The sequence below is a fragment of the Anomalospiza imberbis genome, chromosome 18 (genome assembly GCF_031753505.1).
Source record: "Anomalospiza imberbis isolate Cuckoo-Finch-1a 21T00152 chromosome 18, ASM3175350v1, whole genome shotgun sequence".
In the NCBI taxonomy this organism is placed as follows: Eukaryota; Metazoa; Chordata; class Aves; order Passeriformes; family Viduidae; genus Anomalospiza; species Anomalospiza imberbis.
In genome coordinates this window covers 1,352,739-1,496,917 of record NC_089698.1, presented here as the reverse complement: position 1 = coordinate 1,496,917, position 144,179 = coordinate 1,352,739, and positions in this window count along the sequence as shown.

The window sequence follows — 144,179 nt, the reverse complement described above, 5'->3', positions numbered from 1 at the left end:
GCCGGCATTTGTCATTCTGTGCCCGTGCCTCTGCTCTCACGAACAACGGGATTTCCTCAGTGCCACCAGGAAACTCCTCCAGCAGCCTCACTCAACACATTTAGGGAATCCATCACCTCCCAGTCCCCCAGCAGTGCCCGTCCCTGTTGCCTTGTTTTGTTTCTTTGAGAGTTTTAAAGTTCTTCTAAAAGTTTCTTATGCCTCCTGATGTTTACATATTTCTACTGAATTTTCTCACACTGTTCAGGTAAACAATGATTGTTTTGCATTTTTCTTTGTGGGTGGAGAGGATTGATGGACTGTTTGTTTGACCAGTGTGGTTGGAGAGGTGGCAGCTTCACCCTCCAATCCACTGCCACTTTTGCTATTGTATATATAGTGGAGTCAGAAAATAAAGTTTGCTTTTTCCAGTTCTTTTTCTTTCCTTTTACATCGAGCCTGCTTGTGTGAGTTCTTCTGTGTCGCAGTGTGGCACATCCCCTTCTCACTGAACCAGGAATTGGGGAGGGACTGAGAAACCTTTGCTGGTGCAGGATCAGAAGTGGTGGCAGCAGCCAGCCCTGGCTCGGAGCAGAATTTGCTGAGCAGGAATTGCAGAAGAGTGAGGTTGTTGGAACACAGGACATCCCTCTGGCTGCCCTGGATGGCTCCAGACCCTGGCAGGGGCTCGGGGACCTTGGCACAAAGTCAAAAACACCTGTGGCTTCCATTCTAGCCCATGGGAAAAGCTGCCAACTCTGTATGAGGAATTACAAACCACAAGGGTTTGAGTAGTGTGGTAGCTGAATTGACACAGGGTGAAAAAGTAGAATTTTGGGGTTTTTAGAATGGGGTTCAGGGGTACAAGATGGAGGGATTTGGGCGTGTCCTGACCTTCTTCTCCTTCTCCTTGCCCTCCATGTCTTGCTGTGATGGTGACACTTTTCTGTTGGTTTAAGGTACAGACACACTGCCCAACATAGATGATGGGAATTGGTAATTAATTGCAAACAGACTGTATGTAACTTTTGATATAAAAGGTAAACACTGCTCCAGAGGGCACGGCAGAATGCCATGGCCTCCTTGCTAGGCACAGCTCAGCAGGTCAGAGAAAGAATGTTCTAGATAAGGGGAAATAAACAACCCTGAGGACGCAATCGGAAGCATTCCAGGCTCTTTGGCTGCACGGGCTTGGAAGCAAAGACTCTTTTCAGTCTCGGGCTGACCCCAGCCTTCAGAACCCCAGAACATCGTCCCGAGGTGAGAACACCGACTTTTGCAGCTGGGGTGGCAGCAAACTCCGCTTTCTTGGGGTGGAGTCCCTGAAGCAGCGCCCAGCTGCTGAGCCACGAGGACTGGGGGTGCTCTGCCACCTGCGGCAGGTGCTGCCCCAGGGCCACATACAAGGAAAACCTTGTAAAAACGCCCTGATAAAATCAAACCTCATTACTGCGACTGAACCCAATAAATACCCGTGAGCAAATACCAACCTTTGCTAAGAACACAATCCTACAGCAGTAAAAACCAGTTGGTTCCCACGAGAAAAAAAATCCTAAAACTGTGACGCTCACACCTGTGAAAACTATCCTAAATCACTAAAAAAAGTATTTACAAACAATATTTTAAAAGAAACACTTACCAACACATGAACACCTGTAATGTACTAACCAAAGTAACAACTAGTTACTGTCCAATTAAAAATAAATACGATACTTTTATAAAACCCTATCTATATATATATATTGTTTTATATATATATATATATTTATATATGTATATAGTGTATATAATATATTTATATATTTTATATTATATAATATACATTTCATATAAGTATATATATTATACATTATATATTGTATATTGTATATTATATACTATATATACTTATATAAAAGTATTAATATACTTCTAAAAATATATAATAATATAGGTATACATAATTATATAGGTATATATATATATTATATACCTATATCTAATATATATAATATATATTATATATACCTATATATTACATATATAAAATATTTTATATATACAAATATATTTATATATACACTTTTAAAATATTTTTATTATATATTACATTATATATATCCTTTTATATAATATATTTATATAAGAATATTTTTATATAGAAATACATTTTAATACACTGTTATATATATCAATATAATATATAATATAATATAATATAATATAATGTAATATAATTTTTTAATATATATCTATAAAAATAACCCAAAACCTTCTTTCACCACATAAACAAATTTGGACAGAGTCCACCTCTCCTTTAATGGATTGAAATGTGTGAAATTCAATTGCTCTGGTGAAGTCTTAATTTTGTACCAACTTTACTCAGGAATGCTGAAAGGAGAATAAAATTTAAAACGTGCAAAAGATTAAAGCACTCTTGTGCTAATGAGAGCCATCTGTTTGCTTCCTTCCCTTTTAAAGCACTTTCAATAGGTGGGAATGAAAGACTTCAGACACATTTTCATGTCTTGAGCCTCAACAACAAAAAAATAAAATCACAGATTCATCATCTTCAGTCCGAAAAATGGGACTGAGAAAATCAGCCCCAGCCCAGGTCTCCAGTCGTTCAGGGCCAGTTTTAGTGGCACCAGGGATGTGAAGGTGCTTCTATCCACAAGCACCATAACACACACATAAATATATAAAATATAGGTTACATATTATTAGATAATAGTATATTTAAATATAGATTGCATATTATTATATAATAATATATGAACATATATTGTATAGTATTCTATAATAACATATATAAAATACATATTAGATAAAAAATACATATCATATAAACACATAAATATATAAAATATAGATTATAATGCTGGAAGGAGTCACAGATCCTGGAAGATTCCTGGACACTGCCTGTCACACGTTTCTCACTTGGCTGTAGTCAGTGGCCCTTGCCATGTCTGTTAGTGACTACAAAAAACCCAAATCCCTCCTAGGAGGCTGCTAGGCTGTGCTGAAAGCAAACAGCAAAATTCAGTTTGCTTACAAACATGCTTAAGTTGCTGTTGCTTAAGTTTGATTCTGTTGAAAGCGTTGTTGGGACCTGAAGGGCTGAAAGAAAGTTGTGTTTTTAGGAATTATGGCTGGAACAAGCAGGACAGAAGAAAGCAAAGGTGCACACAAGAAGTCAGGGGCCCAGCCAGGGCTGAAATCCCCCTTCCCTGCGCTGAAATTCCCCTTTCCCCCTGGTGAAACCCAAGAGTTTCACCACAGGACTCTGCTGCTGGGAATGGGGGATCCCGGGAGCTCAAGGGGGAATTTCGAAACATCTTTTTACAGGAGCTCAACCATTAAGAGTGGGAAAGACTTGTGGTTTATTGGAGTGGAACCCCAAACTGAGATTTGCCTCTGTAGGGTACAAGAACCTAAAAATGCTGGCAGGATTTCCAACAGTGGCTCACTGTGTGAGGGGGAGGGACAAGGAAGCAAGGACCTGGAGCAGAAGTCAGATCAATGAAATGACTGCATTCTTAAAACATACAGTGGATGAAAATACACCCAAATACTTCATATTTCCAGTAGCTTTTCACCTCTCATTTTTTCTCCCTTTTATTCATCTTGACACAAATGGCTGCCTAATAAATTAACACAACCTTGATTTGACAAGCTTTTCCCCAGTTGCATTACAATGTCAAGTACCAGGGCCACTGCCTTCAGCACAGCCTTGACCATTTGTCATTTTCTTATAATTAATTACAGCTGTCTCAAGCAAGGCTGTACAGAAATGATAAGACTATTATGCAGCTTTCAACATTCATTGTCTGAGGGATTTCCACTCTCTTCATTGTTCTCCAGGGGGCCATTGTCCAATGGTTAGGGTATAAAATTAATTTTATCATTAATAGGAATCCAAAGCCCATTTTCTTTCATAACTTAAACTTTTCTTTTCTTCATATTTTGCTAATAGCTTGGATGGTTGAGAATGCACCACGTGCTGGCCTGGGAACATGCAGAACTCACCCTGGCCTGGGCTGGATCACCACAGCGCTGAGTCACACTCCAGAACCTCCAGCTTGCAGGAAAACACTGGAATTTCAATTCTTGCTTCTCATCCGCACCAGAAATTCTTTCCTCCTTTAGGGTTCCCAGGTAAGAAACACCTAAAGAAAAAAAAGAAAAAAAAAAAAAAAAAAAGGAAAAAAAAAAAAAAGTCTGCATGGTAAATTTTGTAATTTAAAGTTTCTGTATGGATTTCACTTCACAAGTTGCAGCTGGACATATCTGACTTTTTCTACACCATTTCATGAGACAGATGCCCAAACTTCTGTCAGCTGTGGAGTTACAGAATGGCAAACAGGACTTCAGCAAGACCCTTTCCTTTCCTTCCCAAAAACCTATCCCATGCTTTGAGAAAGTTTTATCTCGCTTGTCCATATTATCTTGATATTTGGACAGATCTTTCAGGGCAAGTAAAGTTACACACATCATTACCTTGGATTTCTTAATGATGAGCTATTTGTATTACAAAACCACCTCCCAGGCCCAGCCAAGGCTGAAGCCACCTGAATCAGCCCCTCCCCAAGAGATCTACACAAGGCAGGTGAAAATAAGAAGTGAAAGAACACCAGTTGTTGGGGAAAACATGCTCAGCTGGTTGGGAGCAGAGCTGAGAGGAGAAACCTCAGCTCTGAAGGGTCAGAAGGGTCTCTGCCTTTGTTCAGCCACTAATGCAAGCCCTCAGCCATGACCTTCCCCAAGGGAACACCTGCCAGACACGATCCCAGCAACATCACCACAAGCATCATCTCTTCCTTTTCCCTTTCTTTTCCTTTTTCCTTTTCTTTCCCCTTTCCCTTTTCCTTTTTCCTTTCCCCTTTTATTTTTCCTTTCCTTTCCTTTCCTTTCCTTTCCTTTCCTTTCCTTTCCTTTCCTTTCCTTTCCTTTCCTTTCCTTTCCTTTCCTTTCCTTTCCTTTCCTTTCCTTTCCTTTCCTTTCCTTTCCTTTCCTTTCCTTTCCTTTCCTTTCCTTTCCTTTCCTTTCCTTCACCGTGCCACACTTCCATCACTTTGTGCATGATGAAATTTGGGAGCACTGCTGCAGGAAATGAGATTCCTCTTCCTTTTATGCCAATTTAGGTGACAGCTGGGCAGAAGTTCTGCTTCCTTTCCCCTCTCTCTCCTGCTGGCAGCTCCGTGGTCCCCCCCAGCTCCCCACGCTGCTCCCGTTGCTGTTTCTGCTTCCATGGCCACAATGATTGATCAGGCACGAGGGGAATGTTGGATCCACAAACACCAGACCTGCCAGGAAGGTGCTTCTCCCCCTGGATTTTGTCCTGGCCCACAGAAATAAGGGCAGGTAGGTTCAAAGTCCACACCTATTTCCACCACAGCTCGCCCTTGTCTCTGCTTTGCAAGGGCAGGTGATAAATTTCATAAATTCCTGGTGCTTTCCCAACAGGGTGTGGAGGCATCTGCCTGGTTGTTAGGCACCCTGAATAAATCAAAATCGGGCTGTTTTCAGGACAATATTTATTTCCAGATGCGTTTGTAAGGCTATAAATACACTTGCATCTGTGTTCTAAATAGAGTTTTAAAGAGAACACGTTTTAGACATCTCTCCCTATTTCTGGAAAGTTTCATTCTGAAAAAAAATTAAAGGGTAAACATTTAGCTGAAACTTAACCACTGACCTCAGGACAATATTACAGCTATTCAACAAAACCATGAAGAGATCAGCGTTTATAATTCTCTGCCTGAACAAGTTGTCTTAATTGCATTATAAGACTTCTGGCCAAGCCACACATACCACTTTCCAAGAGAACTTCTAAATACTTCTGGTTTTGTCCCTGAAGTTTCCAATGGAAGTCTTTCCATTTGTGGATGAAAACACAAGGCAAAATGAAGCCAAATACTCAATTTTCAATGAGGAAAATACAGCTTTTAGCTAACAAATTGTGTTCTCAACTTTTCAGTGGGGAAATTGGGGCATTAAAAAGTACAATCTTCACCTTAAGTTCATTTTGAAAAGCTGACTTCTCCAAAAAATTATTTCCCAGTAAAAGTTAAGGAGGTGAGAGACCTCTGTTAAAAAAGAAGAGATAGGATAGCTACAGACACACTAACAAAAAGGACTTGAAACCTTATCTGTGGCAAATCATTTTTCATTAAGCTGGTCACCCTGCCCAAGTGCTTCCACACTCCCAGGTTTTCTGTGCTCCATGAAAGAAAAAGAGAAATCTCAAGAACTGCAGTGCCGGAGCCCCTTGGCCCCAGCCCCAGCCGGTTCCAGGTGTTTTCCCCTCCGCACAGGTGGAGCTCCCGTTGCCCTGGAGCCCTGCTCCCCGCAGTTATTAGATTTGCTGCTCCATCCTTTGGGTGGGAGCCCTGTCCGGGATTGTAAAGGCAACACGTTCTGCTCCCGGTGAATTTAGTGGCGAAGCTTTCCTGGCTCCCTCTGAAAGGAGCCGGCCCTTTCCATGGAACGTCGCACGATTCTCCTGACATCAGGGCCGCATTTCTCCTGCGTACCTGCGGGTATCTGCCGGCTTTCTTAAACCCCCATTCCCCCAGTTTCCACTAATCTCTCTCTCGGGAGGCTCCCCGGGCGTCTCCAGGCAGTTTGAATCTGCTTCATAAAACCATCCTCGCTAATGAGCCCATTGTTCCGTCAGCCCCTGGCAGAGGCAGTGGAGGATCAAAGTGAAAAGTGATTATGTTTCTACCTGAGCCTGCCTCCCCTGCTGCAGTTTTCTGGGTGCAGTATCCACCACCTCAAAGAATCCCTCTGTTCAGGAGCACACATCATCACGGGATGTGATTCCGTGCAGGTGCTTTCATTGCAGAGCTCTGGGAATCTGGGGTACAGCCCCAAATCGGACTCCCACATGGCTTTCGAGCTGAACGTATTTTATATTCTATCGTTATAGAACTTACATATTAATTATTAAACTTGTGTTGTTCTGCTGTATACATTGATCCTATTCAAGCATGAATTTCTCATGATCTCTCTCAAGCCCCTGACCACAGTTTCTCATGATTACTCTTATGATTAAACAGTAATTATATTTAATTACTAAACAATCATCGCATCCAACAATTATATCATTTATCATATACTGGTTACACAGGTGCAGCTCTAGCAAGCACAAGGCCTGGAGTATTTTCCCAGGGCCTAACTTTCCTTCTAACTCCCCAAATCCCCATGATTTTAAAACTCTTTTACTGTCACCTCCACCTTTAAAGGAGGTACAACGTGGAGACAGGCAGGGTTTGCTCCCAGAGACCCCTGCTATTATTCAGCATCTCCAAGGACAAGTCATTCCAATTTGAAGGAACAAGTTAAGCCTGACACCAAACCAGAGTTGCTAATGGTTACAGAAGCATTTTCACAACGAGGTGCTGTTCTCCTTCAGTTGCCAAATTGTTACTAATTCAACCATTGAAGTAATGCAAGTTTTTATCTTATCCAGCCTGTGAAAACGTCCTGCTAAAAAAGATCTGCTCCTGGAAGAGCTGCACATCCATCATACGCACAAAAATCAGCTGGAGCAGCTTTGACAACAAAAACAAGAGCAGCAGGACATTCAGGGCTTTCTCTGGTTTTATGGATAGCTCAATAAACAGAATAACCGTGTCAGGGGGATTACCCCTTCCCTAGAAACTCTACAAAGTGCAAATTATGCTGATCTCAGTTTAAGGTCATGTCCTGGAGGCTTGGAAGGATCTCTGCAGCTCAGAAGGTGCTGGTGGTGGCTTTCATCTCCACCTCCGGGTAAATCCTGGAATTCGGGTGCTCCTGTGCAGCTCCAATGCAGCTCCTCCTGGTGGGGTTCAGTGCTGCCCTGCACTGGGACTGGAGGAAGGATTGTCTGAGAGTCTTTTGGTTCTTCCCCCCCCAGAATGGCTTTCTTTGGAATTAATGGAGGTACAGACTCCACAATTAAAAAAAAAAAAATTAAAAAGCAGATTGAGGTGGCAGCCCCATTTTTCCCCCCAAAACTGAGCAACAGATGACACCCAGAGCATTCAACCTGTTGGAAAACAAAAGTGAAAAGCTGAAAAGCTCCTCCCGTGGTGCTTCAGAGCTCTGTGGGTGTGCTCATTCTCCAGCATCCCAGAGCTGAGGGCTCTCACATTTTCCTGAAGTGCTGCATGAAGCCACAGCCATTACTTCATGAAAAATCTGCTTTTTTATCATTCACAATTCCACTGCCTCTTTGGTGCTTCGATCCTTCACACATTTGTGTGCTGTTCTGTCTCTCTGTAGCTGCTCAGCCAAGCTCTGCCCGTTCCAGTCTTTTCATGTTTCCCTTCATCCCCACAGCTCCCTCTTCCCTCTGAACTCCCTCCAGCATTCCATCCCTCCCTCTGATCCCAGGAACCTGACAGTGTTCCACTTGGATCCTGTTTCCTGCACTCGGGAACATTCTGTGCCGAGTTATTCTTGTGATTTAAACTATTTCCATGAACAGATTTTACAAGTTTTATCTCCTGTACATTTTTAGTTTTTTTTTTTTCCTGGTGCCAAACTGCAGCTGTGGGTGAGGGGGAAGCAGGGAAATGGAAGTTAAATACCAAGTCTGGAAGGGTTAGAAAAGCAAGGAAGACTCAAAGGGAAATGGGATTGGGATGACATCATTTTGTCAAGGATCTCTCTCTCTTTGTATTTCAACAAAATCAAATCTACCAAGTCAAAAATTTTAATAAGAATTGTACAGAAAATTAACACACTGATTCCACACCATAACAGTGATGGGAAATTTCAAGTGTTCTGCCAAATTTCACATTTAAGTTATTTTTGAAAATGCCAAAATGCTTCTTCCAAAAGTATTCTAGTGAAATTTTAACATTTTCCTCTGAAATTATTTTGGCTCCAACTTTCATTTACTCCTTTTTTATTATCAAAAAAAAAAAAAAAAAAAAAAAAAGGCAAGAAAACATCAGTGAGGAAAAGCTTCTCAAAACAAAACCTTGATGAGGAATAAAGTTGCAATTTCCTGAATGCAGCTTTAAAGAAGAGTTTAAACCAGTCATTTTCACCCTGAATTTCATAGTTTCCACAAAGCTAAAGAATTTCCCATTTTCATTCTGCTCCACTTTGCATTTCTATGGACAATGCCACAAACAGCCCGTCTGCCTAACCTATAATTTCTGTCCTCCACTAGAATCTGCCAATTTGGTAAATTACAGCAGAGCAAACAAACGGGTCTGTGGCAGCTGTAATGAGATGTATCCATGGTACCTGCAGCGTGTGATTGCCATTAAAGAATGAGGAGTCTCAACGCTGGATTAGCAGTGCTCCTGTCTGATTGAACAATCTGCATTGTATTTATTTCTGCTCGCTCTGATTGAAGGTGTGATGAGAATCAGAGGTGCGGGGAGAATTATCCTGCTGTTGTTTCACTGCCACTCCCACGGACCTGTGCAGTAAATAAAATAAATTCATGGATGTACCCAAGGCCTTTGGCTCTGCTGATACACAATGGCAGCAATTTCAGTGGGGCAGAGAAATCCTGAATTCTCAGGGACAGACAGAACCACAGCCAAGGCTTCCCTGAAATTATGTTCAGCTCAAAAAACACAGGGAACCAAACGTTTGGATACAGAGGAAAAAAAGGCTACAAAAACCTCTTCTACACATAAAACAAGAATGTCTAAACGACCAAAAAGAAAAATTTCTTCTCACATTCACTAAACCTGTCTAGGAGAGTCGTGTTTTTGAGTCATGGCACAGACATTTTTCCTTCAGAGACTGAACCTGAAATGCATTTCTTCCTTCCTCTTCACGTGCCAGTGAAATCCAGTTTAGAAAAAAAAGTTCACTTAGCACTCAGGGATGAGCTGAGAGAAAAACTAGAAACCATTTTTCCTCTGGAGGAGCCACTGGGAATTTTCAGTCCTAGGGATGAATAAAATCCCAGCCAGATGTTCAAGGGCTCAGTTTCCTCTCTGGCAGCATCCCTTTGCCCTTCCAGCTGTGCAGCCACAAACCAAAGATGCTTTTATTGGAGCATCAGTGTGGGACAGACCCTTCCAAAAAGCTGGCTCTGCTCAGCCTCCAGGGACCCTGAGGATATTTTTCCTGGGTTTTTTTTTTTTTATTTATTTATTTTACACCTCGTTCCAAGCACAGAGGAGACACCAAGGTCCCACAGCCTTCAGGCAGGGTGCAGCAATAAGAAAAGCTATAAGTGATAAATTACTAAGGGGGAATTGGTTGGAAATAGTTCATGTCTAGCCTGTCCTGGATACGTTTTTCAGGGCTGATGCCTTGCACTTTAAACTGGTGGGACTTTGCAACACAGGAGAAACAGAACCCCAGAGCCCAGCGGGGCCAAGCTTTGCATTTCAGGACAGCTCCTTCCTCCAGGGCAGGTGGGTAAGAGCCTTGTTTTTCACTTTTTTCCTGCAGCCCAGGGTTATTCGGTCAGAGACCTGCACGGTGTAAATGAAACACGAGGGAATTCTGCATGGAAAGGGAAAGCTGACACCAAACGCCAAGAGCCGAGGCTGCAGGGGAGTTCAGGAGAAACAGCCTGGGTTTAACTGTGGGGAAAAGGAGAGCTGGGAAGTGAAGTTCTCAGGTCATACACAAATGCACCTATGGAAACATTTGTGGGAGATGAGCAAATCAGTCTGACCATCACAAATTACCTTAAATTTGTCATCTGACAACACAAAATCTCCATGAACTTTGAAGACAAGCACGACCAGGGGGGAAATTAACCCAAATAAACTGATTTTACAGCAAGAACAAAATTCCAAAAACAGTGGTCTATTAATAGCCAATGAGCTAGCTGTTATTTTTGTAAAAGGATACAGAATATATATAAAAAAAAAATCCAACAAATATCTATTTCAGTCATTACTAATGCCCTGCTTCTGACCCGGGAAAACAAAGATCAGATTTTGGAAGCCTCAAATACACGCTTCAAGTTTCCTATTTTGGAATTATGCAGAGAAAGCCTCTGCTAAAATAATAATTAAAAAAAAGAAGCACAACTGTACAGTTTCACCAAGAATAGATCTCACCATGCTCTATTCACAGCTCGCTGTAGGAAGACAGAAGAGGAAGGAAGGAAGGAAGGGAAGTAATTGCTATTTAATTATATCATGAACACATCAGCTGACGTTGCCAGTGAATCCACCCCATGCACAGCTTCCAGCCTCTGGAGCTCGTGGAAGCCCAGAAAAGGCACAGTGCCCAGTCCAGGCTGCAGCCCCCGAGCCCAGTACCCCAAACCACCCTCATTTATCACCCCACACGACACCCAGACATCCCCAGCCCCTGGGCCCACCCCAGCCTAGAGCATTACCTGCCAAGGCAGGACCTGGCTCCACTTCTATCCCTCATTTCCCTCCCCATCTCCACACCTGCCTGCTCATGGCCTCGGCCTTATTTTCAGCAGGTGTGACCCCACTTAAGGATTCTGCAGCCAAAACCAACTGCAGGAGTTAAAAACTCAGCAGAAAGCAGGCTGAGAGCTCAGAGAGTGATGCAACATGGAATTAACAGCAACAGGAGAGGATGGGGGGACCCCCAACCCAACCCAACCCAACCCAACCCTGACCTCCAGAGCAGAGCTGCCCTCTCAGGGGGAGCAGGGACGTGAGCAGTGAATGTCCTGGGCACTGTCCCAGCATTGCTCTCATTATTCCAGTGCTCACAGACCACTGGGGGCCACCTCTGATGCCCTGCAGCATCTCCTGCTTGGCCCAGTGCTCCTCTCGTTCCTCCTGCATTCAGGATCAAAGTCCTTCTTTTCCCTCTTCTTCTGGTTTTTAATTTACCCAGAGGCACAGGAGTGGATTTTACTACATCTCTGAGTGCATCTTCACCCAGGAGGCACAGCCCTCCCCAGTGAGCTGTGGCAGGAGCTGTTTGCTGTGGGTGCAGGTGGGGCTTTGCGTGTGAGCCTCAGTAGATGAGCAGAGCAGCAGGCTCCCAGCAGCAGGGCTGCAGCACCAGCAGGAACCACTGCTGGCTCTCCACCAGAGCTGCCCAGCACTCCCAGTGCTCTGACAGGCACGCTCCGCCAGCTCCCCTCGCTCCTGGCAGCATAAATCAGGAAAGCAGCAGATATTTCTCCAGAGTCTCTGGCCTATTGTAAATGCAGGTGAGCCCGGTGGGAGGAAATGCTGATGTGTGACTCCAGCTCAGAAGCTGAATGATTTCTTTATTATAACTATGCTATAATACATTAATATACTATTTACAGGAGATACTAAACTACAAACCTGCTTTTCTAACTCCCATATCTAACTCACTCCCAACTCGTGCCCCTCTCTGAGAGTGCAGCCACAGGTGGGTTGGATTGGCCATCAGCTCAAACAATCCTCACCAGAACCCAACCAGGCAATCACCCCAGGTAAACAATTCTCCAAACACATTCCACGTGGGAAAAACAGGGAGCAGAAATAGAAATTGTTTTCTCTTTCTTCTCTCTGTGCTCCTCTGTGAAAAATCCTGAGAGAGAAGAATGTGCCTGGCACACTGGCCCGTGGAGCAGTTGCTGCAGCCACCGTGGGGAAGCCACTCCTCTGCCTGTGCCAGGGGACACCACATCCATGGAAAAGGAGAGGTCAGGGTGTCACACACACACCCAGGGTGCCCAGACACACCTTGGCCCGTTCCAGCCTCTGTCTGGAGCCTGCTGCAGGCACGTCAGATGGCAGCTCGTTCTGTTTTTATTCACTCGTGGCAGATGTGCAGCTTTCTCCTCTATTCACTTCATCCAGCTTGAGAGGGTTGTAAAAAAAGAAAAAAAAAAATTAAAAATAAGAAAAAAAGCTAAATTGCTCTAGCTTGCTGCAGACTTTCCTTGCAAAACCTGCTCCAGACCCCTGGATCCTTCATCCTGTGTTCTGAGTGGCAGAGGTAGCAGAAGAATTGTCTGCCGGATCGGTGCGTGTCTCACAAACGGGATCAGACCCTGACTGGTTGCAGACTTAGGATTTATTATCTGTCTGCATCATACAAGCAAAAGGCAAGAGACACAGAGAAACAACCACATCCATGCAAACACAGATCACAGACAAGACGGCAGCCCGTGCAAAGCCTTTTTCTACATATTCTGTGAACCAACAGCATGAAAGAAAAGGTGTAAAGTCATTATACTCTCACCAATTAGAAAAGGACCCACGTGGGTTTGACATTAACAAAAAGGAGTTCTGTGAACCTGAAACAATACACAATAGTTCATTATTTAAGATGGAAACTTTTTCTATCTTTGCAAAGCATATATCTGGGACTTTTCACATCTTGAGCTACCAATAAGTTCTTGTTCTTTCTTGTTCCTTATGATAAATATAAATGTATTCACTTGGTTCTTAACTTCCTAGCTTTCCCATGAGAAGGTTTTGAAATTTCCCAGCCTTTCTCAGCTTTATGTCTACTTTCTGGGGCCTTTTTGCACTTTCTAAGGTCTTTTACCTTTTTATATTCCTAAACAACTGCTTTATCACTCACACTCTGCTAGGATGTGCAGGATGAAGTAGCACTGGCCACTCGTTCTGCTGCCGCGGGGAAACAGGGAAATGAGCAGAAGAAGGGAAGCAGAATTTCAGCCCCAGAACTGGGGATTTCCACACTGCAGGATGCTGCTTGCCCTGCATGTTCTGGTAACAGCTCTGAGCTTTGTGTCAGGACCTCCTGGGAGAGGGTTTGGGTCTGGAGCTCGGGGTCAGGGAATTCAGGTGAGCCTCCCTTCTGTCCCTGCACATTTTACAGCTTCAGCTCACACCCACCCCAAAGCAGAGCACCCCAAATCACCAGCCTTCACCCAGAGCCAAATGGGAAATGCAATGTCAGCAATAAAAGGCAGCTCAGGCTTTTTTTGTGCTCCAACCTAGGCAAATGGTGTGATAAACTCCTCGAGGATTTGCACATTTTGGGGTTTGATTTGGAGGTTTTGCACTCCTTTCAGAAAAATCTGTCAGTACTCCATAATGACACCATTTTCCCTTGAAAATAAGTCTCTGTAATGAAAGACCTTGGTTCCTCCATTCAAAAAAATTATGTTTATAGGCCTCTTTTCTATAAGCAGACTTCAGCATGTGAGAGGATATGGATGTGGGATTGAACTCCTTTTCATTTGGTGTAATAGTCAATAGTGGCTAATCACATATTGCATTTTTACTTGAGGGGAAATGATCTCATTATATCAGTTTTTGATCCCCCATGATGCTTGAGACTCAGTAAACGAGGAGGTTTCCAAGTGAGTAACGGCGTTCTTGATGAAACTGATTTCTTTTTATATGATCCCATAAAGGACATCTCTCCTCATACTCGTGGTGAGCACTGTGTAATATCCAGTGTTTCATCATTAGCCAGCCTAAATGGACATTCATTGGATTAACATTATCATGTTGAAATTTCTCCTGCAAAATAATACATTAGAGATTATTGCTGGAGTTTTTGCTGCAAGGCACTACTGCTGGTAATCAAAATCTCATTAAAAGGAATTCATATATTCTGTAGCCCAAAGGATCTCAGTTTCATTCCTTCCCCTGTCCCTGGGCCTTCCATGCACTGATTTATTTGGGTGTTTTACCTAAGGAAAAAATGCCCAATTTGCCTCTTTTAAGAGCAAGTGTCAGAAGTACAAATGGAATCAGACACCAACTTGTTTACACACATTCAGGAGCTTTGGGAAAAAATTCACTTCCCTCTTTTTGCCAATTGCAATCAAACTTTTAAAGGAATGAGAACTGTGTTAACAGCACTGCTCTGATGTATGGTCAGATAAGAACATCCTTGGACATTACAATCTCTTTGGCTGCAAGGCAGCACAGCTCTAGAGAGATTCTGCCTTGTAATTACATTTTCTTTTAGTTTTGCCTCTCCACTTTGACTAAATTTCTTTCAAATCACAGATTACTTTTAAACTTAACTCAGTGATTACCACAGCCAAATCCTATTGAAAGGAGGTGTGAGGTCTGAATGGTGCTTGCCTGTGACCAAGCAGAAAAAATAGAGGACAGTTTGCAGTAATCACAGATTAATTAATTTTTTTTTTAAATCAAGATTATCATGAGAATAACTGCACTATTTAATTTTAAAAACCAGATATCTGAATCCTTGTCCCCTCTATCACAGACATACAAGAGACACCTTGGCTGAGCAGAGCCCCTTGTGTATTTTGTGCTTTTTTCTGTGTTTCAGATGAGTCTGTCCTCTGTGACCTGTGGTGGCACAAAGACACTGAAATATTTGGTTCTTCGGGTAAGGTTGCTCTGCCTCTCTCCCCGTCTCAAGGTGAGCTCCCCAGGGCAGCTGCATTGCTGGATTTGGGTAGCACTTTATGGAGGATTAACTGATGAGCTGGGGAGAGGATGTTCTGCCAAGATAAACATGCCAAAGGTGCTAAAAGTGTCACTTTCAGCCTGGGGAAATGAAGTTCCTGTGCCTCTTCTCACTGACAGGGACAGTCTGAGGGAAGGCACAAAGGAACCCTCAGCCCAGAACTCCAGCTGTGCTCTCCACCCTTGTTTTTACCATAAGTGCCCTCTTTACTCGGGATAGTAATTTAGGCTTTTAATCCACATTGCTCATTCACAGTGAACTTGTTGAGTCTTCATGGGAAAGATCCCGATTCCAGAGAATTGCTTCCTTCCTTCAGTCACAGTGTCCAGCCCAATCTGAACACCATGAACAATCAGATCCAGCTGGCTCCAATCCTGAATTCTGTAAATTGTACATCAGTATCAAACCCAGCAGATGAACACACTGAGGCTCCCCAGAACCCCTCCTCGGCCATTTCACAAACTCATTACCTCAACTGCGAGGAGTTTCCGAAGGAATTTGAGACAGGGCCCCTCTGAATTGTTTTAGATTATATAAATTATGTTTCTTACCTTCTGCACAGGCAGGAAGAGTGAGTTCGGCTCACATCTTCACAGCATGGCTCAGGAGGTCACAAGACTTATAGTTACAAGACCTTTTAAGGATTTATTGACTACTAAGAAGGATTTATTGACTAATTTATTGATGTGTTATCTTTGCTAACAAAGATATTTATGTTTTTGACTCAATCTGTAAACATTTTGTCTCATGGACTCATGCTACAGTGTGAGCTCTTAGCCAAGCATGTTCTGACACTCAAACCCACAGTGCTGCATTCTAAACTCCTTGTTTACCTTTGTAGCTACTTCTATTTTTATATCTTACACTCTAAAACTCGGAACTTTCCTCTACTTAGCTTAACATGTCTCTGCTTTAAACTATAAATCCACATTCTCACTTCCAGCACCTCAGTTTGGGAGCCTTTTCCAAGGTCTCAGACCAAATCCTGGGTTTAATTCTAAGCTTTGGCTCACAGGCTCAAGGTCCTGAGAGTTTTTGGCATTTCAGATTCCAATGCTCAGCTGCGATTCCTCAGGAGATTTCTTGCATTTATTTATTTATTCCATGGGCTCCCCGTTTTTGTCCCTCTGCCTCAGCAGTGCCAAGGTGGGCACGAAACAGGAGGCTGCAGATGGGTGAGGCTTGGAGCTGCTGGAGTGGCACAAAAGGACCAACCTCAGCTGCAGCCCCTTTGGAATCCTGGAATATTTTTAAGATGAATGTGAAGCCCGAGAGCCATGGGAGGATTTGGAAAGCTTTGCTGTTTGATGGACCTTCAGCCCCTCTGACCTCCCCACACCAAATGCAGGAATGATTTTTGTTTCCCAGCTAAGAATTTCCTTGGCTGGAAAACACCTGAGAGATTTCCATCCCCATCTTTGAGCTGGGAATGTTCTTTGTACTTGCTAATGTAGGGAACACGTCAATGACCTTCACCACGAATTCATCACTAATTGCTTTTAGAAGTTGCTTTTCCAAGGTACCAGCTCAGACTGAGCTTGTTTACTGATGCCCACTCATCCATAGAACTCACACTTTGCAACTAAAATCACTTTTTCTCTAATATATCGAGATCTTAGAGAGTCCTCCCCGGGTTTCCCAAATGTTCAGAGAAAATCCCAGAGTGGCAGGTTGAGATGTCAATAAACATTTTATTTACCTCACCTTCAGCACGGGGACTGGAAAAGGAAATAAGCCAGGATTTAGGGAGAGCTGCTCACAGGCAATCTCCTTCATGCTCCTTCAGAGCAATGGGCTCTAGGGTTCTTCACCTCATCTAAAAATCTCTGCTATTTTACTGCCTCTCACAATTTAAATCAAGATTTTTGAGATTTTTCAAAGAATATTTTAAGGCTGTGTAAATTCTGCAGTGCAAGATGCCAGAGGTTCATCCAGCTGGCTGTGTCCAGGAACAGATTTTCTATTGAACCTCCTGTTCCTCAGCAGCACAGGAACAATGGGCTCAGAGGGGATGACAACTATTACATTTTGGGGGGAATTGCTGTGCCTTGCTGGACAGCAGCACAGGGTAAAGCCAAAGGTGATCAGTACCCACAACTTTAGTGGAATTACTGAAGCTTAAACAAGAGCATCTCAGCATTAGTGAGTTCCTTAAGGATATCTGATATTTCTGGTTAAGATATTTTTCTAAAGGTCCATCTTCATAAGCTGTGGATAAGCAGTAGGAAACCTTCCTTTTTTATTCCTAGTTTTGTCCTTAAAATATTGTTTCAGGTGAATTTTTTTCCTCCCTTCCTTTGCAGTTGGTTGGAGGTTTGTTTTTCTGATATTGCTGGGAACAAACTTGCACATACAGAGAATTTTCTTACATTTCTCTACCCAGCTGCTGCCATCACCATGATGTATGGCTGCTGCTGCTTAGCTGTATTACTAATATCCACAAAGATCTAAAAGGAAAATATTCTCCATTAAATCCACTGGCCCTTCTTCTGGGAAAGAAGTTGAATATTCTCATTATGACTTCTATTTCTTTTTTTTTTTATTTTATTTTTATTTTAATCACATCTCAAATTGGCTTCATTTGATCTCAACTACCTTTGTCCTAAAGCTATTGCTTTTGTTCTTCTTTTTCTGAAAGCCAGGGTTTGTGATTTTGGGAAAGAAGAAATAAGCTTTTCCTCATGAGTTTTATTTCATTGCTCTGTGCTTTGCTTGGAAGATTGTAGCTTGAGGACAGAAAGTTACACTGATGTGGGAAAAGGATGGAGCAAGCTATTGGAATCCACATTTTAGAAGCAAATTTTAATTTTGCTTCAATTTCAGTCCCAAACAGAATTCACTTGCCAGAGTTTGCGTTCATGACAATTACTTGTAAATTCAGAATCACTCCATAATCTCTCTTGTCTTTTTTTTTTCCTCCTGAGTTTCATTTGGAATTGGTGATTATTGAGCTCAGTCAAGCTGCCGTCCCCCTAAATGCCTGCAATTCAGTATTTTATAGTTGGTTTCATGGTCCAGATGCTATTTAGAGCTATATTTATGCTCACAACTGGAACTGCAAACCCTCCTCTAGCCTCTGGCTGAGGGACAGATGTGCTCAGCCAGATGTTCTGAGGATACAGTGGAAGGCATCCCTGAAATAAACCCACGACCTGCTTAGCCAACATCCTGCTGCCTCGGATGCCAGGAGATGGAAACAGTGAGGAGAAATCCTCCCTGAGACTGAGGCTGTTCTTTCTTGTGCCTCTCAGGGCAGTCCTGGAGCTCAGCCTTACAGCCAGGAGCAGACTGTGCCTCAGCACTTCCTACTGGGACAGAGCTGCTGTCACCCCCTGTTGTCCTGATTTTTAAAGGTGTTAAGTTTTCTTTCATAGTTCTTCTGAAAGTGTTAAAGTTCTCATAAAACTTCTTCAGCCTTCTGATAATGTTCACATGTTTGAGAGTCAGAGTTCCCACACAGTTTCATGTAGAAATAGAATATTTACACATTTCCCTGTGGGTGGAGAGAAATGATGGATTGATCTTTGGACCAGTGTGGTTGGAGAGGTGGTAATTCCATCCTCCAATCCACGGTCACCTCTGGAATTCTATAAACACCAGATGTTTGAATAAAACTGGCTCTTTTTCTCTTTTGAACTTCCCAAACTTCTGTGCACTCATTTCGTGTCCCATAGTGACAACCCCCTGTCCCTCGTGTCCCTGTGTGACCCCACAAACACAGACTGCTGTGCCTGGAGCCCCCGGGGTCACCTCCCTGCTTGGAACACCCTGGGAGCTGAAGCCAGTCTCTGGAGAGAGCACAGCAGCCCTGATGGTGAAAGCTCTCCCTGAAGACAGGAGGCTGGGTCTCAGGGTCTGTGGTACTGGAATGACCCCAAGAGTGTAAAAGTCCTCGTTTCCAGCCCGTGCAGCCAGAGAAGGAGTCTGAATGCACAGGATCAGCTTCTCAAGGTTGTTTATTTTCCCTTATCTAGAACATTCTCTCTCTGCCCTGCTGAGCTCTGTCCAGCAGGTCGGCCATGGCATTCTGTCTGTCCTCAGGGTGGTGTTCACATTTTATACCAAAAACTCCGTGTGCCACGTTTACAATAACGTGCCAATGTCTGTCATTTCTGTTGGGCAGTGTGTCTGTGCCTTAAACCAACAGAAAAGTGTCACCATCACAGCAAGACATGGAGGGCAAGGAGAAGGAGAAGAAGGTCAGGACACGCCCAAATCCCCTCATCTTGTACCCCTGAACCCCATTCTAAAAACCCCAAAATTCTACTTTTCCACCCTGTGTCAATTCACCTACCACACTACTCAAACCCTTGTGGTTTGTAATTCCTCACACAGAGTTGGCAGCTTTTCCCATGGGCTAAAATGGAAGCCACAGGTGTTTTTGACTTGGTGCCAAGGTCTCTGAGCCCCTGCCAGGGTCTGGAGGCAGCCAGGGCAGCCAGAGGGATGTCCTGCGTTCCCACAGCTGGGGAGCATGGCCAGAGAGCAGAGGTGGCACTTGCACTGGGTCCATTGTGACACCAGGGCTCTCATTCTTCTGTTTGTCAAAATGCTTTCCACTCTCCAAACCAGAGGAAAAAACTAAATTCTGATGAACTAAATGCCAGTGCCCGGATGCCCAAATTATTATTATGACGCTGGGTGGAAGCACAGATATTAAGATTTTGTGAGAAAATCACTCCCGACCCCTCGGTACTCCAGCATTAACATCCCTGAGCACAAATTTAGCTCTGCAATATTCCAGACTTCTCAGTGGAGGCAGAGTGCAGTGATTAATTATTTGTGTTGCAAAGGGAAAGGAGGTGATAAACAAGGAATGAGGGAGATCAAATTACCTCACCAATACCTTGGGGTGCTCACAAGGTCAGGAGCAGAACAAGGTAGATGTGATTTGTTCCTTTCTCCCAGGAACTAAACCTCACTTTCTGTCACACAGTGTGGAGTTCAGCCTGAGCTAACATAGCAGTGAGACCTAATCTGAAACCCACAAATCCAGGAAGCAAAAGCTACAGTGGGAAGAATCCAGGCTGCCCACTGGAAATGTCCCATCCTATAAGAAATTCAGGGTTCCTGCTCTTCCCCTCCCATTCCCTGTGTCCCACAGGTACAGTGTGGCCAAAATGCCATGTGATTTATGTCACCCTCCTCCTCAGCTCTTTCTTCATGACTGAGCACAGAACCAGGAATATGATTAACTGAAAATCTAATATATGTCAATTTATCTGCTGTTTGCTGTTTGTAGCGTATTGTGAGTGAAAGTGTAAACTCTCTCAATTTTTTTAATCTTGCACTCATGTCAGAACTGCCAGAATCCCAAGCTGCACAGTCAGAGGGAAAAGAACTGAAATGTCCTTCTCTGGATCAACCCTGTCTCTGCTGACATGGCAAGATGTCACAAAACCTGAAGAGGAAAAATTGCTTACTGCACACAACAGCAAATTAATACCAGTCCAGAGAGCGCAGCCAAACCCTGCAGGTGTTACTCAGATCTGATGCCCATCAGCTCCATCAGAGCCCAGTGAACCCATGGCTCCACAGGCTCTGCCCTTCCCATGTGTGGGAGCCCAGCACATCCCTCTGGCTGCTCCGGCTGTCTCCAGACCCTGGCAGGGGCTCAGGGACCCTGGCACCAAGTCAAAAACACCTGTGGCTTCAATTCTAGCCCATGGGAAAAGCTGCCAACTCTGTGTGAGGAATTACAAACCACAAGGGTTTGAGTAGTGTGGTAGGTGAATTGACACAGGGTGGAAAAGCAGAATTTTGGGGTTTTTAGAATGGGGTTCAGGGGTACAGGATGGAGGGATTTGGGTGTGTCCTGGCCTTCTTCTCCTTCTCCTTGCCCTCCATGTCTTGCTGTGATGGTGACACTTTTCTGTTGGTTTAAGGCACAGACACACTGCCCAACATAAATGACAGACATTGGCACGTTATTGTAACCATGGCACACGGAGTTTTTGGTATAAAATGTGAACACCGCCCTGAGGACAGACAGAATGCCATGGCCGACCTGCTGGACAGAGCTCAGCAGGGCAGAGAGAGAATGTTCTAGATAAGGGAAAATAAACAACCCTGAGAAGCTGATCCTGTGCATTCAGACTCCTTCTCTGGCTGCACGGGCTGGAAACGAGGACTTTTACACTCTTGGGGTCATCCAACACCCAGACCCGGAGAACCATGCTGCTGTCACCATCCACAAGGGGTTTGCAACAGCAGAGCACAGTGAAATCCCCCTGGGCACCTGGGAACAAACCCAGCAGAGCCCAGTTTGGTCCCTCAGAAGAGCTGATAAACCTCATTACTGGGATTTCTAAACACGCTTCAAGCTGGCCTAACTTGCTTTCCTTTGAAGTGGTTTATTTCCCATTAAAGGTAAAATTCACTCATTGTGTTTGGACAGCTCCAGCTGACAGCAGAGCACTTCTGAGGGGTCTGTGCAAGGCTCAGTCACCACTGACATAACCATGATGAGAATTTTCTTTATTTGGTCGCTGCCTGCTGAGGCCTCACCAGGATCAAAATCCCACTGTCCACAAAGAAAACCACAGACACTTTTATTCTCCTGAGTTTTCTACCCAAACACCCAGGGACAGGAAAAAAGGAATTATTATTATTATTATTATTACTATTACTATTATTACTATTATTATTATTATCCCAATTTTGCAGATGGCAGCTGAAGGCAGCGCCCTGTGTGAAGTATCCATTCCTGTACTTCAGAAACACAACACATTTTCCTTTCCAGGACTGTTCTCTCAAGATAACGATCTTGGGGGGAAAAAAGGCTGTTGTGGCACAAATATCTCAAGGCTCAGTTTTGCTTCCAGTGAAGACTGAATCCAGAGAGGGCAGGAGTGAGCTTGGAATTGTAAAAAGCCACAGAAAACCCCAATAAAACCCAAGTGAGCAATTGCACAGGTACAACTTTTAACTCCATGCAGCACTTGCCAGCCACTGATAGTGTTTTTTCAGCTCTTTGGTTTTCATTAATTTTGGCTTTGCCCAGCAGCACGAGGAAAGGAAGTTTGGTTAATGAAGGACAATGCACAAGGAAAGCTGCGCACCCAAAAATCAGCAATTAACTGAATCACTTGTTCCCTGCTCATCCAGCCAAGGAATAATCAAATCCAGATGAATTCAGTGAGTAGCTCTGGATTTATGTTAATGAAAGAGAAAAGCTCTGAAGCTCTCCTGCATTAGAATCACCTGAGCATGGGGCCAGCACTTGTGCCAGCCTGTCACATCTCATCCCTGCCTTCCCTCACCTTTCCTGACCTGGGAGTTATTAAATGGCAAAGTTCTCCACAGGAGCTCGCTGCTCTTGTTGATAAAATGATTCTCCCCATTACAACTGCTGCAAAGTTGAAAAAAATCAATTGTTTATGTTATCAGGCAGAACATTTTTCACTTTTTAGCTGTAGAATGTTGCCTGGCTTTTCCAAAAAGAGGGAAAAAAAAAGGTTTTCTGTCACTTATTAAAACTACAGAGGCTCTGCCAGGTAGCTTTCTACTGGGCCTCCCTCTCAGATCCTTGAGAATTCTGCCTGGAGAATGGCAGCCAGCCCAAATCTACATGAAACTCCCATTTAAATATGAAATTCAAAGCCAGTGTGAAATGTGACAGGTATACAAAACAGCACCTCCGAGGTTTTGTCCAAGATTCTGCACTAAACATTCTTCTGGAATTGAAAAAGGGCTGGTGATTCAGTTTTGAGGCTCTGTTCAAAGGTCTTTGCAATAAGAAGCACATTCCCTGAAACTCCCCGGGGAATTTTGAAATACCAATATTATTTATAACATATAAATAATATATCATAGATAACATAATACAAATAATATTTATAATGTTATTTATTAGCTTATGAAGGTTCTGTGGGTTTATTTGCTTGCTTAGACACTTTTTTCATGATGTTTGGCTACAACAGAAATACCTAAAGAGCATCCTGTCATCACAGGACTGGAATGTGATGGCATTTGATGATTGGCAATTCCTTATGCCAAGATAAGGGATTTTCCTAACTTGAGTTAGGTTTTAAGTCCTGCATTTTTGGGGTGATCAGATTAAAAGCTGGTGCAAACACTGGATAATACAAGCCTTGAATAAAGGTTTCTGCATCCAATTCAAACAGGAAAACCTGGGACAGCCCATCTCAAAGCTCTTGCAAAGATGCCTCAGGATTTTAGCTTTTATGTTTTTCATATAAAAAATGAAAAATAAAAACAACCTGGTTTTAGGTGGTCCTGAAAAGGCATCAGCAGGATTCACTCAGCAAACACTCCAGAGGGCCTGGGAGCTGAAGGACAGTGCCAGTTTTGATCTCAGCCAGATCTTCCCTTGGAAAAGGAAAGAATTTGGGGCAAAAAGCTGGAAAGTGACTGCTGATGGGCTTGGGATGCACTTCTCATGCAGGAGAAGTTCAGCTGCTACAGCAGAACATTTCTTGCATGAAACAGGCTCAGAAATGGAGCTGCACATCTTCCACAGAGCTGGGGCTGAAAGACACAGCCTGTGCTCCTCTGTCACAGGAAAGAGCTGACCTTGAACACAGGGAAAAGCAAAATGCAGCCATGTGCCAGAGATGATGAATGGCAGGGAAAAGAGAGCTCTTTGCAAACAGCACTGGTGAGCAGGCAGGGGCAGCTGTGAGAAACAGCAAACACATCAGTGCCCAGGGCAGAGCACACACCAGGGCAGCCCCTCTGGAGATAGCTGCTCATTTCCTCTGCAGCTCATCCATCACCCCTCCAAAAACCTCCTCAGGGGATCCTGCCCGGGCCGTGATCTGATAAGCGAAGCCAAACAGGATAACAAGGCAAGGAAACCTCCAAATGCTCTCATTTCAGGGCACAGAGGAAAACAGAGGTATTGTGCTTAAAAAGAGACCAGAAAAAGAGTGAGAAAGTGCAATATGGATTCTCTCATCCCTGTGCTGATAGGTGCTGCTGGCTGCAACCTCATAAAGGGACCAAAGAGCTCTGAAAACCATTCACCATCCAAGGCTTTTTCCAGCCTGGGACACTGTGGAGGGCTCAGAGGTGCCCAGCGGTGTGGGACGGCAGAGCAGAGCCAGACGAGCAGGAATGGTGCTCACAGGAACCTGCAGCACAGCAGATCTGAACCCCAAATGTGGCATTTCCCTGCCAGAGCCCTCTGAGCGTGAACGAGATCTCTCTGGGGTGTTTTATTCCCCACCTGGCAGAGGAGAAAATGACTGTGAGCAGGACAAGGCAGCAGCACTGGTGATTACAGCTCCCAGCTTTGCTTTCCTGCACCTATTTCTGCCTTGCTTTGATTGCTTTGCTTTGTTTCCATCTCACTTTTGAACCTGGCACAAACAGCAGCAGTCTGCCTGTGAGGTCTGCATGGAGCAGCACCTCCATCACCTCCTGCCACCTCTGGGGGACTTGCCCTGCTTCCTGCAGCAGATTCCACTCTCAGATGTGGTAATTAATTTTCTCTAAACTACCTGAACATCCTTGTTAGGCAGAGAACTCAGCCTTTGCTCAAGTTTTGTGATGAGCCTGAAAGGATATTCAGGTTTCAGTCGACTTTTGTGACTTTGTGCTGTGACAATTCCCTTACACAGGTCTCTACACGTTGTTTTTTTACATTTATTTCTGTTCCCATTCCTCACTCCTGTACAGCACATGCTTGAGGACAATATTCCATCTGTGCAGGTGACTTTCTTTCCACACTGCATCACCACCACTTACCCCAGTCCCCCCAGAGATGGAATTTTTCCAATTAATTCTCTCACCAGTACAACCCCACTGCCTGCGCCTTGTCTCCCTGCTAACACAAGAATGGTGAAGTTTGCTGTAAATACCTGCAAAAGCCAATATCTGAGTAAAAAGAGAACTGAAACAAACATTTTTGTCTGCATTAAGGAAGCTGAATTCCCCCTGCAGCTCCCTGAACCACTGACAATCATTATCCTTGTTCCTTCATGCATTGTTTTTGCCAGTGCTCATTATTAATCCTGCTCTTCCTGCTGCTGGATGGGTTTCAAACCATCCTATGCAACAAAGAAAAGTAAATTGAAATTAGCATTATCTAAACCTCTAATTAAAGTGGTATTAATTTTTCTTCAGTGAAAAATTAAAGGGAAAAATCCCATTCTTGAAAAAAGAAAATACGTTGTCACATTTTACAGTCAAAGTTAACTATGAATTATGGATCATTTGAAATAAAGCAATACAAAAGTACCCACCAGGCCTGTATCCAAAGTAAAAATGAATTTATGACGAAGTTGATATTGACCCATCATTTATAAGGTCTGTTAAATTCATCGTAGACTGGGCTTCTAGTTGAAGATGATTTATTAAACAAAGTAATATAAAATGCAGTGAAATAGATTAAGTCTCTTTTTGAAATATTGTTATCCGTTAGATCTGGTAAATTCAAGTCTGTTTAAACATGAAATACCACTTCAGCAGATCCTCCAGCTCCCACCTAAACGTGGGGCTGCTAATGCTGAGTCCCTTCCAGTGAAAAATCTTGGTCAGGAGAAGAGATGGCACTAATGATTTTATTTATTCATTTGGGGCTTTTAAATTAATTGCCCTCAGGCTATCTTAACAACTGCAAATCTTTCCTGCCTCCTGCAGGAGTACAGATTTGATCTGACTGGGCTGCAGAAGTGAGGCAGCTCCTGTCCCACCCAGAGAAATGTCTGGGGACCCAGAGATGCCTGATGGAGCTCAGGGGAAGCCAGACACTGGTGTGGTGGATGAGTGATGCCATGGCTGACTCTCACAACTAAAAGGCAAATATTATGGATATGGTAGGAGAAGTTTTATAGATTTATAGTTATGTTTTACCCCTCCCTGAGCTGTTATCAGGGGGTGGCCTGGGTTTGGGACATCAGGGAGGGTGGGATTGTCACTGTGGCAGCACCTGAGCTCCAATCAGGATGTCAGGAAGTGATCTCCAGCACTGGGCAGGGAAGGAGGAGCTGATGGACAGAACTTTGGGAGAGCTAAAGGGTTAAAAGGCAAAACCTCCATCCTGTGGGTGAGCACATGGTGAGAAAGATCCTCTGCTCCCAGCGCTGCGATCTTTTCTCTGTCCAGTCTTCTGTTGTATTTTTGATAAGGTTTAATAAACCTTTTACATTTTTTGAAGGTGAGGCTCATTTCTCACACTCGGGCCAGAGCCAGGCACACCCGTGGGAGGGAGCTGAGGGGTGTGAGGAGCCTCAGTGAGCCCGGAGCATCCTTCCCCCTTCCCAGCACTCAGACATCTCCTGCTGCCAGGGGGAAGGGAGCTCCTCCCTGCTGGGCTATGCCTGGGCTCCGGGGGGAAAGCTCCTGAGCATCTCCTGCACAGCCTCGCCCGGATCTCTGCTCCCCAGTCTGCATCTCTGCTCCCCAAGCTGCATCTCTGCTCCCAATCTGCATCTCTGCTCCCAAACTGCATCTCTGCTCCCCAGGCTGCATCTCTGATCCCCAGGCTGCATCTCTGCTCCCCAAGCTGCATCTCTGCTCCCCAAGCTGCATCTCTGCTCCCCAGGCTGCATCTCTGCTCCTCAGGCTGCATCTCTGCCTCCTAACCTGCATCTCTGCCCCCCAAGCTGCTGCTGTGAGCACGAGCACTCATTTCTTGAAATGAATCTCTGCTGTAGGGCCTAGAATGCTTTCCAGCCTTGCTTCTCCCTGTGTTCCAACAATAGTCATTCTCTTGTAATGACTCCTGTAAAGATATCATTTGAACAGTCATGTTTTATCAGTTTTACTTTCGCCTGTTTTCCAGAATAATCCATTCTCTTATCTTTTACTTTTCAGCCTTTGAACATTTCTATGCATTAGTGTTTGTGCATAGCACCAAATCTCGTGGCCATGGGAGAAGCGGTGCCTCTTTTTTAATTTATTCATAATTAAAAGTCCTGTGTTAGTGACAGTTTCAAATCTGACATGACATTTTTACAATCTACTTAATATCTCCGAAGGTTTCTCTGCTCAGCAGCCTGGGAATTATGCAAATTAAGAAGAGGAAAAAAGCACTACCTCGGTGTTGTTTAATCATAAAGCTGTGACTGAAGAATTATTGTTGTTTTTATTGTAGGAAAACTACATTATGGGGTTGCTCAGTACATTCTGCACTGCAAGAATTCTCCCTCTCACACAGACACAATCACAGATTCACTGCCACTGCAAATATGCCTGGCCTCAGTCCAAAGCTGTGCTGAGCTAATAGAAAGATTCTGTAATGGGCCTGGGATCAGGCCCTTTGTAAACAGAACTGAGTGCCATCCTTTCCTCCTATTTATTTCGTGCCTCCTGGCATTTGCCCTGCCAGCTGTGGCACACAGAGAGCCGTGGGCACACGCTGCGCCCAGCCTGGGCTGGAGGAGCCACGGGACTGGAAGGAAGGTGCTAGATGGGCTCCTGGCTCCTTATAACGACTGCAAATTTTCACTCTGTCTCTGCAGTTAATCACTAATCCTCATCCCTTTATTGAGCTGGGACTCCTGGCTCCCTCAGTGCAGGGGCAGCTCTGAAATGCAGCTCTGAGGGAGTGCATGCACCTCACTCACCCCTGAGTGCAGCTCTGAAATGCAGCTCTGAAATAATGCATGCACCTCACTCACCCCTGAGTGCAGCTCTGAAATAATGCATGCATCTCACTCACCCCTGAGTGCAGCTCTGAAATAATGCGTGCACCTCACTCACCCCTGAGTGCAGCTCTGAAATGCAGCTCTGAAATAATGCGTGCACCTCACTCACCCCTGAGTGCAGCTCTGTAATAATGTGTACACCTCATTTATCCCTGAGTGCAGCTCAGAAATGCAGCTCTGAAATAATGCATGCATCTCATCCCTGAGTGCCGCTCTGAGGGAATGCATGCATCTCTGAGTGCAGCTCTGGAATGCAGCACTGAGGGAATGCATGCACCTCACCCATCCCTGAGCACAGCCCGGCTCTGGCAGAGGCAGCTCAGCCCCTCCACAGAGCTCTCCCGACAATAAAATCATGTTTGATGGCGCTGGGGTGGTAACTCAGAGCTGCAGGCTGCAGGTCACCTCGCTGCAGCAGGGGAGGAGGGCAGTGCTGATCTCTGCAGCACAGGGGAGGCAGGAGAGGAGACACTGGCCTTTATTTGGAAAGTCTTTGGAAGGCCCAGGGCTGCCAGAGCAAGAGGATTGCCAAGAAGAGAGGATTTTGCATTCTTGTGCAACCACTGCAGCCACTGGAGCTTTTCTGGGAGGGGAAGTGAGCAGCGAGCAGCCTGGAGCCCAGCCCTGCAGCCAGGGCATTTGTGGAATATTTGCTTGTCCTGGCCAGCCAGCCGGCAGCTGCCTTTGGGCTGCCATCATTTCTGTGTCACTGGAGAGTCTATTATTGCTCCCATCTCATTTTCACTCTGCTCCTTCTGACAGACGAGGGCCAGGCAGGATTCCTGAGCCCAGACTGTCATCACGGGGCTCCTGCAGTGTCTGCCACTAGCAGGTGCCCCTGGCCTTGCAAATCCTTTCCCTGCACATGCCCAGGTGGCCCAGAACTGTATTCGGTTCAGTTATGTGGTGCCTGGATTTTCTCAGTGTCCTCTGTAACATCCAGAACTGGACAATTCGTCCCACCAGGAATCCTTCCCAGACCCGTGTACAAGAGCTCAGGCCACTGCCGGGCTCGGGGCAGCCAAACCAAACTGGTTTGTTCCTGTGGGACAGAGCACAGGGGGCTGCAGCTGCTGCCAGCCCATCAGGCGTGTCCTCAGACACCAGAGCTGACCCCAGGCTCTTCCTTTCCTGCCATTGCCCCCACCAGAAGTGAGGGATGAGAAGTGGAATGGGCCTGAGGAGCGCTGCAGCGCAGGCTGTGTGAGTGTACCTGTGCCCCCAGCAGCAGGGACTGAGCTGAGAGCCACCGATTCTGAACACGAGATGGATTTCAAACCCATGAGATGGATTTCAAACCCATGAGATGGATTTTAAACACATGAGATGACCTTTCATTCCAGCCCCTCGAGGGTGGAGCTGAGGGTTGTCCCTGGGGAATCACTGACCCCTGGGCTCTGGCTAACAGGAGATGGGGAAGTTGCTGAACTTGTGTTGGTCCTGCTCTGTGAAAGGCACTGCATGGCTCAGGCTGCACCACTCCAGACCCACGGGGAAGCTGTGCAGGGATTTCTGGGCAGTGCAGGGATTTCTGAGCTGTGCAGTGATTTCTGGGCAGTGCAGTGATTTCTGAGAAATGCAGTGATTCCTGAGCTGTGCAGGGATTTCTGAGAAATGCAGTGATTTCTGAGCTGTGCAGTGATTTCTGGGCAGTGCAGTGATTTCTGGGCAGTGCAGTGATTTCTGAGCTGTGCAGTGATTTCTGGGCAGTGCAGTGATTTCTGGGCTGTGCAGTGATTTCTGGGCTGTGCAGGGATTTCTGAGAAATGCAGTGATTTCTGAGCTGTGCAGTGATTTCTGGGCAGTGCAGTGATTTCTGGGCAGTGCAGTGATTTCTGAGCTGTGCAGTGATTTCTGAGCTGTGCAGTGATTTCTGAGAAATGCAGTGATTTCTGAGCTGTGCAGTGATTTCTGAGCTGTGCAGTGATTTCTGAGAAATGCAGTGATTTCTGAGCTGTGCAGTGATTTCTGAGCTGTGCAGTGATTTCTGAGCTGTGCAGTGATTTCTGAGAAATGCAGTGATTTCTGAGCTGTGCAGTGATTTCTGAGCTGTGCAGTGATTTCTGAGCTGTGCAGTGATTTCTGGGCAGTGCAGTGATTTCTGAGCTGTGCAGTGATTTCTGAACTGTGCAGTGATTTCTGAGCTGTGCAGTGATTTCTGAGCTGTACAGTGATTTCTGAGCTGTGCAGTGATTTCTGAGCTGTACAGTGATTTCTGAGCTGTGCAGTGATTTCTGGGCAGTGCAGTGATTTCTGAGCTGTGCAGTGATTTCTGGGCAGTGCAGTGATTTCTGAGCTGTGCAGTGATTTCTGAGCTGTGCAGGGATTTCTGGGCAGTGCTGGGCTCTGTCTCACAGCACTCCTGAGTTCACCCAGGTTTTCTTGCTGCAGAACTGAGTTGCTGCCAGGTGAGCCCTGTGTGCTCAGAGAAAACCATGTTTATAATGTAGATTTGGGGGACCTCTTTCTCCAGCTGAGCTACAAACCTTCCCAGTTTCTTCTACAGCTGCAATTTGTGCCAGGCTGCAGCAGCCTCACCACTGACAAAATCAATTCCAAGTGTGTTTTCTGTGTGTACAGAAAACAACATGTGTGCTCATATTGCTGGAAACCCCAACGACTCCTGAATATTTGATTTTAAATGCCATATTTTCACTGGCCTTTTCACAATTTGCAAGTATCTGATGGCAGATATTAACTTCCATAGCAGAATAATTCTTATATAACTGAGAAATACCTTTAGCATAATTTAGGAAGGCTGCTTAGCTGGTATTTACAGCAGCTGCAGTAAATCTAAGATGCAGCTTCAAACACAACTCACAGCATCTCCCTAAGATGTAACCTAATACTGTCAGGAAGCGTCAGCTTTAAACAAATAACTCAACACAACGCTGCACTAAATAAAGATTATGACAATCTAATGCTGATCTTCCAACTTGAGATGTTTAGACACAACAGAATTGATTTTGTTTCTAAGAGGAGAAGGTCAGGCAGAAAAACAGGATTCCAGAGGTCAATCAGCCCACAGCCCTCAAGCATATTTTGCTACATCTTGAAATTTCACTCCAGAGAAAACATTATGACCATGTATCTTGTCCTGCTGAGAGGGGAATGGGAAAGATGATGCAGCATCTAAGTTTTGGTGAAACAAACACCAGCAATTTCACTGCTTGTAAAAAATAATCCCCCAAAACCACAAAGTTACACTGGGTTAATTTAATGATGAAGTCCACAATCATTGCATTGACTTTTACTGCATCCAACAAGATCATTTAGCTCTTTTTTTTTGTGTAATCATCTTCTACACTCTATTTTCACATACTCTCACTATTACAGCAACAACCACAAAACCAAAAACCCTTCAATTCCACTGCCATTCATTCCTCAGTGAGGAAAGGAAAAGGCAAAGGCAAAGGCAAAGGGAAAGGCAAAGGCAAAGGCAAAGGCAAAGGCAAAGGCAAAGGCAAAGGCAAAGGCAAAGGCAAAGGCAAAGGCAAAGGCAAAGGCAAAGGCAAAGGAAATGTGGATTTGGGAAAGAACTTGAAAATTCCTAATAAGAGGACCTGAGAAATATTTGCTGTCTGGGAAAAAAAATCCCCCACAAACTAAATCCACCCCCCAAAAGAACAGGTTTTAATGCTTTGATAGCAGTCGTGTTCAGTGTAATGACAGCTTTGCTTTTCAAAGCAAGGCCCCCTCTTTTCTCCCACTCCCTCCTCGCTTTCACTTGATTAATCCATTTTTCCACTGTAAAGACTTGAGAGAGGCCTTTTTGCCATTTTAAATGCCTTTACCTGGAAAGCCAAAATACAGCTGGCAGTGTTCCACAAAGGCAGTGCCGGGTGCCCTTCACTGCTCAACTCGGACCATCTCACAGGAATGGCCACTGGAGTTCTCTTTGGAAACTTGCCCACGGGCACAGTCCCTCATCCACCTTCCCTGGAATGTCAGCCAGGAAGGGTGGTGAGCACCTCCCTGCTAGCCCTGCCTCCCCAGGTACCACAGAGCCAAAATCCAGTTTGGCGTGCCCCGATTACATTGTCTGGGACAACGCCTTCACCAAGACGCACACCAGCATCTGGGAGGGGAAACTTCTGTATAAGGCAAAAAAAAGAGAGGTTTTCTCCTGCAGAACAGCTGTTCTCCTTTACCTGTGCCTCCAGGAACGGGGCCATTTTATAAACAGTTTTCAGCTCAGCAATTCAGCAAGATGTCTTACCAGCAAGCAAATGTTTCAGCAGCCTGTGTGATTGCTTTAATGGGGTTCAAACACTCTTTATCCCACTGCTTTTATCCAGCAACCTGGAATTACATCCCTGCTTCTCAATGCTAAATGCAAATTTCATTTTCTGCTGTGTCCCATCTCCCCTCTGGTATCAGATTTCTCCCCTTCTGTCCCTGCTGTGGCAAGGTTGTGACAACGACACATCTTTAGATTTCACACCTTTAAAAGCTGGCCTTGGGAAGGTGGCATTTCAGAGAGGAGGAAGTGTAATAAATTGTGAAGTGCGTTATTATGAGACAAGGAACAGCTTAGGTAGATAATTAGTGTCTTGCCTTCTGCCACTCCAAGGTGTGAATCAGAGCTAACCTGAGACCACAGCCAAAACCAACAGTTCAAGCGTAACTCAGACATCCACGGGGGTCAGACAGATCACAGCCCATGCTGCTGTTTATTTTTTATTCTCCTGGCTCTGCAGAAAAGGAAATACGAATTCCTGATGGAATCCTGGCAATCCTGAAAACGTCTGACAGAGGTGCTCAGAACCCAGATCACTGCCTGGGTTTAAAATATCTTATCTAGGCAAATAAACAGGCAGAGCTCTGGCCCTGACCCTGTCCCTGCCTACGAATTATTCACTGTACATGATCTCCACTGGGCTGCACTTTCACCATCCCGTGGCAGCCTCTTGAGCCTCTGAAAATCAGCCTGAACCACTGACTGTGCCCCAGGGAGAGCGATCACTTTCTCTTAAAGGAACACTTGTTAGTTTTAAAACTGAAATTTCATGTCTGCCCTTTAAAAATGCTGCAGAGGTCTTGGTCCTTCTTAACTGGCAGGAGCACTGTCAGAGTGCAAAACTTTTAAACTCCAGTGCTCTGGAAATAAAGAGACTAGACTTGTAACTATTTATAATTATTTAATTGGGACTCTTCAGTTAATGCTGCATTAACACTTTGCATAATCTAATCTCTGCCTTACAGAAGTGCTATTTTAAGGTCTAAAATTTCATGTTGCAATTTTCAGGATAAAGAATTTTGATTGTAATGATAGGGCAGAGGCTGGTTGAGAAAAGTAGCATGAGACAAGAATGCAAAGCTGTGGTTTCCCTCCCTGGCCACAGCTTTTCTCTTACACTGTGCTCCACAGAATAAGGAACCTGCAATTAGATTAATCCTACAATTGATTCCAAAAGGCTCAGTGATTAAAAACAACTGTACAGAACCAACATTTAGAAAAATAATCAAACACTATTTATGCACCAGTAGCTTTGTTAAAAACAGGGGAAAAAAACCCACTCAAGCCAGAGGAACAAGCCCAAGGTTTAATTTATATAAATTGCAGCCACCTGCTCATTCCATTTCCAAAAGAAAGATTTTCCCGCGTACTCTAAATCAATTTCTCTAGCTAAAAGAATCTCTGGGAGTCTCACTCATTTATTCCTCCATCTGAGGTCGCCAACCTTTCCCCTTAAGCTGCAGATATGATTAGTAAATGAGGAAGTGATTACCTTCACCCAACCGACCTGTCTCCAGACAACCACATTCACACACACATCCAGTGCAACAAGACATAAAAAATGGATAAAGGCAGGAATCTCACTGCTCTAATAAAGTATTGATTGTTGATGTAGGGAACTGTGTTAATGCCTGGGCAATAGAAGCCTGACCCTCAGCCTGTCAGGAGCTCTCAGCTGGCACTAAAGCATTTCCACAAAGTGTGTCCCCAGCAGAAAATGTCACTCCAAAGACACAGGAGTCAGTGGAAATTACATTAAGAGAAGATAGCATTAAGAACAGTGCTCCTGGTTTATAAAACCACTGAAATGAGGGCTGGCTTTGCTGTGGTTTACAGGAACAGGCTTCTCCACTGGGAGCTGGCTTCTAAACCCACTCCCAGGGGACCCACACCACCCAAAATGCTGCCCAAAGAACCCCACAAATGGTTTTTTCCTCCAGTGGGTCACTATTGCCTCAAGCAAGCAAGTTTGCCTTTGATCTGGAGCTGTTTGCAGGTCACCAGGACATTTGGTCCCCAATTACTGGGCCAAACTGGTGCCTTGTGTACTGCCACAGGCACACAGGGAGAACAAACACAGCTGAACCCTACAACGTCTTCACAAGTACTCCTGAAACATTTCCTCATAAACGTTTTAAATATTTTTATTTAAATCCCTCCTGTCTTGGAGGGATCACTTGCAGCAGGATATATTTAGGAACTGAGGAATGCTGGATGAGGACTGACAAATTTGGACATCCTTCTGTCACTTGCAGTCATAACTCAGTGTAACAGAAGAGCACGGGAGGAACAGGATTGGATTGGATTTACAAGCCATTGTTACTTCATGTCAGTTGATATTCTCCATTGCTGCTGCTCAAGAGGCAGATTTCTTTACTATTTGGATACTTTATTCCTTAAAAGTATGCAAAAAAGGACCCACTGCCAAGAGCCTTTCCAATTTCAAGCAGGCTTGTGGCAGAACTGGCAGAGTGAACGTGGTTATTTCCTGCTGAGCTCTAAGATGTGTCACCAGGATGGGAAAAGTTTAAGGAAGGATGAAGGAAAACACGTCCTTCTCTGAGTTTGATGTGCAATGTGCCATCCCTGCCTGCTCCATGCACAACCAAGTGCCAGAAATCCTCACACCCGTGACACAACACCCCGGCAGGAACAGGCAGATTCTCTTTGCCCATCACACAATGTCACAAACCCACATCAGGGGGAAAGAGCAGGGCTCTGGGGTCTCAGTTATCAGAGATATTTAAGAACTTCAGGGATCTTTTTCCCTTTCTTTTCTATAAAATATTGCAGGTGGTAGGGCGTGTGGGAGATGAGAGGTAGTGCCTACAAACTTTCCTTTGCATTTTAATTAAGCCTGAATACTAAAAATTAAAAAGCTATTTGCTAAGATTAGCATAATTTTTTAAAATGATCCTGGCAAAATCAAATTAAGTGGCTTTTTGTCAGGACTGTGAATGAGTAGGTGAGGTCACATCCCTCTGCTGCAGACAGGGCTCCCTCCCTCACTGCAGTGGAGCTCAGGGTGGTTCTGCCCAGGTCTCATCCTGTGTGAGACCTCTGAAACCTCTGTAAAATGCATTTCAGCATCTGATAAGGGGTGCTTTACATTGTGACCCGTGTGCAGTTCAATATCCTCATTTCTATTGCATAGCTGTTGCTGGTAGCTGATGAACCTGCTTTATTAACTGATGTTAATGTGAGTTATTTAGCTGTGCAGGCCCAGAGTTGGTGCTGCGCTGTCTGGCAGGGATTACATGTGGGAACCCTCCTGCTTCTGCCCAAGAAGGGAGGAAGAACTGGAGCAAGAGGGAATTTCTGTGCCAGTCAAGGATGCCCACACTGAAATTAGCAGGGGCCTTGCCCATGGCTTGCTTAGCAGCAGGATTTCTGAGGATGCCTGGATGCACCTTTGAATCTAAACAAGAACAGTACCTTAAAGCTGAAAACATTTGGGCTTGGGAGAAAATGATCATCATTTAGAATTCTGAGCTGGCACTTCCTCCAAATATTTTTACAAACAATTCTGTGGCAATTTCTGCCTTTTGAATTATTATTTTTTTAATTTTCACAGTGTTGGGATCAAATCTTAACAAGAATTTTAGTGAATTGCCTCTGATTTCTCAACCAGTCCTTTATATTTTTTTTCCCCCTCGTATGAAATCTTCAGCATTTCCAGCTCCAACAAAGCTAGGCAGAAATTTGGAGGGCTCTGCTGTAAATATGCAAGTCAAATTCCCTTAAGCACAAACCAGTGCAAGTTGGATACTGCTGTTCCACTCCAGTGATCATCTCATTTACAGCCCAGGCCACGACTTGGGATGATTTTTTTTTTAAAAGAGCAAAATGACAAATAATTGCAGGTAATGCCATGCAACTCGCCATTAAATCAATTCAGCAAAATGAGGCAGGAATATTAAAAGCAGGAGCATTTCCCTGTAGCACAGAGCAGACATGTTTAAGGAACAAAACCATCTGACTGGATCATAAGACATTGGCTTTTGGTCTCAAGGATGTCATGCCACTGCTCCAGCTCCATCAGGAGGCATTACATCCTCGTGCTCCATCCCTGTTCTCTCAGGGCTTTCATGCAGGGCTGCTGAATTGGAAAGGACTTGACCACAATCCCTGGTAACTATAAATACCAGCACAGTGCAGGAGACAGGGAAAGGACACACGGTGCAATAAAGAAAAGCACGCTGAGAATCGTGCAGCTGCTGGAAAGGGCAAAGCCCAGCTGGTGCAGGAAGGAATATGTTCCACTTCTTCCAGGATTAGCTTTTGTTACCTTCATAGTGACCAAGCCTCTGTTTGGTTTTCAGGGACTTTTGAAGCTAGAGCACCCAAATATTAGAGCCAAAATATTTATCACTGAAGATACTGATTCCAGGCAGCCAGAGCAGAACCTGCTCTTTATGTCAGCCAGCAGCAGGGAATGATGTCTGCAACCCCAAAAACCCTTCCACTGCAAAGGTCAGGGCTGCCTGGGAATGTGACCTGACAGGGGACTGATAAAAAAAACCCCAACCCCCTGTGCCAAGGCAGGAAAAGCACTTAGAGGGGTTCCCAGAGCTGCTGGAGCTCAGAGACAGCTTTGTTGCAGAGCTGGGCAGAGCTCTGGGCAGTGCCCCCACACCCACACAGAATCTGGGGGTAGAATCACAAATAATCAGGGACAGAGCTCAGCTTAATTAGGTTGTATTTGGAAATCTCAGTTTTTGTGGCCAGAAGGTGTTGCAGAATACAAATGACTGGTTTTTAAGTCATACAATTTTGCCTTTCATTCGTAGCACATATTCTGGAGAAGAGGTTTGGGCAGCACCCAAGAGCTCCTGGATATCTGCTTTATTCTTTCTTTTCACAAACTTGAGGCAACCTCAGGAGTTTTGGGTCTGATGTCCCTGGCAGGAACAGCATCAGAGGAGCCTGCAAATCAGTGTAAAACTGGGAGTTCTTAAGTCCAGCATCAAATCTGCCATTTGCTGCGTTCAGAAGGGAAAAAAACCCAGTCTGAACCTTCCTATTTAAAAGTAAAGGTTTCTTTAAGACAAGTCAATTATAAAAATATTATAAAATACCCACTCTCAACTTTTATTCTCCTTCCACACTAGGTCAAAGCACAGAGGGAGAAAATACCACAATCACCTAATTCCAGATCAAGTATTTCTTGGATTATTGAAGGATTTCTAGGGATTTTAAGGCCAAAGGAAAGAGATCTCTGTCCTTCCACGCCCCACAGGGCTGTTCTGGAGGCAGAGGAAGGTCTCTGAGAAGTGGGGTGGGTGTAGGGGACCCCCAGAGGAGCCATCCCACTCACCCAGCTGTGATCCCCAACCCTGGATGCCCCTTTGAATCTAAACAGGACCATTACACCTTAAAGCTAAAAACCATTTGGGTTTGCAAGAAAATGATCACCATTTAGAATTTTGAGCTGGCACTTCCTCCTTATATTTTTACAAACAGTTTTGTGGCCATTTCTGCCTTTTTGAATTTTCCTTCCTCCCCGAGAGGAGGAAGGCTCCGGCAGAGCTGGGTGAGGAAGAGGAGCGGGAGGGAATGGCCACGATGCCCCTGCAGGGGTGGGACACCAGCCCAGCCCTGCTCTCAGGGCAGGGATGATTAATGAGTACAAGCAGAGGAGACACGAGTGAACTTTAGCAAACTCTGCAGCAAGCTGGGGGATGTGATTTGTGAGCTGTGCTCTCTCTGTGGGCCTCTCCCAGCTCTGCATCGTAAATATGCACAAAATGAGACAGAGAATTCTGTCGTGGCCTTAAAAATCTCTGATCCTCTTCCTCCTGCCTGTCTGGCCCTCTTCTCAGGTAATTTATAGGTGTGTTCTCTTCAGCAGCTGAGCTGCAGGGAGGACACGGGAGCTCCTGCCTGGGCACTGAGTGCCAATGAACTCACACCTCTCAGAACTGCTTCTTGTGGTAGCTGGCTCAGCCTACAATTTATTTGCTTTAAGTATAAAATTGTAATTGTTTATGGTAAGTTTTAAACTGCTTTTTAAGTATAGAAAAATTTGTAATAGCTTATAGGCAATATTTTCATGAGATGTAAGGTGTATTTTAAGACATGGTTGCTATTTCAAAATATATATATTGAAGATGGCATAAGCAGAGACCCAAAAGGCAAGAAAGAAGAAGTACCAAGCTCAAAGGGGCATCAGGAGACCATCAGAAGACCACCCTAGACTGCCAATACTTGTAATTATTAAATTATGCAATGTTCCAGTGAATCCAGCTATGTGAGAGCACCCCATCCATTCAGATGGAGGGCTATTTTGTCAATGGATTGCAAACTAATTAAAAAAAAATAGAAAGGAACCCTTTGATTTTAAACTGTAGATAAAAGTTAAGCCCACAGAGCAGCTGGGAGGGAGCAGAACAATCAATCATTCCCCAAGTGCAGGTAATTGCCTCCAGCACCATCTTGGCACTATGGAACAAATCAGAAATCAAAAGCTATTGAATGTCAACACATTGAAACTACAGCAGTGGTTTTCACCAAATTATTAGAAAGCAATTCTTGAATTCAGCAATGGGACTTGCATCAGATTTCAGCCTTACCTCAGCCTTGGCAAAGCACCAGGACAGCAAATGCCAGCTTTGCTTCCACTGAGAACATTTCAGTTCTTGGGTTTCAGAGTCCTCACAGACCTGGGTCACCCTCAGGGGCACTTGGCTCCTTAATAAAGAAATTCTGTCCCAGCTGAGCTCTCCTTCCCTTCACACTTTCCAGGTGTGGGCGGGCCAAAGGTTTGAGCAGCAGCCCAAGGAGGTTTTCAGTTGGTTTCTGCTCTTTCCCTCCCATTTCAGAGCCATTAATGATTGTTCAGGGAACACAACCCCAAAGCTGTAAATCTCCTGTTACCCCCTCAGGCCAGTGAGTGGCATTGGCACAGTGCAGTGCTGAGAATAAAATCCATTGAAATTCACTTCCAAAGTCATGGAATATTTTGGCCATTGGAACCCCCCTACCCATCACTTGCACACAGTGTGCTACAAAACGTGGGTTGGGTGAGATTTTTCTAATTAAATATTTTTCCACAAGGACACGTTTATGAGTGACCAACTTTTGCCATGGAAGGGGCTGGGAAAGGGAGCCAAATAAAAAGAACAGTGCTGCATAAGTTCTTACTTTCCACCAGGCTGTTTCTTTTTGGTTTTGAAGTGCACGAGGATGTTTTGGACTCTACGGAAAGGTAAAGGTCTTCAGCTCTCCCTTAAAAGGTGGGAACCTTTGGGTTTGTTGTTTTTTTTTTTTTTTGTTGTGGTTGTTTTGTTTTTTTGGGTTTGGGTTGTTTTTGTTTTTGGGTTTTTTTGGTTGGTTGGTTGGTTTTTTGGGTTTTTTTGGGGTTTCTTTTGAAAATGCAAATATCTCTGAATAACAAGAAAATCAGTTTCTGCCTGTTTCTGTCAGAACCCCACCAAAGAGCTCCAAATTTCTCCCAGCAGAGGGCTGTGGGATGCACACCACACCTCCCAGCTCCCTGCAATGATCTCGAAACCAACTGGGACTTTCAGCCAGGGACAGACCTGCTGCACCATGAAATGGAAGACATGTTTAGCCAGGAATTCTCACCGTACATAGGGGTTCAATGGCCATTTTATTTCTCTGACTGTAGTGCTTTCCTTTCAGAAGTGAGCACTGTGCAGGCTGGGCTTAAAGCAGTTTGGTTTCACACAGGCAGTCTTTGTTCTCAGCTCTGTTTCAAGTCTAAAAGCGAGTTCTGGGTTGGTAAAACATATCCAGTATATCAAAAGATGGCAATTATTTAAAAGCAGCAGTTGCCAAATAACATTTGTACAGCACAGAATGAAGTCCTTGGCTGTTCCTGACATCAGATCATGTTTTGGAGGCTTTGCAGGGATGGTTTTTTGAACCACGGGTGATTCTGCCTCGCTCAGTCCCAAGCCTAGAGCAGGACAGGCTGTGCTGGGGCAGGGGGCAGGAGTTACAAGCTTCTTTCCTGTGGTTCCCATTCCACTTCCAGCGTGATGGTCCTGACATCTGCAGTGTGCCAGAGCACACCACGTCATCCAGGGCATCCTAAAGGTGCTCTGCTGCCTGTCTCCTCTCCAAAACACATCTAAATTACATCAAAAGCCAGGGAACAAGCACAATGAGACAGCAAAACCTCCTGCAATAGCACTTAAATATGTGTCAGAGAAGAAAATAGAGATTAGCTTCAAGTTTTGGAGAAGTTAGCAAGTAAAAGTGAAAAATGGGGTCATGCCCAACAAATAAAATCCAACTGAAAATCCTCATTCCATCAAACTCTTTGGTTGGTGGAGTGTCCTCCTAATCCTTCTGTCCTGGAGTGCCTTCAGTATCATCCCCTCAGCTCCAGGGGAGCCACGCCCCTGGCACAGCCCAAACACAGACACTGGAGCTTTTCTCCTCTGGGCTTTAGGTGAAGACCCTGTGAAATGTTTACAACAGTGCCTGACCTCTGGAAGGTCAAAGATGGTGAAATCCATGTCACAGGCTTCCCTCAAAACCTTCAGCTATGTGGGAAATATTTCTTAGGAGAATTAATTAATCAGCATCAGCAATTCTTTCCAATTATCATCTTTCCAGGATGGAGGCCCTTCACAGAATTTCTAGGAAACAAAAAAGCAGATTTTTTTTGCCTTTGTATGTTTGCACCACACCAGGTTCTGCACAACTTGGCAGCTTGAGCAGACTGATATTATTGCAGCAATTTTTTAGGTTTTGCACTTCAAATTCTACCCTTTTTGCTTAAAAAAAAAAGCAGCAAGTATCTTCTGTCATTAATTTTCTCACATTTTTTTCAGAAATGTGATGGCTCTTCAGCACTCCTCTTTTGTTGTCGTATCCCAAGTGTAATTGATGTCTCTGCCAGGCCTGGGGGGCATGGACATGACTGTTCTCAGGCTCAGCACTCACCCACCAATGGTGTCAGCTCACACACAGCGAGGACAAGATCACAAAAATTGAATTTAACAGAACAAAACCACACAAAACCTGCTTCATCATCCTCTGAGATCAACGAGCATCTTTTGATTGGGTTCAGCAGGTTTCATGCCCATAGAGCCTCCTGGATGGATGCCCAGTGTCTCCAGCCCTGAACCAGCACTTCAGGATGTGACAGAAAATCCCATTGGTTTTTTGGTGCAGGTCAGTCAGCTGCTGCTGCATCTTTTTACTTTTCCACCTCTCATGTCCTTTGGTGCCTGGAGGCTGCCCCTACCCTGAGAACTGGTTCAGTGGGAGAATCAAAGCAGTTTGATTATATTATTATATCCCAGAGTCTGTCTCAGCTCCCTCCCCTTCCCCCACACTGATCTGCACTCAATCCCTGCATTACCAGAAGTGCTATCAGTCATCTCTCCCACTAATGCAGCAAATGAAGAGTGCAGCTCAGAGGAAACAAACACCTCCAGCAGTTTAAAGTGCCACTCGTATTTATGCTGCAAGAACTGATGAACTACACTCGTCTGAGATGAGCGAGGTCAAATACCTGGGGCTCAGAGCGCTGCAAATGCATGAAATATGGATGTGTTTGTTACAGAGGATATTCAAACAGCTAAATTAGGGTTCACTTTACCTCCAGCACCTTCACGAGTTTGGTGGAATTCCCCTGACATGCATCCCGATGTGCTGAGGTAAATACATTCATAAACACAGGATTGCTTGTAGAATAAAGGGCAGCTCCTGTGACATTCACGTTCCCTGGACAGAGGGACACGATTCTGTCTCTCAGGAGAAGCACAGAGAGAAGCAGAGAAAACAATCTTTCCCTCTGCCCCTTTGTTCTCCCCATGTGGAATGTGGTGTGGAGATTGTTCACCTGCAGTGGTGGCTGGGCTGGATCCTGGTGAAGGTTGTTTGGGGTCAGTGACCAGTGGGACCCAGCTGTGGCTCGGGCTCTCAGCAGAGTCACGGGTTTGAGTGAGTTAGAGAGGTGAGTAAGCAGTCAGTGTGTACAACAGTACAGCATCTCTTTAAATAGTATATTAATGTAATATAGTGTAGTTTAATAATCTATCCTTCAGCCTCCTGATCTGGAGCAGACACCATCATTTCTGCCCTGAGCCGGGCTTCTCCACATTTGTTGCTACACAGCTCCTTTGCTGATGGATGTTTTTCCACACAGGGACCAGCCCCTGTTTGCTGTTTGTACACCTTTTACTTCAGCTGGAACAGGAGTTGACCACAGCCATGGGTGTTACACCAAGAAGCCAAATGATCCTGGCGATAACCTCGACACAGACAAAGCTCCAGCTGTTTTTTATGGTTTTGCTTTCAGACTGTTTGAGTCAGTGGGAAAACCTGACTTCAGTGGGGTTCTGTGTCAGAGACCATTCCCTGCAAGAAAACCCAGCAGGTGTAACACAAATAGCTCTCTAGAATTGAACTTAATTATTGCTTTGACAAGCCTCCACTTCTTCCATTTCATCACAGACTTAGTGAGAAATTCTGTGATGTTTCCTTTCTCCTGCAAATATTTAAACACATGCACTATTTCATTATTACTTTCCTCTATCCTTCTATTTTTTTTTTTTTATATTTCCCTGCACCAGATATGTGCCCCAAAGGGATCAAAGCAGAACAAGGGTAAATGATAGCTTATTAAAAGAGGAATGGGAAATATTCCTCTGATTACTTCTTTGCTTCTCTGTCCACAGTCATACCCTGCTTTCATGGCTCTTAATGACCAATTTTACCATGATCTGCAGGGCACTTGTATGACATTGTTGACCTGATTTTGATCAATGCTGTGCTGCAGAGGCTCCCAGCCTTACAAGAGAAAAAGCCTTTTCCAGTTGATATGGGCTGGGTGTAATGGGTTGAACGTGGGCCAGCCTAAATGGGAATTCTGTCAGCAGACAAAGCACTGCACTGGAGACTGAATGGACTGGAAGGAACAGAGGGGAGTGAAGCATAATTAAATATGCAGGAGCTATTTTTAAACCTATTGAAATGAAGACAATTGAATGAAAAAGAGCCAGGAGAGATTAAATGTTGTTAGAGATGGACAAGAGGAGCTGGGCATGGAGGGGATGGGCCCAGCCGTGTGTTGGGATTTTGGGAAATGTCAGGAGCTTGCAGCACCACAGACTGGTGTAGTCCAAGGAAAGATGGGGTTAGCAAAACTGGTGGCAGCTGCAAATGGATCACCCAGCCATGAGAGCTTCAGAAAGAAGAGTGAGTTAAAGAATAAGACCAAGTTCCTAGGGAAAAAAAAAAATCACAACAGGGGGAGATCACTATCCAGACCTGCATCCTGCAGATCTTTGGGTAACTCTGGGGACGTGCTGGGTCTTTAGTGCCCTAGTGCTGAGAAGTGCTGTGGAGTGCTCCCCTGGGTTCGTGCTCCTGTGCACACCAGGCCAGGCCTGGGGGCACTGCAGACACTGCACAATGAATGCTGAGCTCAGCAAGAGGACAAATTTTTGCCACGAAACCAAAGCCAGTGTGTAGTGTCCAAATGAACCCTTACAAATTGTTCCCTATAACTCAGACTTGTACTTTTTGAATTACTTTTTTGTTCTACTTTTCCATCCATAATCTGATTATTGTTGGTTAACTCAGTGAGTACAATTAGCAAAAGCAAAGAATTACAGGCTAAAGAACTTCAAAGTAATTTTCTGGAGCTTTCAGTTTGGGATACTCGTGGAACTTAAACACAGAAGATTAGGAACTGCTATTTAGGTATTTTTAATTCAAAGGGGATCTTCATCAATTAAACCTCTTATAGATATTTGGATGAATGATGAAGTTTGTAGAGTTTATTCCAGATCATAAAAATAGATAAAGCAAGAAAACCTATATAATCAACTATCCTAGGGAGAATAAGTAAAAATGGCAAGCACTTAATTTTTCTTTTAATAAACTATTTAGCAATATTTATTTAATGATTGCCCAATTCAGCTGCTGTAACACTCTTTAATAACTCATAAAGCATATTTTACAGCAGCCATGAGATTTAATGTCATCACAGTGGAAGGAAAATCTATCTTGACATGAAGCTTCTGAAAGCAGTAGGGAAAAAATGAAACTGAGGTTTCTGGATGGGAAAAATACCTATTTTTTTATTGAGGTAAATGCTTTCTATCACCTTCTTTTTCTGTGTACTGTAGCCAGGCAGCTATTATATGCAATTTGAGTCTGTCACTTGAAGGGTGTGATGCATATTAGAGTGGGTAAAAGTAGTTGTGAGCAAGTTAAATTTAGCCCTTATTACCTGCATTATGTTAATGCCTCTGGCTGCTAACAGATTGAAAGCCGTGGTGATAGACACTGTACAAGCACAGAGCAAGACAGGAGTCACTCAGGGCATGGGCTGAATCAAAATAGACAAGACAGAAAAAGGGTAGGAGGCTTGGAGATGAAAGCAGAGGAAAATAAAGAGCAGCAGAGCCAAGGGGAAAAAACGGCTTAGGATTCTTTTTTTTTTTTTTTTTTTTTTTTGGCAAAAATATATTTCATCTATAAGTGAACATTTGTCAAAGCCATAAAATGTTTTCAGGAGCGATATTCTTCCCTGGGCATGTGAAAGAAAGAGCAGCAGAGGTTCAAATCTCTGCTTCAAGGATTAAAAGATTTGGATCTTTGGTCTCCTAAAGAGTGACCTAATGACCAGGCTGCTCTGGCTCCTCAGAGACGCTTTCATGAAGACCAAACAGGGAGGGTTTTCCAAATGTCACAGGGTTTCACGGTGTGGGAAAAGGGTTTCCAAGCCAGCCCTCACCAGGAACATCAACATGGGGCTCCCCCTCCCCAGGAGCCCCATGCTGTCCCCAGTCTCTGCAGGCTGACACTCTTGGTCTTCTCTTGCTGTTCTGATCTTCCCCAAGCAGCAGAACAGCTGCTCCCTTTGCAGCTTTCTATCCTGGCCTTCTTGAGCAAATAGCTGCAAATTGGTGAACTTTTCTAAGCACGTGCACAGGGAGTCTGTTTTTGTGGGGAGTGGGAGCCACAGGTGAAACAGCTCAGTGACAGCTCTGTCCTGAGCTAACTCAACGTGCCAGGTATAACTTGCAGGAGGGTTTTACACACCTGAAACCAAAGCAAAATTACCTGTAGGTTACCCAGATCTATTAACAACCTTTAATCACTGAGCTGTGAAGGGCTCCAGTGATAACTTGGAGCTGTGATAAGGGAGGGAGGGAAGAGAAAACTGCTACTGGTCTATTGATTATGGTCACACACTGTTTTATTTAACAGCTAAATTCTTGCACAGAATGATTTAACACAAGCAGACACACAACATGTATGTGTGTGGATATCAGATTAGTAGCTGACAAACTCTATCATTGTGGCTATATTTCTTTGGCTGTTCCAAAATCTCCATTTTAATGTCCTTTCAGGTGACTGCTGCGTGGTGACAGGCAACAAGAGCGTTCCCCTGTTTGAGAAGCTGGAATGGCTGTCATCACACAATGGTTCGAGGCTTCTCTCCAGCCCTGCATTGCAAGGATGTTAAATCCTGAGGATGTTAAATCCTCAGGAACAGCCTCATTCCTCAGTGCAGCCGCAAACAAAGTGCTGTCATTTCGGTGAGTTTTGTTTTGAAGCTTCTACAAGAGCTGATGGCATGCCTGAAGGAAGGCAAATATCTCTGAACTGTCTGTGTTTCCCCAGAACTCCTGCATTTCAGCAGAAGAAAAATTGAAACCTCTTTCCCTGTCCCCTTTCCAATTGTGTTTGTCTCCCTGGCTGCCTGAGAGGCTGTCTGATGTCACCACAGGGTAAGTGATAAAAATGGATGCATCAGAAATATTTTCCTCTGGCAACTTAATTTTAACGGTGTTTGCAACTTTCCTGAGCTTACAGTGGCAAGGGAAAGCCTGATGGGTACAATGCTGGGATCTGTGCCTCAGATCCATCAACAGGAATGTGCGTACTGGAGTACAAGGATGGATTGAAAAGTGATGTTACTGAAGTATTAACGCTTTAGCTTTGATATTTTGTCACTTTTCTCCACTTTCTCCAGTGTTGTTGAAAGCCATCCATAGAAAATCAGCTTCACTGGATTTACAGCACCCAGCTCTGTCCCTCCCTGTGACAAAGCTGCCCCTTGCTTGTCACAGCCCGTGCTGCCATCCTGCCACTGCAGGAAAGGTGGCAGCAAGGAAAGCTAATGGCAGCCTGCTCCCAAGAGCACGCTGAGCTATCAAACTGGGTGTGCTTTTTTAATAAGCTCCTTTTCTCTCTCGCTGCCAGGCAGGTGGAGGTTTCTGATGGGTGGAGTTTCCATCTGAACGTGGAGCTGCCCTCGCTGAGGCTGAGGGTGTCCCCAGCCCTGCAGAACCCACACTGTCCTCACCACCAAACCACCCAGCTCCCCCTGCTCCCAGCCTGCATGCCTGGGCATAGCACAGGTGTGGATGTCTCGGGGTTCAGAAGGTCGAGGTGACCCCAAGATCGTAAAAAGTCTTTGCTTCCTAGCCTGCCGCAGCCAAAGAAGGAGGCAGGAATGTTCTCAAGGTTGTTTATTCTTTCTCTTATCTACAACATTCTTTCTCTGACCTGCTGAGCTCTGCCTGGCAAGGAGGCCATGGCATTCTGCTCTGCCCTCTCGGGCGGCGTTTAGCTTTTATATCAAAAGTTACCTACAGTCTGTTTACAATAACGTGCCAATACCTATCATCTGTGGTAGACAGTGTGTCTCTACCTTAACCCAATAGAAAAGTGTCACCATCACAGCAAGACATGGAGGGCAAGAAGAAGGAGAAGAAGGCCAGGACATGCCCAAATCCCTCCATCTTGACCCCCTGAACTACGTTGTAAAAACCCCTTTTTCACCCTGTGTTAACTCAACTACCACACTACTCAAACCCTTGTGGCTTGTAATTCCTCACACAGAATTGACAGCCTTTTCCACAGGCTAAAGTCAAAGCCACAGGTGGTTTTCACTTCATGTCAGGGTCTCCGAGCCCCTGCCAGGGTCTGGAGACAGCCAGGGCAGCCAGAGGGATGTCCTGGACTTTGACACACAGGGACTATGAGGGCAAGACACAATTCCAGCGCCCTGCCAGTTCTGTGCAGGAAATCATTTCCCTGGAATTAATTATCAATAACAAAGAAAAAAGTCGTTAGTGCCAAGGCCACTACCTTGCCTTCATTGTCAATTCACCTTCCTAAGTAGTTCCTTGATTTTTCTAAATTTTAAAGAACTGAATCAACAAAGGTAAAGGTCTAATTAAGTGGTCAGATGAATACCATTACACTGAAATGAAAACAATCCTGAAAAGCAAAGAAAGAAATTCTGAATCTCTCTTGGAGTTGAATTTGTGCCAGCAACAAAGAAGTTACACAGCCAAGGTGAGTACCAAGAACATTGCTTGGCAATTCTCTTTAGCAGGTTATATGACCCCTCATACAGAGACTCCAAGGCTTTAATTTATTTGTCCTCACAACATATTGCACAGGGGAGAGCGAAGAAATATTTCCCCATTCATTAGTCAGAGAGGAAGTGAGAGACCAGAGCACCACAGAGAATACGCAGCTTCTTACTTCCCATTGAAATGGCATTAAGGGCCAACGAGAACGAGTTACACGCTCACGCAATTTATTTACCTATATTGCTATTACCAATAAGACTCAACAAAAACACACCAGGCAAACATAATCTGAGCATCTTCTGCAATAGGAGAGCTCAGCAAAAATAAACCAGCGTAGGTACCAAACACACTCTTTCATTTGGCCTGTCCCTGACCCTCCATGTTTCTTAGTGACTGATTAATATTTATGCAAACCACCACTTCAATTAGAAGCCTAGTGGGATTAACTGGATGGAAAACTACTTGCAAAGCAGCACATAAAGGGAAGGAAAAAAAAAATCAAAGAGAGCTTTTCTGTCTTTTGTCTACTGCCACCAAAATAACGCAGGCGGTTACAGGTTGCGTACAGGGATGTACCCCCCCAAAGTGTTTCAAACGAATAACCTTTGGAATGGATTGGCAGCAGGGTACTCCAGGGAATCAGGTTTGATTGAAGCTGAAGCCTGGCTCACGTGCTCATTCAAGCAGCCAGCTCTACAACAAAATGTCACAGGATCACAGGCAGCCCCTACACTCAGAACAATCCCTGTTTCCATTCCTCTCCCCCTGCTGCGTGAGGCTGCAGGGAGGGAGCGTGGTGCACTGATCCTGGGCTAGCAGATCCTCAGGAGTGGCAGCAAACAGGGGCCTTGTGGCCACTCTGTGGCTGTGGTGCCTTTTGGGGCTACCGAAAACAGAGGCCAGGCAAAATGAAGGGAATAAAAAGCAGCTGTATTTATTGAAGGGCCCTCAGGTACATTTAGGGCAGATGAAGCCCCCCAGGGGCTACACCCAGAATGGACCATGGGCCACAGGTTTTCACACTTTGATAAGTTTGGTCCATTTGCATATTGGGGGTTGATCTTCCAATTACAGCTCCAGGTAATGAAGTCATTTACCCCAAGTTTGATCCCTCCAAAATTCCCTCTTGTTTCCATCTCTGGGGGCCTGAGGCAGTGGGGTGTCCTTGATTGCCAGGCCTGCAGAGGAATTGTTGTGTCTGCCCAGCATGGGAAAGCAGGAGCTGACACCGTGTGTGGAGTTTAGAGTTACACACTAAAGAACTGCAGGATTACCAGATGAAAATATAAAAACTCAAATCCTAAGGCATCAGCTGTGCCAGGCATTGTGTACATGGTGCCTTCACATCCCAGCTTTGCTTTCTTGCCACCAGAAGTCCAAAGGACATCACACAGAGATTGCAGTTAACATTTTGTGTGTGTGTGCCTTCAGCTGGCTGGTTCACATTTGAAAGAGCACAAAGAGGAAAAAGAGGGAGCTTTGAGTGACCTCAGGATGGATTAAAGCCCTTGCTGCAGACTGCATGCCATGGAATTCCTGACTACATTGCAGTGGGCTCCTGCAACACATCTGCAGATCACAAACTTTCCCAGGCGCAGGAAACTCAACATCACGGACAGGAGATGTCCTTCACTTTTCCAAATTCCCTCTCTCCCAGCTTTGCCTGGTAGTGCTGTTCTCACCCACAAGGCAGGACCCCACTGCAGACAGACCTAGGGCAGGGTTTTGCCCACACCCACCAAGAGTTGCACAGGAAAAAAAGGAAGAAATTGTTTGCTGTGGGTTTTAGTTTTAGCTTATTTTTAGACAATGGCCTAACAACATTTCATTTGCAAGACAGTTGTGAAGAAACTACTTCCATAACATCCAGACTCACTAGCAGCTGGTCTTACCTAGAAAGAAAATTCTGCCTAGACTCATACCCGTGAAAACAAAGATGCAGTAAGAGATTAGATTTCTGCAATTCAATATAACATTGTAAACAGATATTCCCATTTTCTTGATGAGTTTTTCATTTCTATCTCCAGCCATGTATCACCTAAGCTAAAAACTGAGCCATGCACTATAATATTTACTACTGAGCCCTAAACATTTACTGCTGAGCCCTGAGCTGCTCTCGTCTACATCCAGGAGACCTCAGGTCACAACCAATGCCAAAAGCTGTGGGATGAATATACAGAGTCATCAGTTTAAGGACAAGCAGAGCTAAGAATTAATACATATTGTTAATCATTATGGCTCATGCTATTGGGGTGGCCAAAGCCAAGCCCCAGCCTGGCTGTAATGTCACACCAAGGTGACAGCCCACATGCTCTGGTGTGCAATGCAGGGAAGGATGTTGGAGTGAGTGAAGTAGGATCAAATATGGAACAAAACAGGAGGTTTTGTACTCTTTTCCATCCAAACTCCCTTCATGCTTTAGTGTAGGACTTGGTCATTTCCCCATAATACTTCAAATAATTGCCTACACCTCTCATTTGCTGTCTGGGCACAGGATTTTACCTCCCAGAGCAATGTCCTCTGAACTGCTTTGTCTCTCATTGTCTAAATGTAGCCCTCCTCAGACACAACGAACCTGCATCTTTCATCAATTTTCCTACAAGTTTAATCCTGTTATCTCAGAGAAATTTTCTGACCACCTGCACCTGAGTGAGAAGTAGGCCCTTCTACATCCGTGAGCTTCCCAGTCAGATTCACAGATTAATATATAAAAATTAGCGATTTCTTGCCAGGATTCAAGTTCCTTTCTTTCCCTGGTTGTTAAAACAGTGGGCCAGTTATTTGAAAAAGTAGATATACCTCTCCTCTCTCCTTTTTCTTGCCAATGGATCATGTTTTTCTTCAAATCCTGGCTTCAAACACCACCATAGCGAAACGCTGCAAAAACGTGAATACATCAGGCCTTCTAAACAAAGGAAAATATGAAACTTCCAAATGGAAAACTCAGCTTCACTCTGCTATCCTTAAAAACGGTCATTGTGGGTGACAGAAATAACTGTTTGTCAAAGAAAAAAAAAAATAGAAATATGGGGCCTTTTTATTTCAGCCTAAATTATCCAGCTGATGTTTATTACCTCTGCAAAACAGAATAAGGAGCCGTGGCCCAGCTGAAGCCGTTTTGCCGCTGCACCTCCAGGAGCAGCGGCGTGAAATGCCTCCCTCAAGACAGCTCTCAGAAATTCAGATTCTCAGAGAGAGAACCACTTGCACAGTGGATTTGAAGAGCTTGATTAGACCCTGGCACACGCTGCTTTTTCACTTTTGGCAGGCAGCGAGGAGCTGTCGGCGCCAGCCCCGGGTTGGATTTGCTGCTGCCTTTGAACGGCTCCTCGCCACGCTGCTGCGCCCTCGCTGCCTTTTCGGAGGTGTTTTCTGCTTTGATGGACAAGATGTTGGGGATGTGCTTCCTTCTCCCGGCAGAATTCACAGATCCCTCAGCCTCCCTGGCAGCCCAAGCGGGAAGCGGCTCGTTGCGCGCTAATTCTGGCAACCTTCGCGCTCCAGAAGGAACGTGGGATGCCTTTGGCTAAATGCCCTCCCCAAGCCCTAAAAAAGGCACCTTGTCAGTGGTTACAGTGCTGCCAGGATGGGAATTTTGCCTTCCACTGGGATGGCTGCAGTTGGAGTGGGCCGAGGCTGGTTTTGGAGGGGTTTTCTACCTGAATCCCGCTCCGCAGGAGCTGGTGCAGCTCCAACAAGGTCAGGGAAATCCTGTTCCCTGCCCAATCCAGGATCCCCCCGGGGCTGCCTCTCCTCATTTCTTCTCCTCCACTGCCCTTCCTGCTGCTCCTTTCCCATTAAAGGTGAGCCTCCCGTGCTGGCACACGGCTCCTCTGAGGAGTGGGGACAGCCCTGAGCTGCAGAGCCTCCCTTCCCACCTCCTGCTTGGACAGCAGATGGAACAGCTCAGAGTGCGCCACAGCCTGAAATCCCCCACAGACAGACGGACAGACAGACAGAGCCTGAAATCCCCCACAGACAGACGGACAGAGCCTGAAATCCCCCACTGAGAGACAGAGCCTGAAATCCCACACAGACAGACAGACAGACAGAGCCTGAAATCCCCCACAGACAGACGGACAGAGCCTGAAATCCCCCACAGACAGACAGACAGAGCCTGAAATCCCCTACAGACAGACAGACAGAGCCTGAAATCCCCCACAGACAGACGGACAGAGCCTGAAATCCCCCACAGACAGACAGACAGACAGAGCCTGAAATCCCACACAGACAGACGGACACAGCCTGAAATCCCCTACAGACAGACAGACAGAGCCCGAAATCCCCCACAGACTTTTAAAAGTAACCCCAGAGCAATGAAGGCGGTTTCCTGCAGACCTTCATGGTTTCCCTTGCGGGTGAGGCAGCTTTGTCCTGTTGTAACCACAAAATCTGCACACATTCTGACAGGGTGATAACCTGCAGGGTCAAAATAAAGATGTTTTCTAACCTGGAGCCGTAAAATGGGAGGTTTGCTGGGGTCTTTGACATCACCAGAATTCACATCACTGTTACTCTACATCCTCACAGGCAAAACAAGTGGTTTTGTCACGTCTAAAATAGGAGCCAAACTTAATATTTGCTGCCTGAAATACTGGATTTTCTACTCCTAATTTCATAAGGAAGACAAGATCAACCCCACTCTCAAAAGATTTCACTTTTTTGACATTAAAACTGAAGAATTTGAGAGAGAAACAACTACATTTTTAAAGTTTGCACATAAAAGAGATGCAAAGCTAATGGTACCTATTTATGATAATTTTGAAATAAAAAAGTCCCCACTCAAAGCCTGAGAGACACAATAATTTTCTTCACATCTGGTCAAAGGGTCATTGTGGAAATTAATGTGGTAAATTAGGAGCTCTCTTCCATTTTTTTAATTACCACCTATTTAGCTGAAGAGGTAAATAAATGAAGGAAACATAAAAAAGGATGCAGCCCACAAAGAACAAATGCAAATTTCTACACTCAAGCCCAAACGTTTTTTAAAAGTGCAAAGTGAAAGACACAAACTGGTCCCTTTTATGCAGGAAGGAAAAAAAAAATAAATCTGAGATTAGAGAGGGTCAAAAGCAGAATATGAACCAAAATTGATAAACCACATGGGAAACACAAACAGTAATTTAGCTCCAAGCCACGGGGCAGCCAAGTCATTCCCGACTCCCTGAAACTGCACTGAGTTTGGAAACCCCACTTCAGGTAAAAGGCTGGCTCATTCTGCACTGGGAAAGGTCAAAGAACTAAACTTAGGAGGAGAGGGGAAAGATTTGGAGCTGGGCGGGCTGCAGAGAGGCGCTGAAAGAAGGGATAGCAGCCTTCAAAGCACACGAGAGGCTGCCGGAGGGAGAGCAGGAATGAGCAGGGCTTGTGTGCTTATTTTCGGGAGGAGTAATAGTAATGGGCTGTGTGTGCAGGGGGGAGAATCAGCTGAGGCACAGGGAACGTTCTGGAAAACCGAGATCAGCTGGAGCTGAGCAGTGGAGCTGGTGTGGAAGGGATTTATTCGTGGAGGAGGTGGTGCTGCTGGGGAAACGGAGGAAGCCCAGGAAGGGATTTATTCATGTGAGGACAGGGAGGGAGCAGCCCCTGTGTGAAAAATGCAGATTAAAGGATTGGCTCTTCGCAAATATTAAATTCAATACTATATGTGTTGCGGAGGGTTATTTTGTAATACTGTATGAATCCTTTTAAGTAGCGTGTTAAATATAACATAATGTAAACCATAATATTATATATTATAATATATTATATATAATGTAAAATATAACATAATTTTAAAATAGAAACTCTGCGATGTAAGATATTTTTTACTAACTGAAGAAAGGGATAAGATAATCAAGAAACTCTTTGCACAGAGATCACAGCAACAGGAAACCTAAAGAGTTACTGCCTCCTTATCAGAAAAGACAAACATTCTCCACCTTCTCTCCGTCTTTATGGAACCACCAGGACTAAGGGGAAGAAGTTGACAAGAACCAGAAAAATTCCTAATTTGCAAGGGATTTATGCATCATGTATGAGATATAGAGATATATGAATATGCAACAGGCTGTTGCTTTTCAGGGTTATTCCTTTGTTCACAAGGCATGTTTTTGGCAGCTCAGTGCCCAAAAACATCCGGACGTCCTTAATTCTTTGCTTTTTATTGTCTCATAGTGTCCAAATCCTCATTGTCCAAATTTTTATTGCTCTAATTTTATTACTATTTTTATAACTATTTTATTACCAATCAACTTTTAAAATTAAAAAAAAACAAAACAAACAAAAAAAAAAAAACCAAAAAAACCCAAGCGATTGGCGTTTTTCACGCCCTGTTTAGGGGTGTCCATGGCTCCAAGTGTCCCAGTGCCAGACACTCCTTTGTCCATTCCTGCAGCTGTAAAGAATACAGAACCACCCCACCACAGTAACACCTGTGCTGTTCCTGTCCCAAACGCCCCTTCTGTGCCTGCCTCCCTCCTCCACCGTGCCCCGGCTGTGAATTTGAATAAATTATCGACGCTGACCTGGCAAGGGAGCATTAATGGGCCATTTACCACCCGAGAAGTGCATTAACGGGTCATTAATGCCTACCCTGCGGTGTTCTGCTGGTAGGACCCACCAGATATTTCATATTTTTTTTTAAGTTTGTTGGTTTCGTTTTGTTCTGTTTTGTTTTGTTTTGTTTTTTTTAAGCAGCCAAGATTTTTTACTTCCCTGCTTCTCCCTCCCTCTGAATAAGTCTTGGGGTTGTAGGGGAGTACCAAGCCACGAAAAGAGAACGAAAAGGAATTATTCTGTTACTCTGTGGACACGACCCTCCCAGCGGATGTTCATCCATACCCAGCAGGAGGAATGTGCCAGTCCTGCGACCTCATCTCTTCCCACAGGAATGGGACAGAGTTTCACAGAAGCCTCAGCTGAGATATTAATGTCCTCAATGATTTAATTAAGAAGACTGACCCGAAGAAAGGTTGAAATCAGTCAAGGGCTCTCCCAGTTATCACACGGAGAACTGAGGATTCCCAGCACTTCATACAAGTACTCCTGGACATCCAAAAATTACTCAAGAATTTCTATTGGTATTTGTCTTTGTGTGGAGGAGAAACTGGATGGAAAGTCCTTCCCAGTCCTGCACTCAGTAAAAATGTTGCTTTTCAAACATGAGGCACTGCTGGGTTTTCAGTGCTTAAACCTACAAGAGGAATCAAGAATTGGCAAAAAAGTTATTATTCAATATCAGAGATGACATCATTCTCCTCTCTTGTCTATACAAGTTTGGTAATGAAAAAAAACAACCAGTGGTTTAATACCACGGGAGATTTTGCTGTTCTATCAGAAATGTGTCTTTTGCCAAGTGAATGCAGATGTTCATGCCAGGACAGGAGCACTTTGTAATTGGAAAACAGCTGGGGGAAAAAGAAAAAAAAAAAAAAAAAAAAAAAGGAAGTGCATTCCTGCCATTGCCTGTAATCCTTAAACAAAATCAATTTAATTCAGCTACACTGAAGTTTTTTGCTGGATTACTTCTTAGTCTGCCATCAATAGCTGGGAATTTCTACAAAGGGAGCAATGCTTTTCTAAAGATAATTAGTCCTCTTGGATGTGCACCGAGAATTTTTAGAAGAGGAGAGTACCTGTCTGCTTTTTATGCATTCACTGAGCCTAGGAACAAAGAGCAGTAAAGGTTTCTGAAAGCAGAAACTTTCAGAATGCATTTGACACTGGGATCCACCCAGCAAGAGAAGTCCACTGGGACGGGGATGTTATCCTCTTTGGAATTCTCTCTTTACGATCACTTGTGAGCTTTATTTCTTAGAAATAGACGGGAACGCTGTAAGTCACAGGTAAAGCTGTGAAAGTTGGATTTTTGAGCTGCTGAAAACAATGCCACGGACCTTGCTGGCTGCTGCAAATGCGGAATCAGATGTGGAAGCAGCTCACTGAAGCATCGGGTCATAAAGAAAACCAAGGACACAAGAGTGATGAAACTTGAATTTCAACAAGTTCCAATTTCATCTGTTGTTCACAGCAGTGTGAGGCATAGGAAGCAACTCCTCAGTGCCGGTGCTAATGAACTGAGCACAACGTGGGGTCAGAGAGCAGCTGAAGCTCTTGTGACAGTTCACACGCTGCCAGCACTGAGGAAACAACCCTGAAAGGGGCAGCTCCTCGCTTTCTAAGAATTTCTGTGCCTCTGTTCAGGTACTTGTGGCAGAAGGAGCCAGACTCTGATGTAAATTGAAGTAAGGTCTTCCTGAGATCCTATCTAAATTTAATAACCCCAGTGAAAGCTGTCCCACTGCCTCTGTAAGGCATTATTGCTGAGCTCGGAGTGAAGCACTGTTTATTTCCTAATTTTCAGCCACAACTCACTCTATTCCAGCACAGCAGCCTCCCGACGAGCCTGGCCCGCAGAATATGTGACTGTCTTTAAAAATAAAAAGCTCTGGTAATCCAGGGAGAGGAGCAAGCCACAGGCTCTGCATTTCCAAGGGGAAATGGTGATTGAACTGACCAAGGAACAGCTTTTAGGCTGAGCTGAAGGAAATGGATGTGGCAATAATCCCATGTTACCTATTGAATGGTAATTTCAGAGACATTCTTTGCTGAGTGTTTGAAAGGACAAAATTTGAATTCTAATTTCCAGAGAAGGCAAAGGCATTTATAACAATTGCCTTTGTGCAATTGCTGGAGCCAGACTCTATGCAGGGCACAGGACAATGCATTTCGTAAGGAGTCAGAGATAAATGGAACAATCTGAGATCTACAACTCTAATTATGTACATCTCTCTATCCTAAAGGGGTTTATTTGGCTATAGTTGCTTTTAGAGCCATTAACGAAATGTTGCATTATATCTCTGTTAGTGTGGGGGCATGTGCAAAGCTGCACTTATGCCTAAAGCCTATTTTTACATCGAATGAACCCTAAAATGAATTCAAATTCAGTTTATTTCCATTATGGTGCTGTGATCATTGCAAGTTATTATTTTTTGAAAATACCAATAATCACATTTCTGCATTAAAAGGGTGTGTAAGAAAGGAATAGAATCCATATTAAAAATGTGAGTTAGGAAATATTTACAAAGGAGGAGGCAAAGAATAAATCTGCTACAAATGCATTATCCCCTTAGCAACACAAATCTCAGCCCAAGATTTCTCTTCAAGCTCTGTGGACTACAAACACAAGATTTCCTGTGCTTGCACACTGAGACTGGGGTTCTGACTTCTCCATCCTGGTGCAAAAGTGTCAGGATTGGCTGGAAGGATGGGAAATGCCAGGTCAGGGAGAGATCCAGAGCATCACTGCGGGAGGAGCGACACCCCACACACAGCTGCTGAGCTGGCTGGAGTTCAGGAATGCCTGGAAAACATCATCACTGCTCTGAAGCTGTGTCAGAGTTCAGGTCATCCCTCTGGCTGCCCTGGCTGTCTCGAGACCCTGGCAGGGGCTCGGAGACCCTGGCATGAAGTCAAAAACACCAGTGGCTTCGATTTTAGCCCGTGGCAAAAGGCTGTCAATTCTGTATGAGGAATTGCAAGCCACAAGGGTTTGAGTGGTGTGGTAGTTAACACAGGGTGGAAAAGTAGAATTTTGGGATTTTAGAATGGGATTCAAGGGGGTACACGATGGAGGAATTTGGGCATGTCCTAGCTTTCTCTCCTTTCTCCTTGCCCTCCATGTCTTGCTGTGATGGTGACACTTTTCTGTTGGTTTGGGATAGGGACACACTGTCCAACACAGAAGTTAGGTATTGGTGCATTGTTATAAACAGACTGTATGTAACTTTTGATATAAAAGGTGAACACCTCCCAGAGGGCACAGCAGAATGCTATGGTGGACTTGCTAGGCAGAGCTCGGCAGGTCAGAGAGAGAATGTTTAGATGAGAAAGAATAAACAACCTTGAAAACTCGACTTCATGCGTTCCAGACCTCTTCTTCAGCTGCTGGGCTAGGGGAACAGGGACTTTCACACTGCTGGGGTCTCACCTGCTGACCCTGACAAAGCTGGAGTGGCCAAGCACGGCCAGAGGCATCCAGAGAGCTGCCAACCAACTGTGCAAAGTCTGGTACCAAAGTGATGTGCTCCTTCTGTGCTCCTTCTGCAGGCTGAGGTCACAAACACACAGACTCAGCTGGGGAGTGCTGCCTCTATCCTGTGGTTGCACCAGAGTGGAATTCCTGGACAAGGATTCTTTTGAGGACAGGTTTGATTTAGAGCAGCATAGCAGTGTAAGAGAAAGGAGATTTCTCTTCTAAAACAACACTTTGTCTCAAGGTTCCTAAATTTTCCAGGAGAGGAGGGTGCCGCTTGCTCAGCCCCACCCTGAGCCAAATGTTTTGGTTTGGAAAAAGTCATGGTAAAATTTTAACAGAACATTTGTGATATAAGTGAAAGTGAATCCTGTTGACCAACAGATTTTAATCTTTCTCTTGCTGTCACCCAGCACTACAAGAGGCCACAGCCATGGAGTTCTGAGCATCCAGTATCTCACCCATTTGGTTATAAAAGCAAATATGGTGTGGTTTGGGCCCACACCATTTGACTGCTCTCACCCTACATCTGCACACCCCATTTTAATGGCAAGATTCATATTATGACAAAAGAAGAGAAAAGCCTTTGACTAGAGACAGAAATGCAGGCTACAAGAAGAAAATGCAAACTAGACCTAAAGTCATCTACTCAACAAGTTTTCAGGACAAATCAGAGATTCAGGGCGAGTTACAAACAAGGTTGGTCCTACCAAAGATGAGCTGGCTGCTTAAGAGATCAGCTGGGCACAGGCTGTCTTTGAGCAGGAAACCTGAACACAGCCATGGCACAAACAACATTTACTGTCCCCAACCCCAGGGCTCTCAGAGTAGGTTACAGCCAGAATTACCAGGAACAACAATCAACACAGATTCTTTGTTCTCTTAATCCTTCTGGTCTCACTTTGTGTTCTCTGAGCTACTTGGCCCTTCAAAGCAGGAGAGGTAATTGAATTTCAGTCATATCAAGGTCTGACTCAAAATAACCCATAATGGCACTCATTTCAATATTGCACCCGCTGATTCTTATTCTGGGTGCAGTGTCTGTTCTTTGCTGGAGAAATTTCCATATGCTCCTTGCCCTGAATTTCAAAGAATAACTCTGTCTAATGAAGCTGAGTATTGAGAATTTCCCCCTCCTGTGACTTATGGGTGCAATTTGAAAGGGGAGGGGGGGAAGTAACAGGTAAATGAAAAGCACGTCCAACCCTGTGTGATGATGAACAGCCCGTGCAGTTTGCTTAGCCAGAGCTTGTTCTTCATTCCCAGAGGCACCAGTCACTTTTATTATGAGGTGACAGCTGAGTTTTATCCTCAAGATTGTGCAGATTTCTCACCTGACTAGCTCATGACTGCATATTTCAGGTCAGAGAGCAGCACAAGCTGGGCTCTCTTTTCCCCTCGTGGCTGTTCTCCCCTGTCATTGAGCAGATTTCCATCTCTCAGTCCCACCAGTAAGTTCCATTTTCTCAGTTCATTCATTTATATCTCCAAGAACAATCCCCGTGCCCTCTTGCACAGGCAAGGCCCACCCTGCACACCCCAAACCCCAGACGGGTTGGGGATCCCAGATCTCTGCTCCTCGTTCTTCCCTCACCGAATTCCTCCTCACAAGGGGGAGTCACACTCCCTGTGCTACTCTGAGCAGGCAGTTTGCTGCAGTGTGAGAGTTAATGGACGTGGGAGCACCGTTAGTGACATTTATCAGTAACAATTTGTGTACCTGGAAGGGCAGAGCACTGCCTGCAGTTCAGAGGTTCAATTATCAGCTCTGCTGCTGGTCTGCAGAGTTACCCTGGGCTTCTGGCTGCCATCTGGTATTTGAATTTTCCACGTGCAAATGGGCAGATCTGGCTACTCCATGAAATCCTTAAATCACATGGATCTTGTGTACCTAGATAAAAGTCTCTACTATTTTTAAACACGTTTATAAGCACTTGGCAGGGAGATATTCTATCAGTTCAGTAGAAGAGGGTCCATTTCTGAGACCCTGGCTTTGAAGCATCATCTCCACAGCACTGCTGAGCAACTTTTAATTGGTTGTTGCAGGATAGGAACGATGGTAAGAACAGACTTGAAATTTGTTCTACCGACCTCCTTTTCCTGGGCTATCAAACCAACATTGCTCCCCTCCACTGCTCTTGCTGAGGAAAATAAATCTGAATTAAGAGCACAGCCCACATCTGCACTGACAGGTCAGAAACTCAGAACACTTGGATAAACACCAGCCAAGCCAGATGGAACATTTAGCTAGCAAGGAGACTGCATTGAAAAGCTGGATTAAAACTCAAATCACCAGGGCTGCTTTCAGGGTTGATAAGATCATCCTCAAGCACTGCTGCTGCATTTGGCTGTGTCAGTTCCTGTCAGCATTGGCTTCAGAAACTTCAGGGTCCCAAAAGGGAAGAGCAGATTGAATCCTCTCCAGAAATTTTGCTTCACTGATTAAAATCTCTGCAAGCTTCCCCCACAGCTCATATTGAGAACATCTAAGCCTTTGAAATCATCTTCATCTAGGAATGGCCATTATTTAGGTAATTTGAGCAATACAGTCCAGACTCTAGGTTACACTTGCAATGCCACTTGTGAGACTTAAGACCATCTCTACCTCCTACAGGTCCAGGATCCAGTCTAAGAATGAAAATCCTCTCAAATCTGAGCATTTCCAAGTAGATCTTTTCCTTGGTCATATGAGAATATGGGTTTCACGTCACACAAGGCACTGGGTATATTTATTTATTCATTCCTCAAAATCTTCCTTTGGTAACCTTACCATGTGTAAGTTTTATTTTGCCTCCTCAAGTTTACCAGGAAACAAAGGGGCAATTACCAGGAAACAAAGAAACAATTTTATACAATAATGGAACAGTTTCCAAAATCCCCTCCAACTGGATTGGAATTGAGGCCAAGTCCTGAGGACCATCCCGTGGTTAAAGGGGTGAAGGATGAGGTGAATCATCCTGGACAAAAAGGTTTTGATATCTTAAGTAATCAACTGGGCAAGTGGAAGCTCAGCAAATTTTCTCATAGATTTTTACTTGCACCCATGTGACAAATTCCTGGATGTGCAACGATTTTAATGGAACGTCTTAAACTTGTCACAATTCCTTCACTTCTCCTTACAAAGACACAGCACTCAAGCAAGAACAAGTTAATCAAAGAACTCCAGTTGTACATGAAATACTGGTGTGCTATTTGATGGGTAACAAAGCTGAGTTTTCTCACCAGCTTTTCACAAACCCACATTCTCAGTTAATCACAGAGGGACTGGACACTTCCCTGCTGAACAAATAAAACTTGAATCTGCAGGTGGCTGGTAATATTTCCTCTCCCAGCTTCCTCCTTGCTCTATTTTCCCCTGAACAACAGCAAACCAAGCCCTTGGCTCCTTTAATCCATTTGAGCTGCACGTTGGCCAAGGAGCAGCTCTGCACTCATCTGTGGAGGCAGCTGCTCGCCCACCCCTCTGTCTGCAGCACAGATAAATACAGAATTTCTCATTTTTCCAGTGTTCTTGGCCTACTTAATCAAAATCCACCCTTGCTGCCAACTGTCAGCAGACTCAGGGTTTGTAGATGTTGCAGTTCAACACACACTAATGCTGTGTGCTGTCTTAAAATAATTAAAACTTTCATCCTGACCAAAATCGAGGTTTTTTGTGTGTGTGTGAGGAGCACACTTGCTAATGTTCAGTTTTAGCTGAGTTTTGTAACAGTCTGGCAGTTTAAGCTGGGGGTTGAGCATTTGTCTTTTGTGTGAAGGTGTCAGGGAATGAATCTATTGAATTTTCCCTGATGTTATCCTGAGATTCAGAAAACTTGAGCAGCATCTCACATTCTGCAGCACTGTTTTTTCACAGGGGTGGGGAGTGTAGACAGCAATGTAATAGAAAAGATATAAATGCAGGATTGTCAGGGATTGTCAGGAAGCCTTTTACTGGAAAAAATCCTCATAATCCAAGTCCATCCTCCCTCAGATGTGAAAACTGCCGCATGCAAACAACTTAAAATATATATATTTAACTTGAAGTATCATAAAAAGGAAAAAAGAAAAAGAAAAATAAAACAGAAAGAAATTTTCTAAACAAGACAAGAAAATTCATTTCCCCCTTTCTGAATGACAGCAATCCTCTCAGCTTTATATGCAGCATTTCACATGTAAAACCTCTTTGGTGCATTTTTGTGAGCAAACCCTTGGTCACCATGGGTCCACAAAAAATTGGGCCATGGGAGGTGGGGGTGGGTCTGCAGAGGGAAGGCCTTAAATTCATTTACTGCACCAGAAATGTCTTGAAATTGCCCCAGCAGGGGAGGGTTGGCATGATCCCATAAGTATCCCCTGTAGGAGGCTTGTATGATCCCATAAAGGGTTGTATGATCCCATAAACATATCTTATAGGGGGGTTGAATGATCCCATAAACATCCCCTGTAGGAGGGCTGTATGATCCCATAAACATCTCCTGAAGGAGGGTTGTATGATCCCATAAAGGGTTGTATGATCCCATAAACATCCCCTGTAGGAGGGTTGTATGATCCCATAAACATCTCCTGTAGGAGAGTAGTATGATCCCATAAAGGGTTGTATGATCCCATAAATATCTCCTGTAGGAGGGTTGTATGATCCCATAAAGGGTTGTATGATCCCATAAGCATCTCCTGTAGGAGGGCTGTATGACCCCATAAAGGGTTGTATGACCCCATAAACATCCCCTATAGCACCTGGTGTGTGATATCCAGGGCCTTGCTGTGCTCTTTCCAGGGTGAAAACCCCTGTAGAGCATCACACCCTATTTCTGGTGTTCCTACAACAGCTGGGAGAGCCAGGGAGTGTTCAGGGAATCCCTCAGCCTTGGCTTTCCTGGGGCTGCACAGACATCCCCGCCACAAAACCAGCCAAACTCGACTCACAAACTGGCACTGCCAAGAGGTTCTCAGAACAGCACTGTTGCCCTGATTGTTAAAAGTGTTAAGTTTTCTTTCATAGTTCTTTTGAAAGTTTTAAAGTTGTCATAAAACTTCTTCAGCCTTCTGATAATGTTCACATCTTTGAGAGTCAGAGTTCTCACACAGTTTCATGTAGAAATAGAATATTTACATATTTCCCTGTGGGTGGAGAGAAATGATGGATTGATCTTTGGACCAGTGTGGTTGGAGAGGTGGTAATTCCATCCTCCAATCCACGGTCACCTCTGGAATTCTATAAACACCAGATGTTTGAATAAACTGGCTCTTTTTCTCTTTTGAAATTACCAAGCTTCTGTTTACTCATTTTGTGTTCATTAGCAACACAGCACCCCCTGCATGGCTCAGCACCAACAAAAACCCTGGAAAAAGGAGGAATCCTGAGAGCAGGTGAGCCAGGGCCTCTCTGGTGAGTCCTGCAGCTGCTGCTCCAGTTTCACAGTGCTGGAAGCTGAGCACAGACCTGGCTGGAGCTTTGGGGTGTGCTGGTTTTTAAGCTGCTCAAGAAACAACATCTGGCTGCATGATTGTCTGTGGCTGCTCCTTGTGGGAGTGCAGTGACCTGGATAAGGGCTGGAGGAAGGGCCAGGAGCAGTTTTGATCAGGAAGACAGAAAGTGATCCCTTCCTGTGGGAGCCCAGCACATCCCTCTGGCTGCCCTGGCTGTCTCCAGACCCTGGCAGGAGCTCAGGGACCTTGGCACAAAGTCAAAACCACCTGTGGCTTCAATTCTAGCCCATGGGAAAAGCTGCCAACTCTGGGTGAGGGATTACAAACCACAAGGGTTTGAGTAGTGTGGTAGCTGAATTGACACAGGGTGAAAAAGTAGATTTTTGGGGGTTTTAGAATGGGGTTCAAAGGTACAAGATGGACAATTTGGGTGTGTCCTGACCTTCTTCTCCTTCTCCTTGCCCTCCATGTCTTGCTGTGATGGTGACACTTTTCTGTTGGTTTAAGGTACAGACACACTGCCCAACATCAATGACAGACACTGGCACGTTATTGTAAACATGGCACACGGAGTTTTTGGTATAAAATGTGAACACCACCCTGGTGGTGGAGGACAGACAGAATGCCATGGCCGACCTGCTGGACAGAGCTCAGCAGGGCAGAGAGAGAATGTTCTAGATAAGGGAAAATAAACAACCCTGAGAAGCTGATCCTGTGTATTCAAACTCATTCTCTGGCTGCACGGGCTGGGAAACGAGGACTTTTATAGTCTTGGGGTCATCCCAACACGCAGAGACACCGCAGACACTGAGATCTTCCCAACAAAGCCTGGCCTTGGGGGAAGACCTAGCTGTGAGGTTGAGAAAGAAATCTCGCTGGGATTGGGTTTGATAACACCATGCAGAGATTAAAGTGGTTCCTTCTGAGCATGGAAGAAGAGGCACAATTTCAAAGCAACAACAAGAGCCATTAAAGTCAGGTGGGAACAGAGCCTGTCCTTGTGGCAAAAAGCTTAGAGATCCTAGACCAGAAAATTCAGGTTTATAGGCATGAACCTAGAGACATCAGCAGGATACAGAGCTCTCTCTGGAGAGCAGGAGATCCCAGATTTAATAAAGAGCTTTCAGCAGAGTAACCCCAGCTGGAAGCAAAGGAAAGCACAGTGGAATAAAAGGAATCCCCTGCCAGGAGAACAGAAACAACAGGCAAATGGCAAGGAGGTATGATGGGAGAAAATGAGTTAGGGAAGGTTTTTCATCTCCTGGGTAGCAAGTCCTGGGCATGACTCCTGCAGAAGGAAGCTGTTATCTGCTATTAACTCCAAAACAAATGATGCAGCCACTTCGCAGGGAATGAGAACACCAGAGAAACCCCAATGGAGAGCAAAGCTGGTACCCAAATCTTGGGGATGGAGGCTCAAATGCCTGCACATGCCAGTGGAGACAAATAGTTTTGTTCTGAAGGAGAAAGGACAGATAGAATCAGGCAGCAAAGCTCTTGGAACTAAACAACTGGAAAAAGTGTAACTCAAATGCTTCTTGCAATTACAAACAGAGAGTATCAAAATGGCAGGGAGTCAAAAGCAGGGCTGCCTCATCCTAAGAGCTCCAGCAGCCTTTCATCTGCTCTTCATTATTCTGGAAGGTTTGGATCGTTTTAAAAGTGACAGGATAATTTTATTTTATTTTTTTAAATAAAATCAGAGTCTGTGCTCTGGAATGAGTCATCAGCTGTCCATCAGCACTGAGCCAGGAGTCAGAGGGGATGATGCAGGTTGGGATAATGCATCCTGAAATCTCTCTGCCTGGGCCACCCCTGGAGGTCACCTTCAGGCTGACAAGGGGGTACCACGAGAGCTCAGCTCAGGAAATTAAACCCCAGGTTTGGCTGCAAAAGTTTCAGATACTTAGACTGATCTTGTAAGTATTTCACAGAGGGTTACCATGGAATTTCAAACTTAACACCAAGACATCCGAGGAGGCAGGAAAGCATCATTTTGTCACAGCCTGGAAGTGAACTCCCCATATTCAAAGCAAAAGGACATGGAAAAGTATCTTGTCTGCTTTTAGGGTGAACTTATGTAAATCAGAACAGAACTGAAGACTCGTGACAAGGGTGAGTAACAGCTGGGGGAAACTGCACAGCAGCTGCCAATACCAATAACTGATCATTAATTGGTTCCACAGCCATTTCTGAAGCTGTCATGCCAGGGAGCTGTGCAAAAGGATCACAGAGTTACAGGGCAGGGGAAAGGTGAGCACTTCTGTGCTGCTGGCCCACAGTTTCCCCAAATATTTGTGTACTCCTGTGCATGCAGCTGTTCTGGAGACACAAAATACAACCGAGCAACCACAAAAACAGCAAAAAGACAGAAAAAAATCCAGCAATTTGTGTCCCCCACCAGGCAGGAAGACACAAATGGAAGGGAATGCATGCTAACCATAAATCCTTTGCAGCAATTGAACAAAGAGATGCAGTTTCTCATCAAAATGAAACGGGGCTTTGGATACCTCTCTGCTCCAAGTTGTGGGGGCTGAATCCACTTCTGTTTTGATATTGTGTTATCAATTAATTTGACTGAACTTCCTGGGCAAGTTATTAAGTCCCCATGCCACTTTCTCATTATCTGTAAACCAGGGCTAACAGTATCAACCCCAGTACTTTACAAAGGAAATCAAGGATTATATGGAACTAGGAATACTTCCCAAATCCTGCTTGAAAATTGCATGCCAACTTTTCCCTCTTATCTGGAAACCTCCAACCTCCCTTCAGCATCATTAAAAGAAGACTTATTCCAACATATTCTTGTATAAACACAAAACAGACAGTAAGCATTTCAGATAAAATTTGCCTTCAATCCTAGCTGGACTGCCACTCTCCCTTTTCCTAAAAGGAATCTGGTTTTGAAGGTGACCTGCATTACTGCAGTGTTAATAAAAATGCACTGTGTGTAATCAGTTATTATTTTATCTCTGGGCATATTCAGCGCCTCAAAAATGTGTGAGCATTCCCAAGGGGAGCATCGTGCCAGGAAGGGAAGGCTCTTCTTCAGGAAAAAAGGGGTCAAATCCTCCCCCAAAGTACAAAGTCCCTACTGATACTGCTCCATTGAAACACTGCCTAATACATTTCATATTTAGATTGTCATAATGTCTTGGACTTTGTCACATATTTTATGTTTTGCCACAAGAATAACTAATTTTCCTGCTGCTGTCAATGCAGGTGCTTCTGAGACCCCACTGGCTACAGCATAGATGAAAATCTTTCTCATGAAAGAGAATTTCTGTGAAATAATGCTGAGCTGCCGAGAAATAATTTAAAATTTCAAGCAAAAGTGCCCTATCCTGTGCACCCTCCACTTTGCTTTCAGTCACACACTCTTGCTTCCCAGAAAACTTGAGATCTGTAAACAAAAGCATCTAATTTTTTTATGCTTGGTCTTTCCAAAAGCACAGTTTATGTACAGGATCCAGGGGCTATGGGGAGGACAAACCCTCTGATTTCCAGTAATTCCCAGGAGCAATTTCCTGATGGAACCTAAGTAGCTATGGAAACAATCTTTATTGTTTCCTGCACAATAGTCTCCATTTCTAAAAGTTTCCCCTCCAGAGAAGGACAGCACTCCCTCACAGTGACAATTCCTTTTCTCTGAGCCAGGGCAGGCTCAGCTGCAGGTGGGACAGGGAGTCCCAGCCTGGAGCAGGGCTTGGATCAGGAACTGATCTGTCTGGGGTGTCCAGTCCACGGTGGGAATCCTGGGGGACAGTAAAATCCACACACTGCTGCACTCACCCCATTAACTCCCAACTGCTGCTCTAAAGGTAAAACAAGTGGGATCTGTTCCACACAGAAATGGGGATCACAATTTGCATTTCAGGGCCCCCCAGTGCCCCATCTCCACTAATTCCTGGGCACATCCATGTCGCTGTTGGACACCAAATGAGTGCACAGAAGCTTGGGAAGTTCAAAAGAGAAAAAGAGCCAATTTTATTCAAACATCTGGTGTTTATAGAATTCCAGAGGTGACCGTGGATTGGAGGATGGAATTACCACCTCTCCAACCACACTGGTCCAAAGATCAATCCATCATTTCTCTCCACCCACAGGGAAATGTGTAAATATTCTATTTCTACATGAAACTGTGTGGGAACTCTGACTCTCAAAGATGTGAACATTATCAGAAGGCTGAAGAAGTTTGATGAGAACTTTAACACTTTCAGAAGAACTATGAAAGAAAATTTAACACTTTTAACAATCAGGGCAACACATACAGAGATTTATATCAAATTAAATCTGGCCTCCACTTCCCAAAGGCCAGGCCCACAGGAGATGGAGGTCAGATGTGGGCCTGGGAAAATCAGGATATTCCTTCTGCCTCTAGAGTGGTTTCCAATACAACCCTGGCAAAAGTCATTCTGATTGCCCCTGCCTGAGTTTCCCTTTCCACAAGAACAGGGCAATGCCACCCACCTCCTGCAAGTTTCTGATGGAAACTGCAAAATGAGAGTGGCAAATATCTTTATCAGCGGAGAGAGAAATAATCCTACCACTCTCTGCTGGTAATTTGAAGACTGGGTCAATAGATTTTCTTCATCTGATTTGTTCCCTCCCCAGCAGATTTTATTCTTATCTAAAACTTGCTCTTGAAAACCCCATTGAGTTTTATAACCTGCTTGGGAATCCTTTGGAGCAGTATATACTTTATAAATGCAAGATAATCCCCTCTGTTTCCAGCCTTCTGCCTCTAACTGACACTCATCCAAAAATTGCAAACAGGTTGAAAATTTTGCCATAAATGCTCCATTTCTCTCCCCAGCGTTCCATAACCTTGGAGTGGGGGAGCAGGAGGACTGGTCTGGCTGCATTTGGGGGTGGGTTACACAGAGCTCATGGAATCAGCAGCAGCAGCTGCATGCCAAACACAGCTCCTACAAAATTCCCTCCCAAAAGATGGAATATCCTCCTGCACGCAGGGCTTTGGGCACCAGGGCCCTGGGCTGGGGTGTGAGAGCCCTGCCCAGGCTAGAACAGAGTCAGTAACACAAAGCCAATATTCTCCAGCAATATCTGCAATCCCAGCAGAGCCTGGAAGCCTTCTGGAACTTTTTTTTTTTTTTTTTGGTTTAACTCTCTTGATGACAGCTCCATTTCTAGCTCCTCAGATGTCACACTGTGATTTAACTTACTGTAATGATCTTTCAAGGACAGGGTCAATTTTCCCCATTTCTTTGGTGCATTAACACTTAGAGAATGGATTTGCCTCCTTTCCCCCGTGGATGCACACTGGCTGAGGTTACCAGATGAAAAAGACTGCTTAAAACTGAGCCCAGTGACACTTTCAAAGACCCCCAGGTCATTCCAATCCTTGCAAACAGAGTTCCTCCTGCCTTCAGGGAGGAATTCTGCATTCTTAGGAAGGCTCTGATGCACATTTAGGCCTGGAATGTGTCTAACACCAGCTTCTACAATGGCAAAAATGAAATAATTTCGAACTGCAGGGATGGAAGCCTCCCCCACCTTTTACTGAGCTGGCATCCAGAGATGTCTGAGAAGGAGCTGTTCCTGAAGCGCACTGAAATGTCTGGAGCAGGAGCCCTTCTGGACCTCACTGCAGCAAGCACCAGTTCCACAAAGCATTTCTAGGCCACATCACACGAACTTTGGCTATCTGAGAGCGTTTGGCAGCACCTGGCAGCTGCCCTCTGCACACCATCTGGGGGACAGCCACTTGCTGTGAGCCATGCCCCAGCTGTCCCCACACAGAGAGGGAATCTGGGACCTGGGTGCCAGCAGTCCCGCTCTGCTTCCAGGAGAAAAGTGTTTCTTCCAATCATGCCGCAGAGCCAGGGCTCAGTTTAAACCCTCCAGCTTATTTTTCTTACTCTGAACGTCTGATCTCACTCTTTTATCTCTTTCAGGAAGGCTTTCCCCTCCCAGTGACCCTCCCTAGACAGAACTCAGGGAGCAGAACCGCTCCTCAGGATCGGGATGGACTGATCTGTTCTGGGACACTGGCTTGCAGGGCAGCTTGCAGGTTTAGCAGCAGCGACCAAGCATCCCAGCAAAAGAGCAGAAGGTCAGAATCAGCCCCTCCTGTCTTCAGGTCTTCTTGGAATTCTGCCCCGGGGCTTCTGTTCAGTTCTCGGGCACAAAATTCCACAAAATTCCGTATCCCTGGAAATGGGGCAGCCACATTCCAAGAACATTTTTCAGCCTGTGCCTTCCTCATGGTTTATCAGTAAGCTGCCTTTGACCATCACCACTTTCTGTGCAGCTGTCCTTCCCTCCTGTCTGCACTGCAGGCTGACAGATATTTCACTTCAGTGCCCTGAAGAGTCTCACCCTGCGCTGACCCCGAGCTTAAATTCATTCCTGCTTTTCCTCTACTCATGAATATTTAACTGCTGTAGTTTACACCTGCTGGATCTCATTTTCTGTCATTAAGATAGTTCAAGTTTACTGTGGGGGAAGGGAAGTAAAGTGTTTTGTGATGTCAGATAATTCTCTGAAATGATTCTGGTCCCATCATGCTCCTTTTAACCTCTGCTGGCACCAGCAGGTCTCTCAGTGATGATCCCTTTTGTCAGCTGCCACCTTTCCCCACAGCCAGGCCCTCTGACAAACCTCTCCTGAGCACTCCCATCCAAATTAAAATCAGGAGAAAACTGCCCTAGACAGCCACCTTTACCACCTGGATGGTCCTATGAACCTGGGTCAGAATTTATGGTCATTTCATTCATTGCACCAGCATGAAAATCAGATTGGAGGGACCAACAATTTCTTCCAAAACACCAATTTCTTCCCTTTCAAAGCTTTTCCAGTTGGCAGTCACTTAGTTATTCTAGAGATTGACAGGCTCCAATGGGACCATGCAGCTAAGGAAAAAGAATTACATTTTTAAAATATGTATATGTATATATATACACATATATACATATACATGTGTGTGTGTATACATATATACATGTATATATGCATATATACATATATAGATGTGTGTGTATATATATTTTTTTTAAGTTTGAATCAGAACAAGCATTTTATTCTCAAGCACTGATGACAGCCTGGTGTCCTGAGCCCTGTTTTGGCACCAGTGATGCAATCCTGTCCCCTTTCCCCTGCTTCCCTCTGTGCAGCTTCCTCACCCACAGAATCCCAGTGAAATTTAGGATGGAGGGATCTAAGGGGGTCACCTGCTCCAACCCCACTCAAAGTAGGGATGAGACATTAAAACACTACAAAACACTAAAAAACCCCTTTGTTTCCTATTTCTTCAAGCAGTTAGTGCATAGAAAAAGCCTTTCTCTCAGCCCACGGCAGCTCAGTTATTTCAAAAGTTTTTCTGATGACTCTTACCTGGAAGATTTTGGAAATCCATCTAACACAGCACAAACCAGATCACCCTTCACATATTTATTGATTCTATCCAAAAACTCTAATGGGTTTGTGAAATATGACTCCCCTCTACAAAAACAATGTTGTCTCTTTCCCAGGAAGTTTATCTGGGTGTCTATCAAGTCTCTTTATTACAGTTTTCTACCATTTCATCCAGGAGAAAAGTCAGAGCTGCTGCTCTGCACTTCCTTGAGTTCCTCCCACACTTCTTAAAAGAAAAAATATCCTTATTGTGGCTTTATGTGACCTACTTTCCATTCCTTTCAGTTCATTTCAGTTCTCTGGAAACCCTTGGTGCAGAATTTTGGTTGCTTTGGTAGGGCAGTGCCTCAGTTCCTTGATGCAGGAGAAGCAATAAAAGCATTTCCTTCGCTGTCACAACAATTCATGACAAGTCTGGCACAAACAGAATTTTTTTTAAAAATTTTGCTGATAGAATAGTTGGAATTTTGGCTGAAAACTCACTTTTTCTCCCCCAGTATTGCAGAAGAGGTGATGTTCCTGCTGGTTCCTGCAAGCTAAAGCCAGGAAAAGAAATGGAACACGGCACTGCTTTCTCACTTGCAGAGGAAATCAAGAGAAGGGCAAGTTGGATCATTTACTGTGATTAAAAATAATACCTCGGGGTTCAACCCCAGCTATGACAAGAGTGATTTTCCTTACAGTGTAAAATTATTCCAATTTCCGCCTGGAAGGTAGAAGTGCTGAGAAAATGGGAAATTGAGAGTTTTGTAACGATGATAATTGTAAAACACATCACCAGCTCTGACTACACGCAGCTCCTCTGTGTCAGAAGGTTTTTCCCCCAGCCTCCAACAAGTGGAGACTTGTTCTGTTATTTGCTGTATTTAGGCACAGGAATAAAGCAAACGAGCTGTAGGACAGAATCTGCCACGCTATGGTTTCTGCAGATTGGGATTGCTATTTGTTCTGAAGCTGAATTACAGCCCATTAATAAAGAAAGAAACAGTTTAAAACTACTTAAAATTTTAAGTGCTATAAAATGTTTCAGATTAGCACTTTTTTTCCATAACGTAAATCCGATTATGTGCTCCATATAAAACCAGATGATGCACGTTCTAAAGAATGTACTTTGCTGTGGAATCCTGATTCTTATTGTATTGTTTATTATTGAGCCAGGAGAACTCTAACACCCCACTGTTAGTTATTTTATACATATATATCTATTTATATTTTATATATTTAAATATTTATATATTTACATATATAAAAATATTTATATACACAAAATTATTATATTATAATATATACATTATTATAGATAGTATAGAATATATACTATATAATATACAATATATAATAAATATATAGGCTATATGGTGTATACAATATATATATATTTAAAATATTTATATTTTTATATATATATTAAAGCATGAAGGGGATCTGTAGTGTCCATTTTGATCAAAGCTGAGTCAAATCTCGTTGCCTGCTGCAGTCTGGATGTCCTTGTCTGCCCAAGGGACAGTGCTCATTTCCAGCAGGTGGAAAGCTGAGAATTCAAACCCTTGCAGTGTCACACCCCAGTTTTAGTGGGGTTTCAGTGGGGATCAGGCCCCAGCAGATTCCAGAGGTGTGGAATAACCATCAGGGCAGAAGGAGGGGGCTGGGGGGAGTGGGAACAGGTTTCCAGATTAAATTCACCAGCTGCAGTGTGACTGCATGACGCTGTTGAGCCAGGGCCGGGCGAAACGACTCGCACGATTTCAGAAGGCAAAATGAGCGTTTATTCAAAAGCACTTCTCTCTTTATAGAGAACATGGTGAACATTAATTCCATTGGCTTTAGAGTAAAAACATTTCACCTGACTGGTACACTGGACTCAGGTCAGTGTGGTAGAACACATCTATAAACAATATGAACGGAAAGCAAGATAATGGATTGTTTACATTCCTCTGGACTTTTTCCTAGGCTTAGCCTGGCAGAAATCTTTCTCTTTTTCTCTCTGACTGAACTGAGGATATCCACAGCTGCACAGCAGGAAGAGCAGACAGGAGCACAGCCAGGGTTACCTTCATCAACCACATGGCCCCCATAAACCTTGGAGTGTAGAACTGCCCCATAAACCACAGGGACACAAAAGAATGCCCACGGCCTTGCTGGGCCTAAGAGGGTTTCACCCAGATCACTCCTTCTTACTTCGGTGCTATTGACTCCAGGGAAATTACTGCATCAATAACCAGCAGGATCCCAAACCCCCAGAGCTCTGTGCGTGCCCTCCCTGCTCCTCCAGACACATCCTTCACCTCCATCCCGCACCGCACAGCCCTTCTAAACACACAGCAAGGTCAGCTGAGCACCAGAGGAAAGGTGGCACTTCAGCCTCTCTCCTCACACACAGGGGACGATCTGCAGCCACCAAATGCTGGGGGTATTTTTTAGGAAGTCAAATAACTGCTGTGAAATATGTGGGGGGGAATGGGGGCAGTTCCCCCAGTCCCGCCTCTGCCTCCAACCTTTCCATTGCTGTGAAGGAGAAATTCCTGCAGTCCAGCACCGTGCCGGGACTTCATACCTAACACCTGGTTGTGAAGGGAGGATTTACAGCATTTTTACAGCACCTTGCACTACAGAGCCATTTCCTAAAACAGAGCTCTTCAAACACGAACCCAGAAGTCAGAAGTTGTTCTGTGAGGCCTGAAATGGGAGCCAAACCCATGGCCAGTAGGGACAGCCCTGCCCACACATTTGTCACTGCTTTTGGCTAAGGGTGACTCTCAAATTATCACCAAAAGGGCACGGGGAAGTCACCAGCAAGGGCTGGAGCTGGATCAAACACTCCCCATAAAAATAAAAAGAACAAAGTCACACCCTCTGCCTGGCTGAGAGGTCCAGGAGCAGAGTGCTGGTGTGCTTTAGGACACTGGGGAAGTGTGAGCCAAGGCACACGAGCTGCGTTTGAGTGCTCTGAACTATTTCCATACTCCAGAGGCTGGAATAGGCTGTGAATTTATGGTTTTGGTTGCTATGGCAATTTGTATTGTCGAAGTTTTAATAACCTCATCAAGAACATGCACGCAGGAGCAGTGTGGCACCTCTACGTAATTTAACAGCAATCCATTCATGGCTCGTGGTACCCTTTGAAACACTGCACAAGGAAATTAAAAACAAATAGAAATAAATCACCAGCGTACCCAAACCAATAAATATTTAGGCTGAAAAGGTGAGCAGACAGTGGAAAGAAAAAGATATTTTCAGAGAAATGATGGAAGCTTCTCAGACAATCATTCTCCTCCCAACAGCAAGAGCAAGGTTAGCCCACATCAGTGGTAATTAGCTGAGAAGGATGGGCTCCTGTGCTTATTGTGCATGAAAAGCCATTTTCAGCAACAGCTTTTCAAAATTCAGATTTGTTAGCCCCGAAGTACAAAGTACACATGTTGCTGATATTTAATTAAGGCAGGCTAAAAATGATAGGCTAAACCCCAGAGAATATTAGGACTGCTGTACACAACAAACCCTTTTTGAGTTCATTTGCAATGGTGTCGGTGCTGGTTCATCTGAGTGTACTTTGGTCCTGTCTCTAAATCTCCTCAGTGTCCTCACACACCATCAAATTACTTGAATCATTTGTCTGGTAGTTTTACATGCTGCTTGTGCATCATTTGCAGGAAGAGATAATTATGTTTCAGCTCTTTAGTTTGTTTTTCTGCTTGAACTTTATTGCATTTTAATAGTTTTTCTAGCTCTCTCTAGTGCCTAAGTAAGAGAAGGAGAAGGGACTTTAATAAATAATTTTTCTTTCTTGTCACTGTTATGGTTCAATATGTCAAAATGGCAACACCTTGGACTTCCTTAAGTTTTTAAACTGTATTAAAAGAGCTTGAGTTATACAAGGCCAAAGAGTAAACACTGATTATTAACTTAACTGAAGCCAAACAAGAATCCAGTGCAGGGTGAACCTGAATTAACTTTAATTTCTGACAGATGCACAAACAGTTACATCCCACAGTTCCCCTCTGAATGCCTAATGTTCCTCTGGGCAGTTTTATTTTCCTCTGGACCCATCCTTTCCCCCTCCTCCAGACGTGGATTCCTGCCTTTTTCCAGCCCCAGTCAAAGCCCAGCTTTTCTTGTAGTGTACTGGCATGGCTTTAGTCCTATTGCAAGGGAGACAACAAATATTTATTCACTGCCCTTTTTAACAGCTTCCACTTGAAACGAGTAAATACAAAAGTGCTCCTGATCCTTCTGGCTTTGTGTTGCTACTGGATAGGAGAGAACAGCTGAGGAGGAAAGTGCTCCAAGGCATGAGCAGGCATTGGCACTTGCATGGAAAGGACAACACTTCAGTGGATTTGCAGAAATCCTGGTAAACACAGAGCTCCAAAGAGACTGGCAAGAAAATCCTGGGGGAAATCAGATTTCTTTTAGTGCCATGATCTTGGGGTTCATGGAGAGGCCAAACCCAGAAATTCCAGAAGAGGTAAAATCTCCTGCATCAGCCAAAGTGTCCCAAGGCAGCTCCTGCCCTGCTGCTCAAGGTGCTCCAGTGGCCAATTTGTTTCTTTCTCAGGACAAGGCAAAGTTCACAACCTGAAACGCCTCACAAAGGAAATTTTGGGTTTGGGATCTGCCTCACCACTTAAGCCACAGCCTCCTAAGCAAGCCAGGCCTGGGCCATGGCAGCAGTCACCACAGGTATTCTTTCCACCCACGAGGAGCTGAAATCCTCCCTGGCTGCAGAGCACTTGCACTGTGAATATTTTAATAGCCTTGAATACTCAGTAATCAGAGCTTCCCCAGGTGCACAATTCTAAATGAATCTCATATTGAGCTTTTATTTTTAGAGAAATATAATGATCAGATTCCAGAATAGCCCCATTACAGCTGTCACCTCGTTTGGAAGGACTTCAGAAATAAACAGACTTAAAATGTTGAAGGTTAATTAAGGAAAACAGAAAGATTTATAGTGCATGGAGAAGCTTTGAGTAAAAGGTGTGAAGAACAAGTGATCTAATTCCTTTGATGGCCGTGTGATGTGAGTGAGGGTGGGATGGCAGAAATACACAGAAAAAGGAGAAAAGGTTTGTGCTGGGTGAAATTTGGCAAGAAAGTCCCATTTCTGTCAGCAGTGCCATCCCTTGTGGAAGAGTAAGGAGGGTTGGAATATCATGGGAGGATGCAAAGGAATTACAGGTAATTCCATCAGCTCTGGCAGAGCAGGATCTGCTGAGCATTGCTCCATCAGCTCTGGACTCCAGGAACTGCTGAGATATCCCTGATGCTCCAAATCACAGACCTTTCTTTTCCAGCTCTATGGTCCCACCTACAAGTGTTAAAATACCGCTTCTGCTGCAGCCAAAGAATTATTTGTCCTTGCTTTCAATTTCCAGGCTGCATTAGGTACCATCAGCAATATTCCTATTAATTTTCTTTGCTCCCTTTTGAATTCCTGGAGCTGTCCAGAGCAGATAATCTCTTGCTGATAGCAGAGGGTGCAGTTGCTGAAGAGACTGCGAGGCCCTGCACGAATTCCAGGAGCTGCAATGTGGGATGTTACTACATCAAAGCAGCTCCCAGCTCCAACAGAACAATCCCAACCCAACTCCTCTTTAAAACACTGGGTTTTTTCTTTGCTCCACCTCGTAATTACAGCTTGTGTCAGAGCCCGAGCAAGAAGACTTTTCAGATAGGTGCCTGGAAATAATTAGAATTTTGCTCTGTGCAAGCTGCTGAGAGGGAGCAGCTCTCTGCTCAGCACTGGGGCCAGGCTGCACCTTCTCTGACTCAGGGGGCCACAAAAGCACCTGAAAGCAGGAGCTGGTTCCAAAAGCAGCTCCTTTCTCCGCTGAAAATGCCACCTACCCAAACAGAAATCTCTGCAGTGCTGAAAACAGCATCCCAGCTAGCCAGAGAGCAGTCAATAAAACACCCAGCCAAATCACAGTGTCAGTGACCCTGCAGTAAAATGTTCCTGTCACCTGTGTCCTCCTTTGGCTCCTTTCATGGGGGTTCTGGGCAGAAGGCACCGGTCCAGGACTGGCTGAGGAAAGATTTGATCCAATGATTTCCACAGCTCCATTATTTCCACTGTCTCCTGGGAGCCATCCAGGATTTAATGAGAGCATTCCTGTCCATCTCTGCTCGCTCCTGAGTGCAACCCACCAGCATTTCTGTAAACACCAGAGCCCCAGACACCTGGAGGTCTTGGCCAGGCTCTGCTGCACAGATATTTGAAGCCCAGGCTGTGGCAAACGCCTCCCAGTCCAGACTGGAAAGGAACCAGTGCCCAGTGTGCAGAGGCACAGCTGCCAGTCTCACATAGCACTTGTGGAATTGACTTCTTTCCTTTGAAAAAAAAAATCTTCACGTTTCAGCCTGTATTTATATTATTTATACAGTGTTTTACAGCTATTTAACCACAATTGTCAGGTGTGTCCCCATTTTCCTGCAGGGTCACTGGTGTCCTTGTGTTTGAGATGGGCTCTGATTTATGATTCCATCCTTGACTTGGAGCAATTCCTTCTCCTTGGAGAACTCAGGCAACAAAAACCTGAGGTTTCCCACAGGGAGAGAGGCAGGACCTGCCTGTAACCCAGAGGTTCTCTGGTTCTTTTAACAAGAATATCCCAGTCATAACCAAGGCCAGACTTTCCTGAAGACAACACAGTTCTCTGAATAGCTCTGCCCAATTATTTACCAAATTCTTTGGAAATTTTCCTTACAGACATGAAAGGGAAACGTGCCTTTCAGAAAATCACATTTGGGGTGAACAATGAATTCTGTTTCCAAGTGAAATGTCACTGATGTTTTCAACAGAGGCCATCACAGCAAGCACAGAAATTTACTCAATATTCCAGAAACTGCCAGGGCAGGATTGGTGATAACACGACCAAGTGTGCAGTTCAGTTTGCTCCTGTTCTTTTAATTTTTTAATTAAATTTGAGAGGTGCAGGATAGGACTTTTCTGTGAGCAAACTAAACCCAAGTGCTCCTTTTTCTTCTCCTGGTTGCTCTCAGGACTTATTACAGAAGCAGAGATGCTGCATTTGGTGGGCAAAGGGAATCTCTGGCACAAAGTGTCTCCTGTGGCACCCTGGGAGCTGCTCTTGTTCCCTTCATCACCTCCCATCGAGCCAATTAGCAGCAGGAACTCATCAGCTAGGTCCCACAACCTGCCTAAAGTCAAAAGCAAATTTAAAACAGAATGCAAAGGGCAGTGCTGGTTTTCTCTCCAGCAATGAAGTGATCATGCCATCAACTATGGTTACTTTTCTCTAAACATTTTCTCTAAAGCTGGCCCAAAATAAGTTGAAGTAGTTTTGACAGAAAAAAAAAATCTTTCTACAAAAGCTCATCTTCTAAAACTTTAATTTGAAATGCTCAACTTTCTTGAAGTTAATTTGGAAACAAAATATTTCAACAAGCAACAGAAGTTTAGTGTTGTGTTCTAGAAGAATCTTTCCAACGGCTTGATATTTTAAGTCTGTGAAAATCTTCAAAATTGCCTGCCATAAATTTATCACTCTGTCCATTGGAATATTCACCAAACAAAAATATTCAAGAAGGCTGTTGAAAGGTGTCACAGGCTCATTAAATTGTTTTTGCCAAAGTGAAGCATGTAAGTGTAATAATTAGATCAGTGCAGACTTTAAATACACACACACATCGTGTGGCACTGAAATTAATCCTTGCACTGACACCTGCCTTGCTGCAATGCCTGCAGAACCAAAATTCTAAAAGAATGAAGAACAAAATGGGCTCCAGTTGTTGTGCTGAGCCTTGGTGTAAGATGGGGTCAGAGAAACAAGGAGCTTAATGGATTTTATTCCAGGAAACAAAGGCTGCATGCAAAGCATCAGCTGCTCTGAGAGCAGTGGGAGCAGTCATTAAAAGCTGATTAGTGGGAGAGGTCCAGCCACAAACACTGAGCATTCAAGGAAAAATGTTTTCCCAGCAAGAGCAGCATGGTTTGATTTTCCTCCTCGAAGTTTCTTCTTGACTCTGAACACAGGAACTGGGGATGTTCAAGTGACATTTGTTCAAGTGACATCCCCAGCCCCTCCCTGGGCTGTGGCAGTGAGGTTTGCACACAGGCAAATGGTTTTAAAATGGTTTTTAAATCCCACTGTGGAATTCCATGCAGCACCTCACAGTAACTATCCAAAACATTTCTCACACTCTTAAGTGCCTGCCACGAGCCCTAGAAGACAAATGATGAATGTTCACTGCCTTTGGACAATAAATATAAATAAGAGTCTAAACAGACACAGCAGCTCTGTGTGAGAGTCTGAGGAAAGTTAAGGAATCACGAGCTGATCTACATGCTCAGTGTGAAAAAGGAAATGTGGATATTTGTCTACCAGAAAAGTGACTCTTGATATTCAATAACTTTTAATTTTGGATAAGATTTACTCTCCTCATGGTTTGTTCCTGTGGGCTTTCAGGACAGGGCTTGTTCCCTGTGCTCAGTGTTTGGGAAAGCCAAGTTTGGACTCCTTGAGCAGTCAGGTAAGGAAGGCAGCATTTCTGCAAGAGGTAATATCCTCCTGATGAGCAGGTATTAAGAGCAGATAAGTGGTTTTTTAGTCAGATAGTGCCTAAAGTGAATAATATATCAGCAGAGCCAGTGTCTGTGGTGAGGCCAGCAGAGCTCTTTGTTTAAGAAGTGCTCATTATTTAACATTTCCTCTGGGAAAAACTGCAAACCCCCGAAACTGAGAGAGCAGAAATGAACTCTGGAGAGAAAACCAGTGTCCAGCCACAGATGATGTTGGTATTCACGCTGTGACAGACCTGCTTGTGGGGCAGTGTGATTTCTGACCCCCAAAACCACCAAAGGGATTGTTGTCCCAGCAGTCTGACGGGGGAAGAAAGGATTGGGCACATCACAGAGGAGGGAACAGATGCTGGCACTGCTCCTGCTGAATCACAGCAGATCCTTCAGGGAGTCCACTAAAGGATTAAATTCAAGCATAACACCCTGAACTTACTAAAATCAAAAGAAAAACTTCAGCATCTTCAGTGAGTTCAGGTTTGGTCTCGTTCTCTTGCTACCCTTCCCACCCCTTGACATATTTTCCTACCTAGAATATTTTCTCTTTTCTGTAGAGTGAAAAAACCTTAATCTGGCAGGATCTTAACTCTTCTATTTTCAGCTTGAACTTAAATCTGGTATCAGATTGATATCTGATATAACACAGATACAGAAAATGCAAATGTTTCCCATTTTGACTCGAGATTTCATCAGATCTCCTTCAGCTGCTGTTGTCACTGTCAAGTCAAGGACACCAAAGATGTTCCTGCTCCTATGAAACTATTTAATAGCAAGAGCAGCTCCATGGAGATGCCACCCAGCTCCTCAGGGCCGTGGGGCTCTTTGAAGGAGGTGAAAGAATCAGAGTCTGAATCAGTGAGAGGAGAGAGAGATTAAAATTATCTCCCCTAAAATAAAACATTTGACCACGATGAGGTCTGCTTTGGAAGTGTGAAGACTTCACATATTTTAGTTTAGAATGTAGCCAGAAAATATGAATTTTGTCTGTTTTTCTGCAAATGAACAGGCTCACATGCCCAGACAGCTGCAGATATGAAGCTAACCAGCAGACAGATATAGTGGATGAAATGTTCTCAGAAAGAAAAAGAAATAAAAAATAAGATTCCAGAAAAAAAACCAAAACCCCTTGGTGAATGGTATCACAATAAAATTCTTGTGCTCTCCATGGCTGGGATGCTGGTGTGTCCATCAATAATGTAAATAAGTGGATTTTTAATGCCTTCAGAAATGCTCACAGCCAAACAGAAATGTGTTTTTAATAACTGGTATTGAAGAAAACTTGGCCCAATCTGTATGCAAATTGTGAGATCTGATTCTCTCCGCTTGTTAGAGAAACCTGCTGTGGAAAATTTATGTGTGTTTTTTACTTCAAAAGCTTCCAAAGTATTTCACCCACCAAAATGATACCATGGTTTTGAAATATGGTTACCTCGAAAACAGAAGCTGACAGTGGAAACAGAAGAAATACTACAAAACTGTGATCAAGTGAAAAATGTGTTCTTTCACAAACATTCCACACAGGCCACAGAAGTCTTCCCATACAAAATACTGTCCAAAATCCTTTATCAGCTAAAGCAGGTGTCTATTGACACAGAAAGAACCCCAGACAAACCCTGATTTTAAACTTAGGAATAGTGAGAAAGGGAGGAATGAAAAGAAGGTGGGACCTTAAATAAGAAACTGCCAAACTCTCTCCTCCTGCTTTGACACAGACTTTTTCCATGGCCATAACACATCACAGCCCCCTCATCCTCCCCTCAAGGATCACACTTATTTACTTAGGTCCTGATGGAGTGGAAGTGATGTTTTACTCAACTAATTTTACTGACTCAGGAAACAAAGTGGATAATCTGGTAAGAAAGATCTGACTCTGAACCGAAACTTGCAGTGGAAACACTGAAATAGATTCCCTGCCTGCTGAGCCTTGTGTTAAAGTGACTTTTTGGAGATGTAAACCTCTGTGTAAACTCTATATAGGGCTATTTTGTGTGGTTGTATTTACCACAAAAATCCTGTTTGCGGACAACTCCAGAGACAAAGAGCTGCAATTCCAAACAAATGCCCACCAGATGTGGTCCCAAGGCTGCAGCCCAAAGCCAGCCCAGCACAGAGGCTGCACCAGCACCTGCAGGTGGCCAGGAGCACGACTTACCCGGGCAAGTTAATTGGACAGGCCAGGCACCTTCCATGGGAAGCAGATGAAGCCATAAATCCAAGCATCATCAATCTAAAATGATGCACTTAAAATTGCTTCTTCTCTTGTTTCTGCATTGCACTGTGCTGGGTCATTAGTTTTTATTAAAATATGACAGTGCTGTGGAGTCTGCTCCTAACTGGCTTTTAGCAGGGAAAGAAAGAGAGACAAAAGACCATAAACTTATCCTGCAGTATGTGGTCTGGCCATAAATACAATTCTCTGTCCCGATGGTTTGACTTGCCTTTCTGCTCTCTGCAGCTGGGGAACAGGGAGCTGGAAATCACATCCAAACAACCTCAGAAAAATTTGAAAGTTTTACCTGACGCAGCAAGAAGTCAACAGAGGAGGGAAGTGTAGGAAATGCCCTGATCTGAGACAGAGAAGAGCTGAGAAGGAGGGTATTTTTTGATACTGCACTGGATTTGATGAAGAGCCAGAAGGAAAGGTTCAGTTTCAACCAGAAAGTCTCATTCAAAAAAGGACTTATGCCACCAACAAATAGTTCTTTAATTTTGTTGGTGCTCAGACCCTTAACAGGTGGGTAACTAACTCGTTATTTCATGCAGGCTTTTTACCTACCTTTGTTTCTGAAGGCATAAAAAATTCCTTTATTGCTACATGTTTTGTGGTAATACAGCAGCTGCTGTTTATGGTAATTCCGGCTTACTTGCAAATAGACCTGTGTTTATTTTGTGCCATGCCAGCTGTCATCAAAGACATTTGAAGAATAATTTCCATGCTCAAAAGAAAGGCTCTGCTCCCCCTTCGTACTGCTCATTTCTTTCTCCTGCATTTCAGATGTGAGGGGTGTTGGACTGGAGAAGTGTCTGATGGTGAATGATGAGATGAGCTGAACCTGGAGTGCTGCTCCCACAGGAATCCATCTCTCACCCTGGGCATTTGCACGGCCCACTCTGAGCTCCTGCTCTGCAGTGCTGCCCTGCACTCTGCTCCAAGCAGGGCACAAACCCTGCTGGGGCTGCTGTGACAGCCACACCCCAGGCACAAGGAATCCCACTGCAGGGCATCCCCCTGGGGAGATGCCTTTGGTTCCCACCTGGGTCTGGGCTGATCAGCAAAAATCCCAGGTGCCAGACTCCCTACCCAGAGCTTGTCACTGCCCTGTCAGAGAGGCAGAGGATTTGGGAGCCAGTCCTGCCTTCACCACCAAGAAACTGATCCCATAAACAGCTTCTTGTACCAGTCAGCTGGATTTTCTCACTGAATTCATCTCAGTGCAGCTGAGACGAAAGTCTGACTCGGGATGTTTTCCAGCATCTGAATCTCAGACTTTTCAGCAGCTCAGTGTTCCCTGAGCTGGGGCCACAGCACTATTTTCCCAAAGTATGTGGAGCTGCCCACCTTTTCCTCTGAGATGTGAAACTGCCAGTGCCTCATTCCTTCAGACAGCGTGTTACTACCCATTAGCATTTGGTACATTTAGTAAGATCAGAGAGCCCCTGAGGACAAAATGCTCCCAAATCAATCATTCAGGGACTCCCAGCCCTGATCAGCACAGCTCCCTCATTCCCTACAGCTTCCAGGCAGGAAGAAATTCCATCTCCTGCTCCCACAGAACCGTGGCCTGGCTGGTCAGTGAGCAGAGGGATGGAGCATTGATTCACTGCTCGCACCTTGGAGAGGTCTCTGCCAGTTTCTGCTCCAGGGCTGGGGGCTCTGTGGGGGGAGCCTGGAGCTGGTTTATCCCCTCATGGTTTATCCTCATGGTTTATCCCCTCATGGTTTATCCTCATGGTTAATCTTCATGGTTTATCTCCCCTTGGTTTATCCTCATGGTTTATCTCCCCATGGTTTATCCTCATGGTTTATCTCCCCATGGTTTATCCCCTCATGGTTTATCCTCATGGTTTATCTCCCCACGGTTTATCCTCATGGTTTATCCCCTCATGGTTTACCCTCATGGTTTACATCCTCATGGTTTATAACAATCACCAAACCACTTTCAGTTGGTTCACCGTGTGCCACAGCAGGCCAGAGAGCTTCTGGGAAGCGCAGCTATGTCATTGTTTTGGAATAGATCCATAGCAGCTCTCGGTAGCCAAGTGACTGGAGAGGATGTTGTCACCAGCACGTCTCATCCAGGAGTAGCTGCCTCAAGTCAGCAGTCACTCTTTGCCAAGCCTGTGCTGGCCATGCACACCTAAATTTATAAATGCAAGCAGGCAGAAGAACATGCCAGGACAAGTTGGTGATTTCTCCTTTTTCTGCTACAATTACTTCCCAGCCAGCAGACACCAAGAGCAGCACTGAATCTATTCTCACTCAGTGCTCTCCATATGTTCCCGAGGACTCCATCTCAGATGATGCCAACAGGAACAGAGTTACACTACTGTGATATATTTCATCCTATGCTGGCTGTCTAAAAGTCACTTATCCAGGTTCAATTAGAAGAAACGTTCCCCTAAAATGCAGGAAATCCTGTTACAAGTGGTTAATTTACAACAGGGAATTTGGTTCATCCTCCAGCTTTCGAGGTAGCAAAGATTTTCCTGTGCTTTCTTTTAAGAGTAAGCATGTTTCTAATATCATTGAAATGTTCATAATATCATGAAAATGATTCTAATATCATGGAAATGTTCATAATATCATGGAAATGTTTCTAATATCATGGAAATGTTCATAATAGCATTGAAATGTTTGTAATATCATTGAAATGTCTGTAATATCATGGAAATGTCTGTAATATCATTGAAATGTCTGTAATATCATTGAAATGTTGATAATATCATTGAAATGTTGACAATATCATTTCATCTGTGCATACAGGCCTCTGCTTGAAGAAGGTGCTGGGATTTTCCAGGGATGCAGGCAGCACTAGGGAAGCCAGGCATGGATCTCTGATCTTTCCAAGCTGAAGTACTCAGCATCCCAACCTGCAGTTAGAGCTGCCAGGGAAATCTGAGTTTGTGCTGCTGAGCTCCTCACCATTCACCCCAAATAAAGTAAATATTCACAGGTGTGCAGCTGATGGGGTCCAGGTTTTGCTCACAGGGGTTTAAATGAACTCAGCTGTACCTGGCCAGGTGTGCATGGCTGGACAAGCCAGGCCTGTGTTGCCTGGACAGTTCTGCACATCCATCTGGCCTTGATGAAAATGAAGGGTCCAGTTTTTGAAAAATACCTGGTGAATTTTCATCATTTTCTTGTGAAAGATACCTGGTGAATTTTCATCATTTTCTTGTAAAACAGTAAATATTTCCTCAGAAAATGTTTCATGAAAGATACATTGGTTTTCTTTTCCCCTGAGAACCTCTGCAAAGCAATTCAGTGAGAATGAAGGCTCTGCCTTAGGAAACAGGGCTGGTGCAGTCCTGAAGGGGACTTTCATTTAACAGGTTTGCATTTTTGGAAGGAGTTCCTATATTCTATTAACTATATGCCCCATCTGCAAATGAACTAATGAATAAATTATCATGAATAAACACAAACATCCAAAGTCAGCAACAGCTAGAAAGCAAAAAATAATGAAACTATGAAGGAAACATTGCCTTTTTTTCAAAAGGTATTCCTAACACACAAGTTGTCAGGGTGGGAATCAGTCCATCAGAACAAAAAAGTCTGGATACTTTTGCTAAAAGTTCTCTCCTAAAAACTGGTCTAATGGTAAGCAAGCTTCAAATTCCTCAGCACAAGCTGTTTATATGGATTCTGCAGGCACCACACTTGCACAGATTGGCACAATATAGGCAGGCAGATAGCTGTGGAGGCATCCACATGGATTCAGTATCCCGAGAAACATCTTGACAGGCCTCACAGATAGCAATCACAGATACACCATTGGAAATGCAGGAGCCAAGCTGCTCAGCTCTGAGTTATGCAACTGGTATTTCTTTTCCTACAGCCATCAGACTCAATAACATTCAGAAGTCCTATAAATCCCCCCAGAAGTGCTCTGTCCAGCCACTGTTTTCAGCCAGGAATAAACAGACTGGGGGAGTAGAATCTGTGGATCCCAGTGATTTCAGTGCAATCCCATGGAGAATGCAGAGGTGGGCACTGCAGGGCACGCCTACATTAAATCCTAAATTAAATCCTTGGAAAAAATGACAGGCTGAATTAAATCCTTGGAAGGATTTGCAGCTGGGTAGATCCAGCACGGGGGTGAAGCACACAAAAACAATTAACCCAGAAAGGATCTTTGTCACAGAATCCCTCCCATCAAAGCCCAGGAGCTGGGGGAGCCAGGCACACAAACACAGGGTGTTAAACAATGCAAAGCGCACCTGGAGTCACCTGAGCTGGATTTGGACTCCTGGACTGTCCTGCCTGCCCTGAGCCTGTGCCCAGAGCTGGGAGAGCAGCAGGATCCGCTCCTGAGGTGCTCCCTGCTGCTCCCTTTAGAGCCTGAACACCACCTCAGGAAAGGGAGAACACCCTGCAGCTGGGAACCCTCTGCTGCTGGAGCTGGGATCAGAAAAAACCTGCAGGCAGAACATCTGTAATGTGGACAGACAGATGTTGGCACTTGCAGTTCTGTGCTTTTTCCCAGGAATTAACACAGTCATGGGATTTCTGTTCCCCTCATGGTACAGAAGAGGTAATCCTCCCTCACAGCAGCTCTATTTTCTGCTTTACTGTAAATGGGGAGGTGGGTGACATTTATTTGTTAAACACTGCCATAAATATTTAGCAGGGCAGGGCTCAGTTAGAAGAGGACATCCAAACAGATTGCTGGTGAGCTAACCCTTGGAGATGTTCCAGGTTTCTCCCTCTTCCTCCCCATTTTTTTTTTATTTTATGGAGAAACTAAATAAACATTTGAAAGGAGACGCACGACGGACAAAACCCCCATAAATAATTCAAAAGAAAATTAATAGGATTCAAGATACACTTTCTGATTATCAGCACGGATGCTACTCTTTATTTTATTTTATTTTTTTACAGCAGCAGCCAGCTGGTACAGTGCATCATGCTAATCAGGGAGTGCCTTTCACATTCCTGAAACACTCCTTGGAAACACATCTCCCTCCATCAAACTGCTTTGAAGTTCAATTTTAATTTAGATGCAAACTATCCCAAAAGTCCTGATAGTCTAAAGAGCCCCTCTGGCAGTCCATAATTATGAGGCAATGGAGCTGTCAGCTTTGATTAGGGGGTGGCTGCAGTCACTCAGGCCATGCAGCACCATTTAGCCCCTCCTGATCATTTAAATAATAAATAATTTATTGTTTATATATTCATATATTATAATAAATAATATAGAATAATATTCTGTTTATTTTATAGTTGGTGATTATTGTTTATATAGTTAATTTATTCTTCATATATTGTTTAATAATTTATTGGAAATAATTTAATAAATAAATTCTCAGTGCTCACCCAGCACCGGGGGGTGTGTGGGGTGGGTATTTTTATTTGTTCCCTGCTTTTCAATCACGCAGACCCTCCAGAGCAGGGCAGTGCTAAAGCTGTGCAGGAGAGCATCCCCCAGTCCCCTCCTCAGCCAGACATCCCTGCTGCAGCATTTCATCTGCAAGAGGCTCACAGCAGGAGGCTCCAAAGGATCTGCTGCTATTAGGGCTTAATAAAAACCAATATTGTGCCACAACGCTGGGGCCTGAGCAATGCCACTGCAGCTGAACACACCAGTTCCCACCAAAGCAAATAATATTTGGGGGATAAGAATCATTCTTTTGAGGAGAATTTCTGTGCTCCTGGACCCATCATGTATCCCACGTTCAGCTGATTTCAGTGGGGCGACCCGGGACAGGAACCTGCGCCAGAAATAGAATTAACATTTGGCGTTTGCTGCTCCTGCTGCTTTCAGTGCCTGCCACAGACAGGGAAATCAGGGAATGTGAATCCCAGAACACACAGGCAGCTTCAAGAGCCCACCTGAGTTCAGATATTCCAAATAAGAGCCCAGAGAGGCCCAAAGCCCCGGCCCTGACGGTGGCTCCAGGAAGGGCCCTGTCAGATGCTCTGCCATGCTGCAGGATCAGGAATTTCAAAATCCCCGGGCAGAAAGGCAAGCCCAAACACAAAGGACACCACTTTCCCCCTCTCTGGGGTCTGTTCTGTGTGCTCCTCCTCTGCTGCAGGCCCAGGGCTCACACGGTGCCTCCCTCCTCTCCCTGGGCTCATTTTTATCCCTGATTCTGGGAATTTCCTCTCTGAAACAGACACTGCCTGTCCAGCCTGAGGAGAAAGAGGCTTCTAAAATCTTGGGACATGCTTTTCCTCCAGCTCCATTGTCCCAGTTGTTTAAAGAGGTGAAGACACTCTGGCAATAACTGGGATTTAGCAATGATGGCCAACGTTACCCTTCGTGATTCTGTCTCTTCTAGATACTTTCCAGAAGCAAAGAGAAAAATAATAATTGCATTTCTGAGGGTTCATCCTTCAGCCCAAGTGCTCTGAATGCCACAGACCACCTTAGTCCTCCCTACGCCAGCTTTTCCTCCTGCCCAGCCATGAAATAAATCTCATTCTGCTCTGAAGCTCTCATTCTCAGAAGGTCACAGCAGCAGCCCCCAAAATGTTTCACTTCCCATCCCTGTCACTGCGTGCCTCAAACACATTGAGAGTGCTTTGGGTCTCCTCAGGGTCACACTGAAAAATAAGCCTGAAGGGCTTCAATGTATTTGAGGAGCTCATTCAGCAGAGTTTGCATCTCTTGTGCAGGCTTCACTGGAGCCACCCTCAGTATCAGTCAGGGCACCTCACTCAGCCAGAAAAGATCTGCAGGCAGAGACGAATCTCATCCTCTCCTCTTTCAGACAGCTCAGGAAGCCACCAACCTCCTGTTTTCAGCCTGACTACAGGAGACAACTTTAATGAGGCTCAGGGAAGATCACCTTAAAGCCATTGCCACGGGAGGAGCTCCCTGCATCCAAATCTGGGCAGCCCCTGAACAAATCCCTGTGGTTCTGTGTGGCAGGCACATTCTTGTGTCTCTCAGGATTTTTCACAGAGTAGCACAGAGAGAAGAAAGAGAAAACAATTTCTATTTCTGCTCCTTGTTTTTCCCATGTGGAATGTGTTTGGAGAATTGTTTACCTGGGGTGATTGCCTGGTTGGGTTCTGGTGAGGATTGTTTGAGCTGATGGCCAATCCAACCCACCTGTGGCTGCACTCTCAGAGAGGGGCTCGAGTTGTGAGGAGTTAGATATGGGAGCTAGAACAAGTAGGTTTGTAGTTTAGTATCTCCTTTAAATAGTATATTAATGTATTATAGCATAGTTATAATAAAGAAATCATTCAATTTCTGAGCTGGAGTCACACATCAGCATTTTTTCCCACTGGGCTCACCTGCATTTACAATATTTCTGCTTTCAGTAGGGCTGTGCTCACTCCTGCTCCCTCAGCTGGCAGGGGGGGAGGTGTGAAGGTGTGTGGAACCATGTTGGAATCATTAATTTAAGGAAATTATAGCAAGAAGTGAAGAACAAAGGGTTTAGAGCAGCATCTTTCATTCATTTCTGTCTGTAAAGCGGCAGACCACAGGAATGGAAAGCCCTGCACATGTGCACAGACACTCAGCTGCTGCTGGCTTGGGAATTCCCCATGTGTGCCTGCATGCCCCCTCAGGTCTGGGGGACACGAGGAGGTGCAGAGCAAATAAAAGCCACATCACTGTAAGAAAATGTGTTTTCAGATAAGCAGGGAATATAGCAAGGTTCCTCTTTCCCTGACAGCAGATGAATAGAGCAGAAAATGAATTCTTCAAAAACTGCTGCTAATGCTGACCTTAAAGTGGCCCAGAAATAATTTCAAAGGTTTCAGCCTGATTGTTTAAATACACTTTCAGCATTTTTAATCAGACATTTATGACTAATAACTCCTTATCTCTCCAACATTCACCAATCACTATAATCAGGCTGGGGGGTGCTTTGGCCACTGCTGAAAATGTGGAGCCCACAAGTCTCATCTCCACCTTGAATCCTCTCCTCTGCCTGCTGCAGTGCTTGCTGTCCTTCCATGAGCAGAAGCTGCTTCAGGCAGGGGAAATCTTTTTCTTGTTGTGTTCATGCAGAGCACCCACCACACTGAGGTTCAGAAAAAAACCTCCTGGTCTTGCTGCATTAAACTGGTTTTGAGATGAAAACGTGCAACTGTGAAGCAGTTTGCATCAGAACAAAAGAGAAATGGTTTTATTCTTTTTTCTTAACAAATCATGCAAATGTTCTCATTTCCCTTATGGATTAAGAATGTACTTAGTCAAGGGAAAACATCTGTCCAAGCAGTGAGGAAGGAGAGAGCCATATGCCTGAGTGAACTGCTGCTCAGGAGTACGTAAAGAAAACCTAGAGGGCTGGCTTGGGATTTGGAGGGGAAAAAAGCAAAAAACTCACAGCAATCTGTTCATGTGGGAGAGAGGGACAGAGGCAAAGATGAGAGGGCCTCATGACACCAACATCTGCAGGAGGAATATTTGTGAAGAGCAAGCAGCACAGCCTGGTTCAGGGCAAGCATCTGTGCAGGGGAAACACCCAGGCTGGTGGGAGCACTCCCCCACTGCCAGCACCGGCTCAGGACAGCTGGGAAGGACAGACAGACAGAATGCCACCAGCTGAGGGACAGCAAATGGCTCCATCTCCTTCCTGAGATCAGCCTAAGGCACTGCTAGCAGAGGGAGCTGGGGCAGGTAAATCACCTGGCAGGAGCCAGGGCTGCTGCTGAAGGAGGATTCCAAGAGCAGGGCCAGGAAAGCAGCTCTGGGTGCAGAAGGGAACAGAGGGCTTGGCAGAGGAGCAGCTCCTGTGGCAGCCTGCAAACAGAGCAGGTGGAACTCCCAGAGCTGGCTGGTGAATACCCCACACCACTGAGTGCTCACAGGACATGGCTCACAGGACAGGACATGCCCAGAGAAGTGGGGGCTGTGGGCGGTTGCTGTAGGTGGGCACTAGGGGAATGATGGGATCATGGAATTGTTCAGGTTGGAGAGCACCTTTGAGATCATCAAATCCAGCTTTTCATGCAGTGCTGTTACCTGAGTCCTTTCTCCAGGGCTGACTGGACTGGGAAAGTAGGGAAAGCAAAATTCAAAATTCAACCAAGCAGTCAAATTAAACCCTTCCAGTACAGGATTTACAGCCTTATCCCTAAACCACAGTCCTGGACACCTCGTTTTAGCTGTGCAGATCCCTGTGCTTCCACATCACTCTGAACTCTGGGTGTTTGTTGTCCAGGCTACCTCCACAAGACAGATGATACCTCTTGAAATAAGTAGAATAAATCATCCCCTGAAAGTCCCTTTCTATTTACTGAATAGAGGGACTCTAGTTTATTTAGACCAGAAATCTATTTTTTATGTGTCCAAAGTTACGTGACATGAGCCTCACCATTTTTTCTACCCTTTTTCTGAGATCTGTCAGCAAACTGGGGAAAACATCTGCAGTGACACTTCTGGACACTGAAGACATCACCCATTCCTGTTTCACATGCAGCTGTACCACAACAACAGCTCTCTAAGAATATAAACAGATTTTTGAAAGGCAGAGGGTTGGATTTAAATTATTATTATTATTTACTTGTGCTCTAGGTTTCAACACGATCTTTTTATTTTTCCCATTAGAAATTAAAGGTTCCTGTGAAGCACAGCTCCAGAGAGAGTTCTATACAATATCAAAGGCAATCCTACAAGGCTAGGTTTTTATTTGGCCGGTTTTGAAATAAACAGAGGGAGAGGATTTTGATCTACATTCCAATGGTCTCAATTCTGTGAAGTTTGATAGGAGTAGTCCTGAAACACTCTTATCAGTCAAGGTCCATTTCTATGTTGGGCAGATGAAAAAGTCTGCAGCTTCACAGAGCTGACTGCACGTCTAAATGTCTGGAAACACAGATTTGACAGAATTGAAGCTCTTCACAAACAGATATTGATCTCTCCAAGACTGGAGATAAAAATCTGTTGAATAGGGTTGACACATTTGTTTGTCTTGAAGCATGAACTAAATGTTTTAGGTAGCTCTGATTTTTAGATTATATGCTGAATGATACTTGTCAAAAAGATACAGCTGGAATATGTCAGAAAAACCAAAATTAAATATTTCAGCAAAGTTAATTATAAGATCTCTGAGATTTCAAAGGAATTCCAGCTTGGATTTTTTTTTCCCTGTGTTTGGAACAAACCCAGAGTAAGAGATGGCACATCCTCAAGAGGCTGAAATGCCCCTGCAGAGCCAGGTCCCTCCAGGATATCAACACAAGCAGTAAATGCTGTTATCTGCCAGTCCTACGAGGGTCATGTCTTGGAGGAGCATCAGAGTGAAGACATTACAACATTTCTGGGGATTGTTTCTTGTCTTACTCATCTAATTTGCCATTCAATTGCATTGTGAGTGTGAGCAAGACACAGAACAAGGAAGGCATTTAACCATGGTGTTGATGTGAAGGTGTCTAAGCTTTTGAGTCACTCCGATTTCCAGGGAATTATTTGTTATTTCACTCCTGAAAACTATGATAACATCACACAAGCAGTTCTTAATGCTCCTTTTCCACATTAAATCCAGCACTCCTCAGGAGGGCTTGGCCACCAGGTGCTATTTTGATTTAACATGTACACAGGAGAGATGAAAATGAGTGGAGTGAATTATCTCTGCACGCATTTGTCGCTGACAAAACGTATTAATTGCACATGGAAATCAATGCAGAGCAGTGTAGCTTTCAACCAAGCTACAGAATTAAATACAGGCCCTATCAAAGCTGATAATCCCTTATTGGATCAAACACATGGCCAAGGTCACCCAAAAGGAGCAGCCTGTGAAATGCATCAGAGGAAATCACACACACAACTGTGGGCATTGTACTGTACATCCTGGGCAGCACCTGCCATTAAATATACCCACAACAGATATTGGCAGAAAAAAGAAATCTTTTCCCTTAGAAATGGGCAGCCTTGAGGAAGGGGGGAAGGAGCCCCACGTGGGACTCAGGGAATTAAAGCTCAGTTCTTGGCTTAGCCTTATAATTTGTGCCAATGTTTGTGTGCTTTGGCTCTGTACCTGGAACTAACCCTGAATCCCAATCTTTGCCTCCCCCTTGGAGCCACTCAGCCTGGAGAATTCCAAGCGCTGAATGTCAGTGCCTGGTGACATCTGTCACCAAAAGGGGCTGGCTCAGCAGTCAGGATGTCAGTGATTGACACCGGGGGAAGATTTTGAGCAGAAAACTCTGGCTGGTGATTGCCCATTACAGAAAACACCAGGCTGCTCCAGCTGAGCGTCCCTTTTCCATTTCAGAGTGCAGCAGCTCAGCTGATGGACACTGATGGGGTCACTGCCTGCTCCCTGCACCACTCCTCCCTCAATATTCTCTCCTCTCTGCTCCTTCCTGCAGCTTCCTCCATCTCCTCTCCTTGGGAGCTCCAGCTGATGCCTTGTGCAGGCTGAGCTGGAGCAGAGGCTGGGCAGAGTCACAGAATGAAGCAGGGATTTATTAAAAGGATCTCCTCCATGGATCCACCTTGGGCAGCACCAGAGCCCAGCCAGGGCTGCACCCAAGATGAACCCAAATGGTTCCAAAATGCACACCTGGTCACGGGGTCTCTCACTTTGATAAGTTCTGCTCCATTTGCATATTGGAGTTCATTGTCCCATTCCAGCTTTAGCCCATGCAGCCCTATCCTGCTTGTTTTCCTCTCTCCAGCCCACGTTGTTTGCGCTCTTGGGCCTGAGATTTGGATCATTTGTCCTTGGTCCCCAGCTGGAGAAGGAATTGCTTTGTCTCCCTGCTCTGTGCAGGGAGCTCACCATCCCCTGATGTGAAGCCCAGAACTGCACACTAAAGCAGCAAAGAGTCTGAAAAATAGAAAAGCCAAACCTGAGGCATCACTCACCTTCCTGCCTCGAGCCCAAAGCCTGGAAGTGCCCAATGGCCCCAGCCCAGAGTGAAAAGGACATTTGTGTGCTCAGCGGCACCTGCTGCTCCTTCTCCTCACTCTTCATCCACCCTGCCTCTGCATTTGGAAGGGTTTTGGGTCAGGGATGGGTTTTTGTTCTCTGCGCTGAGGGAAATAAGGATCTGTTTGCTAATCCTCAGTCATTCCCACAGGAATGCCACATTAGAGCTCATCAGTAGCTGATTATCGAGTCCACACCACACTTAAAACAATGCCCAAATGTATCACTTTTAAAACAATGCACAGCTATTCCTTCAGTAACTCTGGCTGTTACATTCTCAAGTGTTCCTTTGATTTATGAGCCCAGTGTGTTATTAAAATAATGAATTATGTGTTGGTACATTGCATTTAACACAGCATACACAGGGGCAAGTACATCTGCTACCTATTAATCAAATATTCACTAACAAAGCTTGATTAACAGCATTTTACATATTTACAGCAAGAGTGAAAAGCATAATAGAGCTGCACTGAAGATAAATGACAATAAATTATTAAAATGCATTTATCTGTGCACTGATTAGTGCGTGGGATAGACAGAACTGCAGGTATGGTTTTGTTCCTCACACAATCCCAGTTCTCTATGGAAGCAGGCATTTATTTAACACCTTATTTTCAACTTTTCTGGGGGAGAAAAAGCCCCCCCCAAAAACCCAGCAGAGCTGTGCACGTTCCCAACCCAATTCAAAGCCATGGGATTTCCATGTGCAGCAGTGCCCTGGTTTATCTGTCCCATCAGCTGTGGTGGGGATGTGCAGCTCAGAGCTGAGAGCCCAAAGCCAAGCTCTGCTGGGGCTCTGGGTGATTCCCTTCCAGCTCTCTGGCCTGCAGCACTCCCTGCAAGGGAAGATTTGCCGAGGAAGCACCAACGAAATCCAAGGCCTCTTAAATGGGTATTTCACAACTTCTGTCTGCTGGGAGTTGAGATTACAAAATCATATTCTCATATTTCCTGCGTGGAGAAAGGCCAGGAGCATTTTCCTTTCACTGGAGTTGAGTTGATTTGCACAGAGCTAAGCCTGATTCTCCAGCCTAGGCCCAGCTCTGACAATGGATTAAAGGTCTGGAGTCCGTGGACCCTTCGAAATCCTGCTGAAATCAGTCAGAAATCCATGAGCTCCCACAGCAGGATTGTTCTCCCCTGCTAATTATTGGCAGCTTCTTTAACCAGACTTCAGAGAAAATTCCTAAATTGCCTTTTTATTGATTTTCTACATAACAGTATCCCAGAAAGCAAACATGGACTATAAATGAGAACTCAAACATGCAGTGCACATAGTGTGGAGCAGGGGAGGAAAATGTAGTATGTTAATAAACCCAGCTAAAAGAATACAAACCAGAAAGTAAATAAACAGATGCAGGAATTACGGGAGCTCCAAATTTGAGTTCAGGGAGAAGAAATTAGGGTTTGCATTATGAAAAAAATTACAGTACAAAGAAAAATATTATGGGGAAAATATTTGCAGCTGGTGTAAATCAATACTGACTCTGCCTTTACTCCAGCTGAGAATCTGGTCCGTGCGTCCTCACGTTGGTACAGAGAAAAACAACCCAATTTTTCTCTGTAGAAAATAATTCCACATGAAAAAAAAAACCAACTTCTTCCTGATTATTTATCTAAGAGCTCATTGTAAACCATTCCACTGAGAGTAAATCGCTTATCAATCTTTTCCATGAAACAAAGGTAGAGAGGGAGTCCTGGCTTTAATCTGCTGTGAGTGGCACTGTGTGGCCAAGAAAGCAATTTATAAATAGTGCAATTAAAATGACCTTCAAAGTTTTGCAGTGCAGTCTAAAGAAGCCCAAAGTTGAGAAATTTAAACAAGGAAGAGCATAAAGAATATAAACTGCTCGTCTCTTACAGATATTTCAGAGCCTGAGCTCAGTTCCAAGGGGGAGGGCACTGGATGTGAGTGACAAGGATGCACTGGGGGTTTTCCCAGTGGTTAAAAGCCTTTACCTGAATTTCCCTGGGGGTGCTGGGATGAGTTGGGTGTGGAATAAAAGCTTCATGGCTTTGATCAGCTCATCCCTGGAGCAGCCCTGTGCTCTGGGGGTGTGCAGCCTCATTTGGCAGGTACACAAAGGGAGAGGGGCCCTGTGCTGGGAGCTGGACACTCCTTACGGCCAGTGGGACAGAACAGATCCTTCCTTGTCGGGGTCCAGCACATCCCTCTGGCTGCCCTGGCTGTCTCCAGACCCTGGCAGGGACTCAGAGACCATGGCACAAAGTCAAAAACACCAGTGGCTTCCATTTTAGCCTGTGGGAAAGGCTGTCAATTCTGTATGAGGAATTACAAGCCACAAGGGTTTGAGTAGTGTGGTAGCTGAATTGACACAGGGTGAAAAAGTAGGATTTTGGGGTTTTGAGAATGTGATTCAGGGGTACAAGATGGAGAGATTTGGATGTGCCCTAGCCGCCTTCTCCTCCGTCTTGTCCTCCATGTCTTGCTGTGATGGTGACACTTTTCTGTTGGGTTAAGGCAGAGATTCACTGTCTGACAGGGGTGATGGGCATTGGCACAAGTCTGTAAACATACACACGTAGCTTTGAGTACATAATGTGGGAGCTGCCCAGGGCAGACTGCCATGGCTTCTGTACTAGACAGACCTGGCCAGGTCAGAGAGAGAATGTTATAGACAAGGAAAAGTGAACAGCCTTGAAAACTCGACCTCACACATTCCAGCCCTCTTCTTTGGCTGCCGGGCTGGGAAACAGGGACTTCTACAGTCTTGGGGTCAGCCCAGCATTGAGACCCCAACACTTCCTCGGGTGGCTGAGAGCCCTGCAAAAAAGTGCTTGGCCTGAAGCAGAATTTCCTTTCCTTCTCCTGCCCCTGCTTGACAAGGTCCTGGCAGATTGGTCACCCCAGCTCCAGGAGATGGCTCCAGGCACGAGGAGCACACGCAGGGCTGGGGAGCAGCTGAACGTGGACTGCAGGAGGAGTCTCTGCTGAGATCACCCACCCTGCAGCTGCTGGGGGAGCTGTGCCAGGAGGGCACAGCAGGGCCCAGGTACTCTCCAGGTAAAGCTGCTCACTCCTGAGCAGGTGCCCCCATGCCCTGCCATGCCCAGAGCTCCATTCCACAGTGCCCTGTGACGTGCCAGTGCCAGAGAGGGAGAGCAGAGCTGCACACACAGCCCTGAGCCTGGATAAAGCCACCCACCCTCTCTGTCAGGTGGGATTTCCCAGCACCTTTTGTCACTTCTTGCAGTAATATTTTTGTAACGTGCTCAGTTCAGCTGAGTGACTGCAGCACAGCGACCATTTTGCAGCGACTGTCAAGCTCTTGAAGTTACTGCCTGTGATTTGCACACAGAATTACTGTGCCTCATCCCTTCAGACCATAAACACAGGTAACTCAGACTTGTCAGGAGCCCTGCATCGAATTCATCCTCAGAGCAGCTCGGTAGGAATCCAGTGAAGTTTGTGTTAGAGATGGATTTGGTCCACTGTCTCTTGATTGCTGATATATTGGGATCAAAGCCTTGCCAGGGATCCCACTGTGTATGAAATGGTTGCATTTGTCAGTGTTCAGGCATCCAGCAAAATACTCCCCATGTTTCCTCCACTCCAGAAAGAAACAAAACACATTCAATAATGGAAACCTACACGGAACAGAAGGAGCTGCAAATTCAGAAAATAGGCCTTGATCATCACCTGAAATGAGTGAAAATCTGACAGAACAGTTCTGAATGGATTGCTTTGCTGATAATAGTTTTTTGTTGTGTTTTCCTTGCATGTAGCCAGACTGGGATTCTCTAAACCAATTTTTAGCCTTCCACATAAAAATATAAAAATTATCAGTATTCTTTCTAGGGGGATCCTAACCATGCAGGGAACAGAGGGTTGTGACAGTAATTAATTTCCCACGATCAGGTTCCATCTCCTGGGAGTAACACAGCACCAGTGCTACTAGTGTTTTCTGAACACCTGGACATCCCCAAGACTTCTGTGGTCAGAACCAAATTGCAGCACTTCCCCTGCATTCCAGTTACACCAGTGCCTTTTTCCTTGTTTCATGTCAGCAAAGGTTACACGAGGGTTTTTTTCTGTAACAGTCCTCTCAAAGCAAGCAAAAAACCCAGAGAAGGTCAGGAGCACACTTGTGTTTCCTTGCCTACACCAACAAAACCTTCTAACGAGCGGTGGAGCATCCACCCCCTGCTCCAGTGCCCTGGCAGCACTCACAGCTTCACAAACCCACACCAACACTGCTGGCACCACACACGCACAAGAGATGTGGGTTAAAATGATACCTCAAAGTGGGCATTGATTTGGCTTTTTATTCTGCAGAGCAGCATTTTAACGCATCAGGTACAAGGTCCCTGACTCTCAGCATTCCTACCAGCAGACGTGTGGTGGAAGTGTAATTTCTCCTTTCAAACACAGAATTTTCTTTCTGGATTTCTTTGAAGAAAAAGAACTACTTTTTAACCATATGTCTGCTCTGTGTATGTATTGGAGCTGGAACTGTGTGGTAGCTCACACGAGAAGGAGACATATGTTAAAAGCTGTTCTCTTTTCTCTGTTCTAGAAAATAAAAAGAAATAGCAGTTGCTCCAACAGACACTGGAGTCAGAGTAATGCCTCACGCTGATTGCAGCAGTGATCAAATGAGAGCTGTGCTATTCCTCACTGTGATTATTTGCTGCTTCTCCTAAAATGAGGTGGGGTGGCTGAGGCTGTGCAGTGTCCTGGGATTTCACAGGCCAGGATGCAGAGATGAAGGAAGGGGATGCAGCAGAAACAAACAGGATGAAACAGGGGAAGCAATCCACGTCAACATCGTTGTAAAAAGTCATATCAATGACTGAAACAACTTAAAAACATCCCTAAAAACCACAGTGATGCGGATTAAACAAAAACTACAGATTGCAAAAAAAAAAAAAAAATAAAGTCATTAAACAATGTTTTGAATGAACCTGTCACTCGTGGTGACATGACTATAATTTCCCAGACACGTAACATTTGCTCGTGTGCTGTGCAGCACACACACTCCAGCTCCAGGAATAGCTGTTTCCCTGAATTACTGCCTGAATGGTTATTTTAGGAGCCCCACCTCTGTGAATTCAGGCTTTAGGCAGTGTAATTACATAGCCTGTGAAAGGATTAGCAATCCTTAATTGCACTTTCCCCTCGGGCTGGCTCAGCCTGTCCCATCCCAGCCCTCCTGCAGACCATCCCAAGGATGTCATGGGCCACAGGCTCTCTGGTATCGCCTTTCCTTCCTCTCAGAAAATGCTGATGTTTCATAGGGAAATTGTTTTTCACCAGGTTATGGCCCCTCGAAACCACAACTTTTAAAAAATGAGAAGTAAGCAATAACCTCAGTTTGCTCTCAGGTACAGCCTTGTCACCGCTGCACCGTAATCTTCTTGTGAAACATTCAGATCCTTCAGGAAAACACTCCTTTTCCCCCACAAAAACAGCTATCATTTTTCAATTTTAAAAATCAGAACAGAAAGAATTTCAAATTGCCACATGGCTCTGAAAAGTTAAACACTATCTTTCCACTTTTTTTTTTTTTTTACTTAAATAATGGACAGAAATACCAAATAAATGTGAAAAAGCCCCAGAAGGCAGGCGTACATTTTGCAAATTCCCTCAGAAAACCAGATTGGTTCAACCAGCTCTGAACACATGCATTCATCTTGCTTTTAGTCAAAATTGTGCATTTGTCCAGGGCCAAGGCACATTTTGACCTCTGGAACAGCCCCCATCACTCCTGCTTGGCAATGCTCAACTGGCAAGTCCTGCAGGTAATTTTTTTTAATCTTCCAGCTCCTGAAATATTTAATCTAAGGTATAACTTTTCTATTAATGAAATCAAAGGGGCATGGTGGAAATATTCTGGAGACTTTTTATCATTAGGCCATTTAAAGAAAATAGTAAGAGGAAAATCAAAACTCCGTGATGTCTGGAGGGGAAAAGTAAGTGAGGAATAATTCAGAGAGAAGATGAGACGAAGGGAAAGGAAAATAAAGGAGGCAATGTAAATTTTATTCTGGTTTGCATTCACAGCTCCTAAGTAATTTCTCCCACTTGTGCCCCAAATTATATTGTCTGTGCCCTTAAAAAACAAACACAGACTTCTTTTCTCTGGATGCAATAATTTATATCCTTTCATAATTGGCTCTGTCAGTTCAACAACAAAAAATAGCAACAAACTGTATCATGCACAGCTTCCTCTGTCACTCCCACTGCCCCTTCTGAGAGGCTTCTGACACCAGGAGACATCAAAACAGCTTCAGGTGGCTGGGAAATGGGAAGTCAGACTAATGGAGGAGGTTTTTTTCCTGGCATATTTTATTAAAAATTAAAATCCTAGAGATGAAACCTCCCCCCCAGCTTTTCTGGCGGATGGCTCCGCAGAGCTGAGCAGGGCAGGGACAGGGAATGTCACACCCTCACAAGAACTGGGGGCACAGCAGACTCCAAACACCCAGCCAGTGCTGAATAAAGTCTGTATTGCAGGGTGAGGGTCCCATTCCTTGAAAATAGCGAGGGAGATCCCAAGAGTTAGCTGTAATTTTTCATTGGGGCCCTAAGCCCTCTTGCTGCTGCTTTCAGGGCAGTAACAAACTTAGAAAAGTGCTGCCAGGCTGCCTCTGGTGGGCTCCGGAGTCCTGTCTAGGCTGGAGGACACTCTCTACCAGAAAAAGAACTGCAGCAGCGAGAGGTGAGAGCACACAGGGGGATGATTCTGTTGAAGACTTTCTTAATAAGTTGGTTGCTACCTCCCTATGAGGTGACTTCATCTATTTTGACTTGGCAGAAGTCTGTTTTATTGCCTTGGTTGGGTTTCTAAACTGCTCTGTTTCACTGTGTTTATTAAAGCCAACAGCAAAGAGTTCTGCCATGTCCAAATATAGACTTAATAACCCTTATTTACACCAAACAGGCACTGAAAGACTCAAATCGTTCGTGTTTGTATGGGGCTTCGATAGCACCAAGCAAAGCAGAGCAGAGAATGCAATAATCAAAGAAATTGTTGTGTGCTCCCATTCCAGACTAGGCTGAAATAAGAAATGCACACAGGGGGCTCCACAAAGGCTAATTTTGGGCCCAGAAGCCGCTCTCTGTAGGCACTTTCTGTAATCAGCAGAGAGACAGGCACCTTCAGAGGGCAATTCAGAGCAGCAGCTGATTGGAGTGCTCTGAATTGCTCTCCTAAAGCCCCATCTCTCTGAGGTTTCAGTCCTGGAGCCCAGGGATGCTGGTTTTAGTTTAAATTAACTAATTAAGAAATGACACTTAAATTATTTTTACTTTTACCATAATAACTAATTACTCAAAGTCTGCAATGCAGACTTTTTTGTCTAATTGCAAAAAACGACTGAAATTTATGAAGAAAGTGAAGAAGAAGGACGAGCTACTGCTCTAAAACTTTTTTTTTAGTTCTATATATATTTCTATATTCTAAAACTTTAAGTTTTCTACTTTGTGGTATTTTACACTTCTAATCCACTGCACACTCACAATCACAGCATTATCAAATAATTTTGGAAGTTTTCTCTACGGCCCCAGGTTAAATGTTGTGGGTTTTTGGGAGTTAGAGTTTGTCAGTACAGAAAGCTGAGAGGTTTCAGTATCTAGAACCCTGACACAGGGAGGGCCAGGGAGGTTCCCCCAGCAGTGCCACAGAGAGGGCACAGCAGGGTGAATCCCCTGTGTGCTCACACCTGGGAGCTGCCAAAACAGCACGAGGTGCAGGGAGGCCAATCCCACCCTGCTGGGAGCGGGTGAGCCCACAGAGCCCTTCTGGAAGGTGTGCCACCCTCCCCTGGCACACAGACAGAGGCTGGGCAGGGTCAGCCTGCAGCAGCCCCCAGCCCATCCTCAGCTGCCCCAGATCCCAAGGGACCTGGTCCTGCTTGGCTTTCCCCTCCTTTGTGCAGAACAGTGTCCCCTGGGCTTCCCCAGAGCCAGAGCAAAGTGTGAGAGAAGCAGAAGTGCTGGGGATCCTGCTAGCAGGAGGCAAAGCTGATTTTGGGACAGATGACAGTGAAAGTAGGACACGTCACACACCCACGTTGTGTGAGCTGATACCTGTTCAGGTCTGCTTTGAACAGAGGCCTTCCTGACAACTTTGAACAAACTTTTGTTATTGCTGAGGCACAAAACAGAATAAATACATATTCAAAACCAGTAATGAACTCATGGGCAAAATTCTTTCAGAGACATCTCTTGCTGTGTGTTGTGACAGCAGTGGGGCTACTGCATCTCGTCTGCAAGGGGTGTTCTCTGAAAATTGTCTTGGCAGAACCAGCCCAGGCAGCAGGTCACATTCAGCCACCATGTAAGCCAGTTGGAATAATGGCATTTCCAGCCTTGAGCCCAGACACAGCCACCTTAGAGCCTGCCAGGCAGCCTCTGACTCATGTTCAAGTTTGTTATTTGTGAGTGGAGTGCAGCAAACACCCACACCATCCCCTGGACACACACTTCCCTGCTCTGGGAAGCAAGTTATCCCACAGCCACCTGCAGGAGAGGAGCTGAGGGCTTGAGCTCAATAATCCTCCAGGTCTTTTCCAACCTAAAGGATTCTAGGAAAAGAAAGGAACAGAAACTCTTCCCTGCCTTCTGCCACAGCCTGTCTCTGCCTTGCAGCAAAAGGAGCCTACGAGGTGCTGTCAATGCCTTGGCACACCCTCCTCTTCTTCCCACAAACCCTCCTGCAGGTATTTATCATTTACCTGGGGCTGGGGCTAGCAGCAGTAAGAGAAACAGAAGCTGAGTTACTCACAGCACTCTCAGAAAACCCAGGACCAGACAGGAAGGAAAGGAAATCCATTTGTGTGGCTGCTCTTCTCCAGAACAGACACTGGGGAGGGACAGGATTCATCTCTGCTGGTGACAACTGGATCAAAGTGCTGTTGAAGCAGAAGGGGAATTTTGAAAGGAAGGTGTGTTCCTGCACTCTGAATGGGACACAGGACAAATTCTGGGACAGGAGAGCAGCTCAGGCTGGAGCCTGAGGAGCAGCAGGAGCCAGAAGTTGTCCTTCAGCCTGGCCCTCCTTTACAGAGCAGGACAGTCCTTGGAGTGCTGTGACACCTGCAGTGGCAAAGGCTCACAGGGGCAGCTTTCACAAGCCAAAACTCCTCTCAAGGCTCCCACCAGCAAGGAGGAAAGCATTCACAGAAAAGTTCTCCATTTACCCAACTTCTTCCTTTCAACAGCATTAACAGCTTCAGAAATAATTTGCAACAAAGGCTTCCAGTGTGTCTGAGAAGTGAGATAAAGCACCAAGGACATGACAAATGAGGAGAGCTCCTTGCAGGACCACAGCTATTGCAGCTTTCAACGATTTTAGATTTTTTTTTTTTAGAGAGAGACCTCTGTGTAAATGAACCCACACTGCTGAAGGATGGAACTGATGGATTTAGTTACGTTTCTTAGTTAATGGTGAGAAAAGGCAGGTTTCATTTAGCTAATTAAGCTCAAGCATAGGAGAGAAAGATCAGAAAATCTATTTCTTGCCACGTTCAGAGATGACAATGACCAATTAGACAATTCAGCAACCTGATCACAGGCAAGGTGAGCAGCTCCCTGTGCCTCCTTTGCCATCTCTGCCAGTGATGCTCTGGGTCAGGTCACTCCTGGCCCAGATCTCCTGTCCCTGCAAGTGTCAGGCTCTGCTCCCCTGTGGCACCGAGCAGAACCTCACTGCTGGCAGCCCCTCCAATGACGGGGTCAGCTTTGCTTGGAATGACCCCGAGATCGTAAAAGTCCCTGTTCCCCAGCCCGGCAGCCGAAGAAGAGGGCTGGAATGTGTGAGGTCGAGTTTTCAAGGTTGTTCACTTTTCCTTGTCTATAACATTCTCTCTCTGACCTGCCCAGGTCTGTCTAGCACAGAAGCCATGGCAGTCTGCCCTGGGCAGCTCCCACATTATGTACTCAAAACTACGTGTGTATGTTTACAGACTTGTGCCAATGCCCATCACCCCTGTCAGACAGTGAATCTCTGCCTTAAACCAACAGAAAAGTGTCACCATCACACCAAGACATGGAGGACAAGACGGAGGAGAAGGCGGCTAGGGCACATCCAAATCCCTCCATCTTGTACCCCTGAATCACATTCTCAAAACCTCAAAATTCTACTTTTTCACCCTGTGTTAATTCACGTACCACACTACTCAAACCCTTGTGGCTTGTAAATCCTCATATAAGGTTGGCAGTTTTTCCCACAGGCTAAAATGGAAGCCACTGGTGTTTTTGACTTCTTGCCAAGGTGCCCGAGCCCCTGCCAGGGTCTGGAAACAGCCAGGGCAGCCAGAGGGATGTCCTGGGTTCCGACACTCCAAAACCTCCCTGGCCCTGAGGGATTCTGCTACAGAGCTGCTGCTTCTGCAACCCACTGCAACCCAAAGCCACTAAAAACGATTTCCAGCCTGCAGGTAGCAGGGCCCAGGTCCAGAGGGGAGCCCCCAGGTCAGAACTCCTGCAAGGAGAAGCAGCCAGGCTGCTCCTGCCAAGGAGAAAGCAGCAGCTGCATCGTCACTGCTGTCATGGAAGTTTTCCCCATTCTGAACTAGTCCAAACACAAATAAATTTTCAGCTGTTCTACATAGTCGCAATAATCAATATTTAAAGGGTTGTGGAACACTGTAACAAAGGGGTTTGATTTTAGTCCCTGACAACTAGAGAGGTAACTTGATTTAATAAGGGAATGCAGCAGCAACCATGCTTCTGAGCCATTATGGCTAATTCTAAAGACCCCATAGTGATAAAAGGACAATAACGACTGAGGACTAATAAAAACAAAATCAGTGAGGGTTTAATCATCAGCAGAAGGACATGAATTGAGTGTTAGAAAACATCTCCTGTTTAGAGAGTTAAGCTGTTTTGCATACTGAAGCATAATTTGCTGTCACTCTTTTATTGTCATGCAATATATATGGTAGAGTAATCATTTTAATCTGCATGCAGATTATTAATTAGGGAAATAATAATTTAGCCCAGAGTGAAAGCACAAGCAGGCTGAGGAAGCAGCTGGTTATTTCCCTGACCTTTTCCATTTCAAAAGCTGCTCCATAATGACCCAGCTGCTGTTTGGGGACAATTTTTATGTTAAATTTGTTGTAAAAAACCTATATTATGTATAAGCTGAGTTACAAATATGTCCTTACAAAGATTTTTCTATTCTTTGTGCCAGGCTAATAAACTACACCTCATCATTCATTTCCGGACACATCTACTGCTGAAAAGTGCCTTTCTCTCACCAAACTTCCTGGCAGGTCAGGCCGCAGGGGAACAGGGTGGGCCAGAGCCTGATGTTAAGAAATCAGGACAGAAAGATGCTCCAGTTCACAAAACTGATAACAAAATATTAACGGAACTTCATGTGCCTCCTTCCACTTGAGCTCCAATCTAAACCAGAGTGCCCCAAAACAAAAGCCTTGACCCAAAGCTCCTCTCTTGCCCTGCTTTTCCTCATTGTGCCATGGTGGCATTCAGAACACGGCACGAGAAAGTCATGCCGTGCAGAGCCCCAAACGCAGGTGGCTCAGAACAAGGCAATATTTCCTGGCAATCCATTTCACAGAAGCAGCCTGTGAGTAAAGACAGCACGCACAGTGCAATCTGCAACACAGCTCCTCTGGAAGATTTCCTCTTCAGCCCCACCCAAGTGAATTTCTGTGTTCAGAGGTGACGCTGAATGGGAAAAAACGCGGTGATCCCCAATGTAGGAAGAAATGATGGTGTCTGCTCCAGATCAGAAGGCTGAAGGATAGCTCTATTAAACTATACTGTATCACATTAATATACTATTTAAAGAGATGCTGTACTGTTGTACACACTGACTGCTTACTCACCTCTCTAACTCACTCAAACCCGTGACTCTGCTGAGAGCCCGAGCCACAGCTGGGTCCCACTGGTCACTGACCCCAAACAACCTTCACCAGGATCCAGCCCAGCCACCACTGCAGGTGAACAATCTCCACACCACATTCCACATGGGCAGAGGGAAAGATTGTTTTCTCTTCTTCTCTCTGTGCTTCTCCTGAGAGACAGAATCGTGTCCCTCTGTCCAGAGAATGGGAATGTCACAACACTGCCCAGCCAAACCCATCCTCTGCCACTCCAGTGTGTTCCTGAGGCTCCCCCTTTGCAGCAAATCTGAATCCTTCAAACCAGGACAGACAGCTGTGGGCAGCTACAGGCAGCAAAGTAATTAAGGGATTTGCTGACTTGAGTGAAAGCAAAATGAAATGGAAACCGAATATGAATGTACGTGGGAAAATCAATGCACGATGTGCAGGGGGGCTTAAAAAGGCTTAAAGGAAGGATTCCCAAGGCTTGTGGTGTCTCAGAAAGCTTTCATGTTCACCTGAGTCAATACCATAACACATTTTGAGAGGGAGAAAAGAGTGATCTTGGAGATTGTTGCTGTATCTCAGCCTGGGATTTTTGAGGAATGGATTTTGGCTTCCAAGCAGCCAGTCTGTTCCATGGCTGGGAATTGTGCCTGGCTGGTGCTTAGCAATGAGATCTCCTTTAATCTGCGTGTTCCAAAGAAGCCAAGATTTGTAGAAGGCTTAGGTGAAAAAAAAACCCCAGTTTCTTGAGGCCTCCTGCATTGTACATTTTGAGAATATGCCTTCCCTCAAAGGCTTTTTCTCCTCATCCAAGTAGGCTGAGATGATGAGGGCTCTGGATATCTCTGAGAGCTGCAGCGCACACCCACGCTCAGCCAGCACTTTTCTAATTATATCAGCAGGTCTTTGAATGATTGCTGGTTAAACTCTATATAAACACCTCTGAATAGAGGTGAGCAGGGATTGTGCTCCACCTTCGTTAGACAGCCTGCACAAAGCAGCCACTTTGTGATGGTCTAAAAATAAAAGCCTTCCTTTCCTTAGGAAAGGACTTATTAAGAGACTATAGAGCTCTGCTGCTTCAGGGCACAGCAGCAGCAATTGAGGGGGAGAAGGACTGAAAGCTGTTAACATCACAAGTTTGGGTTTAATATATATGGAAAAATAAGATGGGCTCACACCACTGCCTACAGTGGTTAGTGTCCAGGAAAACAAGATACCTTGGGAGTTGCTCTCTTTTTTTTTTTTTTTTTTTTTAGAGTAAAGCAAAGATTTTCATAATTGAGTCCCAAAAATCTTATTCACAGGACTGTCATTAATTCAAAGCAGAGTCTTTTCTATAATCAAGGAAATAATCTAAAAATAGAAGTAGACCCATGACAGAGTATGTCTTATTCCTTTCAACCTTCCAATCTATGGAAGCCAAAGGCTCATTAAACCCATTTACATGTGGGCATTAACCCTGTATTGTCAGAGAATGCCACTGGACTCAACACATTTGTGTTTGAGCAGTTACCAGCAGCTCGCTTTTTAAAGAAATGACACACTACACACTGAGCTCTGCCCAGAAGAACACTCCAGGACAGCATCAGGAATCAGTGGCTCAGGTTCTGTGCAGGCTGTCACTGAATCCTGGTCATAGAAAAGGGGATGCTTTGCTCTGATGCAGTCCCCTCAGGGCTGTCTCTCTGCCAGTCTTGTTCCTCCCAACACACAGCTGCATTCCTCACTGGCATTTGGGCCTTCCCAGCTGCTTGCCCACCTTTGTAAGAAGCTGTAACATGTCCTGAGCTCAGTGATACTCACTTTTCATGGCTCATCCCTGCAGGGGATCCTGGCTGAGCCTCAGGTACCTGCCCCAGGTGAGCCTGGCTGGGGTGTGCTGGGAGGAGGGGCGTTGGTGCACACCCAGACTCTCCAGGGGGACTAGATCTCTGCTCTGCCACCAGCACAGTGAAGCTGCTGGATACCAGCTCTTCAGCAGGGCATAAGTTACTCTGAGCCCTCATACTGGAAATTTATAGACAAAACAGTTCATGTAACTGTCACACTTAAAAATTAGCAAAACTCCATTAATGTTCCCTTAACTTAAGGGGGAGGCAGACAGAATATCTGAGCCCATCTGAGGATCTGACAGCTCAGAGCTATAGATCAGGAATGCACCTTCTAAGCCAGACATAAATTCCCTCAGAGTTTCAAACAAGAAGATAAATAAGCTATACCCTCAGATTTTTTTGGCAATTCTCCTTGCCTGGGATGATATGTAGACAGAGCTTCTCCATCTCCAGAATTTTAAGAAGGGTTCCAAACAAATGACCACATCAGCCAAATAGTCTTTATGCTGAGCTTCTAGAAGCTTCTTTCTGAGTTTGAGCACATTGTTGCTGCTGTCTTGTGATGGTTAAATAAATTTGGGGGGGATCACAGAGCAGCACCTTCAATCAGGTGAGAATTTGGTTTTCTGGATAGGTGTAGATGGTGTAGAAATGTCATTCACTGCTGAAACGTAGCCACACATAAAAAGGAGCATCAAAATACTCCGACAAATTAGGTCAAACAAGAGCAGGCTCTCCAAAGGCATGGTCAGACTTCATTTATGGTTTGCTCTCAGGCTTGGGGACACTGCTCTGCTCCCTCTGTGCCTCCAAGGCATCCAAGCAAAAGCACAGGAGCTTTGCATCCTGCAGCCTGGAGCACCCGAAATTCTCTCTCCCCTGAAATAAGCTGCAGTTTCCATTCACTAATTACCTACAGAAAATGGCTGCAGAAAGAGGCTGAAGGATTGGAAGGAATGTATCGTGAAGGAGGAGTGTTAATTGTGCAAAAACGTGATTAACAGGAAAATAAATACAGAAAGGTTTTGCTGACCCGGCAGAGGAACTTGGGCACTGGCTGAACTACTGCAGGTGCAGCTCCCCTCATCTGGACCCACACCCAGCTCTGAACACACAGCAAATCCTCCCTCCCACACATCCCTGTGCCCTTTGCAGGGACACGGAGCCTAAGGTCTCCACTGCCTTCAATTCCTGTTAAACACCAGGAACCCCCTCGTTAGGATTCTGCCCAGGAGCTGGATTAACCCCGGGCTGCAATGGAGGCAGGGAAGGGAAGAAAAGAACAATCAGCCACAGAAAGCAACTGCCTGGTTTTAAACGCTCAGCTCACATCCCCTCCAGAGGCACTGTGGCCTCTGGCACAGGACAGGTGGAGCAATCCAGGCTGGGAACCAGAACCCTCCTGGAACAGCAGGGGCTGGAAACATCCTGGAGCAGGAAAAGTCGAGATTTTCCCTTTTTCCCCCCGCACTTTTGATGCTTTCAGCAGAATTCCTGTTTGACTCTCCATCTCACACACCTGTGCACACGGGAGCTGGCTGCCAGGGCTGCCCTCCCAGGACACTGGATTGTTGGAAACCACCAAGTTTTCCTCAAAACAACTACCCAGACAGCTGTGGTGAGAGCTGCAGGAGAAGAATCTGACTTGGGAAGCTGAAAAGGTATAAACTGCTGAGAAAATGAGGAGCCAAGCTGCTACAGAGATTGAGGGGCTATTGTTTTTAATATCTCTCTCTCTCCACTGAATGCTTCTTCCTACACAGAGTTGCCATAGTTTCAGATTTCTGTGCCTCCCTGGCTGCTGGTTACCAGGACATTTTTATAAGCCCTGATGATTTTATGATGTGTATAGAGTTGGCTTGGTTTTGCACTCTATGTGGCATCACACCTTACATATTAAACCAGCTGTAATTATTCTCTGCTCTTAAAATAATCTCTTTTCAGTTGTCCTTTTGCAACTTGAAAGCTAAAAAAAAGGAGCTCAAATTCCTTTTTTAGTTCAAAATCTAGCTTTCAAAAATCTCTTTGAAAACTGTGACTTAAAGAAAGAAATAATTAAGTTTATATTATCAGAGTTTTCTCCAAGGGTGCATACTAGAGGGAGCCAGTAGTTAATACCAATACAGAAAGTCCTGTGCTCTCAGTGGGAAAAAACCTACTGGGAGCTCTGGAATACAACTTATTTTCCTGTTATCTATCCACATGTTCTACAGAGATGCTTAATTATTGGGGTTTTTTTTTATCCTTTTCACAGATAACCTGGATATTAGAGGCATGAAACTAATAACATGTATTTATGGTTTGGTTTTCAGCAATTCAACTTCCACTCTTGTAGTTGTTAAAACATGGCATTTGAAAACTCTCTCCAACCTTGGTATTTTTCAGCCTCTTCCACGTTTGGGTTGACATTCCAAGCTGGGTTCTGGCACAGAACATTTGCTCTGTGCCTCCTGTCCCCTGGTCTGTGTCTCTGTACAACAATCCTACATCTTCATTCAAATGATGCTTTCCAAGCCTCTTTTTCCAGGTCTCCAGTCCTCCTTCCTTTGTGTCTGGTCTTGGCAAGCTCTCTTTGCACTTCTTTCCCAGTAAGGCCAGGTTTTAGCTTTTTCTTTGCCTCATTTATTTTGCAGCTGCTTTGTTCTCATGCCCAGGCTATTTAGCAACATGTCCTGTGGAAATGCAAAAAATCCCCCCCAACCATCAACATCTCATCCCCCTAATGTGTTTGCATCAAATGCCAGTGCTGCTGCTCAAATCAGATTTCCAGGCATTTGCACTAATTTATTCCATCCCCCTAAGAAAAAAAAACCAAACAAACCAGGGAGACCTGGCCAGTTTGGACTGGAAGCACTGGGATTTGGAGAGCCAAGCACCATTCCTGGTGTTCCAGGAGCTGCAGAGAGCAGCCACTGCTGTCAGAAGCAGGATGTGCTCCTCTGCAAAATGTTTATTTCTCATCTTGCTTCTTCTGCTGGATTTTTTTTCTCCCTGTGGGTTGATGTTATCCACCAGCCACTCTCTCTTGCTGCAGAGCCCTGCCATGCCCTGATAAAAGATCTGGAGGTGGCATCCTGAGGAGGCAGCTCTGCCCTTTCACTGGACCCTTTCTGTGCCATCCACCCTCAAGCCTTCCTGCCACGAGCCCAGACAGCGACCTGGATGGGGTCAGGCTGCAGGAGGAGTCAGCAGAGCCCAGAGATGGAACAGGGACCTGGATGGGGTCAGGCTGCAGGAGGAGTCAGCAGAGCCCAGAGATGAAACAGGGACCTGGATGGGGTCAGGCTGCAGGAGGATGCTCCTACAGCAGATCCCACAGATGGGCACCTGGATCCAGAGACAGAGGATGCTCCTCTCTGCTGGCTTTGCTGCTGTGACTGCAGCTGGGGGTGGAATGCTCAAACCACCAGGGCACTCTGAAACCCCCCCAGGGCAGAGCTGTTCTTGCTTGGCTGAGCCAGGAGCAGCTGCTGAGTTCCATTAATGCTGCTGTTATTTACCTCTGGCTCGGTGGGATGGGTTTGTTGTCAACTGGCTGCCCATAGGAATGGTGATCCCTTCCCCTGCTGGTCCAGCCAGGAGCTGCTGGAATGCAGGGATGACTGCCTGGCCATTACTGGCTGCACGTTCCATCTTTTCACACCCAGGGTTTGGCTCTGACAGAAAATCCTTCAGGGGCACTAGCCAGGGGATGAGGATAAATCAGCTCAGCTCAGAGCAGGGTGAATGCCCCCCTTTCTGCAGCCTGGTGGGCCAAGCTTCCCCCTGAATTGTGTGATTGAGGTTGGGAGAGGCAAGGGTACTACAGGAGGGTAAAGGAAGGCATTGTATGTTCATAAAGACTGGTTTTAGTCCAGAGATAAATCTGCAGTGCATCACTGTCTTATTATATCCTTTCCTTACAAATGGAAATTATTGCATTTCTTTTGTCTCATTTAATTCTTTTTAATCACTTTTCTCCTTTTTTTTTTTTTTTTTTTGGCCTTCTGGTGATGGCTTTTGCTTACTAATTGTCCAAGGCTGACACCCAATGGGAAGCATCGTGCTCTGATGCTCACAGAGCCACATCCACTCCCCAAGAGCTGCTGGGGAAGAAAACCCCAATTATGGACAAGAATTTTCTCCTTCTGTGCTGCTGACAGGCCTAGGGCATTAGCTGGGCTTAATTAGGGGAAGTGAAATGGGATTAAGATTGGCTTGCTTTCAACTGTTGCGTAGAATTTTGGGATGGGCAGGTGCTCACTGCCACCCCACTCAAAAGAACTCTGAGTGTAAATCTGGGGCTCTGTGGTCTGAGCCCACACTCAGCTCCCAGGAGTTTCTGTTCCCCCAGCTACAAACACTTGTGTGAGGGATCCTCTGGTGGGATAAGCATTTCCACCACTGTCCCAGGGTAATTCTGACTCAGGTTGATTGTGAACTGCAAAATCTGAATAAGCATTACAGAACTTTCGAAGGCCACTTCGAAAATACACAGATTATTATTATTATTATTATCTGAAAATCCCAGCAGTACATTATACAGCAGATTCGATGGCAAAGTCTGAGTGGGAGATAAAGTACAGGAACCTTAAAGATGTTATTAATGCAATTAATTAGTTTTTATTTCTTTGTGCAGTGTTTGAAAAAAAAAAAAAAAAAAAAAAAGCCAGACAGAACTTTAATATAAAAGAGATCCTCCAGGAGACAAATTAATCAGCATTATGATACCCCAAGTGATTAGGATAAAACATAGGGAGGCATAATGAGAATGTCAGAATTAGTGCACTCAAAATTTCTCACTCCACCTCAAAGTGCTATAAAAAAAGTTAAAATACATTCATTTATTTTATTTCAAGGACTTACAGTCCAGATCTAAATATCTTAAACATTTAGGGTTTCTTCTCCCACTTGTTTTGTTGATTTCAAAATGTTTTCCTGAGTTCAGAAATTAGGAGTTTCCTCCTGACAAAGAGCACAGAATGAAGGTTTGATAGCCACCCTTTGAGGTGAAAAGGCAGATTAACTCCTGAGCTGCTTTATCCGATGGCAAAAGCTGAATTCAGAAACCCCAGAGTTCCAAAAAAAACAAAAAAAAAAAGAGAAAGAATTCAAATATATCACTACTCCATTGGGTAGAAGCTGTGCTAAATCAGGGAGCAAAGTGCAAAAAAGCCAAAATCTGAGCCCAGTTCTGCCCTTGAGCTGAGAGCAGAGGTAGAGCTGCACTCAGGCATCTCCAGCCAGGGTGGGCATCAAATACACCAGGGAGGGGCAGGGGGGGAGGCTGGGAATGCACAGAGAGCTCTGAGCATCAAACAAACCGGGGGGACAGGAAAAGAGGCTGGGAATGCAGAGAGCTCCCTGAAATGAGCACCAAATACACCAGGGGGGACAGAGGAGAGGCTGGGAATGCAGAGAGCTCCCTGTCCTGATAGAGAGAGCTCTGAGCAGCAAACAAACCAGGGGGGACAGGAAAAGAGGCTGGGAATGCAGAGAGGTCCCTGTCCTGATAGAGAGAGCTCTGAGCAGCAAATAAACCAGGGGGGACGGGAGGAGAGGCTGGGAATGCAGAGAGGTCCCTGAAATGAGCACCAAATACACCAGGGGGGACAGAGGAGAGGCTGGGAATGAAGAGAGGTCCCTGTCCTGATAGAGAGAGCTCTGAGCATCAAATAAACCAGGGGGGACAGAGGAGAGGCTGGGAATGCAGAGAGGTCCCTGAAATGAGCACCAAATACACCAGGGGGGACAGAGGAGAGGCTGGGAATGCAGAGAGGTCCCTGTCCTGATAGAGAGAGCTCTGAGCAGCAAATAAACCAGGGGGGACAGAGGAGAGGCTGGGAATGCAGAGAGGTCCCTATCCTGATAGAGAGAGCTCTGAGCAGCAAATACACCAGGGGGGACGGGAGGAGAGGCTGGGAATGCAGATATCTCCCTGCCTTGAGCACGATCCTGCCCAGGCACCAGAACTATCCCTGCACTCAGATCCCTCTTCATTACAGCAAAGCACACACACAGCAAGTTTTTAGAAAGCTCAAATAGGGAGACAGATAAGAACCAAAGCAGATGTTGTTATTTTAATGGAGAGCAAGAGGGGGACAAAGAAAAGTTCCTCTGCACACTTAGGCTGAGCCTTGCAGAGGTTGATTTTCATTAAACCCCCTGGATGTTATCGATGCTCTCCCCAGACAACACCAAAGCTTTGGCTTCTGCAGAAATGGCAGGAGCTGCTCTAGATTAAACGCCAGGCTATTCCCTGCCTTTGGAAAATTGCCACCTAATAGCAAAGGAGAAAAGAGCTCTGCAGCTGCCTTTAAGAGTCTGATAACAGAGGAGGGCTCCTCATAAAGCATCTTTTTAACCTGAGCAGCCAGGTGGGAGAGCTGCCATGTGATCCCACTCTGACCTTTGCTGCCAAATGTGAATGATCTCCACAGAGCACTGCTCTGTTCACTGCAGTTATTGCTTTTTATTTTTTAACAAATCACGTTGTGGTTTTTTTTAAAGCTTATTAATGCTTTATTCTTTTATCTGTTGCCTCTGAAAATTTGTCTTTGTGGTTCAGGGGTTTTCCTCTAGAAGGGCAAAGGAAAGATTGTTCAAATGTATTAACAAAGTCTCTCTCTGTCAGCCAAAGCCTAAATGATGTAAGACTGTATCCTACTCTGTATAAACCAATTTCTTCCTGGGCATCACAGCAGTCACAGAGACTCATCCCAGCAGAGTTTTGCTTTACAAATAAAGAAAAACAACGCAAAGCTTTGCTCCCACCCACTCTAAATGAGCCAGGAGTGCCAATCCAAACGGGCCTGACACCTTTTAGTGGCAGACCGCAATGAAGCTGCCGAGCCAGAAAAGGCAAACCCGGGATTTAAGCCGAGCTCTGAGGTGGCTGTGGAGCAGAAGGGGTGGCTGTGCCCCCAGGGCACCTCTGTGAAAGCTGCAGCTTTGGCCCCTGAAGTGACCTGGCTGGAGGGTTTGGGGGCAGCTCTTTGGGATGGTCCTGCCACCTGCAGCACTGCATGCTCAGCCCTTTTGAGTTTCTGGAGGTTTTGTTGGTGGCAGCTGGGCAGATTTAACCCAGTCACACCATCAATGAAGAGCAGAGCCTCCAGCCAGCCTCTCCTGCCACTGTGGCAAGGGAAAATGCACTTTTCATCTTATGCTTTCTCATTTCTGAGCACCTCCCCATGCAGTGAGCGAGGGGACAGAGATGCAGGTGAACAGACAGAGCGGGAGGAAGGACTGGCCCTCAGGCTGGGAGCATTTTCAGTCTCCCCCACCTGTGACTTTCCAGCAGGAGCCCCACGGTGGTGGAGTTTTATTTGCCTGTAATCGACAGGTAATGGCAGGAAGAAATCCTGGAGCTGTGACACAGCTCAGCTGAGAATTGTAACTGCACCCACCAATTAACGAGGATACGCTGCAATTACTGCTGCCTTTGCTCCTGCTGCTCTGGGAGCTTGTCAAGCACAGGATTTACAACAGGGCCAAATTCTACTTGGAGTTACCCAGGTTTAAAATGAGGGGGGAAAGCCAGGCAGCAGCGTGGTACCAAGGAACAGCCTGGAAAAATCCCTTTTTAAGGGACAGCAATCCTGTGAGAAGCTGGCTGGAGGAAGAAGGGGTTATTTTGTCAAGCACTGAGATAATGCTGGAGAGCCCCAAATTCCTGAAGGTCCTGCAGGTGTGGCTGTTTTCAAGGCTCTGAGTGAGCAGCCAGGCCAGTTAAAGCCTCTCCCTCCCAGTCCCCTCAATCCCAGCTGCTTTGGGAAGGCCAGGCACACAGGAGCTGTGTGTGTACAGGAGCTCAGCATTTACCATCCTGCTGGGTTTGTCTGCCCTTGCATGCACAGCACAGTCCTCGGGGCAGTTTGCCTTCGGAGAACACCTGAGGCCAAGGAAAAACTGCCCTGCAAGGGGAACCCAAGCAACCCTGAGCTCGCCTCCCTTCAGGCTCGGGCTCCTCTCTTATTTCCATATTTCCACTGATTTATGGCAATCCAGGAAAGCCCTGCCCAAACCCTAACGAGGAGAACAAACTGATACTAAAGAGGAGTTGTGAGCTCTTATGACAACACTGTACATCCCTCACCCCTCAACACTGACAATCAGTCTCCGGCAGAGCCAAAATATTGGGCTAAATTAAGGTATTTCCCTCTTTGAGGTGAATTCTATTTATCACTAAACTCACCTGGCTTACAAAGGCATTTCTGGGGCTGGGTGCTCTGGTGTGCAGGTAACTGCTCTGTGTTCAGCCCGCTCTTGTAAATTGTGGAGCCTCAGCAGCAAAACTCCTGTCTGGCCACTGAACCAGGAGTTAAGCCAAGCCAGGAACTGGTTCCAATGCAGCATCACCTTAAAATTCTCAAGGTGAACTGAACAAAGCAGCAGTTTTTGTGCCCCAAAAGGCCACCCAGATCATCTTTTATTGGAACACTTCCATTAAAACCAGACTGTGCTTAGGAGAAGCACTGAACATGCATCACAGATGGAGGTTCAGAGTTAAGCTGAGCCCTGTGCTGAGCACTGCTGACTGAGGCTGCACTTCACCCTCAGGCCTGATTAATTGGTTTCCTGCTCTGTTTATTGTTTGCATCCAAATGATATTAGGATAGGAGTGGAAACAGCAAGAACAGTATTACAAGAATGCCTGGCTGGGGGAGCAGGAGAAATAACTCAAGCACTTGTGATCACTGATTATTACATTTTCAGTGCTGCTGAAGGGAATTTTTGAAGTATGTTTACAATCATCTCCAAGTTCTATAAATATTGCTTTATTATTGACTTTGTGCCATGAATCCAGTGCTGATGAAAATATTCCCCCTTCCCCCTGCCAATGGCAAATCAGCACTCTGCCTCTGCTTGGCCTCTGTGCAGCTCTAGAATTTGTAGGAATGAGACTTCAATGGCTTAAAAATAATGAAAAGAGTGTGAAGAAAACAACTTCTGCCAGGATGAAAGAATAGGACGAGATTTAAGTGCTAGGTTGTGTTTACATAAAAGCACAGAAAGAACACAGCTCCCAGTATTGCAGCTGTTTGAAAACTGCCACTTGTAAAGAGAAATCCTTGTTAAATATGGCCACACAGAAAAAAAAATCTTTACCTGTTCATCATAATCACACACAGAAAAAATTTAAAATACTTGTTACAATGCATTGAAATGCTCAGGTGATACTGCTTTTAGAGGAGGAATGCAAAATATAAACCAGAAGGTTTTTATAAACACAGGGTGGGAATGTGTTTGCCATATCCCCATTTCCCCTTAGCAATGGAATGCCATAAAACCCTCTGGGACAGAACTGATAAAATTCCAAATAACTCCAAATATTCCTGATAATATTTGATAATATTGATAACTGATAATATTCCAGATAACTCCACAGGGGAGAACAGCACTGGTGGGGCTGAGCACTGGGATCACTGGAACTCAGGGACACACTCTCCTGAGACTGGGGCTGTCCTTGCACCCCTTCCCAGGGAGCTGAAGCCTAACTGCAGGTACACGTACCTTCTTTTGCCCCAAATTCTGACTCCTGACAGTTACACATCAAATACATTAGAAATGCTAATAACTACAGAAATCACGAAGAGCCAAAGTCTTTAAAACCATTTAAGTCATTTCAATGCCATACAGAATTGATAGGGGTGGAATATTAAAAACTTCCAATTCCTTCTGCAGTTCTAGAATTGGATCTGAATGGAAACATTTCTTCTGCAAGGACAGGGCTTCACTGGAGGAGCACAGCACAGCTGCTGGGACTGCCGAGCTCTGGTGGTACAAGGTGCTGTGTCTCGTGCTCTCAGGTGGTTCCAGCCCCACAGCCCATGCAGGCTGGGAACCCCAGCCCATCTTTTTTCTCTCCTCAATTTGGTGAAAAGACACCTCATAGGACCTTGGGGACTTCACCTCAAACTTAAGGACACCCAATCGGACAGAAGCCAAAAAGTCCCGCCTAAGCATTCATTAGAAAAGAAGAGAACAAAAGAATTAATTGCTTTTGTGAAGTGTTTTAGCAGGAGCAAGAACCTCTTACCCTGGCTCGGTTCTTCTCTGTAAAGAGCTTTTTAATTTTGCCTTTTATTAAAACTTTTTTGTTTCCAACACTGTCACAGGAGCCATCCTGCTCCTTTATGCCACCTGAGGTAGCTGAGCTATCCAGGGTATAATGCTTATCTCTGAGAGCTTATAGGGCTTGAATAGATAAAGCATTAGTCCAGCTCAGTAAAAAACACAGCAGAGAGGACAGAAAAGACAGAGGCAAGGCCCTTTCTCTGCTGTTCCTACCCCCAGTCCAGGCACCTGCAGCTCTCCAGGGGTGTCAGTGAGGGTAGGAAGGATGTGAGGGACAAGAAGAGCTCTGCAGTGCCTGTGTCTCCCTCCCACAGCCTGGATTTCCAGCACTCCACACGGTGCTCAGGCACCAGAGGCAAACGCTTCCAAGGAGTTCTGTGCCAGCACAAGGCAAACAGAGACGAAGGCAGAGCCAGAAAACTTTGGGCTTGGCTCGGAGATGATTCAATGCACGAAGCTGAGGCTCAGCTGAGCTTGGAATAAATGTGAGAGGCAGTTCAAGGACAAAAATGCTGTGTGCAATGCCCTGGCTCCAGTTAAGCTTTCCCCTCCAGGAGAAGGAGTGCTGGCTGTGTGAGTACTGCAGCAGATCTGCAGTGGACAGTGGGTTTCTCACCATGGACTTCAGGAAAATACAGCCAGGTTACATTTGGAGACTCTTGGTGGGAAAGCTTTTCTTTTTTAAAGAATGCTCATGGGAAGGTTTCTGGAGGCCACTCTGAATTTCTTGTTTCTTGCAGAGAGCAGCAGAGCAGAGCTCAGGTAGTTTTTTGGTGAAATTGAGAGGCTGATATCAATTTGATGCTAGGCTTATTACCATTTACCTTAATTATCCCTCTAAAAATGAAGTTGAACGAGTCAATTTTCAGTTTGCTAGGAACTTGCACAAATTTCCTGCCTTTGCTCAGAGCCATGCCAGCACATCCATCCCGTTATGGGAGAGACGGAAAACAAAGATTATCCTCAGTCACTCACCTGTCCTTGCACTCCACAACTCTGGGTCCACCAAACATTTAACCAACCCCAGAGACACGAGGACATGGCAAAGTGTCCTTTGAGCCAGAGGCTTTAAGGGTGGGGATTCTCACATTTAAGGGTCTGGATAAGGCTCTGCCCCACCATCCCAGGAATCCTCATTTCCCCAGCACTCCCCGCACACAAACCCCCCTGGTTCCTCTCTTGAACACACATCTTCTCTGCTTTCTGCTACATTTATTGGCATTTAGTTCAAGCCAGCATGTTTCCCCAGAGATGTCCTGTTTCTGTGGCAATACATCTTCATCTGGCAGCTCTGCCTTTGACCTCTCCCATGCCTCTTACAGGAGCCAGCAGCACCCTGGATCCTCTATCACACCCCACTCCTGCTTTTGGGGCTGATTCACCTCTGTCACCTTGAACAGTAACCTTCATTCAGCAGCTTCAAAAGGAAATCAGCTCACAGAGCAGAAGTGGCTTGGCTGCCTCAAATCACAGCACAAAAAAAAGCACCCAACCTCATAAAATTAAGATTTCCAATCTAAAGAAGAATGTTACCAAATATCATTATGAGCTTATAAAATATGCTAAATTTAAGCAACCTCCAGTGAGAACTCAATGGAGCAATTGGAATAATCTAAAATGAGGGAATAATATTTGAAACCATACCAGCACCTATGAAAATCATGGTTGTGTAAGTGGTGGGTCATTCCCCTGTGGGTCGTGTCACAGGGCTATGGCTGGTCCTGAAGACAGATGAACCTCTGAAAAACCTGAACCAACTTCCTAAAGCTGGCTCCTCATTAATTACAACAAAGCCACAGCAAGAAAAAAGAAAAAAAAAAAAAGTCATAGGAGAAAGTTTTCGTAGAGAAAAACCTCGCTGTATGAGAACAAAAAAATAGCAATCTGTGATGGACTGAGTGGCTCAGAGAAGCAGAGGGAAGCTGCTGACAGATCAGCCTGATCTTTCCAGCATGCACAGCCCAGTTTGATGGCAGATGGGAAAGTGGAAAGCTAATGACAGACGAGATGGATGCAGCTCGTGGTTGGGGAGCTGCTGTTTGCATCATGTGAGAGACTGAAGCTCCCAGCCAAGGATAAGCAGGAAAAACACTTGATAAGGGGGGAAAAAGGAAAAAAAAAAAACCTACTCAGTGTGGGAGAAAATTACGTTAATAGTTTTCGGTGATTGCTCTCTGCTCATTCAAAGTGGATAATCTGAGTTTTTCCCTCGAAGAGCAATTTGCCAGAGGTCTCACACAACTCCCCACTCCTCTCCCTAGAAAACACTGCTCCCGGTAATCACTGTCACCAGCTAAGCAACAGGGAAATGAGTGGGATCAGCCTTTTAGGGAGACCAGGACGGCTTGTTGCTGTCTGAAAAAAGCCCTCTCGTGTCCCCAGGAGTCCCACTGGAGATCATGCAAACTATGCATGATGCCAAGAATTAAAACTCGCCTTTTAAGGTGACTGAATTCCACTGGTTTCAAATTGCTTTGCAATTTCCTGGTGGTTTTAACACTTGCTTTATGAAATGACCCAGTGGGGCAAGTTTAATGTGCATCATGCTGATAGACACAGCACTGGTTTGCCGTGCTAATGTCAAGGTCTGTGCAAGAGCAGCAGTGACTTTGTGCACAACACACTTCTGAGCTGGTTTTTGTGAGGCATTTCGGTCTCTGCCTCACAAGAGAATCCTTTTAGAGCAAGTGCAACATTGCAGCTCAGGGCAAGCCCTTGGAGGGGCTTGTTAGAGAAGAGCATTACCTGGCTCTCACCTGAAATAGCTCAGAGGGGAAAGGCAGAGGCAGCCCGGGGGCATGGCAAGGCTGGAGCTGCACAGGGGCACTCCCAAATGCTCCTCCAGAAACCCTTTTTGCTGGGCTTGGGGAGGGGCAGGGCAGGGCAAGGTCTGCAGCAGGTTTCTGCAGTTTGAACTCGTCCCTGAGCTCTGTCCTAACACAGCATTAATTAGAAAATGCGTGTAGGAAATAGAAAAACAATTTGTCAGACAGACCAAGGAGGGGAAGTTTTATGTATGCTTCATATAAAGGGTTCAGGGCAGCATGATGTGTTTTCCTTCCTCCCTCCCCTGGCCATCCAGTTTGGTATGTGCCTGTGCTCTGAGGCTTGGCTCAGTTACCAGAGAAAATAAGAAAGAAATTTGTCCTGGATATACTTTTCTATATTTTCTTAAGTGTATTTTTTTTTTTAATTTCTGAAATATTCCAAGTGGTTTGTAGAGAGACTGTGCACACTGTCCCTCATGTTCCTGCATCCAGAGATGGGGACTTTGCAGAGCAGTAGTTTCACTTATAATAAACACAAAATTCCCTAACACAGGCTGTCTACCCAATGCTGACAGATCATGAATGTGAAATAACACCAAGAGATCGCTCAGAAATCAATGAACTCAATCAGCTGGAATCTCAGCACTGTCCACAGCGATAATTCAGGGAAAGTGATGGACACTGCAAGGTTATTTGGTGATTTTAAAGTGAGAACAGCAAAAATCCCCCAAATGTTTTCCTCGAGCTGGGGGGTGGAGGGGGGGTAAAAACCAATACAAAAACCTAAACCAACTCAATCCCAAATGATGTGGCCTTGGAAGTGTGGAGAGACAAAGGATGGCCCTTCCCATCACAGCCTGGCTGAGATGGTTTCTCAGTGTCAGTGACCAGCCCCAGGGGGTTCAGGAAAACAAAAACTGCCATAGGAAGATTTCTTTTTATTCATCTGGTTCAAACAATTTATAACTTCTAAGTGAGGATGGAGCAATGAAAATGAGATTCAGGTCTGGCTTACAGAAAAGCAAACCCAGACACTTCACCCAAGGTACCAAGTCATGAGGAAACAGAGGAGAGCTGTGGGTCAATGGTATTTGCTGTTTTGAGCAGACTGCAACGACTCGAAATTCAGAAGTGGGATTTGTTAATAAAAACACTGAGCTTCCTTTGAATAACTGAGCACAACAGGAGCAGCACCTGAGCAGAACCACCCCAAGGAGCTCCCACAAAATGAATTCTGTACAAAACTGACTGGCATCAACAAAAAACCCCAAAACCAGCTCCCTCACACCGTTTTCCTTCCAAATGTTCAGGGGGGTTGCATCCCGATCCACAGAGGCACTGGGGCACTTTGTGTACCCAGAGAACAGTACAGAAACAAGGGCAGAGGGAAAGGGGCAGCTGCTCCTGGCAGGGTGGCAGGTGGGAGACAGCTCTGTCCCCTGGCTCTTTGGGAACACCAGGATTATCTGTTTCCAGTGAGGAATCTGAAGGAGTGCCCCACACATCAGCCCAGCCGTGTGGTCCCACTGCACTCACTACTTTCAAACACATTTTTACATCAGCCCCCACCAGGGCATTACCCAGGCACCCCAGCACTCCTTCCAGAGCCTCCCTCTCCATTATTTTACATTGAAAACAAGAAGCTGCAGCAGAGGAATAAGGGATTTGCTGCTACAAAGAGCCCACAGGAGAGCAGAGCCCTGAAAGCAGCCGTGCCAGGCTCCCCAGGCGCTGCCCGCTCTCCCAGCCCTGCTCCTTCCCCTCACTCACTGCTCTACATAAATACACATATATTCCCCCATATATAAGCATCCATTCCCCAGTGCTGGTGTCTTAAAGGCAGCCCCATCATTTACCAAAGGAATCATTTTACAGAACAAGTTATGAGAAGCTTCTTGAACTGGTAGAGTTACCAAGTGGCTCAGTTTCAATTCTGGAGTTTTTCAATTCCATATGTTCTTAATAACTGCATTTCCACACCAGCTGATATTTGGTTGCTGCAGCTCATTTGCAAACATGATTAAAAATTCAGCCAAGATTAATCTTTATTTTTCACTCAACTACCTTCAAACAAAATCACCTACAGCAATGTCTAATCAACCCACGCTAAAAAGCTTAGAAATTGGGGAAAAACCACGAGGAAAAGGTAATGTTATTAAAATCTGAATTATTTCTTTTCTACAAAGTTTTGAGATAGTGCTCTTTAGCTTTGGAAGTGGCAATTCCTCTGCCTCTGCTCCACCTGAGGTGAATAAATAATTGACAGTTATTTGACAGCCCTTTAGAAACAGCACATGAAATGTATAAATAAGATGTTACAGGAAAATAGCGAGCCTCCATCCCACAGACATGAAAGAGAGTTTGCTTGCAATCTGCATTGTGGAGGCTCAGCTGCGTTTGAAATCACTTCAGGGAAATATTGGGACAGCCAAATTCCCAGGGAATTCGGGGTGCAGCCGTCCCCCAGGGATGGCCTGGGCAGGAGAGGGGCCAGTGCCCCCCCAGGCAGCCCTGGGAGCTCCCAGAGCAGCTGGCAAGGGCAGGGGGTGCATCCTAAACACATTTCTGTTTGCATATCCTGCACTCTCAGCTGCTAAATCACAGCAGAGCAGGGGCTGAGCTCCTCCAGATCCACCTGCCTGGCTGCAAACACCTTCCTGGGGCAAGCCAGAGCCCAAAGCAAGGCTGGGGAGGGTGGGCAGGGGGTCCTGTGCTGGGTGGGAAGCACCAGGAGCATCTCTCGCTTCCCGTGGGTGAGGATGTGGAAATGCTGCAGGGCAAACACTGATCAAGCAGCACAGCAACCAGTGCGTGGTGCTGGCTCTGGCCTGGGCAATGCCAGGAGAACTGCTGCCCTGATTTTTAAAGGTGTTAAGTTTTCTTTCATAGTTCTTATGAAAGTGTTAAAGTTCTCATCAAACTTCTTTAGCTTTCTGATAATGTTCACATGTTTGAGAGTCAGAGTTCCCACACAGTTTCATGTAGAAATAGAATATTTACACATTTCCCTGTGGGTGGAGAGAAATGATGGATTGATCTTTGGACCAGTGTGGTTGGAGAGGTGGTAATTCCATCCTCCAATCCACGGTCACCTCTGGAATTCTATAAACACCAGATGTTTGAATAAAACTTCCTCTTTTTCTCCTTTGAACTTCCCAAGCTGTGTGCTCATTTTGTGTCCAACAGCGACTTCGAACCCCAGCTGAAATGAACTCCTTTGGAAGGATGCTCACCGCTCTGGGGACTGCATTCCTTTTTTTTAGACTTGGATATACAGAAAAGGCAAAGGTGAAGGTGCAGGGTTTCATTCTCTCCACAGCAGCTTCCCTGGGTTCAGCAAAGTTCATCTCCTCGGTTCTTAAGGCCACTCCTAGTCCTGACCTGGATTCTTGTTGCTACCAATCAGCTCCAATTTCCATCACCAATCTCCGACCCTACAACAGCAGCGGGAAGGCCCTAAAATATGTTCCCAATTGTGGGAGTGGCAGGGAACCAGACCTTGCTGGAGCTTTTCCCTTTGGTTCCCAGGGGTGTGCAAGCTGCCTGGGGGGAGAGGTGGCTCAGATAAAAGGGCAGGGAAAATGAGAAGGCACAAGCACATTGCTGCAGGCAGAGGCGCTCTTCCCAAACAGAATCCCACAGTCAGGGCACCGCTCAGTGACACACTAACCAGAGCAGATTGGAAGCTGCAGAACCAAAGAGTTCCCCCCAGAGCTGTCTGAAGAGGACCAGGGCTGCCATTCAAAGTGTGAAGAGTGTCTGCAGATGCTCAGGGGAAGGGGAAAGGCCCCGTGATGGAGAACTCGCTGCTCAGAGCCCGAGATCCTTCCTGGCAGCTCAGAGCGCAGCTCAGCGCGGCTGGGACCTGCCTCAGCTGGCAGGGAAGGTGGGAAACCCATGGAGCTGGAATGCTGGGGCCTTGATTCCCCTGCCCTCTGGTCACAGGGTCCTTCCCAGCAGCAGAACTGGTCCTGAACATCCATCTGAGCCAAAGCAAGCACAGAGGTTTTGTTCCCTCTGCTCCCACTGCCAGGGGAGCTCTCCTGGCCAGACCCTGACACCTTGAGAGGCTCCCTGGAACCGAGGCTGGACAGAGTTAAATTAATAAAGTAGGGATTTACTGAAAGTCCTTCAGAGGATGCACTTTGGGCAGCACAAGAGCCCAGCTGTGGCTCCACCCAAGACAGACAGCATGTCACGAGTTTTTACACTCTTGTAAGTTTTGGTCCATTTCTATGCATTATATATTATTTTTTGGTCCATTTCAATATATCATTGGGGTTAATTGTCCAATCACAACTCCAGGTTGTGCAGTCCCATCCTCCCAGACTGCTCTCCTCCATTCCCTGTTGTTTTACACTTTTTGGGCTGAAGCTGTCACAGTGTCCTTGGTTCTGGGGCTGGAAAAGGATTACTCTGTGTGCCTGAGAGCTGCTGACACTTTATATGGAGTTCAGAGCCACACGTCAATGCAGTGCAGAGTCTGGAAAAGATGAGAGCTCAAATTTAAGGCATCAACCCCACCCTCATGGCTGTCCTGCTGCAGGATGGGAAGATCTCGTTTGAAATCTCCCAGAATTTGTCTCAGACTCTGATGAGCACAAGGTGCAGGGCTCTGAGAGCCAGGTGAGCTCCTTCAGCAGTGACCCAGCAGCACCTGCAGGGCACCCAGGCAGCCCCAGGACAGCTCTGCCAGCACGGGAGACTGGGAAAATATGTTCATTTTCCTTTGGATGTGAACTGAACATGATGTGGTTTCAGCAGGGATCAAGATCAGAGAGGCGACGCATCAGGAAGATGAGATGTGACTCCCTGACTGATTCAGGCTGGAATACCCTATTGATTGCCCCTTTCATCACAGACAGCCCATCTGTGCTCAGCTGAGTTTGGGTCAAAGCATCTGCAAGCGTTTCATTATTCAGACAAGTTAACCTACTTAACCAAAACCATGATCAGCCACGGCAGGGTGATTTGAAACTACACAAATCCTCCAAACACTGAGCAAACAATGACAAAAAGCAGACCCTGCTGGCAATAAGTGTGCAGCATCAAAAGCCTTTCAACAGCAGCCACCATTTACTTATAAATTATTTGTTCCAGCTTCTACTAATGTGGATAGGAACACATCATCAGCAATTGTTGCCTTGGGAGCTCGGGAACTGCTACGTCTTCCAATCTGCAAGGCTCAGAGTTGTGCAGCTGTGGAGCAGAGCCTGGGATAATGAATTTCAGTCTGCCAGGGATGGCCCAGTTTTTGTCTTGTCTCACACAGACCCTTCAGAAGGACTCGCACACCCCACTGTGAGCTGCAGACCAGAGGTGGAAACCTGCCCAGCTCACTGGTTCTGACCAAACTTGAGAAGGAATTGCTATTTCCAGGGGAAAAAAAATAATTTTCAAGTCTGTTCTGTAGATGTGCTCCAAAGAAAAGCACAAGAATAAACTGGAATTTTTCAGTTTAATAAAAATATTTTATGATAGTTTTGACTTTTTTTCAATATAGAAAAAAATATCCATTGAAAGGCCATTTCAAAACAAACTTATAATGCTGTTTTCCCATATATCTACAACACTCCCTTTGATCTGTGACTAATCACAACAAAATGAACTAAAAAATAAAATAGGTGTTCCACGAAACATCCAAATTCTGGAAAAAGTGAGAGTCTGGCAGATGCTAGGGAAAGATCTTTAATAAGCTCTGATCTAGTGAGTAAAAATCACCTTTTCACAGCCAACTAAGCCAGCAACTTGTCAAGAGGATGAATTTGTAGAAATATGAAAGCTTCCAAAAAGAACTGAAGCAGGACATCCAGAAAGTGCCCATAAATCCTGCTGACAAATTCCATGGTGGAATCCCAGAGCAAATATTGATGGACAGGATACTGAGAGCTGGGGCTCTGGGATGAAATGGGCATTCAGATAGAAACCAATTAAGGTTTGCAGAGTTAAGATAAAAGTTTTGTCACTACTGAACCTCAGATATAAAAATGCAGAAAGTGATAATGGCTTACTTTAATGCAATAAAGAGCATAAAGTTTCCTACTAATTGAGCAGGAAGAGCAATTAACCTCGTGGTGCATCAATACGTCAGCCCTGATTTATTTGTAAATTAGGTAATTAGGATGCTTTAGGTTTTATACACCAGCCAAGTAAGCCTGGGTTTCCCAGGAGTCTTGCAGAGGGCAGAATCTTGAGGAATTTTAAGTTCACTGATGCTATATAAGTTTGAGGCACACCTTATGTTAGCCAGAAAAATAACACACCCTAATTAGTCAATTTTGCAAGTGCACAGGACAATCTGGATTTGCAGAGCCTTTCTTGTGAAAGGCGTGGTTTTAATGCAGTTTTTTTTTCAATACACACTATTTCCTCTGCTAAAAGTAAGTTCTATTCAACAAAAGGAAAATCCAAGTACACCAAAGCTGTTGAACAAGCCAACTCCAGCTTGACCTCACTACTCCTGGGAAAATGGGCAGGTACAAAGAAATCCAAACCTCTCTGTGTAAGAGGAACGTTCTTCTGCAAGCCTGCTGTGGTGCACAGGCACAGAGCTGCCCTGGCATCCTCTCTGCCCTGCTGGACTGGTCCTTTGCATGGTAAATAGGCAAAAGCAGTAGGAAAAAAAATTAACTGGTATTTTCTGATCATTTAAGAGGGCTTTGTACAAGTTATGTGCTGCAGAATAGCTCAGTGCATGCAAGAAAATGATTTAAAGGCCATAGATTTAAAGGCCACAGGGGAATGGTTTCATCTGAATACCAGTCTTCATATTTCCCTTAAATATAATCACTCAATACCCGACTCTGATAGCTAAGGTGACTTTTTCCCTCCCTTGTCCAACTCGATGAAAGGGTCCCTTGGGTACTTTTATACTCCCAGGTGCCTTTGTTAATTGGGTAATTCATGTGCTGTTGTTGCTCCTGCACCGCTGCTGGCACTTGTGGCTATGCAAGAGCATTGAAACCCTTGAAGACTGCAGCAGGAGCTGCTTCTGGAAATGCCAGTTACCCGCCAATGAACTGAGCAGCAAGAACACCACTAGCCAACTGGAGTCGCACACAAAGCCTGTAAAAACGGCACAAAAATGAGTTCTGTAAATAAAGAATTTCCTGCGTGGAGAAACTGAGTCCTGCCTGCTTTACTGCAGCACAGATGCTGCTGAAGAAGCTGCAGCAGCCTCAGCACAGGGGCTGCAGAGCCAGGCTGGAGCCGTGAGTTGGTGCTGGGGGGAGGCACCAGCCCTGCAGGCACTGCAGACGTGTCCTTCAGCATCTCTTCCCTGGCCAGATTGTCTCCAGCAGGCCCCAGGCAGCAGATCTGGATGTGAGAGCTATCAGATCATTGCTTTCCTGACAAATGGAACAGCAGATCACTTTCTAAATATAGAAGAGGCACTGGTGTAGTACAGACCAGCCTGCTACACGCTCCTTTAAAAGTTTCCATGGCACAGAGATGATGTGAAGGAAAAATTATGTCCAGCATTGTGCTGGATTTTTGGTACAGTTATCTCTGCATGGTCAGCTGAGGGAAATGGGTTGGAATTTTAGCTCCCCATCACCCAGCAGCTCCTTGTCCCTTTGAATCCCAAAAACTTGCATGAGATGAGCTGACTGATTTCCCAGCTTTTGACATGGCAGTGCTCCTGAGGCAGGGCAAGAGAGGAGAGACATTGGTTGAATACAGAGAAGTTTCTCAGAGAGAATGGACAAAAAAAGGAAATGCCACTGCCACAAGCTGGCAGAGTACTCCTTTAACACAGCACCTAATCCCAGGGGTCAGGTAAATTTGCTGTTCTACCAGAAAACCCATTAGCAGAGACATCCCCTCAATCCATCCAACAGAGAGGGTTAATGAGCTTCCTTAATTAGGTACAATGAAGAGGGGATTCTGGAATTTCCTATTTTAGCTCTGCAGTCAAACAAGACCTTAGCACCCTCGGGGCATTGTCTTTAACAAGATCCAGCAATGTGAATAAATCCATGAGCACAGAACCCAGCAGGGAGAGACCAGACCCAGCCGGTTTGGAAGGCACCATTTACAACCTGCAGCCCGAGTTTTGCCAGCCTTCATCTTCCTCACATCACTGTCAGCACTGGATTTCCCTTGTTGGGCTGCCTGTCCCCAGCCTGGCAGGGGCTCTGTGTCCAGGTGCCAGCAGGAAAGGGCTGGATGTGGACCAGCTTCTGTGGGAGAGGGCAGACATCCCACTCTCCTGCCACAGGTCCCACGCTGCAGCTGAGCGGAACAGAAGGAGGAGAAGGCTCTGGATCCTCACAGAAACAAAGCAGAGCTGTCCCAGACCACGGGATCTGCAGCCTGCAGCAGGACAGAGGTACAAGAGCTCGCTGGCAAACCTGCTGTTCCACCTTTCCCTGCTCCACCTCCCATTAGCTGTGAGAAAACGCTTATTCAAGGCATAGGAACACTGGCTTGAAAGAGTTTCCAACAGCTCAGAGTACATTCTCTGCTGCCCTAAAATCACTGGAGTTTCTAATTGCTTTTGACCTAGATCCTACATTGATGTTTCTCAACTCACTTTCAAAAGAAAGGAGATCTGAGAGCGGTCAAGCACCTCAGAAAATTGGAGTGAATTCTTAACTGCTGCCTTGGCCAGGGCTCAGGCATCATCCTGCTTCTGAGGGAGGTAGATGGAGGCGCTCTTCTATAATATGAAGGCAAAAGGATTTTCTTTTCACAAAATTACGCTATAAATTAAATAAAGGGCTGAGTGTGATGCAGAACAACAATCCTGCTGAAGGTGAAGCATATGGAAAAGCTGTAAATAGAGAAGTACAGGAAGAAAGGCTTTGTGTTAACTCATCTTCTGGTAATATCAGGGAAAAAAAAACCCAAAACACAACAAGAGTGAGATAGAAACTTGATTTGTAAATAAACCCCATATCAACCTAGGGCTGCCTATTCTTTGCTCCATTTGGGATAGCATTTCAAATTCTGCTAGAACCTCCCCTTTCTTCCTACAGGGAGCAGAGGGGGGAATGCAGAGTCAGCCTGGCCACCAGACTGCCAGCACAGGAATAAAGATAAGTTTGGGTTCTTTAGCACTTTGCAGTGCTTAAATGATGATAAATGCAATGCCATAATACAGCATCTAGTTGAATGTAATTGCTTTGACTAAGTCTAGAAAAATTCATTTACTCCAAATCAAATTATTCTGAGGGCTTTAGGGGAGTGTTGTTAACTCTTGTGGAATCCCAGTGCTGCAGTGCCTCTCTCAGCCTGGAGTGAACCGCTCCCAGCAGGAATTGCCAGGCAGCATTCATCCCACAAACTACTGCAGCCCCAAACACACAAAGCCAACCTTCTGCACCACCATCCCAACAGATTTGCAGGGTACAAGATTTTTAGAAAGCAAGTGGAGCATTCCACAAGCCCAAAGAGGAGAGTTTTTCTGGCTGGCTGCGGGTTCAGAGATGCCATAGATAAATTTTATTATCATTTCATTATATTACTGTTAGTTAAAACCTCCTGCTACAGGTGCCTGCTTCAGTGCCCTGTTGCTGTGAATAAATGATCTCGCCTCAGTATGGGCCCAGAGTTCAGTGACAGGTTTCTGTGAGAAAAGCAAGAGGCTGCCAGCTACCAGCCTCAAGTGGCTTTTTCTCCCAGTCTTGCCAGGAAGTTTGAAGCTTTACTGTCTCCTAATCTCATTTATTAGTGATTTTTTATATATTGCTTGAGTGGGCAACAATTAGCCTGAAGGTATTTCCTTTGATCAACAACCAGAGTCTTGGTATGCTGAATCAAAAATGTGAAAATATATCCCAAAGCCTTCATACATAACAAGGAAAAACCAAATCAGCCACAAAAAAAAAAAAAAACAAAAACCAAAAAAACCAAACCAAACACAAACACTACTGCCTTCTTTAGAACAAGCTGTGCAAAAATCTAAATGAGTCAGTAATTGATGTAGGAAATCTAATCCTCTCTGAGCCTCCTTTGTGTAGATATTTTATTTGTGCACACAGTATATATAAATTATTCTGCCTTTAAGGACTATTAGCAAATTTCTAGAAAAAAAGAATCCAAAGGTCTGGCACAAAAATAAATTCTTAGAAGTTTCCAAAAATGATGTGATCTAATGAGAATAAACCACCCAGCCCAACTCTGAAATGAGATGGCATCCCCAAAGTTGTCCCAGAGCATCAATGATGTGATAAAACAGATGCAGGGTATGGCCACTGCTTCCCTCTGCTCCTCTAAATGAATATCTGATAGCCTGCAGGGGTTTTCCAGGTCAGTTCATCAATTCTTATCATATTTAATTCAGTTCCTCCCAAGAGAGCTGCAGGGAGAAGTGGTGATAGCTCAGCAGATAGTCCCCCAAAGTAAGAAAACAGCATTTCTCCCAGCCACAGGTGGGGTTTGGGGAGAGCACCCCGAGCTCTGGGCACAGCCACGCTCAGAGGAGCGCACACAAGAGCTGCAGAGATCCCAGGGCTTGTTCTGAGTGTGGGATCTGCAGGATCTCCTGGGATGGGGCAAAAAGTGATTTCTGGTCCTGTCCTGCCAGGATCCCTGAGTGGCTGACAGGATGTTTGAGTCCCAGAAGATGATGATGGCCTCAGGAAGAAGGAAAGCATGGCAGGGAGATGTCCACAGGAGGAATGGCATTGCTGCCCTCATTCCCAGAGACCACCTGCCATAACATTTGCTTGCTAATGAAAGACTTTATAGATTTAGAGATTATAAAATAGATCTCTTATTAGAAATTAGATTGGAAGGAGCTAATTCTGATCCATATCTCACCCATATAGCTAATTCTGATCCATGTATCAGAGAAAATACCCTGATGCAACACAGAGATAAATCAGAAGTAATGAAAAATACCCTAAATCTTGAGGGTTCTTTTTGTCAACCACATCAACCTGAGCTTTTGTTCAGCTCTGACCAGCTTGGCCTAACTTTGCTCCCTCTCCAAGGAACCTGACCGCTTCCTCATCCTGCAGGATGTCGTGCTGGAGTCTGGGACAAGCACCAGGCACGGGTGAATGCCAGCAGGGAGCTGAATAAATGAAAAGCTCCTCACAGCGAGGGCTGAGCAGAGCAGGCACCAGAACTTACACAGAAATCAAGAGGATCACAAAGTGCAGCAAATTCCAGCAAGGTCAAAAAGCATTAGCAAACTTCAGAGGAGCTTCTGGGCTGCCAGCTGCCAGCATTCCTTCCTTCATCCCTGCTCCTTGATGTGCCCACCACCCCCGGCCAGGCTGCTCCTGGTGCTGAGCCCGTTTGAAGTGTGCCTTTCACAAACACTCACATGGCAAAGGTGGATAACAGAGCAGTTGCATTGCCTGTTTCTCTGTACAAATGGGCTTTGAAAAACATTTAGAGCTACTCTCTAGTCCCTAGCACCTCCTCCTTCTTCAATAACTCTCTGAAATATAACTCTCTTTTAATTAAGGTCTCAGCCTTTGCTTCTTGCTTTCATCATGTCTCAGTCTGGTGCTTAAAACTAAATCCTGTTCTTGTCCTACAAAGATCCACAGGCCCTAAAGGAAAGTCTGTAATGATGAACAAAAAGTACTTAACGCTGCTTTAGCAATTAGATTAAAACTCAGCAAAACTTTGCAAAAGCAACAGCTAACAGTCTGCTACTGTAAATTAATCTTTTACACAGACAGGAACTCAGAGCAGGGCTGCTCCCTGGACCAGCAGTGTATTCCTCACCCTTGCAGGATCAAGCACAGTGACTCAAGGAATATAAATATTTAGAGTGCTGGAAGAGCCTCAAGGCAGCCTGAGCTCTTGCCTTCATTTGTGAAGGTACAACTCCTGTCCTGCCAGACCAGAACCTTTCCAAAGTGAACATCTGTACAATTCCTCTGAAAGTTTCTGCACTAATCCTGGAGCAAGCACGTCAAAATGCCAAAGTCCACCCACTTTCTACCCCAGCATTTGCAAACACTCCATTGGTGTTTCAAAAAGCTATCCCTTATTTTCTACCGGTTTCAAGCATGAAGGTGAAAAGGGCCACAGAGCTGCCTGGTAGCTCCCACAGGTTCTGCTTGCTCCAGGATTAGTTCCATGAGCCAGTCACAAAGCGGAGAATTTGGCTGGCTGGCTGCAGATTCAGAGGTTTTCCTAGATTGCAATTAATTGCAATAATGAGTGTGAGCTGGTGTGGCGTTCTGGGGGCCACATCATGTGGGCTCTGCTCCTCAGGATCTGCTTGTCTGCTGACTGACAGCCAAAAGAAACACACCAAGGCTTTTCAAATTGCAAAACTTGTGTGACAAGCTCAGGAGATTCCAGAAAGTTGTGCCTTTTTTTATCAGCTATTGCAGACTAACACAAAGACTGGTGTTTCTGGATGCGCATTCCCCTCCCTTCTCTTGAGAACTTGCCACCTCAAAAAACAAAGGGAGAAAGTGAGGCACAATTTTTGAAAATGGCAAAATAAAATCATTAGAGATTGGAAGGCCATCCCTGAATATTCAGATTTCTGGTCTTCCTGAGTTCCCTGCAGTGTCACAGGATGGCTCAGCTGGACTCCTGAACTCTGGGAAACAACTGCACTCCAGTGAGGCTTGATTAAAATACATAGCAGTGGAATGCCCTTCAGGTGCAGGGGAAAGGAGATCAGAAGTCAGCACAGAGTGAGAAAAGTCTTGAGAAAATCCCAGCTAATCACCAGCTTGCTGATGGGGCAATAAACAACCGAGGAAATAGGGGAGGGAGCACAGACAGCGACCTTGTAAAGGGTGAGGCTGGAAGCAGCACCACCTGTCTGACAGAGGTGTTTTGGGTGATAGATTGGCTCCAGGCTGTGCTGGGACATAATTGAGATTCATGGAGCAGAGGGGAGGGCTCCATTCTGCTGCAGGGATTGCATTTTCAGGTGTAACCCACCTGCCAGGCCCTGCATTAACTGGGCCCATTTAACTCCATCTCTGAGCCCAGACTGCTCACACCTCTAAAAAGTCTTATTAAACGCTGGGCTTTCTCACAGGCAAACAGTGACCTGGCACTAAAAACGCTCAGTTCAACTTCAGGCCTTCCGAATTGAGGCCAGGAGCAGGCAGGGAGCTGAATATCAGCTTTTCACCCAGGCTCAGCTTGCAGAGCAAGTATTTGCAGCTGCAGGGATGAGCAGGTGTGGGAGCCCAGCACATCCCTCTGGCTGCCCTGGCTGTCTCCAGACCCTGGCAGGGGCTCGGGGACCTTGGCACAAAGTCAAAAACACCTGTGGCTTCAATTCTAGCCCATGGGAAAAGCTGCCAACTCTGTATGAGGAATTACAAGCCTCAAGGGTTTGAGTAGTGTGGTAGCTGAATTGACACAGGGAGAAAAAGTAGGATTTTGGGGTTTTTAGAATGTGATTCAGGGGTACAAGATGGAGGGATTTGGATGTGCCCTAGCCACCTTTTCCTCCGTCTTGTCCTCCATGTGTTGGTGTGATGGTGACACTTTTCTGTTGGGTTAAGGCAGAGATTCACTGTCTGACAGGGGTGATGGGCATTGGCACAAGTCTGTAAACATACACACGTAGTTTTGAGTACATAATGTGGGAGCTGCCCAGGGCAGACTGCCATGGCTTCTGTACTAGACAGACCTGGGCAGGTCAGAGAGAGAATGTTATAGACAAGGAAAAGTGAACAGCCTTGAAAACTCAACCTCACGCATGCCAGCCCTCTTCTTCGGCTGCCGGGCTGGGGAACAGGGACTTTCACACTGCTGGGGTCTCACCTGCTGACCCTGACAAGCAGGCAGGTGGGCACTGCCCTTCCTCACCCCCAGCCCTCACACAAACCTCAGCACCTGGGAATCCAACTCACCCTCACTGCACCCAGGAAGGTTCTTGCAGTTACGGGTGATGGCAAACTCGGTGTCAGGCACAAACATAATTTCTACCAGAAAAAGTGGGAAATACACGAACTCACTGGATGAACAGACTCAATCATCACGATGCTTCCTCTTTGATACCTGGGTAACTGACCCAGTCCTGACTGTATTTTAATTTTAAATATGCTAGGGATAATAAAATCCTAAACAGAGTCCTGTAAATCTATTTAAAAGCATAAGGAAACAATGTCCAATTCAGTAGAATTGAACAGAGAATGGATGAATAGAGAATGCATTGATTTTCTATGTCAGAAATGAAGCAATTTAGCATTTCTTTTACTCAAGGTGCTACTGTTCTATTCCAGCAGTAATTAAATCTAATGTTTTCTGAGCACAGAAATGATGTTTCCTCATAGAGAAGTAACAATATCAAATTGAGGGGCAGATACATTAATGGCCAATTGGCTTCATTAACGTAACTCAGCACTCCTTCTCTTTGCATAAGTAAGTTGTTCCATCAGAAATTACACTTTGGTTGAATGTTTTTAAAAATAGGCTACTCAGTGGAGGGGATAGGAGTAGGAGCTCAGTATTTTGCAACTCCAGTATTAGGAATGGCAGAAAAAGAAACTGAAAATTGTTCAGAGATTTAAAACTAAATTAAAAAAATTCATGGGATAGAAAAAGTTAATGGAGCTGGACTTGTTTTCCTTTGCACGTGCAACTGGCTGCACACAGCCCTGCAAAACTGAAGCCTCTGCTCCCCTCCAGGAGTGGTAAATTCACTCTAAAGCTGGTTCTGATTGGCCTGGCCCTGGCCAGGGCTGCACAAGCTGACAGGGCTCTGTACTGCAAAGTACCAAGGAGTGGAAATCAGAAGTGTGGAGGGTAAAGAGCCAATTTCATTGAATTCATCAATTTGAGGAACATCTGCAGTTGTTGGAATCTCCCAGTTGAGATGCCTTAAATTAAAAAAAAAATCTAGCATGAAGGGTTACTTGCAGAAAAGAAAGCATTGAATTTGAACACAATTATTTCAACTGGCTATCTGCTCTTTTAGCTCCTTTTATAAGAACACAAATCCAGAGAGAACAGGATTAGGATTTGTATTCATTACTTCTCTTCTTGATTGAGAGTAAGAAAAATAATGAAATGTGAGAATTTGCCACATGACAAAAAAAAATATTCCCACTTGGGTTTTCTTAATAGCCTGCACCAAGTCCCTGAAGGTGTGATCAAAAGGATTAGATCACTTTTAATTAGTTGTGAGTTGGTCTGTGGGTAAGAAACCTTCCTGCCTTACCTTGGGCAAACCTCTCCCTGGTGAGGGAAACCTGTGGGGCCCCTCTTGGTCTTTTTTTGATTGCAGAAGGCCAAAGTGAGGCAGGGAGGAAAATCACTCTTTTGGGGAAATCCTCCTGCAGGTGCTGCTTTCCCCCTGGGGCTCAGATCCAGCCAACATCCCCAAATCCCAGCTTGTTCCAGGGGGTGCCCTCTACCTGTGCCACAAAGGGATTTTGTGCCAGACTCAGAAAATGTCCATGCAGGTGGAATTGTCACGCCCTTCTCCCCAGCTGAGCCAGCCCTGTCCTGCACACCAGAGGGGCTGTGGGTTTGTGACTCCTGCTAAGAGCCCAAACTGCCCTGCATGGGTCCATGCAAGGGCCCAGCCAGCCAAGGGCTGCCAGGATCCCAGCACTGCTCTCTGCCCAGGGAGCAGCCCAGGGTGACACACCTGGGCTAGAACAGATCTTCAAAATCCTTCAAAAGCAGTATTTCAGCTCTTGCTTTCAGTGGGAAATGGGGGTTAGGTAACTTGAACCAACATTCCTCATTTCAAAGGCCAAGGCTGCCTAAACATCTTATTTTGGAGATCATGACCCTGTGCCTCAGCTTACCTACTTGTAAATGGGTAATTTTACCTATTTGTAAGAAGGTAGAAAGGATAAATACCCACCTACTACCTCTACCTACAGAGCTCTGCCTACTTCTAAAATTAATGCACTGGAACTACAAGTTCCTGGACCAAACTGAGCGGTAGATGTGCACGGCAGCAGCTGATGAGGCAATCTGGAGGAGATGGGTGAGAGCAGGTCTGGCGTGCAGAGGGACACTCGTGTCACATCAGACAGATGGGCTGTGCCAGCAGCAGCAGGTCCTGAATGCCACACAGCCGGGGCTGGCTCTGCAGCCACACGTGTGAGCACCCACAGACACGAACATGGCTCTGAGCCCTCGCCCTTCATTAGCCTGGTGTCACTTTAAAGCCCAGCTCTGAGGTGAGAGGACACATCTCAGCTTCTTAATTACCACTTGCCCCAGCTCCTGCAATCACAGACCCATAAAGGAATCCCAGCACTAATTGGTTTTGGCTAATAAATAGCAGTCAGGGATAAATAATGAACCAGAGATCTTTCACCTCTATTAATCTATGGTATTTGCTGTAAAAGTCTCCGGGAAGGGAGCTCTGCCCTCACAGGCAACGAGGTGGGAAGGAATGCAGCAGATTGTTGGGATCTGCTGGACTGAGGCTCCCAGCAGTGACTGATGGGGTGTCCCTGCCCCGCAAGTGGGAGATGCAAGGCACAGGACCTGTGCCACGGCAGGATTCATGGAACTGACTGGTTTCTATCCCTGCAGGGCTCACTTCAGCTGGAAGCAGGCGTGGAGGGGGCAGAGCACAGCTGTGACTGCAGCACTGGGCTCTCAGAGTGGGGCAGTGTAAGAGACAGTCCCAAGTTCCCCTCACTTTTGCCTCACGATTGTCACAATGGCAGAGACTGAGACCCTGAAGACCCTGACTGGAGTTGTGGCCTGGGTGAGGTGGATGCTCACCAAGTGACTGTTTGCAGGTGTGTTTGCTGTGTCGCCACACTGCACTGCTTCCAGCAGGGCCTGGCCAGGAGAGGTTTGCTCTATATGCTTACACCTGCTCCACGATACCCCAACCCATGAATTTCCCCACCTCTTGGCCAAATGAACTTTCTGGGGTAACTTTGGTGATCTCCTGCAGGAGGTCCCCCATCTGCAGGAGATTGAAGCTCCCTCCCAAGGACCGAGACCCCTATAATCTAACACAGGGGCGCTGGCCTGACTGAAGCAGGATGTTTGCTACGTGGTGCCTGCAGGTGTGTTCGCTGGGCCAAGGAAACCATGGGTCCCACTCACTGCTGAAAGCGACTTGCCCTGCTGTGGAACAGGGACTGTCTGTACCTGCTTTTCAACAGACCCATTTCCCATTACTGTTCCCCCCCAAGAGGGCTACTGAAGACCCCTAAGTTAACCAAGACTTTGGTGAACCCCAGGGACACCAGCTAATCCATGTGGCTGGACCATCGAGGATTTCGTCTCTCCCTTTGGTGGCTATATCCCCCCAGCTCTCTCTCTGTCCTTTATTTCCTTTCTGACCCTTCTGTCACATTTGCTGTGGGCACTCAATAAAAGGTGCATTTGTTGTGATTAAACTGATGGTCCCCTGCTGTTTGCCTTCTGCACTTTTGGGATCAGGTAATGAGGCAGCACGACACCCGCCTGTCCTAGCGGACGGTGACAGGCAGCCAGCTTGCACTGGCACATCTGTGTGTGTGACACCCCTAACCTTAACCATGCCACGGCAAGAACATTTCACCAGAAAAATGAGCCTTTTGCTTGGCTGGTGTCCACCTGAGCAACAGGATGATTCCCCTCCTGGCCAGGGTGAAAACAGACATTTGAGGGAGCAGAAGACAGGCTGCAGGCAAGAGCTCTGCACGAAGGGTGGGCAGCCCAGGCAGAGGGTGCCCAGAACAGCTGTGGATCCCTGGAAATGTCCCAGCCAGGGTGGACAGGGCTTGGAGCAGCCTGGTCTGGTAAAACCTGGCAATGGGATGCGAGAGGGTAGAGCCTGAGCCATGAAGTAGGGCTGAAAGGCTTCTGAGTGTGTTTGTCAGACAGCAAAGAGTTGAAGAATGAAGCAGTAAATCAGTACCTGGTTTTAAAGAAGGATTACACAATATGGAAATGGGTCCTATTTCCCTTTAATCCTTAAAACCTTCAGGAGATCCCATATTCCCACTGCCCACACTTCATTTTGACACCTGTGCCTCAGCCACATCCCACAAAGAAGGATGAGCTTTCCCTTCCAACCTTCTGCATTTCTACCTTCCCTCAACACATCTCGCTAAGCTCAAACAAGAAAAGCTTCCTAAGGTGCTCAAGTACCCAGGGGTTAAACTTTTGGGAATCTTTCAGCTCTTCCTTTCTGGTTTTATTCATTAAAAAAATAATAAAAATCCTTCCAAGTTCCCTGTCCTGTTGAGGATATAATTTTGCCTTGGGTCTGGAGGCAGGCATGGCATTTTCTGACTGGCAGCAGAGGATTTTGGTCCTCCAAGCAGCACGTTCTCCTCCTGTCTCCTCCGAGGAACAACCTTGAAATTTTTTAACTCCAAAATTAGAATTCTGAACTTGCTCTAGAGAGCCTCAAAAAAAGCTCTGTGTGAAATAGCTGTTTCTTGTCAGGCTCCTAAAATCCCTCGCGGTTAAACGTAATTTTTTAAAGGCTTTATTTGCTATCAAGCACCTGAATCCTGTATATTTCACAAGTTAATGAGCTCGTTTTTGAGGAGAAAATGTAGCTGTTAGGAATATTAACTGAAGTTATGCTTACTGCTGGAGCGTGTGTAGGGTGTGTGTAAAAATCCTGCTTTAATGTCTAATCTTGGAGTAAGTCCCAGAAGAGATTGATTCAATTTCCATTCATTATGGGAGCAAAACTTAAAATTACCCCGATGTACAGACACTCACTGCTGGCAGCAGGGATCAGTGGTGTGTGGCAGGGAAACCCTTCAGGTGCTGGTTAAAATTAAGGGGTGAGTGGAAAGCTCCAGGGTTGAGTTTGGGTTCTCCAGGGTGGGCTCAGGCAGTGACAGCTTCCACTAACCCCTGTCTTAGGAAAGGCTACTTAAATGATAATTCCTGCTTTGTGCTGCCTTGGGAACTAAAGCACAAGTTCTGAATAAAAAAACATTATCACTCAAAATGTATTTCTGTATTTTATACAATACTTAGAATATTTACCCATCATCAGGCTTCATATTTGCCTTGAAGGTCCTTCTCTATGCCTGACCTTTGTGTGGTTGAGGCAAGTTCTATAAACCAGAAAAACTACAAGGGCTGGGAAATAAGCTAATCTTTAATAAGCTTAATAGACTTAGGGACTAAACTCTTCAGCCACAAAGAGACAAAACAAAAGCCTCTTGGAAATGTTTATGAAATTTCTCTTGCTAAATTGTGAAATCATGATTGTCTGTGGTAATGACTGTGTTCTTTGTTTTAAGAGAGATTAAAACAAAAAAAAAATTATTATTGTGGTGATAAACCTATGGGCTATATCAAATATATATATAATATCAAATAAGCATAAATGAAAATATAGTTTCAGCTCGGTTCATGCATCAGTGGGAAAGGACCAGAGTCAGGGCTGGGCTCACCAGTTATGGGCACTTCTCTGTGCCTGTTCAGAAGTTTATTCAGCCTTTAATGCAGAATACTTGTGCCTCAGTCATACAATGCCTCAATGTAATTTTGCACTGTGCCTGTTTCACAGCTACTTCTGTGCCACAGGACTGAGGAGTCTTTTTGCTAAAGACTCTGAATTTCTAGCTAATGTTACTGTAATTTTTGGAGGAAAGGGCCCTGACAGCCCCAGCTCCTCCCCTCGCTGCGACTCTGTGCTGTCAAAATGCAAAGTACTTTAAGGGGTAAGCCAGGAGAGCAAACCCCACTGCAGTGATGTGTGATTTACAGGAGTGTCAGGACACATCACAGCTCAGATTTACTCCTGTGCCGATTCATTTTGGGTGATAAAATACTCATCCTGTCTGTTAGTGCCACACAGACTGGGGTGCCACTCCTGCTTGGCCAAAGGGCTCTGCAGAAGGAGTGAATCTTTGTATAACCCACAGATTTATCTGCTAAATAAGTTTTAAATGCCTGACCCCACTCAGAGCACTGACACTTTGTCTTGCCTGTTTATAAAAGCATTTTACAGAGAACACAGACATCTCACACGGGATGTGCCCAAGTGACAGACACAATTTGGGTTAAAATGCCCAAATCTAGGGTTTAGTCACCCCCCGTGACATGGGTGCTCCATCTCCATGCTGAATTTCTACAGTGTGTTACCCCTGCATGCATCCTCTATTCCTGGTCTCTCCAAACACTCAGAGAGAAAACACACCTGTGCTGCAAGCCTCAGAAATTGCTATAAACTCCAGTTATACAAAGTGTCTGTAGCAGAACGCAGAGTAAGGGCTGCACAAAGCACCTCCAAGCAAGAAACATCCTCTGCCTGATTAAATCACCAGCTGGACATGAGTGTTTGAAAGGTTTATTACCCTAAATGCTATCGATTAGTAATAAAACACTGCATTTCTTCATTTACAACCCAGTGAATCAGTTCCTAACCCTTCCCCAGCCCTGCAGGGTCCTGGCAGGTGTGACAGAGCTCTGGCTACCTTCACAGGGCTGCCCACTGCCATCCAAGCTTCCCTGGGAGCATTTTTCCCAATTCCCAGGACATCTGTGACAGAAATCTTTGGTTGAACACCACTTGGTACTTCTGCCATGTGAACTGTTACCAACATTTTGGGAGTTTTCCCCACCCATCCCCAAAATTATGAGCTCAGACTCCACACACATCCTTCAATTTCAGCTGGGCTAAACCAGGAAAGGGAGGAATTCCTGCTCTTGGCTGTGTCTGCTGGTGCCTTGAGAACATCCAGGGTCAGTTCTTGAACAAATCCCTCCCCTCTTGTGAGCTCTGTACTCACACACTGCCTGTCACAAAGCTCACAGCCTGGTTTTGGGGTAGGGAAGGGTGCTTTGTGCCACTGGATTTGCAGTTCATAGAACCATAATTAATATTAATTAATTAATATTGTCAGAGCTGCTTCCTCACAGGGTTTTTCTGATTGGCATCAAATCCTACCACACAGGAGGAAATGTTATCAATCCTGCTATTGACAGGTTGTAAAGGAAGACTAAAGACATGAGAGCCAATTAAGTGATCAAGAATCTCTTAATTGCAAGAGTATTAGGTGGAATCCCAAGGAAAGATAAAGGATTAAGAATTTAACACCACAAGGTCATTTTCCTTTTATCTTATTTACTTTCTTCAGCCCCAGAAGAGCAATTTGTGTCAGTGGGGTATTGTACATCCTCAGATCCCACCTGGGAAAGTGATTTTAAGAATAACTTCCCTGCATCCACTTTGTAGGAGGGCAAGCATTGTTTGCAGAGTTACTGCAAACACTATGATTACAAAATAAAGTGTTGCCTGTAAAGCAAGGCTAAATCAGCAGTATCAGGATGGCAGTGGACAGCTGAATTAAGTGCTCATCTTTTGGTTGGCATGGGCTTTGCTCACAAGGAGATTATTTTTCCAGCACAGTCTATCACAATTACTCCACATCATCATTACAGTTTGCCTACTGCATCAAAATTCCATGCTGTGCTCTAAAAACCATCACCCTGCAAGAGAACCTGCAGCCAGCCTGAGCAAGCTCCACATGGAGATGCACTCACTCCATCCTTGGTGGGTTTTTGAGCAGTAGAAATCTCTATTTTTCAATCAAGCCTGACATTACGTCTCAGGATAAGGGAGGGTCCTGCAGAGCTGCTGACTTTGGTTGGGCATGATGGAATGGAGTTATTTGGGCAAGGTTGGATTGGCTTCCTCTGCTTGTGCTGGGAACATCTAGGTTTAACAGCCAGAAGTTTGGGGGGTTTTGTACATTTCTGTACAAGTAAATACATTTTTGGCAGCCCAGGTGAGAGTCAGTGACTTCCCAAGTCACTTTGTGCCCCGTGCAAAACTCTGCCCTGCTCCACTGAGCGTGGCTGAACAGAGCTCATTAATGTGGCTTTAACAGCCAGGCACACCAGAGGGGCCACTATCAAACCCAGAAAGCAAAGGCATTTATCTGAGACCCAGAGCTGAAACACCAGCTCACAAGTTAATGCTTTTGCAATCTTTTCTTGGGCATTACTGAATGCTTGGGTGCAACACATGATTGTGGCAATTTTTTAAGGTTAGAAAGAAGCCCTACTGAGTTATTATTTAAAAAATAAATTTCTGAAGAATATTAAACCCAGAATTAATTCTTAATTAAAATTCTAGGGGGCAAATCAAGCATTCAGACCCTAGGAGACATCAAACCTTGAGATTCCATCAGTTTTATCAATTCAGCTACAAGGAAGATGGTGTTTATTCATGTCCTAAACACTCAGGCAATTGGAATGTGACTCTCAACACAGAAATTAGAGGATGAAGTGCTTTATTATCTACCCTCGATGCCTAAGCCTCCTTCTCAATCCCCCTGGAATCCCAATTCCTGCAGGTTCTTCCCTGCCCTCCCTCCCTGGGTGTCTCCTTTGGCTGGGGCAGAGGGGAAGGTGTAAATCCCAACACATCAGCCTATTTAACACAGGAAACATTCCTTAAAGAAAACAAACAAAAACACAAACACAAGCTGACAGCTTTCCTACACAGCTTGAGCTACAGATTTGTCTTGTTGGTTTTGGGGTTTTTTTTTTAAATCTAAAATTTCTGGAGAGCCCACAGAGACATCTTGTGCCTGGATGACACATAGCAAGTCAGCAGTGCAGGAGGGGTCGTTCTGGGGACTTTGGAAGGAAACTTGAATGAGTTGGAGATGGGACCTCTGAGCTTTTTAGATGATGCAATTTGTTTTTCTTATCTTCTGCATAGATCGAAAGGGTGAGTTCAGCTCACATCTTTACTGCATGGTTCAGAAGGTCACAAGACATTTTAAGGAGTTATTGACTAATAAAACACTGCTAACAAAGATATTTATGTTTTTAACTTAATCCTTAAATATTTTGTCTTACGGACTCATGCTACAGTGTGAGCTTTCTTAGCCAATCCTGTTATAACACACAAACCCACAGCACTGTATTCTAAACTTCTTGTTTACCTCTGTAGCTACTTCTTTTTCTGTATCTTAAACTCTAAAACTCCAAACTTCCTTATTCTCAACTTAATGTGTCCCTGCTTTAAACTATTGTCCTGGTTTTGCATGGGACACATTTACAGAAGTATAAATGCACACTGTAAATCCACATTCTCACTTCCAGCACCTCCGTTTGGGAGCCTTTTCCAAGGTGTCAGATCAAACCCTGTGCTTAATTCTAAGCTTTGGCTCACAGGCCCAAAGTCCTGAGAATTCCCTGCATTTCAGATTCCAGCAGGTCCACACCAGAAGCACACACAGCTGGCACTCAGCAGCACCTCTGCTTGGCATAGCAAGCTCAGCATCACCCTGGGCTGCAGATGCACCAAGGGAGGGTGGTGGTGCAAGCTCCTGGCACTGTGACGTAAGCCATGGCAGGGAATTTTTTCATCAGGTGGCATCTTCCAATATTTTTGAGTCTTATTGCACAAGGGATTTTATCCAGTAGCCACTGGTTCCCCACTCAAGCTCTGTTACACACTGCTAACTGCAGTGCAGCAGACAAACCTTCAGAGGATATCACTGAGCTCTGAAACCAAATGCTCAGATCCCCGAGTGCTCTTTTCCTCCTGTGGAATTCTTGGGGTTAGGCACAGAACAGGAGCTGAACAGCATTCCAGCATTTAAATAATTCAGGCAGAGAGATGGAGCACAGGTGCTGTGAGCTGACAGGAGCACCCCCAGAGTGGTTTTGCCATGGGCAGCAAGAGAGGCTGGAGGCAACCTCAGGGAGGGCAGAGCCAGACTGAGATTGATTCCTCTTAAACCAGTTCCTGAGAGCATGCAAAGGTTTCCCACTTCTCCATGTTAAACTCCTTTCTCCTACTCAAAACTATGTGCTGTCCCATAAAATGGGTATTTATAACTGGGCTGGGTCAGTGTTGGACCGTGAAAATCATCTGACATCTCATATAAAAACCCACTAGAGTATAAAGAAAATAAGGGGGGAAAAAATCTGTACTCTTTAAGCAATTTACTTCAGGAGAGGACGAAGCCACGTGTTGCTCTCTTAAGAGGTGAACCCTGTCCTCACAGGAAAATCCCAGTGCTGTGAGCCAGCACAACTCTGGCTGCTCCAGCAACCCTGCTTGATTGCCACTCTTCTTTGCAGGGCTGTCCCGGTGCTGATGCAGAGGGGGAGGACCCAAAAATCTGACAGGCTGTCTCTGCAGATCATTTTACTCTTGTCCTTGGGCACTGAAAACCTGCTCTGCACCCAGCAATCAAAACCTCTGGGTTTTCCTCTCAGCACTTTTGCATTAACAATGTGTTCAGGCTTTGGGAGATAAAAAAACCTGCCTGAATATTCCACCTGCCTGAACATCCTCACAACCCCTGCCCTGAACATCCCCACGCTGGGATGAGAAGCCCAAGGGGCTGGGCAGCACAGGAGGAGCTCCAGCCACATCTGTCCCACCCAGTGAGGACCCAGGACTACAAGGAGACACTTTTTACCTCAGAAAAGACCAGTGTTTAACTCCTCCCAGGGAAACAGCTCTGACAGCACTTGCTGCAAGTAGGGCAGTCCTGAAATATCTCAGAAGCTACGACAGGCAAGGTGGGAAACTCATAACACGATAAGAAGTGGCTTTGAAATGAGGTAAATGAGTATTTTAGGCAAGTAACCAAGGGGAGAGTCAAGTAAGAGCCCAGCAGGCTGCTGTTGTCAGGAGCAACCCCACTTCCCCCACAGGCAGCCGTGCCCCAGGGCTCCCAGTTTCTCTCCTCCCTCCTGTATGTGTGTCCCACTCTGTTTTCTGGCACTGCAGAGATTACACAATGTGCTGACGTACGTAAAATGGTTTCTGCCCAAAAACGAAACTCCAAAGTTTACAAATCCAAGAGACATAATTCTGAGAATGGGGAAAAAAGAGATGGAAAACAAATTCTCATGGCAGAGCCTAGCTCTGTTTAGACCCCAAATTTTAGAGTTCTGGTCTGTTCAAGCTCCTTGATTCCCAGTTGTTAACACCCACACACTCCAATCGCAATAAGAGATTTAACTGCAGACATGATGTAATCCCCAAGA